Source organism: Pan paniscus, chromosome 6 (genome assembly GCF_029289425.2).
Source record: "Pan paniscus chromosome 6, NHGRI_mPanPan1-v2.0_pri, whole genome shotgun sequence".
NCBI lineage: Eukaryota > Metazoa > Chordata > Mammalia > Primates > Hominidae > Pan > Pan paniscus.
The window spans coordinates 576,717-720,895 of NC_073255.2; positions in this window are offsets into that span (position 1 = coordinate 576,717).

The window sequence follows — 144,179 nt, forward strand, 5'->3', positions numbered from 1 at the left end:
TATCTACACCGCTATCTGTATAAACATGGAAATATCTACACTGCCATCTGTATAAAGGTGGAAATAACTACACCGCAAGCTGTAAAAACATGGAAATATCTACACCGATATCTGTATAAACATGGAAATAACAACACCGTTATCTGTATAAACATGGAAATATCTACACCGCTATCTCTATAAACATGAAAGTATTTACACCACCATCTCTATAAACATGGAGATATTTACACTGCTATCTCTATAAACATAGAAATAACAACACCGCCATCTCTATAAACATGGAAATATCTACACCGCCATCTGAAAAAACATGGAAATATCTACACAGACATCTGTATATACATGGAAATATCTACAGAGCCATCTGTATAAACGTGGAAATATCTACACTGACATCTGTAAAAAATGGAAATGTCTACAAAGCGATCTGAATAAACATGGGAATTTCTACACCGCTACCTATATAAACATGGAAATATCTACACCGCTATCTGTATCAACACGGAAATAACTACACCGCAATCTGTATAAACACGGAAATATCTACAATGCTATCTGTGTAAACATGGAAATATCAACACAGCTATCTGTGTAAACTTGGCAATACCTACACCGCAGTCTGTGCAAAGATGGAAATACCTACACTGCTATCTCTGTAAACATGGAAATATCTAAAAAGATATCTGTATAAACATGAAAATATCTACACTGCCATCTGTATAAACATGGAAATACCTACACCGCCATCTGTACACACATGGAAATATCTGCACAGCCATCTGTATAAACATGGAAATATCTACACTGCTATCTCCATAAACATGAAAATATCTACACCGCTATCTATATAAACATGGAAATATATATACCGCAGTCTCTATAAACATGGAAATATCTCCACCGCTATCTGTATAAACATGAAAATATCTTCACCGCTTTCTGTATAAACTTGGACATATCAACACCGCATTCTGTATAAACATGGAAATATCTACAATGCTATGTGTGTAAACATGGAAATATCTACACAGCTATCTGTGTAAACTTGGAAATATCTACACAGCTATCTGCGTAAACATGGAAATATCTACTCGGCAATCTTTGCAAAGATGGAAATAACTACACCGCTATCTGTGTAAACATGGAAATATCTACACCGCTTTCTCTATAAACATGGAAACATCTTCAGTTCAATCTCTATATTCATGGAAATATCTACACCGCCATCTCTATAAACATGAAAATATCTACACCGCCATCTTCAGGAATATGGATGTACCTACACCGCCATCTGTATAAACTTGGAAATATCTACACCACTATATGTATAAACATGGAAATATGTTCACTTCTATCTGTATAATCATGGAAATATCTACACCGCCATCTGTATAAAGATGGAAATATCTACACTGCAATCTGTATAAATATGGAAATACCTACACCGCTATCTCAATAGACATGGAAATATCTACACCGCTATCTGTATAAACATGGAAATATCTCCACTCCCATTTGTATAAAGATGGAAATATCTACACCGCGAGCTGTATAAGCATGGAAATATCTCCACCGCTATCTGTATAAACATGGAAGTATCAACACCGCTATCTGTATAAACATGGAAATATCTACACCGCTATCTCTATAAACATGAAAATACTTACACCACCATCTCTATAAACATGGAAATATTTACACCACTGTCTCTATAAACATAGAAATAACTACACCGCCATCTCTATAAACATGGAAATATCTACACCGCCATCTGCATAAACATGGAATTATCTACACAGACATCTGTATAAACTTGGAAATATCTACACTGACATCTGTAGAATGATGGAAATATCTACAAAGCGATCTGTATAAACATGGGAATTTCTACACTGCTACCTGTATAAACATGGAAATATCTACACCGCTATCTGTATCAACATGGAAATAACTACACCGCAATCTGTATAAACATGGAAATATCTACACAGCAATCTGTGCAAAGATGGAAATATCTACACCGCAGTCTCTATAAACATGGAAATATCTACACCGCTATCTGTATAAACATGGAAATAACTACACCGCTATCTGTATAAACAGGGAAATTTTTACACCGCTATCAGTATAAACATGGAAATATCTGCACCGCTACCATTTAAACACGGAAATAACTACACCGGTATCTTAAAAAACAAGGAAATACCTACAACGCTCTCTCTATAAACAATGAAATATCTACACCGCTATCTCTATAAAAATGGAAATATCTACACAGCCGTCTGTATTAACATGGAAATATCTACACAGTCATCTGTATAAACCTGGAAATATCTACACTGTCATCTATATAAACATGCAAAAATCTACAGAGAACTCTGAATAAACATGGAAATATCGGCACAGCCATCTGTATAAACATGGAAATACCTACACCGCTATCTGTATAAACATGGAAATATCTACACCGCTATGTGTATTAACGTGGGAATATCTCCATTGCTATCTGTATAAACATGGACATATCTCCACCGCAATCTGTATAAGCATGAAAATATCTACACCGCTATCTCTATAAACATGGAAATACCTACACTGCCATCTGTACAAACATGGAAATATCTACACAGTCATCTGTAGAAACATGGAAATATCTACACCGCTATCTCTATAAACATGTAAATCACTACACCGCTATCTCTATAAACATGGAAATATCTACACCGCTATCTCCATCAACATGGAAATATACACACCGCCATCTCTTTAAACATGGAGGTATCTACAACGCCATCTACATAAACAAGAAAATATCTACACTGCCATCTATATAAACATGGCAATATCTACACCGCCATCTCTAAAAACATGGAAATATCATCACTGCCATTTGTAGAAAGATGGAAATATCTACACCGCCATCTGTATAAACGTGGAAATATCTACACCGCAATCTGTATAAACATGGAAATATCTACACAGCAATCTGTATAAACATGGAAATATCTACACCGCTATCTGTATAAATATGAAATATCTAAACCACTATCTCTATAAAAATGGAAATATATACACTGCTATCTGTATAAACATGGAAATATCCTCACTGCTATCTCTATGAACATGGATATATCTAAACCGCTGTCTCTATAAACATGGAAATATCTACAACGCCATCTCTATAAACATGGAAATATCTACACTGCCATCTGTATAAACATGGAAATATCTACACCGCGATCTATATAAACATGGAAATATGTACACCGTGATCTGTATAAACATGGAAATATCTACACCGCGATCTGTATAAACATGGAAATATCTAGACCGTTGTTGGTATAAACATGGAAATATCTACACAGCTATCTCTATAAACATAGAAATATCTACACCGCCATCTCTATAAACATGGAAACACCTACAAAGTCTTATGTATAAACATGGAAATATCTACACAGCCATCTGTATAAACATGGAAATATCTACACAGCCATGTGTATATACATGGAAATATCTTCACCGCTATCTATGTAAACATGGAAATAACACCGCTATCTGTATAAACATGGAAATATCTACTCCGCCATCTACATATCCATAGAAATATCTGTGCCGCCATCTCTATAAACATGGAAATATCTACACGGTCGTCTGTGTATAGATGGAAATATCAACACCGCCGTCTGTACAAACATGGAAATATCTGCACCACTATCTGTATAAACATGGAAATATCTACACCGTGGTCTGTATAAACATGGAAATATCTACACCGCTATCTGTATAAACATGGAAATATCTACACCGCTATATCTATAAACATAGAAATATCAACAAAGCCATCTGTATGAACATGGAAATAACTACACAGTCATGTGTAGGAACATGGAAATATCTACATTGCCATCTGTATAAACATGGAAATATCTACAGAGCCCTCTGTATAAATATGGAAATATCTGCATAGGCATCTGTAAAAACATGGAAATATCTGCACCGCTATCTATATAAACATGGAAATACCTACACCGCTGTCTCTATAAACATGGAAATATGTACACTGCTATGTGTATAAACATGGAAATATCTCCACTGCTGTCTGTAGAAACATGGAAATATCTACACCGCGATCTGTATAAACATGGAAATGTCTACACCGCTATCTGTATAAACATGGAAATATCTACACAGATATCTCTATAAACATGGAAATGCCTACACCGCCATCTGTAAACATGGAAATACTTACAAAGTTATCCGTATAAACATGGAAATATCTACACCGCCATCTGTATAAACATGGAAATATCTACACAGCCATGTGTATATACATGGAAATATCTACACCGCTATCTATATAAACCTGGAAAGAACTACACCGCTATCTGTATAAACATGGAAATATCTCCACTGCTATCTCTATAAACATCGAAATACCTACACCGCCATCTGTACAAACATGGAAATACTTACAAAGTTATCTGTATAAACTTGGAAATATCAACACCGCCATCTGTATAAACATGGAAATATCTACACAGCCATGTGTACATCCATGGAATTATCTACACCGCTCTCTATATAAACATGGAAATAAGTACAGCGCTATCTGTATATACATGGAAATATCTACAGCTCCATCTCTATAAACATTGAAATATCTACACTGCTATCTGTAAAAACATGGAAATATCTACACAGTCACCTGAATAAACATGGAATTATCTACACCACCATCTGTATAAACATGGAATTACCTACAATACCATCTGTATACACATGGAAATATCTACACAGACATCTCTATAAATATGGAAATATCTACACCACCAGCTGTATCAACATGGAAATACCTACACTGCCATCTGTAGAAAGATGGAAATATCTACACCGCTATCTCTATAAATATGGAAATAACTACACCGCCATCTCTATAAACATGAAAATATCTACACTGCCATCTCCATAAAGATGGAAGTATCTACTTCGCCATGTGTATAAACACGGAAATATCTACACCACCATCTGTGTAAACATGGAAATATCTACACCGTTATCTGTATAAACATGGAAATATCTACACCGCCTTCTGCATGTCCATGGAAATATCTACACCACTATCTGTATAAACATGGAAATATCTACACCGCCTTCTGCATGTCCATGGAAATATCAACACCGCCATCTGTACAAACATGGAAATATCTACTCAGCCCTCTTTAGAAATATGGAGATATCTGCATAGGCATCTGTATAAACATGGAAATATCTGCACCGCTATCTGTATAAACATGGAAATACCTACACCGCTGTCTCTATAAACGTGGAAATATGTAGACCGCTATGTGTATAAACATGGAAATATCTCCACTGCTGTCTGTGTAAACATGGAAATATCTCCACCGTTATCTGTATAAACATGGAAATATCTACAGTGCCATCTCTACAAACATTGAAATATCTACACTGCCATCTGTAAAAACATGGAAATATCTACACAGTCATCTGAATAAACATGGAAATATCTACACCACCATCTGTATAAACATGGAAATAACTACAATACCATCTGTATACACATGGAAATATCTACACAGACATCTGTATAAATATGGAAATATCTACGCCGCCATCTGTATAAACATGGAAATATCTACACGGCCATCTTTGTATAGATGGAAATATCAACACCGCCATCTGTACAAACATGGAAATATCTACACCGCTATCTCTATAAACATGGAAATATCTGCACTGCCATCTGTAAAAACATGGAAATACCTATACAGTCAGCTGTATAAACATGGAAATATCTACAATGCCATCTGTATACACATGGAAATATTTACACAGCCATCTGTATAAACATGTAAATATCTACACTGCTATCTCTATAAACATGGAAATATCTACACCGCCATCTCTATAAACATGAAAATATCTACACTGCCATCTCAATAAACTTGGAACAAACTACTCCGCCATCTGTATAAACATGGAAACATCTAGACTGCCATCTGTGTGAATAAGGAAATATCTACAATGCCATCTGTATAAATATATAAATATCTGCACCGCGAGCTGTACAATCATGGAAATATCTACACCGCTATCTGTATAAACATAGAAATATCTACACTGCAGTCTGTATAAACATGGAAATATCTACACCGGTATCTGTATAAACATGGAAATATCTACACCACGATCTGTATAAACATGGAAATATTTCACCGGTATCTGTATAAACCTGGAAATATCTACACTGCTATCTCTATAAATATTGAAATATCTACACCGCCATCTGTATAAACATGGAAATAACTACACAGTCATGTGAAGGAACATGGAAATATCTACAACACAGTTTGTATAAAGATGGAAATATCTACAAAGTTATCTGTATAAACATGGAAATATCTATACAGTGATCTGTATAAACATGGAAATATGTACAGCACTCTCTGAATAAAGATGGAAATATCTACAACGCTATCTGTATAAACATGGAAATATCTACACCGCTATCTGTATAAATATGGAAATATTTACACTGCTATCTCTATAAACATGGAAATATCTACACCGCTATCTCTATAAACATGGCAATATATACACCGCCATATGTATTAACATGGAAATATCTACACAGTCGACATGATAAACCTGTAAATATCTACACTGTCATCTACATAAACATGGAAATATCTACAGGGAACTCTGAATAAACATGGAAATATCGGCACAGCCATCTGTATAAACATGGAAATATTTACACTGCTATCTGTATAAACATGGAAATATCTACACCGCTATGTGTATTAACGTGGAAATATCTCCATTGCTATCTGTATAAACATGGACATATCTCCAACGCAATCTGTATAAACATGAAAATATCTACACAGTGATCTGTATAAACATGGAAATATGTACAGCACTCTCTGAATAAAGATGGAAATATCTACACCGTTATCTGTGTAAACATGGAAATATCTGCACCAAAATCTGTGCAAAGATGGAAATATATACAACGCTATCTCTATAATCATGGAAATATCTACACCGCCATCTGTAGAAACATGGAAATATCTACACAGTCATCTGTATATACATGGAAATATCTACAATACCATCTCTATAGACATGGAAATATCTACAGAACCATCTGTATAATCATGGAAATATCTACACCGCCATCTGTAGAAACATGGAAATAACTACACTGCCATCTGTAAAAAGATGGAAATATCTACACCGCTAGCTGTATAAACATGGAAATATCTACAGAGCTATGTGTATAAACATGGAAATACCGACACCACCATCTGTATAAACATGGAAATATCTACAGCGCTGACTGTAAACACGGAAATATCTATCCCACTATCTCTACAAACATGGAAATACCTACACCACCATCTCTATAAACATGGAATTATCTACACCAATATCTCTATAAACATAGAAACATCTACAACGCAATCTCAGTAAACATGGAAATACCTACACCGCCATCTGCATAAACATGGAAATATTTACACCACGATCTGTGTAAAAATGGAAATATCTACACCGCCATCTGTATAAATGTAGAAATATCTACACTGCCATCTGTAGAAAGATGGAAATATCTACACCGTGATCTGTATAAACATGGAGATATCTACACTTCTTCCTGTATAAACATGGAGATATCTACACCGCTATCTGAATAAATATGGAAATATCCACACCGCTATCTCTATAAACATGGAAATGTCTACACGGCTATCTGTATAAACATGGAAATAACTACATGGCTATCTGTATGAACTTGGAAATATCTACACGGCCTTCTGTATATACAAGGAAATTCCTACAAAGTCATCTGTATAAACATGGAAATATCTACACCACTATCTGTATAAACATGGAAATATCTACACTGCCATCTGTATAAACATGGAAATATCCTCACTGCCATCTCTATAAACATGGAAATACCTACACCGCTATCCCTATAAACATGGAAATATCGACACCGATATCTGTATAAACATGGAAATATCTACACCTACATCTGTATAAACATGGAAATATCTACACTGCCATCTGAATACACATGGAAAAGACTACACAGTCATCTGTATAAACATGGAAATATCTACACCACTATCTCTATAAACATGGAAAACCTATACTGCTATCAGCATAAACATGGAAATATCTACACCGCTATCTGCATAAACATGGAAATACCTACACTGACATCTCTATAAAGATGGAAATACCTACACCGTGAGCTGTATAAACATGGAAATATCTACAACGATATCTGTATATACATGGACATACCAACACCACTATCTCTTTAAACGTGGAAATATCTACACCGCTATCTGTATAAATATGGAAATATCTATATCGCTATCTCTATGAACATGGAAATACCTACACCGCCACCTTTATGAACATGGAAATATCTACACCGCTATCTCTGTAAACATGAAAATGTCTTCACCGATATCTGTAAAAACATGGAATTATCTACATGGCCATCTCTATAAACATGGAAATATCTACGCCGCCATCTGTATAAACATGGAAATACCTACACAGACATCTGTATGAACATGGAAATATCTACACCACTATCTGTATAAACATGGAAATATCTACACTGCCATCTGTATAAACATGGAATTATCTACAAAGACATCTGTAGAAACATGGAAATATCTACACAGCTATTTTTATAAACGTAGAAATACCATACCGCTATCTGTATAAACATGGAAATATCTACACTGCCATCTGAAAATCATGGAAATATTTACACCGCTATCAGTGTAAATATGGAAATATATACACCGCTATCTCTATAAACATGGAAATATCTACACCGCCATGTGTATAAACATGGAAATATCTACACAGTCAACTGTATAAACATGGAAATATCTGCACCAGCATCTCTGTAAACCTGGAAATATCTATACTGCCATCTGTATAAAAGTGGAAGTATCTACACAGCCATCTGCATAAAGATGGAACTATCTACACCACGAGCTGCATAAACATGGAAATCCCTTCACCGCTATCTGTATAAACATGGAAATATCTACACCATAATGTCTATAAACATTGAAATACCTACACCGCCATCTCTATAAACTTGGAATTATCTACACCGCTATCTCTTTAAAGATGTAAATATCTGCACTGCTCTCTCTATAAACATGGAAATATCTACACCACCATCTGTGAAAACATGGAAATAACTGCACAGTCATCTGTATAAACATGGAAATATCTACACATCCATCTGTATAAACATGGAAATATCTACACGGCTATCTGCATAAACATGTAAATACCTACACTTCCATCTGTATAAAGATGGAAATATCTACACCGCGAGCTGTATAAACATGGAAATATCTACACCGCTATCCGTATAAACATGGACATACCAACACCACTATCTCTATAAACGTGGAAATATCTACACCGCTATCTGTATAAACATGGAAATATCTGCACCGCTATTTCTATAAACATGGAAATACGTACACCGCCATCCTTATACACACCGAAATATCTACACTGCTATCTCTATAAACATATAAATATCTACACCGGCATCTCCATAACCTTGGAAATATCTACACTGCCATCTGCATAAACATGGAAATATCTACACTGCCATCTGTATAAACATGAAAACATCTGCGACGCCATCTGTATAAACATACAAATATCTACACTGCAATCTGTATAAACATGGAAATACCTACAGAGCTATCTGTATAAACATGGAAACATCTAAACCACTATCTGTGTAAACATGGAAATATCTACCACGCAATCTGTGTTAAAAAGGAAATATCTACATCGCTATCTTTGTAAAGATGGAAATATCTTCATCGCAATCTGTGCAAAGATGGAAATAACTAAACCGCCATCTGTGTAAACATGGTAATATCTACACCGCTGTCTCAATAAACATGGAAATATCCACACCGCTATCTGTATACACATGGAAAAATCTACACCGCCATCTGTAAAAACATGGAAATATCTACACCGAAATCTGTATAAACATGGAAATACCTGCACAATCATCTTTATAAACATGGTGACATCTACACAGCTATTTGTGTAAACATGGCAATATCTACACCGCTATTTGTGTAAAGATGGAAATATGTGCACCGCAATCTGTGCAAACATGGAAATATTTACACCGCTATCTCGATAAACATGGAAATATCTGCACCGTTATCGGTATAAAAATGGAAATATCTACACCACCATCTGTATAAACATGGAAATAACTTCACCGCCTTCTGAATAAACATGGAAATATCTACACCGCTGTCTGTATAAATATGGAAATATCAACACCGCTATCTCCATAAACATGGAAATATCTACACCATGATCTGTATAAACATGGAAATATCTCCACCGCTATCTGTATAAGCATGGAAACATCTACATAGCTATCTGTATAAACATGGAAATATCTACACCGCTGTCTGTATAAACATGGAAAAATCTACAACACTATCTGTGTAAACATGGAAATATCTACACAGCTATCTGTGTAAACATGGAAATATCTACACCACTATCTGTATAAACATGGAAACATATACACCACGATCTGTATAAAATTGGAAATATCTACACCGACATCTGTATAAACATGAAAATATCTGCACCGCCCTCTGTATAAACATAGAAATATATACACTGCCATCTGTATAAACATGGAAATACCTACACAGTTATCTGTATAAACATGGAAACATCTACACCACTATCTGTGTAAACATGGAAATATCTACACCGCTAACTGTGTAAACATGGAAATATCTACACCGCTATCTTTGTAAAGTTGGAAATATCTACACCGCAATCTGTGCAAAGATGGAAATATCTAAACCGCTATCTGTGTAAACATGGTAATATCTACACCACTGTCTGTATAAACATGGAAATATCCACACCGTTATCTGTATATACATGGAAATATCTACGCCGCCATCTGTAAAAACATGGAAATATCTACACTGCAATCTGTATAAACATGGAAATACCTACACAATCATCTGTATAAACATGGTGACGTCTACACCGCTATCAGTATAAACATGGAAATATCTACAACGCTATCTGTGTAAACATGGAAATGTCTACACAGCTATCTGTGTAAACATGGAAACATCTACACCGCTATTTTTGTAAAGATGGAAATATCTACAGCGCAATCTGTGCAAACATGGAAATATTTACACCGCTATCTCTATATTCATGGAAATATCTGCACCGGTATCTGTATAAACATGGAAATATCTACACCCCTATCTCTATAAACATGGAAATATCTACAGTGCCATCTGTATAAACATGGAAATATCTACACAGTCGTCTGTATATACATTTAAATATCTACACCACCATCTCTATAAACATGGAAATATCTACACTGCCATATGTATACACATGGAAATATCTACACAGCCATCAGTATAAACTTGGAAACATCTGCACCGCTATCTGAATACACATGGAAATACCTACACCGCTATCTCTATGAACATGGAAAGATCTACACTGCTATCTGTATAAACATGGAAATATCTATGCCACTATCTGCATAAACATGGAAATACGTAGACTGCCATCTGTATAAACATGGAAATACCGGCACCTCGAGCTGAATAAAATGGTAATGTCTACACCGCTATGTGTATAAACATGGAAATATCAACACCACTCTCTGTATAAGTATGGAAATCTGTACACCGCTATCTGAATAAGCATGGAAATATCTACACCACTATCTTTATAAACATGGAAATACCTACACCACCATCTCAGTAAACATGGAATTATATACACCGCTATCTCTATAAACATAGAAATATCTACACCGCCATCTCTATAAACATGGAAATATCTTCACCGCCATTTGCATAAACATGGAAATATCTACACCGTGATCTGTATAAACATGGAAACATCTACACCGCTATCTGTATATACATGGAAATATCTACACCGCTGTCTGTATAAACATGTAAATATCTACAACACCATCTGTGTAAACATGGAAATATCTACACAGCTATCTGTGTAAACATGGAAATATCTACACCGCTATCTGTATAAACATGGAAACATATACACCACGTTCTGTATAAAAATGGAAATATCTACAGCGCTATCTGTATAAACATGGAAATATCTACACCGCTATCTGAATAAACATGCAAATATCCACACAGCGATCTGTATAAATATGGAAATATCTACACGGCTATCTCTATAAACCTGGAAATGTCTACACCGCTATGTGTATAAACATGTAAATATCTACACGGCTAAGTCTATAAATATGGAAATATCTACACCGATATCTGTATAAACATGAAAATATCTACAACCCTATCAGTGTATACATGGAAATATCTAGACAGCTATCTGTGTAAACATGGAAATATCTACACCGCTATCTGTGTAAAGATGGAAATAACTACACCGCAATCTGTGCAAAAATGGAAATATCTACACCGCTATGTCTAAAAAGATGGAAATATTTGCCCTGCTATCAGTATAAACATGGGAATGTATGCACCGCTATCTCTATAAACATGGAAGTATCTACACAGCTATCTCTATAGATATGGAAATAGCCACATTGATATCTGTATAAACATGGAAATATCTTGACCGCCATCTTTGAAAACATGGAAATATCTACAAAGTCATCTGTATAAACATGGAAATATCTACACCTCCATCTGTATAAACATGGAAATAACTACACTGCCATCTGTATACACATGGAAATATCTACACAGTCATCTGTATAAACATGGAAATATCTACACTGCTATCACTATTAACATGGAAATACCTACACCGCAATCTGTATAAACATGGAAATATCTACACGGCTATCTGCTTAAACATGTAAATAACTACACTGCCATCTGTATAAAGATGGAAATATCTACACCGCAACTGTATAAACATGGAAATATCTACACCGCTATCCATATAAACATGGACATACCAACAACACTATCCGTATAAACATGGAACTATCTACACCACTATCTGTATAAATATGGAAATATCCGCACCGCTATTTCTATAAACATGGAAATCCCTACACCACCATCTTTATACACATGGAAATATCTTCACAGCTATCTCTATAAACATAGAAATATCTACACCGCCATCTCCACAAACATGGAAATATCTACACCGCCATCGGCCTAAACATGGAAATATCTTCACCGGCTTCTCTATAAACATGGAAGTATCTGCACCGCCATCTGTATAAACATAGAAATGTCTACACTGCCATCTGTATAAACATGGAAATACCTACACAGTTATCTGTATAAACATGGAAACATCTACACCATTATCTGTGTAAACATGGAAATATCTACACCGCTATCAGTGTAAACATGGAAATATCTACACCGCTATCTTTGTAAAGATGGAAATATCTACACTGCAATCTGTGCAAAGATGGAAATAACTAAACCGCTATCTGTGTAAACATGGTAATATCTACACCGCTGACTGTAAAAACAAGGAAATATCCACACCGCTATCGGTATATACATGGAAATATCTACACCGCCATCTGTAAAAACATGGAAATATCTGCACCGCAGCCTGTATAAACATGGAAATACCTACACAGTCATCTGTATAAACATGGTAACATCTACACAGCTATCTGTATAGTCATGGAAATACCTACACCGCTATCAGTATAAAAATGGAAATATCTACAACGCTATCTGTGTAAACATGGAAATGTCTACACAGCTATCCGTGTAAACATGGAAATATCTACACCGCTATTTGTGTAAAGACAGAAATATTTGCACCGCAATCTGTGCAAACATGGAAATATTTACACCGCTATCCCTATAAACATGGAAATATCTACACCGCTATCTCTGTAAACATAGAAATATCCACACCGCCATCTGTATAAACATGGTAATATCTACACAGTCATCTGTATATACATGGAAATATCTACACCACCATCTCCATAAACATGGAAATATCTACACTGCCATGTGTATACACATGGAAATATCTACACAGCCATCAGTATAAACTTGGAAACATCTGCACCGCTATCTGAATACACATGGAGATATCTACACCGCTATCTCTATAAACATGGAAAGATCTACACTGCTCTCTGTTTAAACATGGAAATATCTACACGGCTATCTGCATAAACATGGAAATACCTACACTACCATCTGTATAAACATGGAAATATCTACACCGCGAGCTGAATAAACATGGAAATGTCTACACCGCTATGTGTATAAACATGGAAATATCAACACCGCTATCTGCATAAACATGGAAATATCTACTCCGCTATCAGAATGAACATGGAAATATCTACACCACTATCTATATAAACATGGAAATACCTAAACCACCATCTCTATAAACATGGAATTATCTACACCGCTATCTCTATAAACTTAGAAATATCTACAACACCATCTCTATTAACATGGAAATATCTACACCGCCATCTGCATAAACATGGAAATATCTACACCGTGATCTGTATAAACATGGAAATATCTACAACTCTACCTGTATAAACATGCAAATATCTCCACCGCTATCTGTATAAACATGGAAATATCCACACTGCTATCTGTATAAACTTGGAAATATATACACCGCCATCTGTATAAAGATGGGAATATCTCCACGGCCATCTGTATAAACATGGAAAGATCTAAAACGCTATCTGTATAAACATGGAAATATCTACACCGCTATCTCTAAAAACATGGAATTATCTACAACGCTATCTCTACAAACCTTGAAATATCTACACCGCCATCTGTATAAACATGGAAATAACTACACAGTCATCTGTATAAACATGGAAATATTTACACTGCCATCTGTATAAACATGGAAATATCTCCAAAGCCGTCTCTATAAACATGGAAATATCTACACCGCTATCTGTATAAACATGGAAATCTCGACATCACGATCTGTATAAACATGGAAATATCTACACCGCCTTCTGCATGTCCATGGAAATATCTACACCGCTATCTGTATAAACATGGAAATATCTACACCGCCTTCTGCATGTCCATGGAAATATCAACACCGCCATCTGTACAAACATGGAAATATCTACTCAGCCCTCTTTAGAAATATGGAGATATCTGCATAGGCATCTGTATAAACATGGAAATATCTGCACCGCTATCTGTATAAACATGGAAATACCTACACCGCTGTCTCTATAAACATGGAAATATGTAGACCGCTATGTGTATAAACATGGAAATATCTCCACTGCTGTCTGTATAAACATGGAAATATCTCCACCGTTATCTGTATAAACATGGAAATATCTACAGTGCCATCTCTACAAACATTGAAATATCTACACTGCCATCTGTAAAAACATGGAAATATCTACACAGTCATCTGAATAAACATGGAAATATCTACACCACCATCTGTATAAACATGGAAATAACTACAATACCATCTGTATACACATGGAAATATCTACACAGACATCTGTATAAATATGGAAATATCTACGCCGCCATCTGTATAAACATGGAAATATCTACACGGCCATCTTTGTATAGATGGAAATATCAACACCGCCATCTGTACAAACATGGAAATATCTACACCGCTATCTCTATAAACATGGAAATATCTGCACTGCCATCTGTAAAAACATGGAAATACCTATACAGTCAGCTGTATAAACATGGAAATATCTACAATGCCATCTGTATACACATGGAAATATTTACACAGCCATCTGTATAAACATGTAAATATCTACACTGCTATCTCTATAAACATGGAAATATCTACACCGCCATCTCTATAAACATGAAAATATCTACACTGCCATCTCCATAAACTTGGAACAAACTACTCCGCCATCTGTATAAACATGGAAACATCTAGACTGCCATCTGTGTGAATAAGGAAATATCTACAATGCCATCTGTATAAAGATATAAATATCTGCACCGCGAGCTGTACAAACATGGAAATATCTACACGGCTATCTGTATAAACATAGAAATATCTACACTGCAGTCTGTATAAACATGGAAATATCTACACCGGTATCTGTATAAACATGGAAATATCTACACCACGATCTGTATAAACATGGAAATATTTCACCGGTATCTGTATAAACCTGGAAATATCTACACTGCTATCTCTATAAATATTGAAATATCTACACCGCCATCTGTATAAACATGGAAATAACTACACAGTCATGTGAAGGAACATGGAAATATCTACAACACAGTTTGTATAAAGATGGAAATATCTACAAAGTTATCTGTATAAACATGGAAATATCTATACAGTGATCTGTATAAACATGGAAATATGTACAGCACTCTCTGAATAAAGATGGAAATATCTACACCGCTATCTGTAAAAACATGGAAATATCTACACCGCTATCTGTATAAATATGGAAATATTTACACTGCTATCTCTATAATCATGGAAATATCTACACCGCTATCTCTATAAACATGGCAATATATACACCGCCATATGTATTAACATGGAAATATCTACACAGTCGACATGATAAACCTGTAAATATCTACACTGTCATCTACATAAACATGGAAATATCTACAGGGAACTCTGAATAAACATGGAAATATCGGCACAGCCATCTGTATAAACATGGAAATATTTACACTGCTATCTGTATAAACATGGAAATATCTACACCGCTATGTGTATTAACGTGGAAATATCTCCATTGCTATCTGTATAAACATGGACATATCTCCAACGCAATCTGTATAAACATGAAAATATCTACACAGTGATCTGTATAAACATGGAAATATGTACAGCACTCTCTGAATAAAGATGGAAATATCTACACCGTTATCTGTGTAAACATGGAAATATCTGCACCAAAATCTGTGCAAAGTTGGAAATATATACAACGCTATCTCTATAATCATGGAAATATCTACACCGCCATCTGTAGAAACATGGAAATATCTACACAGTCATCTGTATATACATGGAAATATCTACAATACCATCTCTATAGACATGGAAATATCTACAGAACCATCTGTATAATCATGGAAATATCTACACCGCCATCTGTAGAAACATGGAAATAACTACACTGCCATCTGTAAAAAGATGGAAATATCTACACCGCTAGCTGTATAAACATGGAAATATCTACAGAGCTATGTGTATAAACATGGAAATACCGACACCACCATCTGTATAAACATGGAAATATCTACAGCGCTGACTGTAAACACGGAAATATCTATCCCACTATCTCTACAAACATGGAAATACCTACACCGCCATCTCTATAAACATGGAATTATCTACACCAATATCTCTATAAACATAGAAACATCTACAACGCAATCTCAGTAAACATGGAAATACCTACACCGCCATCTGCATAAACATGGAAATATTTACACCACGATCTGTGTAAAAATGGAAATATCTACACCGCCATCTGTATAAATGTAGAAATATCTACACTGCCATCTGTAGAAAGATGGAAATATCTACACCGTGATCTGTATAAACATGGAGATATCTACACTTCTTCCTGTATAAACATGGAGATATCTACACCGCTATCTGAATAAATATGGAAATATCCACACCGCTATCTCTATAAACATGGAAATGTCTACACGGCTATCTGTATAAACATGGAAATAACTACATGGCTATCTGTATGAACTTGGAAATATCTACACGGCCTTCTGTATATACAAGGAAATTCCTACAAAGTCATCTGTATAAACATGGAAATATCTACACCACTATCTGTATAAACATGGAAATATCTACACTGCCATCTGTATAAACATGGAAATATCCTCACTGCCATCTCTATAAACATGGAAATACCTACACCGCTATCCCTATAAACATGGAAATATCGACACCGATATCTGTATAAACATGGAAATATCTACACCTACATCTGTATAAACATGGAAATATCTACACTGCCATCTGAATACACATGGAAAAGACTACACAGTCATCTGTATAAACATGGAAATATCTACACCACTATCTCTATAAACATGGAAAACCTATACCGCTATCAGCATAAACATGGAAATATCTACACCGCTATCTGCATAAACATGGAAATACCTACACTGACATCTCTATAAAGATGGAAATACCTACACCGTGAGCTGTATAAACATGGAAATATCTACAACGATATCTGTATATACATGGACATACCAACACCACTATCTCTTTAAACGTGGAAATATCTACACCGCTATCTGTATAAATATGGAAATATCTATATCGCTATCTCTATGAACATGGAAATACCTACACCGCCACCTTTATGAACATGGAAATATCTACACCGCTATCTCTATAAACATGAAAATGTCTTCACCGCTATCTGTAAAAACATGGAATTATCTACATGACCATCTCTATAAACATGGAAATATCTACGCCGCCATCTGTATAAACATGGAAATACCTACACAGACATCTGTATGAACATGGAAATATCTACACCACTATCTGTATAAACATGGAAATATCTACACTGCCATCTGTATAAACATGGAATTATCTACAAAGACATCTGTAGAAACATGGAAATATCTACACAGCTATTTTTATAAACGTAGAAATACCATACCGCTATCTGTATAAACATGGAAATATCTACACTGCCATCTGAAAATCATGGAAATATTTACACCGCTATCAGTGTAAATATGGAAATATATACACCGCTATCTCTATAAACATGGAAATATCTACACCGCCATGTGTATAAACATGGAAATATCTACACAGTCAACTGTATAAACATGGAAATATCTGCACCAGCATCTCTGTAAACCTGGAAATATCTATACTGCCATCTGTATAAAAGTGGAAGTATCTACACAGCCATCTGCATAAAGATGGAACTATCTACACCACGAGCTGCATAAACATGGAAATCCCTTCACCGCTATCTGTATAAACATGGAAATATCTACACCATAATGTCTATAAACATTGAAATACCTACACCGCCATCTCTATAAACTTGGAATTATCTACACCGCTATCTCTTTAAAGATGTAAATATCTGCACTGCTCTCTCTATAAACATGGAAATATCTACACCACCATCTGTGAAAACATGGAAATAACTGCACAGTCATCTGTATAAACATGGAAATATCTACACATCCATCTGTATAAACATGGAAATATCTACACGGCTATCTGCATAAACATGTAAATACCTACACTTCCATCTGTATAAAGATGGAAATATCTACACCGCGAGCTGTATAAACATGGAAATATCTACACCGCTATCCGTATAAACATGGACATACCAACACCACTATCTCTATAAACGTGGAAATATCTACACCGCTATCTGTATAAACATGGAAATATCTGCACCGCTATTTCTATAAACATGGAAATACGTACACCGCCATCCTTATACACACCGAAATATCTACACCGCTATCTCTATAAACATATAAATATCTACACCGGCATCTCCATAACCTTGGAAATATCTACACTGCCATCTGCATAAACATGGAAATATCTACACTGCCATCTGTATAAACATGAAAACATCTGTGACGCCATCTGTATAAACATACAAATATCTACACTGCAATCTGTATAAACATGGAAATACCTACACAGCTATCTGTATAAACATGGAAACATCTAAACCACTATCTGTGTAAACATGGAAATATCTACCACGCAATCTGTGTTAAAAAGGAAATATCTACATCGCTATCTTTGTAAAGATGGAAATATCTTCATCGCAATCTGTGCAAAGATGGAAATAACTAAACCGCCATCTGTGTAAACATGGTAATATCTACACCGCTGTCTCAATAAACATGGAAATATCCACACCGCTATCTGTATACACATGGAAAAATCTACACCGCCATCTGTAAAAACATGGAAATATCTACACCGAAATCTGTATAAACATGGAAATACCTGCACAATCATCTTTATAAACATGGTGACATCTACACAGCTATTTGTGTAAACATGGCAATATCTACACCGCTATTTGTGTAAAGATGGAAATATGTGCACCGCAATCTGTGCAAACATGGAAATATTTAGACCGCTATCTCGATAAACATGGAAATATCTCCACCGTTATCGGTATAAAAATGGAAATATCTACACCACCATCTGTATAAACATGGAAATAACTTCACCGCCTTCTGAATAAACATGGAAATATCTACACCGCTGTCTGTATAAATATGGAAATATCAACACCGCTATCTCCATAAACATGGAAATATCTACACCATGATCTGTATAAACATGGAAATATCTCCACCGCTATCTGTATAAGCATGGAAACATCTACATAGCTATCTGTATAAACATGGAAATATCTACACCACTGTCTGTATAAACATGGAAAAATCTACAACACTATCTGTGTAAACATGGAAATATCTACACAGCTATCTGTGTAAACATGGAAATATCTACACCACTATCTGAATAAACATGGAAACATATACACCACGATCTGTATAAAATTGGAAATATCTACACCGACATCTGTATAAACATGAAAATATCTGCACCACCCTCTGTATAAACATAGAAATATATACACTGCCATCTGTATAAACATGGAAATACCTACACAGTTATCTGTATAAACATGGAAACATCTACACCACTATCTGTGTAAACATGGAAATATCTACACCGCTAACTGTGTAAACATGGAAATATCTACACCGCTATCTTTGTAAAGTTGGAAATATCTACACCGCAATCTGTGCAAAGATGGAAATATCTAAACCGCTATCTGTGTAAACATGGTAATATCTACACCACTGTCTGTATAAACATGGAAATATCCACACCGTTATCTGTATATACATGGAAATATCTACGCCGCCATCTGTAAAAACATGGAAATATCTACACTGCAATCTGTATAAACATGGAAATACCTACACAATCATCTGTATAAACATGGTGACGTCTACACCGCTATCAGTATAAACATGGAAATATCTACAACGCTATCTGTGTAAACATGGAAATGTCTACACAGCTATCTGTGTAAACATGGAAACATCTACACCGCTATTTTTGTAAAGATGGAAATATCTACAGCGCAATCTGTGCAAACATGGAAATATTTACACCGCTATCTCTATATTCATGGAAATATCTGCACCGGTATCTGTATAAACATGGAAATATCTACACCCCTATCTCTATAAACATGGAAATATCTACAGTGCCATCTGTATAAACATGGAAATATCTACACAGTCGTCTGTATATACATTTAAATATCTACACCACCATCTCTATAAACATGGAAATATCTACACTGCCATATGTATACACATGGAAATATCTACACAGCCATCAGTATAAACTTGGAAACATCTGCACCGCTATCTGAATACACATGGAAATACCTACACCGCTATCTCTATGAACATGGAAAGATCTACACTGCTATCTGTATAAACATGGAAATATCTATGCCACTATCTGCATAAACATGGAAATACGTAGACTGCCATCTGTATAAACATGGAAATACCGGCACCTCGAGCTGAATAAAATGGTAATGTCTACACCGCTATGTGTATAAACATGGAAATATCAACACCACTCTCTGTATAAGTATGGAAATCTGTACACCGCTATCTGAATAAGCATGGAAATATCTACACCACTATCTTTATAAACATGGAAATACCTACACCACCATCTCAGTAAACATGGAATTATATACACCGCTATCTCTATAAACATAGAAATATCTACACCGCCATCTCTATAAACATGGAAATATCTTCACCGCCATTTGCATAAACATGGAAATATCTACACCGTGATCTGTATAAACATGGAAACATCTACACCGCTATCTGTATATACATGGAAATATCTACACCGCTGTCTGTATAAACATGTAAATATCTACAACACCATCTGTGTAAACATGGAAATATCTACACAGCTATCTGTGTAAACATGGAAATATCTACACCGCTATCTGTATAAACATGGAAACATATACACCACGTTCTGTATAAAAATGGAAATATCTACAGCGCTATCTGTATAAACATGGAAATATCTACACCGCTATCTGAATAAACATGCAAATATCCACACAGCGATCTGTATAAATATGGAAATATCTACACGGCTATCTCTATAAACCTGGAAATGTCTACACCGCTATGTGTATAAACATGTAAATATCTACACGGCTAAGTCTATAAATATGGAAATATCTACACCGATATCTGTATAAACATGAAAATATCTACAACCCTATCAGTGTATACATGGAAATATCTAGACAGCTATCTGTGTAAACATGGAAATATCTACACCGCTATCTGTGTAAAGATGGAAATAACTACACCGCAATCTGTGCAAAAATGGAAATATCTACACCGCTATGTCTAAAAAGATGGAAATATTTGCCCTGCTATCAGTATAAACATGGGAATGTATGCACCGCTATCTCTATAAACATGGAAGTATCTACACAGCTATCTCTATAGATATGGAAATAGCCACATTGCTATCTGTATAAACATGGAAATATCTTGACCGCCATCTTTGAAAACATGGAAATATCTACAAAGTCATCTGTATAAACATGGAAATATCTACACCTCCATCTGTATAAACATGGAAATAACTACACTGCCATCTGTATACACATGGAAATATCTACACAGTCATCTGTATAAACATGGAAATATCTACACTGCTATCACTATTAACATGGAAATACCTACACCGCAATCTGTATAAACATGGAAATATCTACACGGCTATCTGCTTAAACATGTAAATAACTACACTGCCATCTGTATAAAGATGGAAATATCTACACCGCAACTGTATAAACATGGAAATATCTACACCGCTATCCATATAAACATGGACATACCAACAACACTATCGGTATAAACATGGAACTATCTGCACCACTATCTGTATAAATATGGAAATATCCGCACCGCTATTTCTATAAACATGGAAATCCCTACACCACCATCTTTATACACATGGAAATATCTTCACAGCTATCTCTATAAACATAGAAATATCTACACCGCCATCTCCACAAACATGGAAATATCTACACCGCCATCGGCCTAAACATGGAAATATCTTCACCGGCTTCTCTATAAACATGGAAATATCTGCACCGCCATCTGTATAAACATAGAAATGTCTACACTGCCATCTGTATAAACATGGAAATACCTACACAGTTATCTGTATAAACATGGAAACATCTACACCATTATCTGTGTAAACATGGAAATATCTACACCGCTATCAGTGTAAACATGGAAATATCTACACCGATATCTTTGTAAAGATGGAAATATCTACACTGCAATCTGTGCAAAGATGGAAATAACTAAACCGCTATCTGTGTAAACATGGTAATATCTACACCGCTGACTGTAAAAACAAGGTAATATCCACACCGCTATCGGTATATACATGGAAATATCTACACCGCCATCTGTAAAAACATGGAAATATCTGCACCGCAGCCTGTATAAACATGGAAATACCTACACAGTCATCTGTATAAACATGGTAACATCTACACAGCTATCTGTATAGTCATGGAAATTTCTACACCGCTATCAGTATACAAATGGAAATATCTACAACGCTATCTGTGTAAACATGGAAATGTCTACACAGCTATCCGTTAAACATGGAAATATCTACACCGCTATTTGTGTAAAGACAGAAATATTTGCACCGCAATCTGTGCAAACATGGAAATATTTACACCGCTATCCCTATAAACATGGAAATATCTACACCGCTATCTCTGTAAACATAGAAATATCTACACCGCCATCTGTATAAACATGGAAATATCTACACAGTCATCTGTATATACATGGAAATATCTACACCACCATCTCCATAAACATGGAAATATCTACACTGCCATGTGTATACACATGGAAATATCTACACAGCCATCAGTATAAACTTGGAAACATCTGCACCGCTATCTGAATACACATGGAGATATCTACACCGCTATCTCTATAAACATGGAAAGATCTACACTGCTCTCTGTTTAAACATGGAAATATCTACACGGCTATCTGCATAAACATGGAAATACCTACACTACCATCTGTATAAACATGGAAATATCTACACCGCGAGCTGAATAAACATGGAAATGTCTACACCGCTATGTGTATAAACATGGAAATATCAACACCGCTATCTGTATAAACATGGAAATATCTACTCCGCTATCAGAATGAACATGGAAATATCTACACCACTATCTATATAAACATGGAAATACCTAAACCACCATCTCTATAAACATAGAATTATCTACACCGCTATCTCCATAAACTTAGAAATATCTACACCACCATCTCTATTAACATGGAAATATCTACACCGCCATCTGCATAAACATGGAAATATCTACACCGTGATCTGTATAAACATGGAAATATCTACAACTCTACCTGTATAAACATGCAAATATCTCCACCGCTATCTGTATAAACATGGAAATATCTACACTGCTATCTGTATAAACTTGGAAATATATACACCGCCATCTGTATAAAGATGGGAATATCTCCACGGCCATCTGTATAAACATTGAAAGATCTAAAACACTATCTGTATAAACATGGAAATATCTACACCGCTATCTCTAAAAACATGGAATTATCTACAACGCTATCTCTACAAACCTTGAAATATCTACACCGCCATCTGTATAAACATGGAAATAACTACACAGTCATCTGTATAAACATGGAAATATTTACACTGCCATCTGTATAAACATGGAAATATCTCCAAAGCCGTCTCTATAAACATGGAAATATCTACACCGCTATCTGTAAAAACATGGAAATCTCGACATCACGATCTGTATAAACATGGAAATATCTACACCGCCTTCTGCATGTCCATGGAAATATCAACACCGCCATCTGTACAAACATGGAAATATCTACTCAGCCCTCTTTAGAAATATGGAGATATCTGCATAGGCATCTGTATAAACATGGAAATATCTGCACCGCTATCTGTATAAACATGGAAATACCTACACCGCTGTCTCTATAAACATGGAAATATGTAGACCGCTATGTGTATAAACATGGAAATATCTCCACTGCTGTCTGTATAAACATGGAAATATCTCCACCGTTATCTGTATAAACATGGAAATATCTACAGCGCCATCTCTACAAACATTGAAATATCTACACTGCCATCTGTAAAAACATGGATATATCTACACAGTCATCTGAATAAACATGGAAATATCTACACCACCATCTGTATAAACATGGAAATAACTACAATACCATCTGTATACACATGGAAATATCTACACAGACATCTGTATAAATATGGAAATATCTACGCCGCCATCTGTATAAACATGGAAATATCTACACGGCCATCTTTGTATAGATGGAAATATCAACACCGCCATCTGTACAAACATGGAAATATCTACACCGCTATCTCTATAAACATGGAAATATCTGCACTGCCATCTGTAAAAACATGGAAATACCTATACAGTCAGCTGTATAAACATGGAAATATCTACAATGCCATCTGTATACACATGGAAATATTTACACAGCCATCTGTATAAACATGTAAATATCTACACTGCTATTTCTATAAACATGGAAATATCTACACCGCCATCTCTATAAACATGAAAATATCTACACTGCCATCTCCATAAACTTGGAACAAACTACTCCGCCATCTGTATAAACATGGAAACATCTAGACTGCCATCTGTGTGAACAAGGAAATATCTACAATGCCATCTGTATAAAGATATAAATATCTGCACCGCGAGCTGTACAAACATGGAAATATCTACACCGCTATCTGTATAAACATAGAAATATCTACACTGCAGTCTGTATAAACATGGAAATATCTACACCGGTATCTGTATAAACATGGAAATATCTACACCACGATCTGTATAAACATGGAAATATTTCACCGGTATCTGTATAAACCTGGAAATATCTACACTCTATCTCTATAAATTTTGAAATATCTACACCGCCATCTGTATAAACATGGAAATAACTACACAGTCATGTGAAGGAACATGGAAATATCTACAACACAGTTTGCATAAAGATGGAAATATCTACAAAGTTATCTGTATAAACATGGAAATATCTATACAGTGATCTGTATAAACATGGAAATATGTACAGCACTCTCTGAATAAAGATGGAAATATCTACACCGCTATCTGTAAAAACATGGAAATATCTACACCGCTATCTGTATAAATATGGAAATATTTACACTGCTATCTCTATAAACATGGAAATATCTACACCGCTATCTCTATAAACATGGCAATATATACACCGCCATATGTATTAACATGGAAATATCTACACAGTCGACATGATAAACCTGTAAATATCTACACTGTCATCTACATAAACATGGAAATATCTACAGGGAACTCTGAATAAACATGGAAATATCGGCACAGCCATCTGTATAAACATGGAAATATTTACACTGCTATCTGTATAAACATGGAAATATCTACACCGCTATGTGTATTAACGTGGAAATATCTCCATTGCTATCTGTATAAACATGGACATATCTCCAACGCAATCTGTATAAACATGAAAATATCTACACAGTGATCTGTATAAACATGGAAATATGTACAACACTCTCTGAATAAAGATGGAAATATCTACACCGTTATCTGTGTAAACATGGAAATATCTGCACCAAAATCTGTGCAAAGATGGAAATATATACAACGCTATCTCTATAATCATGGAAATATCTACACCGCCATCTGTAGAAACATGGAAATATCTACACAGTCATCTGTATATACATGGAAATATCTACAATACGATCTCTATAGACATGGAAATATCTACAGAACCATCTGTATAATCATGGAAATATCTACACCGCCATCTGTAGAAACATGGAAATAACTACACTGCCATCTGTAAAAAGATGGAAATATCTACACCGCTAGCTGTATAAACATGGAAATATCTACAGAGCTATGTGTATAAACATGGAAATACCGACACCACCATCTGTATAAACATGGAAATATCTACAGCGCTGACTGTAAACACGGAAATATCTATCCCACTATCTCTATAAACATGGAAATACCTACACCGCCATCTCTATAAACATGGAATTATCTACACCAATATCTCTATAAACATAGAAACATCTACAACGCAATCTCAGTAAACATGGAAATACCTACACCGCCATCTGCATAAACATGGAAATATTTACACCACGATCTGTGTAAAAATGGAAATATCTACACCGCCATCTGTATAAATGTAGAAATATCTACACTGCCATCTGTAGAAAGATGGAAATATCTACACCGTGATCTGTATAAACATGGAGATATCTACACTTCTTCCTGTATAAACATGGAGATATCTACACCGCTATCTGAATAAATATGGAAATATCCACACCGCTATCTCTATAAACATGGAAATGTCTACACGGCTATCTGTATAAACATGGAAATAACTACATGGCTATCTGTGTGAACTTGGAAATATCTACACGGCCTTCTGTATATACAAGGAAATTCCTACAAAGTCATCTGTATAAACATGGAAATATCTACACCACTATCTGTATAAACATGGAAATATCTACACTGCCATCTGTATAAACATGGAAATATCCTCACTGCCATCTCTATAAACATGGAAATACCTACACCGCTATCCCTATAAACATGGAACTATCGACACCGATATCTGTATAAACATGGAAATATCTACACCTACATCTGTATAAACATGGAAATATCTACACTGCCATCTGAATACACATGGAAAAGACTACACAGTCATCTGTATAAACATGGAAATATCTACACCACTATCTCTATAAACATGGAAAACCTATACCGCTATCAGCATAAACATGGAAATATCTACACCGCTATCTGCATAAACATGGAAATACCTACACTGACATCTCTATAAAGATGGAAATACCTACACCGTGAGCTGTATAAACATGGAAATATCTACAACGATATCTGTATATACATGGACATACCAACACCACTATCTCTTTAAACGTGGAAATATCTACACCGCTATCTGTATAAATATGGAAATATCTATATCGCTATCTCTATGAACATGGAAATACCTACACCGCCACCTTTATGAACATGGAAATATCTACACCGCTATCTCTATAAACATGAAAATGTCTTCACCACTATCTGTAAAAACATGGAATTATCTACATGGCCATCTCTATAAACATGGAAATATCTACGCCGCCATCTGTATAAACATGGAAATACCTACACAGACATCTGTATGAACATGGAAATATCTACACCACTATCTGTATAAACATGGAAATATCTACACTGCCATCTGTATAAACATGGAATTATCTACAAAGACATCTGTAGAAACATGGAAATATCTACACAGCTATTTTTATAAACGTAGAAATACCATACCGCTATCTGTATAAACATGGAAATATCTACACTGCCATCTGAAAATCATGGAAATATTTACACCGCTATCAGTGTAAATATGGAAATATATACACCGCTATCTCTATAAACATGGAAATATCTACACCGCCATGTGTATAAACATGGAAATATCTACACAGTCAACTGTATAAACATGGAAATATCTGCACCAGCATCTCTGTAAACCTGGAAATATCTATACTGCCATCTGTATAAAAGTGGAAGTATCTACACAGCCATCTGCATAAAGATGGAACTATCTACACCACGAGCTGCATAAACATGGAAATCCCTTCACCGCTATCTGTATAAACATGGAAATATCTACACCATAATGTCTATAAACATTGAAATACCTACACCGCCATCTCTATAAACTTGGAATTATCTACACCGCTATCTCTTTAAAGATGTAAATATCTGCACTGCTCTCTCTATAAACATGGAAATATCTACACCACCATCTGTGAAAACATGGAAATAACTGCACAGTCATCTGTATAAACATGGAAATATCTACACATCCATCTGTATAAACATGGAAATATCTACACGGCTATCTGCATAAACATGTAAATACCTACACTTCCATCTGTATAAAGATGGAAATATCTACACCGCGAGCTGTATAAACATGGAAATATCTACACCGCTATCTGTATAAACATGGACATACCAACACCACTATCTCTATAAACGTGGAAATATCTACACCGCTATCTGTATAAACATGGAAATATCTGCACCGCTATTTCTATAAACATGGAAATACGTACACCGCCATCCTTATACACACCGAAATATCTACACCGCTATCTCTGTAAACATATAAATATCTACACCGGCATCTCCATAACCTTGGAAATATCTACACTGCCATCTGCATAAACATGGAAATATCTACACTGCCATCTGTATAAACATGAAAACATCTGCGACGCCATCTGTATAAACATACAAATATCTACACTGCAATCTGTATAAACATGGAAATACCTACACAGCTATCTGTATAAACATGGAAACATGTAAACCACTATCTGTGTAAACATGGAAATATCTACCACGCAATCTGTGTTAAAAAGGAAATATCTACATCGCTATCTTTGTAAAGATGGAAATATCTTCATCGCAATCTGTGCAAAGATGGAAATAACTAAACCGCCATCTGTGTAAACATGGTAATATCTACACCGCTGTCTCAATAAACATGGAAATATCCACACCGCTATCTGTATACACATGGAAAAATCTACACCGCCATCTGTAAAAACATGGAAATATCTACACCGAAATCTGTATAAACATGGAAATACCTGCACAATCATCTTTATAAACATGGTGACATCTACACAGCTATTTGTGTAAACATGGCAATATCTACACCGCTATTTGTGTAAAGATGGAAATATCTGCACCGCAATCTGTGCAAACATGGAAATATTTACACCGCTATCTCGATAAACATGGAAATATCTGCACCGTTATCGGTATAAAAATGGAAATATCTACACCACCATCTGTATAAACATGGAAATAACTTCACCGCCTTCTGAATAAACATGGAAATATCTACACCGCTGTCTGTATAAATATGGAAATATCAACACCGCTATCTCCATAAACATGGAAATATCTACACCATGATCTGTATAAACATGGAAATATCTCCACCGCTATCTGTATAAGCATGGAAACATCTACATAGCTATCTGTATAAACATGGAAATATCTACACCGCTGTCTGTATAAACATGGAAAAATCTACAACACTATCTGTGTAAACATGGAAATATCTACACAGCTATCTGTGTAAACATGGAAATATCTACACCACTATCTGTATAAACATGGAAACATATACACCACGATCTGTATAAAATTGGAAATATCTACACCGACATCTGTATAAACATGAAAATATCTGCACCGCCCTCTGTATAAACATAGAAATATATACACTGCCATCTGTATAAACATGGAAATACCTACACAGTTATCTGTATAAACATGGAAACATCTACACCACTATCTGTGTAAACATGGAAATATCTACACCGCTAACTGTGTAAACATGGAAATATCTACACCGCTATCTTTGTAAAGTTGGAAATATCTACACCGCAATCTGTGCAAAGATCGAAATATCTAAACCGCTATCTGTGTAAACATGGTAATATCTACACCACTGTCTGTATAAACATGGAAATATCCACACCGTTATCTGTATATACATGGAAATATCTACGCCGCCATCTGTAAAAACATGGAAATATCTACACTGCAATCTGTATAAACATGGAAATACCTACACAATCATCTGTATAAACATGGTGACGTCTACACCGCTATCAGTATAAACATGGAAATATCTACAACGCTATCTGTGTAAACATGGAAATGTCTACACAGCTATCTGTGTAAACATGGAAACATCTACACCGCTATTTTTGTAAAGATGGAAATATCTACAGCGCAATCTGTGCAAACATGGAAATATTTACACCGCTATCTCTATATTCATGGAAATATCTGCACCGGTATCTGTATAAACATGGAAATATCTACACCCCTATCTCTATAAACATGGAAATATCTACAGTGCCATCTGTATAAACATGGAAATATCTACACAGTCGTCTGTATATACATTTAAATATCTACACCACCATCTCTATAAACATGGAAATATCTACACTGCCATATGTATACACATGGAAATATCTACACAGCCATCAGTATAAACTTGGAAACATCTGCACCGCTATCTGAATACACATGGAAATACCTACACCGCTATCTCTATGAACATGGAAAGATCTACACTGCTATCTGTATAAACATGGAAATATCTACGCCAGTATCTGCATAAACATGGAAATACGTACACTGCCATCTGTATAAACATGGAAATACCGGCACCTCGAGCTGAATAAAATGGTAATGTCTACACCGCTATGTGTATAAACATGGAAATATCAACACCACTCTCTGTATAAGTATGGAAATCTGTACACCGCTATCTGAATAAGCATGGAAATATCTACACCACTATCTTTATAAACATGGAAATACCTACACCACCATCTCAGTAAACATGGAATTATATACACCGCTATCTCTATAAACGTAGAAATATCTACACCGCCATCTCTATAAACATGGAAATATCTTCACCGCCATTTGCATAAACATGGAAATATCTACACCGTGATCTGTATAAACATGGAAACATCTACACCGCTATCTGTATATACATGGAAATATCTACACCGCTGTCTGTATAAACATGTAAATATCTACAACACCATCTGTGTAAACATGGAAATATCTACACAGCTATCTGTGTAAACATGGAAATATCTACAGCGCTATCTGTATAAACATGGAAACATATACACCACGTTCTGTATAAAAATGGAAATATCTACAGCGCTATCTGTATAAACATGGAAATATCTGCACCGCTATCTGAATAAACATGCAAATATCCACACAGCGATCTGTATAAATATGGAAATATCTACACGGCTATCTCTATAAACCTGGAAATGTCTACACCGCTATGTGTATAAACATGTAAATATCTACACGGCTAAGTCTATAAATATGGAAATATCTACACCGATATCTGTATAAACATGAAAATATCTACAACCCTATCAGTGTAAACATGGAAATATCTAGACAGCTATCTGTGTAAACATGGAAATATCTACACCGCTATCTGTGTAAAGATGGAAATAACTACACCGCAATCTGTGCAAAAATGGAAATATCTACACCGCTATGTCTAAAAAGATGGAAATATTTGCCCTGCTATCAGTATAAACATGGGAATGTATGCACCGCTATCTCTATAAACATGGAAGTATCTACACAGCTATCTCTATAGATATGGAAATAGCCACATTGCTATCTGTATAAACATGGAAATATCTTCACCGCCATCTTTGAAAACATGGAAATATCTACAAAGTCATCTGTATAAACATGGAAATATCTACACCTCCATCTGTATAAACATGGAAATAACTACACTGCCATCTGTATACACATGGAAATATCTACACAGTCATCTGTATAAACATGGAAATATCTACACTGCTATCACTATTAACATGGAAATACCTACACCGCAATCTGTATAAACATGGAAATATCTACACGGCTATCTGCTTAAACATGTAAATAACTACACTGCCATCTGTATAAAGATGGAAATATCTACACCGCAACTGTATAAACATGGAAATATCTACACCGCTATCCATATAAACATGGACATACCAACAACACTATCCGTATAAACATGGAACTATCTACACCACTATCTGTATAAATATGGAAATATCCGCACCGCTATTTCTATAAACATGGAAATCCCTACACCACCATCTTTATACACATGGAAATATCTTCACAGCTATCTCTATAAACATAGAAATATCTACACCGCCATCTCCACAAACATGGAAATATCTACACAGCCATCGGCCTAAACATGGAAATATCTTCACCGGCTTCTCTATAAACATGGAAATATCTGCACCGCCATCTGTATAAACATAGAAATGTCTACACTGCCATCTGTATAAACATGGAAATACCTACACAGTTATCTGTATAAACATGGAAACATCTACACCATTATCTGTGTAAACATGGAAATATCTACACGGCTATCAGTATAAACATGGAAATATCTACACCGCTATCTTTGTAAAGATGGAAATATCTACACTGCAATCTGTGCAAAGATGGAAATAACTAAACTGCTATCTGTGTAAACATGGTAATATCTACACCGCTGACTGTAAAAACAAGGAAATATCCACACCGCTATCGGTATATACATGGAAATATCTACACCGCCATCTGTTAAAACATGGAAATATCTGCACCGCAGCCTGTATAAACATGGAAATACCTACACAGTCATCTGTATAAACATGGTAACATCTTCACAGCTATCTGTATAGTCATGGAAATATCTACACCGCTATCAGTATAAAAATGGAAATATCTACAACGCTATCTGTGTAAACATGGAAATGTCTACACAGCTATCCGTGTAAACATGGAAATATCTACACCGCTATTTGTGTAAAGACAGAAATATTTGCACCGCAATCTGTGCAAACATGGAAATATTTACACCGCTATCCCTATAAACATGGAAATATCTACACCGCTATCTCTGTAAACATAGAAATATCTACACCGCCATCTGTATAAACGTGGAAATATCTACACAGTCATCTGTATATACATGGAAATATCTACACCACCATCTCCATAAACATGGAAATATCTACACTGCCATGTGTATACACATGGAAATATCTACACAGCCATCAGTATAAACTTGGAAACATCTGCACCGCTATCTGAATACACATGGAGATATCTACACCGCTATCTCTATAAACATGGAAAGATCTACACTGCTCTCTGTTTAAACATGGAAATATCTACACGGCTATCTGCATAAACATGGAAATACCTACACTACCATCTGTATAAACATGGAAATATCCACACCGCGAGCTGAATAAACATGGAAATGTCTACACCGCTATGTGTATAAACATGGAAATATCAACACCGCTATCTGTATAAACATGGAAATATCTACTCCGCTATCAGAATGAACATGGAAATATCTACACCACTATCTATATAAACATGGAAATACCTAAACCACCATCTCTATAAACATGGAGTTATCTACACCGCTATCTCTATAAACTTAGAAATATCTACACCACCATCTCTATTAACATGGAAATATCTACACCGCCATCTGCATAAACATGGAAATATCTACACCGTGATCTGTATAAACATGGAAATATCTACAACTCTACCTGTATAAACATGCAAATATCTCCACCGCTATCTGTATAAACATGGAAATATCTACACTGCTATCTGTATAAACTTGGAAATATCTACACCGCCATCTGTATAAAGATGGGAATATCTCCACGGCCATCTGTATAAACATGGAAAGATCTAAAACGCTATCTGTATAAACATGGAAATATCTACACCGCTATCTCTAAAAACATGGAATTATCTACAACGCTATCTCTACAAACCTTGAAATATCTACACCGCCATCTGTATAAACATGGAAATAACTACACAGTCATCTGTATAAACATGGAAATATTTACACTGCCATCTGTATAAACATGGAAATATCTCCAAAGCCGTCTCTATAAACATGGAAATATCTACACAGCTATCTGTATAAACATGGAAATCTCGACATCACGATCTGTATAAACATGGAAATATCTACACCGCTATCTGTATAAACATGGTTATATCTACACCGCCATCTGTATAAACATGGAAATATCTAGACCGTCATCTGAATAAACATGGAAATCTCTACACCGCTATCTCTATAAATATGGAATTATCTACACTGCTATCTCTATAAACTTGGAAATATATACACCGCTATCGGTATAAACATGGAAATATCTCCACTGCTATCTGTATAAACATGGAAACATCTAAGCCATTATCTGTATAAACATGGAAATATGTACACCGCTATCTGTATAAACATGTAAATATCTACAACGCTGTCTGTGTAAACATGGAAATATCTACACCACCATCTGTGTAAACATGGAAATATCTACACCGCTATCTGTACAAACATGGAAATATCTCCACCGCAACCTGTATAAACATGGAAATATATACACCAATATCTGTATAAACATGGAAATATATACACCACTATCTGTATAAATATGGAAATATATACACTGCTATCTCTATAAACATGGAAATGTCTACACCGCTATCTGTATAAACATAGAAATATCTACAAGGCTATCTCTACAAACATGGAAATATCTACACCACCATTTGTATAAACATAGAAATACCTACAGAGCCATCTGTATATACATAGAAATAGCTACAACACTATTTGTATAAACATGGAAATATCTACACTGCCCTCTGTATAAACATGCAAATATCTACACTGCAATATCTATAAACATGGAAATATCTACACCACCATCTGTAAAAACATGGAAATACCTTCACAGTCATCTGTATAAACATGGAGATATCTACACCTCCATCTGTATACACATGGAAATATCTACACTGCCATCCCTATAGACATGGAAATATCTACACCACCATCTGTATAAACATTGAATTATCTACACCGCTATCTCTATAAACATGGAAATAACTATACCGCTATCGGTATAAACATGGAAATATCTACACCGCTATCTGAATAAACATGGAAATATATACACCACGATTTGTATAAACTTGGAAATATCTACACCGCCATCTCTATAAACATGGAAATATTTCCACCGCTATCTGTATAAACATGGAAATGTCTACACCGCTATCTGTATAAACCTGGAAATATCTAAAACACTATCTGTGTAAACATGGAAATATCTAAGCAGCTATCTGTGTAAACGTGGCAATACCTACACCGCTATCTCTGTAAAGATGGAAATATCTACACCGCAATCAGTGCAAAGATCGAAATATCTACAATGCTATCTCTATAAACATGGAATTATATGCACTGCTCTCTGTATAAACATGGAAATATCTACACCGCTATCTGTATAATCACGGAAATATCTACAAGGTTATCTCTATAAATATGGAAATATCTACACCGCCATCTGTATAAAGATGGAAATATCTACACCACGAGCTGTATAAGCTTGGAAATATCTACGCCGCTATCTGTATAAACATTTAAATACCAACACCACTCTCTGTATAAAAATGGAAACATCTACTCCACTATCTGTATAAACATGGAAATATCTACAACACTATCTCTATAAACATGGTAATACCTACACCGCCATCTCTATAAACATGGAATTATCTACACCTCTATCTCTATAAACTTAGAAATATGTACACTGCCATCTCTATAAACATGAAAATATCTACACCGCAATCAGCATAAACATGGAAATAACTACACCGCCGTCTGTATAAATATGGAATTGTCTACACCTCCATCTCTATAAACATAGAAATATCTACACTGCCATCTGTAGAAAGATGGAAATAACTTCACCGAGATCTGCATAAACATGGAAATATCTACACCTCTACCTGTATAAACATGGAAATATCTACACCACTATCTGCATAAACATGGAAATACCTACACTGCCATCTGTATAAACATAGAAATACCGGCACCACGAACAGAATAAACATGGAAATGTCTACACCGCTATGTGTATAAACATGGAAATATCAACAACACTATCTGTATAAGCATGGAAATATCTACACCGCTATCTGAATAAACTTGGAAATATCTACACCACTATCTTTATAAACATGGAAATACCTACACCACCATCTCTATAAACATGGAATTATCTACACCGCTATCTCTATAAACATAGAAATATCTACACAGCCATCTCTATAAACATAGAAATATCTACACCGCCGTCTGCATAAACATGGAAATAACTACACCGCCTTCTGATTAAACCTGGAAATATCTACACCGCTATCAGTATAAATATGGAAATATCTACACCGCTATCTCTATAAACATGGAAATATCTACATCACGATCTGTATAAACATGGAAATATCTCCACCGCTATCTGTATAAACATGGAAACATCTACACCGCTATCTGTATAAACATGGAAATATCTAAAACGCTATCTGTATAAACATGGAAATATCTACAACACTATCGGTGTAAACATGGAAATATCTACGCAGCTATCTGTGTAAACATGGAAATATGTACACCGCTGTCTGTGTAAAGATGGAAATATCTACACCGCAATCTGTGCAAATATGGAAATATCTAGACCGCTATCTCTGTAAACATGGAGATATCTAAACCTCTATCTGTATAAACATGGAAATATCTACACCACTATCTGTATAAACGTGGAAATATCTACACCACTATCAGTATAAACATAGAAATATCTACCCCACCTTCTGTATAAACATGGAAATACCTACAACACCATCTGAATAAACATGGAAATACCTACACCGCTATCTGTATAAATATGGAAATATCTACACCGCTATCTCCATAAACATGGAAATATCTACACCACGATCTGTATAAACATGGAAATATCTCCACCGCTATCTGTATAAACATGGAAACATCTACACCGCAATCTCTATAAACATGGAAATATCTACACGGCAATTTGTATAAACATGGAAATATCTACACCGCCATCTCTATAAACATGGAAATATCTACACAGCCATTTCCATAAACATGGAACAATCTACACAGCCATTTGTGGAAACATGGAAATTTCTACACCGCTATCTGTATAAACATGGAAATACCAACACCACTATCTGTATAAACATGGAAATATCTTCAGCTCTATCTGTATAAACATGGAAATATCTACACCGTCATCTGAATAAACATGGAATTCTCTACACCGCTATCTGTATAAATATGGAATTATCTACACCGTTATCTCTATAAACATGGAAATATATACACCGCTATCGGTATAAACATGGAAATATCTCCACTGGTATCTGTATGAACATGGAAACATCTAAGCCATTATCTGTATAAACATGGAAATATCTACAACGCTATCTGTGTAAACATGGAAATATCTACACCACCATCTGTGTAAACATGGAAATATCTACACCGCTATCTGTATAAACATGGAAATATCTCCACCGCTACCTGTATAAACATGGAAATATATACACCGCTATCTGTATAAATATGGAAATATATACACTGCTATCTGTATAACATGGAAATGTCTACCCCGCTAACTGTATACACATAGAAATATCTACACGGCTATCTCTACAAACATGGAAATATCTACACCACCATCTGTAAAAACATGGAAATATCTTCACAGTCATCTGTATAAACATGGAAATATCTACACCTCCATCTGTATACACATGGAAATATCCACACTGCCATCCCTATAGACATGGAAATATCTACACCACCATCTGTATAAACATGGAATTATCTACACCGCTATCTCTATAAACATGGAAATAACTATACCGCTATCGGTATAAACATGGAAATATCTACACCGCTATCTGAATAAACATGGAAATATATACACCACGATTTGTATAAACTTGGAAATATCTACACCGCCATCTCTATAAACATGGAAATATTTCCACCGCTATCTGTATAAACATGGAAATGTCTACACCGCTATCTGTATAAACCTGGAAATATCTAAAACGCTATCTGTGTAAACATGGAAATATCTAAGCAGCTATCTGTGTAAACGTGGCAATACCTACACCGCTATCTCTGTAAAGATGGAAATATCTACACCGCAATCAGTGCAAAGAACGAAATATCTACAATGCTATCTCTATAAACATGGAATTATATGCACTGCTCTCTGTATAAACATGGAAATATCTACACCGCTATCTGTATAATCACGGAAATATCTACAAGGTTATCTCTATAAATATGGAAATATCTACACCGCCATCTGTATAAAGATGGAAATATCTACACCACGAGCTGTATAAGCTTGGAAATATCTACGCCGCTATCTGTATAAACATTTAAATAGCAACTCCACTCTCTGTATAAAAATGGAAACATCTACTCCACTATCTGTATAAACATGGAAATATCTACAACACTATCTCTATAAACATGGTAATACCTACACCGCCATCTCTATAAACATGGAATTATCTACACCTCTATCTCTATAAACTTAGAAATATGTACACTGCCATCTCTATAAACATGAAAATATCTACACCGCAATCAGCATAAACATGGAAATAACTACACCGCCGTCTGTATAAATATGGAATTGTCTACACCTCCATCTCTATAAACATAGAAATATCTACACTGCCATCTGTAGAAAGATGGAAATAACTTCACCGAGATCTGCATAAACATGGAAATATCTACACCTCTACCTGTATAAACATGGAAATATCTACACCACTATCTGCATAAACATGGAAATACCTACACTGCCATCTGTATAAACATAGAAATACCGGCACCACGAACAGAATAAACATGGAAATGTCTACACCGCTATGTGTATAAACATGGAAATATCAACAACACTATCTGTATAAGCATGGAAATATCTACACCGCTATCTGAATAAACTTGGAAATATCTACACCACTATCTTTATAAACATGGAAATACCTACACCACCATCTCTATAAACATGGAATTATCTACACCGCTATCTCTATAAACATAGAAATATCTACACAGCCATCTCTATAAACATAGAAATATCTACACCGCCGTCTGCATAAACATGGAAATAACTACACCGCCTTCTGATTAAACCTGGAAATATCTACACCGCTGTCAGTATAAATATGGAAATATCTACACCGCTATCTCCATAAACATGGAAATATCTACATCACGATCTGTATAAACATGGAAATATCTCCACCGCTATCTGTATAAACATGGAAACATCTACACCGCTATCTGTATAAACATGGAAATATCTAAAACGCTATCTGTATAAACATGGAAATATCTACAACACTATCGGTGTAAACATGGAAATATCTACGCAGCTATCTGTGTAAACATGGAAATATGTACACCGCTGTCTGTGTAAAGATGGAAATATCTACACCGCAATCAGTGCAAATATGGAAATATCTAGACCGCTATCTCTGTAAACATGGAGATATCTAAACCTATATCTGTATAAACATGGAAATATCTACACCACTATCTGTATAAACGTGGAAATATCTACACCACTATCAGTATAAACATAGAAATATCTACCCCACCTTCTGTATAAACATGGAAATACCTACAACACCATCTGAATAAACATGGAAATATCTACACCGCTATCTGTATAAATATGGAAATATCTACACCTCTATCTCCATAAACATGGAAATATCTACACCACGATCTGTATAAACATGGAAATATCTCCACCGCTATCTGTATAAACATGGAAACATCTACACCGCTATCTCTATAAACATGGAAATATCTACATGGCAATTTGTATAAACATGGAAATATCTACACCGCCATCTCTATAAACGTGGAAATATCTACACAGCCATTTCCATAAACATGGAACAATCTACACAGCCATTTGTGGAAACATGGAAATTTCTACACCGCTATCTGTATAAACATGGAAATACCAACACCACTATCTGTATAAACATGGAAATATCTTCAGCTCTATCTGTATAAACATGGAAATATCTACACCGTCATCTGAATAAACATGGAATTCTCTACACCGCTATCTGTATAAATATGGAATTATCAACACCGTTATCTCTATAAACATGGAAATATATACACCGCTATCTGTATAAACATGGAAATATCTACACTGCCATCTGTAGAAACATGGAAATATCAACACCGCTATCTGTATAAACATGGAAATATCTACACCGCTATCTCTGTAAACATGGAAATATCTACACTGCTATCTCTATAAACATCAAAATATCTACACTGCTGTCTGTATAAACATTGAAATATCTACACCACGATCTGTATAAACATGGAAATATCTACACAGCTATCTGTATAAACATGGAAATATCTACAACACGATCTGTATAAACATGGAAATATCTACACCGCTATGTGTGCAAACATGGAAATATCCACACCGCTATCTGTAAAACGTGGAAATGTCTACACAGCTATCTGTACAAACGTGGAAATATCTACAGCGTTATCTGTATAAACGTGGAAATATCTACAACGCTATCTGTATAAACGTGGAAATATCCACATCGCTATCTGTATAAACGTGGAAATATATCCACCGCTATCTGTTTAAACATGGAAATATCTACATGGCTATCTCTACAAACATGGAAATAACTACAACGCCATCTGTATAAACATGGAAATACCTACACCGCTATCTGTACAAACATGGAAATATCTACACCACTATCTGTATAAACATGGAAATATCTTCAATGCCATCTGTATGAACATGGAAATATCTACAGAGCCATCTCTATAAACATCGAAATATCTACACTGCTATCTGTATAAACATGGAAATAGCCACTCCGCTATCTGTATAAACATGGAAATATCAACACCGCCATCTGTAAAAACATGAAAATTTCTACTCAGTCATCTCTATAAACATGGAAATGTCCATACATCCATCTGTATAAACATGGAAATATCTCCACCAGTATCTGTAAAAACATGGAAATATCTCCACCGCTATGTGTATAAACCTGGAAATATCTACAACGCTATCTGTGTAAACATGGAAATAACTAAACAGCTATCTGTGTAAACATGGCAATATCTACACCGCTATCTCTGTGAAGACGGAAATATCTTCACCGCAGTCTGTGCAAAGATGGAAATATCTACAACGCTGTCTCTATAAACATGGAATTATATGCACCGATAACTGTATAAACATGGAAATATCCACACTGCTTCCTGTAAAAACATGGAAATATCTTCACCGTTATCTGTATAAACATGGAAATATCTACACCACGATTTGTATAAACAAAGAATTATCTCCACCACAATCTGTATATAGCTGGAATTATCTACACCGCTATCTGTGCAAACGTGGAAATATCTACACCGCTATCACTATAAACATGGAAATACCTACAACGCTATATCTATATACGTGGAAATATCTACTCCGCTATCTAAATAAACATGGAAATATCTACACTGCCATTGTATAAACTTGGAAATATCTACACCGCCATCTGCAGAAACACGGAAATATCTACACAGCCATCTGCAGTAACATGGAAATATCTACACTGCCATCTGTATAAACCCGGAAATATCTACACCGCTATCTGTCTAAACATGGAAATATCTACACCGCTATCTGTGCAAACATGGAAATATCCACACCGCTATCTGTAAAACGTGGAAATGTCTACACCGCTATCTGTACAAACGTGGAAATATCTACAGCGTTATCTGTATAAACGTGGAAATATCTACAACGCTATCTGTATAAACGTGGAAATATCCACATCGCTATCTGTATAAACGTGGAAATATATCCACCGCTATCTGTTTAAACATGGAAATATCTACACCGCTATCTGTATAAACATGGAAATACCTACACCGCTAACATTATCAACATGGATATATCTACACCGCCATCAGTATAAAGGTGGAAATATCTACACAGTCATCTGTATAAACATGGAAATATCTACACCGCTTTCTGTATAAATTTGGATATATCTACACCGCTATCTCTATAAACATGGAAATATCTACACCGCCTTCTGTAAAAACATGGAAATATCTACACAGTCATCTGCATATACATGGAAATATCTACACCTCCATGAGTATAAACATGGAAATATCTACACTGCCATCTGTATACACATGGATATATCTACACAGCCATCAGTATAAACATGGAAATAACTTCACCGCTATTTCTTTAAACATGGAAATTCCTACAACGCTATCTGTATAAACATGGAAATATTTACAATGCTATCTTTGTAAACATGGAAATATCTACACAGATATCTGTGTAAACTTGGAAATATCTACATAGCTATCTGTGTAAAGCTGGGAATATCTACACCGCTATCTCGGTAAACATGGAAATATCTACACCGCTATCTGCATAAACATGGGAATATGTACACCGCTATCCACATAAACAAGGAAATATCTACACCGCCATCTGTATAAACATGGAAATATCTACACTGCCATCTGTATAAACATGGAAATACCTACACCGTTATATGTATAAATATGGAAATATCTACACCGATATCTCTATAAACGTGGAAATATCTACACCGCTAAATTTATAAACATGAAAATATCTACACCGTTATGTCTATAAACATGGAAATATCTACACCGCTATCTGTATAAACATGGAAATACCAACACCGCTATCTGTATAAACATGCAAATATCTACACAGTCATCTGTATAAACATGGAAATAACTTCAACACCATCTCTATAAACATGGAAATATCTACAGCGCCATCTGCAGGAACACGGAAATATCTACAATGCTATGTGTATAAACATGGAAATTTCTACACCGCCATCTGTATAAACATGGAAATATATACACTTCCATCTGTGGAAAGATGGAAATATCTACACCGCTATCTGTATAAACATGGAAATATCTACACTGCCATCTGTATAAACATGGAAAAACCTACAGCGCTATCTCTGTAAACATGGAAATATCTACACCGCATTCTCTATAAACATGGAAATACCTACACCGCTAACTGTATAAACAAGGAAATATGTACACCACCATCTGTATAAATATGGAAATACCTACAGAGCCATCTGTGTAAACATGGAAATATCTACAACGCTACGTGTATAAATATGGAAATATCTACACCGCTATCTCTATAAACATGGAAATAAATACACCGCTATCTTTATAAACATGGAAATATCTACAATGTTATCTCTATAAACATGGAAAGATCAACACAGCCATCTGTATAAACATGGGAATACCAACAACGCTATCTGTATAAACAAGGATATATCTACACCGCTATCTGTATGAACATGGAAATATCTTCACCACTATCTCAATAAACGTGGAAATGCCTCCACCGCCATCTCTATACACATGGAAATATCTACGCCACTATCTCTATAAACACAGAAATATCTACACCACCATCTCTATAAACATGGAAATATCTTCAACGCCATCTTCATGAACATGGAAATATCTACACTGCTATCTGTATAAACATGGAAATAACTACACCGCCATCTGTAGAAACATGGAAATATCTACACTTCCATCTGTGGAAAGATGGAAATATCTACACCGCTATCTGTATAAACGTGGAAATATCCACAATGCTACCAGTAAAAATATGGAAATACCTTCACCGCTATCTGTATAAACATGGAAATATCTACACCACGATTTGTATAAACAAAGAATTATCTCCACCACAATCTGTATAAACATGGAATTATCTACACCGCTATCTGTGTAAACGTGGAAATATCTACACCGCTATCACTATAAACATGGAAATACCTACAACGCTATATCTATATTCATGGAAATATCTGCACCGCTATCTATATAAACATGGAAATATCTACACTGCCATTGTATAAACTTCGAAATATCTACACCGCCATCTGCAGAAACACGAAAATATCTACACAGCCATCTGCAGTAACATGGAAATATCTACACTGCCATCTGTATAAACCCGGAAATATCTACACCGGTATCTGTCTAAACATGGAAATATCTACACCGCTATCTGTGCAAACATGGAAATATCCACACCGCTATCTGTAAAACATGGAAATATCTACACCGCTATCTGTACAAACGTGGAAATATCTACACCGTTATCTGTATAAACGTGGAAATATCTACAACGCTATCTGCATAAACGTGGAAATATCCACATCGCTATCAGTATAAACGTGGAAATATATCCACCGCTATCTGTATAAACATGGAAATATCTACACCGCTATCTGTATAAACATGGAAATACCTACACCGATATCTTTATAAACATGGAAATACCTACAATGCTATCTGTATAAAGAAGGAAATATCTACAACGATATATCTGTAAACTTGTAAATATCTACACAGCTATATGTGTAAACTTGGAAATATCTACACAGCTATCTTGGTAAAGATGTTAATATCCACACCGCAATCTCTGCAAAGATGGAAATATCTACACCGCTATCTCTGTAAACATGGATATATCTACACCGCTATCTGTATCAACATGGAAATATCTACACCGCTATCTGTATAAACAAGGAAATATCTACACCATCATCTGTATGAACATGGAAAAAACTACACCGCTATCTCTATACACATGGAAATATCTACACCGCTATCTGTATAAACAAGGAAATATATACACCACCATCTGTATAAATATGGAAGTATCTACAGCGCCATCTGTATAAACATGGAAATATCTACACTGCTATCTGTATAAACATGGAAATATCTACACCGCTAACATTATAAACATGGATATATCTACACCGCCATCAGTATAAAGGTGGAAATATCTACACAGTCATCTGTATAAACATGGAATTATCTACACCGCTTTCTGTAAAAATTTGGATATATCTACACCGCTATCTCTATAAACATGGAAATATCTACACCGCCTTCTGTAAAAACATGGAAATATCTACACAGTCATCTGCATAAACATGGAAATATCTACACCTCCATGAGTATAAACATGGAAATATCTACACTGCCATCTGTATACACATGGATATATCTACACAGCCATCAGTATAAACATGGAAATACCTTCACCGCTATTTCTTTAAACATGGAAATTCCTACACCGCTATATGTATAAACATGGAAATATTTACAATGCTATCTGTGTAAACATGGAAATATCTGTGCAGCTATCTCTGTAAACTTGGAAATAGCTACATAGCTATCTGTGTAAAGCTGGAAATATCTACACCGCTATCTCGGTAAACATGGAAATATCTACACCGCTATCTGTATAAACATGGGAATATGTACACCGCTATCCGCATAAACAAGGAAATATCTACACCACCATCTCTATAAACATGGAAATATCTACACTGCCATCAGTATACAAATGGAAATACCTACACAGACGACTTTATATACATGGAAATATCTATTCTGCTATCCCTATAAACATGGAAATACCTACACAATTATCTCTCTATATATGGAAATGTCTACATCGCAATCTCTATAAACATGGAAATATCTACACCGCTATCTATATAAACAAGGAAATATCTACACCGCCATCTGTATAAACATGGAAATATCTATACCGCCATCTGTTTATACTTGGAAAAATCTACACCGTTATCTGTATAAATATGGAAATATCTACACCGCTATCTCTATAAACATGGAAATATCTACACCGCTAAATTTATAAACATGAATATATCTACACCGTTATCTCTATAATCATGGAAATATCTACAACGCCATCTTTATAAACATTCGTATATCTACACAGTCATCTGTATAAACAAGGAAATATCTTCACTACCATCTCTATAAACATGGAAATACCGACACTGCCATCTGTATACACATGGAAATATCCACACAGCCATCTGTATAAACATGGAAATACCTTCAACACCATCTCTATAAACATGGAAATATCTACACTGCCATCAGTATACAAATGGAAATACCTATACAGCCGACTTTATAAACATGGAAATATCTACTCTGCTATCCCTATAATCATGGAAATAACTACACCAATATCTCTCTATATATGGAAATGTCTACATCGCAATCTCTATATACATGGAAATATCAACACCGCCATCTCTGTAAACATGGAAATATCTACATCGCTATCTGTATAAACATGGAAATATCTCCACTGCTATCAGTATAAACATGGAAGTATCTACACCACTATCTGTATAAACATGGAAATATCTACACCGCCATCTATATAAACATGGAAATATCTTCACTGCCATCTGTATAAACATGGAAATAACTACACCGTTATCTATATAAATATGGAAATATCTACACCGATATCTCTGTAAACGTGGATATATCTACACCGTTAATTAATAAACATGAAAATATCTACACCGTTATCTCTATAAACATGGAAATATCTATACCGCTATCTGTATAAACATGGAAATACCAACACCACTATCAGCATAAACATGCAAATATCTACACAGTCATCTGTATAAACATGGATATACCTTGAACACCATCTCTGTAAACATGGAAATATGTACAATGCCATCGGTATACAAATGGCAATACCTACAGAGCCGAGTTTATAAACATGGAAATATCTACTCTGCTATCCCTATAAACATGGAAATACCTACACCACTCTCTCTCTATATATTGAAATGTCTACATCGCAATCTCTATAAACATGGAAATTTCAACACCGCCATCTTTGTAAACTTGGAAATATCTACATCGCTATCTGTATAAAAAAAGAAATATCTCCACTGCTATCAGTATAAACATGGAAATATCTAAACCACTATCGGTATAAACATGGAAATATCTACACCGCTATCTGTATAAACATGGAAATATCAACAACGCTATCTGTGTAAACATGGAAATATCTACACAGCTATCAGTGTAAACTTGGAAATATCTACATAGCTATCTGTGTAAAGATGGAAATATCTACAACGCAATCTGTGGAAAGATGGAAATATCTACACCGCTATCTCTGTAAACATGGAAATATCTACACCGCTATCTGTATAAACATGGAAATATCTACACCGGTATCTGTATAAACAAGGAAATATCTACACCGCCGTCTGTATAAACATGGAAATAACTACACCGCCGTCTGTATAAACATGGAAATATCTACACCGTTATCTGTATAAATATGGAAATATCTACACCGCTTTCTCTATAAACATGGAAATATCTACACCGCAAAACTTATAAACATGAAAATATCTACACCGTTATCTCTATGTACATGGAAATATCTACAACGCCATCTGTATAAACATGCATATATCTACACAGTCATCTGTATAAACAAGGAAATATCTCCACTACCATCTCTATAAACATGGAAATACCGACACTGCCATCTGTATACACATGCAAATAACTACGCAGCCATCTGTAGAAACATGGAAATATCTACACAGCTATGTCTATAAACATGGAAATACCTACACCGCTATCTCTATAAACATGGAAATATCTACAGCGCAATCTCTATAAACTTGGAAATATCTACACCGCCATCTCTATAAACATGAAAATACCTACAGTGACATCTCCAGAAACATGGAAATATGTACATCGCCATCTGTATAAACATGGAAATATCTACACTGCCATTAGTATAAAGATGGAAATATGTACATGGCGAACTGTATAAACATGGAAATATCTACACCGCTATCTGTATAAACCTGGAAATACCTACACCACTCTCCCTATAAACACGGAAATAACTACACCGCCATCTCCGCCATCTCTATACACATGGAAATATCTACAACGCTATCTCTATAAACATAGAAATATCTACACTGCCATCTCCATAAAGATGGAAGTATCTACTCCGCCATGTGTATAAACACAGAAATATCTACACCACCATCTGTGAAAACATGGAAATATCTACACCGCTATCTGGATAAACATGGAAATGTCTACACCGCCATCTGCATGCCCATGGAAATATCTATGCCGCCATCTGTATAATCACGGAAATATCTACACGGCCATCTGTGTATAGATGGAAATACCAACACCGCCATCTGTACAAACATGGAACTATCTACATCGCTATCTCTATAAACATGGAAATATCTGCACTGCCATCTGTAAAAACATGGAAATACCTATACAGTCATCTGTATATACATGAAAATATTTACAATGCCATCTGTATACACATGGAAATATCCACACAGCCATCTGTATAAACATGTAAATATCTACACTGCTATCTCTATAAACATGGAAATACCTACACCGCCATCTCTATAAACATGAAAATATCTACACTGCCATCTCCGTAAACATGGAACTAACTACTCCACCATCTGTATAAACATGGAAACATCTACACCGCCATCAGTGAGAATAAGGAAATATCTACATTGCCATCTGTATAAACATATAAATATCTGCACCGCGAGCTGTATAAACATGGAAATACCTCCACCGCTATCTGTATAAACATGGAAATATCTACACCGCTATCTCTATAAACATGGTAAAATCTACACCATGATCTGTATAAACATGGAAATATTTACACCGCTATCTGTATAAACATGGGAATATCTACATAGTTATCTGTATAAATATGGAAATATCTACACTGCTATCTCCATAAACATGGAAATATCTACACCGCCATCTCTATAAACGTGGAAATATCTACAATGCCATCTGTATACACATGGAAATACTGACACGGCCATCTGTGTATAGATGGAAACATCAACACCGCCATCAGTACAAACATGGAAATATCTACACCGTTATCTCAATAAACATGGAAATACCTACACTGTGGTCTGTATAAACATGTAAATATCTACACCGGTATCTGTATAAACATGGAAATATGTACACCACGATCTGTATAAACATGGAAGTATTACACCGCTCTCTCTATAAACATGGAAATATCTGCACCGCTATCTCTATAAACATGGAAATATCTACAAAGCCATCTGTATAAACAGGGAAATACCTACACAGTCATGTGTATAAACATGGAAATATCTACACTGCAATCTGTATAAACATGGAAATATCTACACCGCTATCTGTATAAATACGAAATGTCTAAACCGCTATCTTTATAAACATGGAAATATCTACACCGCTATCTTTATAAACATGGAAATATCTACACCGCTATCTCTATAAACATGGAAATATCTACACCATGATCTGTATAAACATGGAAATATTTACACCGCTATCTGTATAAACATGGAAATATCTACACAGTTATCTGTATAAATATGGAAATATCTACACTGCTATCTCTATAAACATGGAAATATCTACACCGCCATCTCTATAAAAATGGAAATATCTACAATGCCATTTGTAAAAAACATGGAAAGATCTATACAGTCATCTGTATAAACATGGAAATACGTACACCACCTTCTGTATATACATGGAAATATCTACAATGCCATCTGTATACACATGGAAATACCTACACAGCAATCTGTGTATAGATGGAAGCATAAACACCGCCATCAGTACAAACATGGAAATATCTACACCGCTATCTCTATAAACATGGAAATACCAACACTGCGGTCTGTATAAACATGTAAATATCTACACCGGTATCTGTATAAACATGGAAATATCTACACAACGATCTGTATAAACATGGAAGTATTACACCGCTATCTGTATGAACATGGAAATATCTGCAACGCTATCTCTATAAACATGGAAATATCTACAAAGCCATCTGTATAAACAGGGAAATACCTACACAGTCATGAGTATAAACATGGAGATATCTACACCGCAGGCTGTATAAACATGGAAATATCTACACCGCTATCTGTATAAATACAAAATATCTAAACCGCTATCTTTATAAAAATGGAAATATCTACACTTCTCTCTGTATAAACATGGAAATATCCTCACTGCTATCTCTATGAACATGTATATATCTACAACGCTATCTCTATAAACATGGAAATATCTACACCGCCATCTCAATAAACATGGAAATATCTACACCGCCATCTGTATAAACATGGAAATGTCTACACAGCCATGTGTATATACATTGAAATATCTACACCGCTATCTATATAAACATGGAAATAACTACACCGCTTTCTGTATAAACATGGAAATAATTACACCGCCATCTACATATCCATAGAAATATCTGCGTCGCCATCTGTATAAACATGGAAATATCTACACGGTCATCAGTGTATCGATGGAAATATCAACACCGCCATCTGTACAAACATGGAAATATCTGCACCGCTATCTTTATAAACATGGAAATACCTACACCGCTGTCTCTATAAACCTGCAAATATGTACACCGCTATGTGTATAAACATGGAAATGTCTCCACTGCTGTCTGTATAAACATGGAAATATCTACTCCGCGACCTGTATAACCATGGAAATATCTACACCGCCATCTGTATAAACATGGGAATATCTACACAGCTATCTCTGTAAACATGGAAATAACTACACCGCCATCTGTATAAACATGGAAATACCTACAAAGTCATCTGTATAAACATGTAAATATCTACACAGCCATCTGTATAAACATGGAAATATCTAGATAGCAATCTGTATAAACATGGAAATATCTACACAGCCATCTGTATATACATGGAAATATCTACACCGCTGTCTGTACAAACATGTTAAAATGTACACCACCATCTATACATACATGGAAATATCTACACCGCCATCTGTATAAACCTGGAAATATCTACAATGCCATCTTTATACACATGGAAATACCTACACGGCAATCTGTGTATAGATGGAAACATCAACACCGCCATCTGTACAAACATGGAAATATCTTCACTTCTATCTCTGTAAACATGGAAATATCTACACTGCTGTCTGTATAAACATGGAAATATCTACACCGGTATCTGTATAAACATGGAAATATCTACACCATGATCTGTAAAAACATGGAAATATATACACGGCTATCTGTATAAACATGGAAATATCTACAAAGACATCTGTATAAACATGGAAATACGTACACAGTCATGTGTAGGAACATATAAATATCTACACTACCATCTGTATAAACATAGAAATATCTACACAGCCCTCTGTATAAATATGGAAATATCTGCATAGGCATCTGTGTAAACATGGAAATATCTGCACCGCTATCTGTATAAACATGGAAATACCTACACCGCTGTCTCTATAAACATGGAAATATGTACACCGCTATGTGTATAAACATGGAAATATCTCCACTGCTGTCTGTATAAACATGGAAATATCTCCACCGTTATCTGTATAAACATGGAAATATCTACAGCGCCATCTCTATAAACATTGAAATATCTACACTGCCATCTGTAAAAACATGGAAATATCTACACAGTCATCTGAATAAACATGGAAATATCTACACCACCATCTGTATAAACATGGAAATACCAACAATACCATCTGTATACACATGGAAATATCTACACGGACATGTGTATAAATATGGAAATATCTACATGGCCATCTGTATAAACATGGAAATATGTACACTGCCATCTGTAGAAAGATGGAAATATATACACGGCTATGTCTTTAAATATGGAAATATCTACACCACCATCTCTATAAACATGAAAATATCTATACTGCAATCTCCATAAAGATGGAAGTATCTACTCCGCCATGTTTATAAACACGGAAATATCTACACCACCATCTGTGAAAACATGGAAATATCTACACCGCTATCTGTATAAACATTGAAATATCTACACCGCCATCTGCATATCCATGGAAATATCTACGATGCCATCTGTATAAACATGGAAATATCTAAACGGCCATCTGTGTATAGATGGAAATATCAACACCGCCATCTGTGCAAACATGGAAATATCTATACCGCTATCTCTATAAACATGGAAATATCTGCACTGCCATCTGTAAAAACATGGAAATACCAATACACTGATCTGTATAAACATGGAAATATCTACAATGCCATCTGTATACACATGGAAATATCTACACAGCCATCTGTATAAATTTGTAAATATCTGCACCGCTATCTGTATAAACATGGAAATATCTACACCGCGGTCTATATAAACATGGAAATATCTACACCGTGATCTGTATAAACATGGAAATATTTACACCGCTATCTGTATAAACATGGAAATTTCTACACCGTTATCTGTGTAAATATGGAAATATCTACACCGCTATCTCTATAAACATGGAAATATCTACACCGCCATCTATATAACCATGGAAATACCTATACAGTCATCTGTGTAAACATGGAAATATCTACACCACCATCTGTATAAACATGAAAATATCTACAATGCCATCTGTATACACATGAAAATACCTACACGGCAATCTGTGTATAGATGGAAACATCAACACGGCCATCTGTACAAACATGGAAATATCTACACTGTTATCTCTATAAACATGGAAATATCTACACTGCGGTCTCTATAAACATGGAAATATCTACACTGGTATCTGTATAAACATGGAAATATCTACAACATGATCTGTATAAATATGGAAAAATATACACCGCTATCTGTATAAACATGGAAATATTTTCACCGCTATCTCCATAAACATGGAAATATCTACAAAGACATCTGTATAAACATGGAAATACCTACACAGTCATGTGTAGGAACATTTAAATATCTACACTGCCATCTGTATAAACATAGAAATATCTACACAGCCCTCAGTATAAATATGGAATTATCTTCATAGGCATCTGTGTAAACATGGAAATATCTGCACCGCTATCTGTATAAACATGGAAATACCTACACCGCTGTCTCTATAAACATGGAAATATGTACACCACAATGTGTGTAAACATGGAAATATCTCCACTGTTCTCTGTATAAACATGGAAATATCTCCACCGTTATCTGTATAAACATGGAAATATCTACAGCTCCATCTCTATAAACATTGAAATATCTACACTGCCATCTATAAAAACATGGAAATAACTACACAGTCATCTGAATAAACATGGAAATATCTAAACCACCATCTGTATAAACATGGAAATACCTACAATACCATCTGTATACACATGGAAGTATCTACACAGACATCTGTATAAATATGGAAATATCTACACCGCCGTCTGTGTAAACATGAAAATATCTACACTGCCATCTGCAGAAAGATGGAAATATCTACACCGCTATCTCTATAAATATGGAAATATCTACACCACCATCTCTATAAACATGAAAATATCTACACTGCCATCTCCATAAAGATGGAATTATCTACTCCGCCAGGTGTATAAACACGGAAATATCTACACCACCATCTGTGTAAACATGGAAATATCTACACCGCTATCTGTATAAACATGGAAATATCTACACCGCCATCTGCATGTCCATGGAAATATCTACGCCGCCATCTGTATAAACATTGAAATATCTACACGGCCATCTGTGTATAGATGGAAATATCAACACCGACATCTGTACAAACATGGATATGTCTACACCGCTATCTCTATAAACATGGAAATATCTGCACTGCCATCTGTAAAAACATGGAAATACGTATACAGTCATCTGTATAAACATGGAAATATCTACAATGCCATCTGTATACACATGGAAATATCTACACAGCCCTCTGTATAAACATGTAAATATCTACACTGCTATCTCTATAAACATGGAAATATCTACACCGCCATCTCTATAAACATGAAAATATCTACACTGCCATCTCCATAAACTTGGAACTAACTGCTCCGCCAACGGTATAAACATGGAAACATCTACACCGTCATCTGTGTGAATAAGGAAATATCTACAATGCCATCTGTATAAAGATATAAATATCTGCACCGCGAGCTGAATAAACATGGAAATATCTACATCGCTATCTCTATAAATGTGAAAACACCAACACCGCTATTGGTATTAACATGGAAATATCTACAACACCATCTATATAAACATGGAAATATCTAAAACTCTATGTCAATAAACATGGAAATACCTACACCGCTATCTCTATAAACATGGAAATATCTGCACCGCTATCTGAATAAACATGGAAATATCTACACCGCTATCTGTATAAACATGGAAATATCTACACCGCGATCTGTATAAACATGGAAATATCTACACCGCGATCTGTATAAACATGGAAATATCTTCACCACGATCTGTATAAACATGGAAATATCTACACCGCTATCTGTATAAACATGGTAATATCTACACCACCATCTATATAAACATGGAAATACCTACACCGCCATCTGTATAAACATGGAAATATCTACAATGCCATCTGTAGATAGATGGAAATATCTACACCGCAATCTGTGTAAACATGGAAATATCTACACCGATATCTGTAAAAACATGGAAATATCTACACCGCTATCTCTATAAACATGGAAATATCTACACCGCGATCTGTATAAACATGGAAATAGCTACACCGCGATCTGTATAAACATGGAAATATCTTCACCACGATCTGTATAAAGATGGAAATATCTACACCGCCATCTGTATAAACATGGAAATATCTACAATGCCATCTGTAAAAAGATGGATATATCTACCCCACAATCTGTGTAAACATGGAAATATCAACACAGATATCTATAAAAACATGGAAATATCTACACCGCTATTTGTATAAACATGGAAATATCTACACTGCGATCTGTATAAACATGGAAATAGCTACACCGCGATCTGTATAAACACGGAAATATCTACACCACTATCTGTATAAACATGGAAATATCTACACAGATATCTATAAACATGGAAATATCTACACCGCCATCTGTATAAAGATGGAAATACCTACAAAGTCATCTGTATAAACATGGAAACATCTACACAGACATCTGTATAAACATGGAAATATCTACACAGCCATCTGTAGATACATGGAAATATCTACACCGCTATCTGTATAAACATGAAAATAACTACACCGCTATTTGTATAAACAAGGAAATATCTACACCGTGATCTGTATAAACATGGAAATGTCTACACCGCTACTTGTATAAACAAGGAAATATCTACACCGCTATCTGTGTAAGCATGGAAATAACTGCACCACTATTTGTATAAACAAGGAAATATCTACACCGTGATCTATATAAACCTGGAAATAACTACACCGCTATTTGTATAAAAAAGGAAATATCTACACCGCCATCTGTTTAAACATGGAAATATATACACAGACATCTGTTTATACATGGAAATATCTACACCGCTATCTGTATAAACATGCTAATAACTACACCGCTATCTGTATAAATGTGGAAATATTTGCACTACTATCCGTATAAACATGGTAATATCAACACAGGGATCAGTATAAACATGGAAATGTCTACACCGCGGTCTGTATATACATGGAAATATCTAAAACGCTATCTGTATAAACATGGAAATATCTACACCGCTATCTCTATAAACATGGAAATATCTACACCGTGATCTGTATAAACATGGAAATATCTACACCACCATCTCTATAAACATGGAAATATCTACACCCCATCTGTATAAACATGGAAATATCCACACCACTATCTCTATAAACATGGAAAAATCAACACCGCTATCTGTATGAACATGGAAATATCAACAATGCCATCTCTATAAACATGGAAATATCTACACCGCGATCAGTAAAACGTGGAAATATCTACACCACTATCTGTATAAACATGGAAATATCTCCACTGCTATCTCTATAAACATCGAAATATCTACACCGCCATCTGTATAAACATGGAAGTACTTACAAAGTTATCGGTATAAACATGGAAATATCTACATCGCCATCTGTATAAACATGGAAATATCTACACAGCCATGTGTATATACATGGAAATTTCTACACCGCTATCTATGTAAACATGGAAATAACTACAATGCTATCTGTGTAAACATGGAAATAACTTCACCGCCATCTACATATCCATGGAAATAACTGCGCCGCCATCTGTATAAACATGGAAATATCTACACGGTCATCTGTGTATAGATGGAAATATCAACACCGCCATCTGTACAATCATGGAAATATCTGCACCGCTCTCTGTATAAACCTGGAAATGTCTACACTGCGGTCTGTATAAACATGGAATTATCTAAACCGCTATCTGTATAAACATGGAAATATCTACACCGCTATCTCTATAAACATGGAAATATCTACACCGTGATCTGTATAAACATGGAAATATTTACACCGCTATCTGTATAAACATGGAAATTTCTACACATTTATCTGTACAAACATGGAAATATCTACACCGCTATCTCTATAAACATGGAAATATCTGCACTGCCATCTGTAAAAACATGGAAATACCTATACAGTCATCTGTATAAACCTGGAAATATCTACAATGCCATCTGTATACACATGGAAATATCTACACAGCCATCTGTATAAACATGTAAATATCTACACTGCTATCTCTATAAACATGGAAATATCTACACCGCCATCTCTATAAACATGAAAATGTCTACACTGCCATCTCCATAAACATGCAACTAACTACTCCGCCATCTGTATAAACATGGAAACATCTACACCGCCATCTGTGTGAATGAGGAAATATCTACAATGCCATCTGTATAAAGATATAAATATCTGCACCGCGAGCTTTATAAACATGGAAATATCTACATCGATATCTGTATAAACGTGGAAATACCAACACCGCTATCAGTATAAACATGGAAATATCTACAACGCCATCTATATAAACATGGAAATATCTACAACGCTATGTCTATAAACATGGAAATACCTACACGGCTATCTCTACAAACATGGAAATATCTACACCGCTATCTGTATAAACATGGAAATATCTACACCGCAATCTGTATAAACATGGAAATATCTACAAAGACATCTGTATAAACATGGAAGTGCGTACACAGTCATGTGTAGGAACATATAAATATCTACACTGCCATCTGTATAAACATAGAAATATCTACACAGCCCTCTGTATAAATATGGATATATCTGCATAGGCATCTGTGTAAACATGGGAATATCTGCACCGGTATCTGTATAAACATGGAAATACCTACACCGCTGTCTCTATAAACATGGAAATATGTACACCGCTATGTGTATAAACATGGAAATATCTTCACTGCTCTCTGTATAAACATGGAAATATCTCCACCGTTATCTGTATAAACATGGAAATATCTACAGCGCCATCTCTATAAACATTGAAATATCTACACTGCCATCTGTAAAAACATGGAAATATCTACACAGTCATCTGAATAAACATGGAAATATCTCCACCACCATCTGTATAAACATGGAAATACCAACAATACCATCTGTATACACATGGAAATATCTACACGGACATGTGTATAAATATGGAAATATCTACATGGCCATCTGTATAAACATGGAAATATCTACACTGCCATCTGTAGAAAGATGGAAATATATACACCGCTATGTCTTTAAATATGGAAATATCTACACCGCCAACTCTATAAACATGAAAATATCTATACTGCAATCTCCATAAAGATGGAAGTATCTACTCCGCCATGTGTATAAACACGGAAATATCTACACCACCATCTGTGTAAACATGGAAATATCTACACCGCTATCTGTATAAACATTGAAATATCTACACCGCCATCTGCATATCCATGGAAATATCTACGATGCCATCTGTATAAACATGGAAATATCTAAACGGCCATCTGTGTATAGATGGAAATATCAACACCGCCATCTGTGCAAACATGGAAATATCTACACCGCTATCTCTATAAACATGGAAATATCTGCACTGCCATCTGTAAAAACATGGAAATACCTATACACTGATCTGTATAAACATGGAAATATCTACAATGCCATCTGTATAAACATGGAAATATCTACACAGCCATCTGTATAAATTTGTAAATATCTGCACCGCTATCTGTATAAACATGGAAATATCTACACCACGGTCTATATAAACATGGAAATATCTACACCGTGATCTGTATAAACATGGAAATATTTACACCGCTATCTGTATAAACATGGAAATTTCTACACCGTTATCTGTGTAAATATGGAAATACCTACACCGCTATCTCTATAAACATGGAAATATCTACACCGCGATCTATATAACCATGGAAATACCTATACAGTCATCTGTGTAAACATGGAAATATCTACACCACCATCTGTATAAACATGGAAATATCTACAATGCCATCTGTATACACATGAAAATACCTACACGGCAATCTGTGTATAGATGGAAACATCAACACGGCCATCTGTACAAACATGGAAATATCTACACTGTTATCTCTATAAACATGGAAATATCTACACTGCGGTCTCTATAAACATGGAAATATCTACACTGGTATCTGTATAAACATGGAAATATCTACAACATGATCTGTATAAATATGGAAAAATATACACCGCTATCTGTGTAAACATGGAAATATTTTCACCGCTATCTCCATAAACATGGAAATATCTACAAAGACATCTGTATAAACATGGAAATACCTACACAGTCATGTGTAGGAACATTTAAATATCTACACTGCCATCTGTATAAACATAGAAATATCTACACAGCCCTCAGTATAAATATGGAATTATCTTCATAGGCATCTGTGTAAACATGGAAATATCTGCACCGCTATCTGTATAAACATGGAAATACCTACACCGCTGTCTCTATAAACATGGAAATATGTACACCACAATGTGTATAAACATGGAAATATCTCCACTGCTCTCTGTATAAACATGGAAATATCTCCACCGTTATCTGTATAAACATGGAAATATCTACAGCGCCATCTCTATAAACATTGAAATATCTACACCCCATCTGTATAAACATGGAAATATCCACACCACTATCTCTATAAACATGGAAAAATCAACACCGCTAACTCTATGAACATGGAAATATCAACAATGCCATCTCTATAAACATGGAAATATCTACACCGCGATCAGTAAAACGTGGAAATATCTACACCGCTATCTGTATAAACATGGAAATATCTCCACTGCTATCTCTATAAACATCGAAATATCTACACCGCCATCTGTATAAACATGGAAGTAGTTACAAAGTTATCGCTATAAACATGGAAATATCTACATCGCCATCTGTATAAACATGGAAATATCTACACAGCCATGTGTATATACATGGAAATTTCTACACCGCTATCTATATAAACATGGAAATAACTACAATGCTATCTGTGTAAACATGGAAATATCTTCACCGCCATCTACATATCCATGGAAATATCTGCGCCACCATCTGTATAAACATGGAAATATCTAAACGGCCATCTGTGTATAGATGGAAATATCAACACCGCCATCTGTACAATCATGGAAATATCTCCACCGCTATCTGTATAAACATGGAAATGTCTACACTGCGGTCTGTATAAACATGGAAATATCTAAACCGCTATCTGTATAAACATGGAAATATCTACACCGCTATCTCTATAAACATGGAAATATCTACACCGTGATCTGTATAAACATGGAAGTATTTACACCACTATCTGTATAAACATGGAAATTTCTACACATTTATCTGTATAAATATGGAAATATCTACACCGCTATCTCTATAAACATGGAAATATCTACACTGCCATCTGTATAAACATGGAAATACCTATACAGTCATCTGTGTAAACATGGAAATATCTACACCACCGTCTGCATAAACATGGTAACATCTACAATGCCATCTGTATACACATGGAAATACCTACACGGCAATCTGTGTATAGATGGAAACATCAACACCGCCATCTGTACAAACTTGGAAATATCTACTCTGCTATCTGTATAAACATGGAAATATCTACACTGCGGTCTGTATAAACATGGAAATATCTACACCGGTATCTGTATAAACATGGAAATATCTACACCACGATCTGTATAAACATGGAAATATATACACCGCTATCTGTATAAACATGGAAATACCTACACAGACATGTGTAGGAACATGGAAATATCTACACTGCCATCTGTATAAACATAGAAATATCTACACAGCCCTCTGTATAAATATGGGGATATCTGCATAGGCATCTGTATAAACATGGAAATATCTGCACCGCTATCTGTATAAACATGGAAATACCTACACCGCTGTCTCTATAAACATGGAAAAATGTACAACGCTATGTGTATAAACATGGAAATACCTCCCCTGCTGTCTGTATAAACATGGAAATATCTCCAACGTTATCTGTATAAACATGGAAATATCTACAGCGCCATCTCTATAAACATTGAAATATCTACACTGCCATCTGTAAAAACATGGAAATATCTACACAGTCATCTGAATAAACATGGAAATATCTACACCACCATCTGTATAAACATGGAAATACCTACAATACCATCTGTATACACATGGAAATATCTACACAGACATCTGTATAAATATGGAAATATCTACACCGCCATCTGAATAAACATGGAAATATCTACACTGCCATGTGTAGAAAGATGGAAATATCTACACCGCTATCTCTATAAATATGGAAATATCTACACCGCCATCTCTATAAACATGAAAATATCTACACTGCAATCTCCATAAAGATGGAAGTATCTACTCCGCCATGTGTAGAAACACGAAAATATCTACACCACCATCTGTGTAAACATGGAAATATCTACACCGCTATCTGTAAAGCCATGGAAATACCTACACTGCCATCTGCATGTCCATGGAAATATCTACGCCGCCATCTGTATAAACATGGAAATATCTACACGGCCATCTGTCAATAGATGGAAATATCAACACCGCCATCTGTACAAACATGGAAATATCTACACCGCTATCTCTATAAACATGGAAATATCTGCACTGCCATCTGTAAAAACATGGAAATAACTATACAGTCATCTGTATAAACATGGAAATATCAACAATGTCATGTGTATACACATGGAAATATCTACACAGCCATCTGTATAAACATGAAAAAATCTACACTACCATCTCTATAAACATGGAAATATCTACACGGCCATCTCTATAAACATGAAAATACCTACACTGCCATCTCCATAAACATGGAACTAACTACTCCGCCATCTGTATAAACATGGAAACATCTACAGCGCCATCAGTGTGAATAAGGAAATATCTACAATGCCATCTGTATAAAGATATAAATATCTGCACCGCGAGCTGTATAAACATGGAAATAGCTACATCGCTATCTGTATAAACGTGGAAATACCAACACCGCTATCGGTATCAACATGGAAATATCTACAACGCCATCTATATAAACATGGAAATATCTACACCGCTATGTCTATAAACATGGAAATACCTACACCACTATTTCTATAAACATGGAAATATCTACACCGCTATCTGTATAAACATGGAAATATCTACACCATTATCTGAATAAACATGGAAATATCTACACCGCGATCTGTATAAAAATGGAAATATCTTCACCACGATCTGTATAAACATGGAAATATCTACACCGCTGTCTGTATAAACATGGTAATATCTACAACACCATCTATATAAACATGGAAATATCTACACCGCCATCTGCCTATACATGGAAATATCTACAATGCCATCTGTAGAAAGATGGAAATATCTACACTGCAATCTGTGTAAAGATGGAAATATCTACACCGATATCTGTAAAAACATGGAAATATCTACAACGCTATCAGTATAAACATGGAAATATCTACACCGCGATCTGTATAAACATGGAAATATCAACAGCGCCATCTCTATAAAAATGGAAATATCTACACTGCCATCTGTAAAAACATGGAAATATCTACACAGTCATCTGAATGAACATGGAAATATCTACACCACCATCTGTATAAACATGGAAATACCTACAATACCATCTGTATACACATGGAAATATCTACACAGACATCTGTATAAATATGGAAATATCTACACTGCCATCTGTATAAACATGGAAATATTTACACTGCCATGTGTAGAAGGATGGAAATATCTACACTGCTATCTCTATAAATATGGAAATATCTACACCGCCATGTCTATAAACATGAAAATATCAACACTGCCATCTCCATAAAGATGGAAGTATCTACTCCGACATGTGTATAAACCCGGAAATATCTACACCACCATCTGTGTAAACATGGAAATATCTACACCGCTATCTGTATAAACATGGAAATATCTACACCGCCATCTGCATGTCCAGGGAAATATCTACGCCGCCATCTGTATAAACATGGAAATAACTACACAGTCATGTGTAGGAACATGGAAATATCTACAACACAGTTTGTATAAAGATGGAAATATCTACAAAGTTATCTGTATAAACATGGAAATATCTACACAGTGATCTGTATAAACATGGAAATATGTACAGCACTCTCTGAATAAAGATGGAAATATCTACACCGCTATCTGTAAAAACATGGAAATATCTACACCGCTATCTTTATAAAAATGGAAATATTTACACCGCTATCTCTATAAACATGGAAATATCTACACCGCTATCTCTATAAACATGGAAATATCTACACCGCCACATGTATTAACATGGAAATATCTACACAGTCAACTTTATAAACCTGGAAATATCTACACTGACATCTACATAAACATGGAAATATCTACAGGGAACTCTGAATAAACATGGAAATATCGGCACAGCCATCTGTATAAACATGGAAATATCTACACCGCTATCTGTATAAACATGGAAATATCTACACCGATATGTGTATTAATGTGGAAGTATCTCCATTGCTATCTGTATAAACATGGACATATCTCCAACGCAATCTGTATAAACATGAGAATACCTACACCGGTATCTCCATAAACATGGAAATAACTACACAGTCATGTGTAGGAACATGGAAATATCTACAGCACAGTTTGTATAAAGATGGAAATATCTACAAAGTTATCTGTATAAACATGGAAATATCTACACAGTGATCTGTATAAACATGGATATATGTACAGCACTCTCTGAATAAAGATGGAAATATCTACACCATTATCTGTGTAAACATGGAAATATCTGCACCAAAATCTGTGCAAAGATGGAAATATATACAACGCTATCTCTACAAACATGGAATTATCTGCACCGCTATCTGTATAAACATGGAAATATCTACACCGCTATCTATATAATCATGGAAATATCTACACCGCCATCTGTAGAAACATGGAAATATCTACACAGTCATCTGTATATACATGGAAATATCCACTATACCATCTCTATAGACATGGAAATATCTACAACACCATCTCTATAATCATGGAACTATCTTCACCGCCATCTGTAGAAACATGGAAATAACTACACTGCCATCTGCATAAAGATGGAAATATCTACACCGCGAGCTGTATAAACATGGAAATATCTACAGAGCTATGTGTATAAACATGGAAATACCAACACCACTATCTGTATAAACATGGAAATATCTACAGCGCTGACTGTGAACATGGAAATAGCTACCCAACTATCTCTATATACATGGAAATATCTACACCGCCATATCTATAAACATGGAATTATCTACACCAATATCTCTATAAACATAGAAATATCTACTACGCAATCTCAGTAAACATGGAAATATCTACACCGCCATCTGCATAAACATGGAAATATCTACACCGCGACCTGTGTAAAAATGGAAATATCTACACCGCCATCTGTATAAATGTAGAAATATCTACACTGCCATCTGTAGAAAGATGGAAATATCTACACCGTGATCTGTATTAACATGGAGATATCTACACTTCTTCCTGTATAAACATGGAGATATCTGCACCGCTATCTGTATATATATGGAAATATCCACATCGCTATCTCTATAAACATGGAAATGTCTAAACGGCTATGTGTATAAACATGGAAATAACTACATGGCTATCTGTATGAACTTGGAAATATCTACACAGCCTTCTGTATATACATGGATATTCCTACACAGTCATCTGTATAAACATGGAAATATCGACACCACTATCTGTATAAACATGGAAATATCTACACTGCCATCTGTATAAACATGGAAATATCCTCACAGCCATCTCTATATACATGGAAATGTCTACACCGCTACCCCTATAAACATGGAAATATCGACAACGATATCTGTGTAAACATGGAAATATCTACACCTCCATCTGTATAAACATGGAAATGTCTACACTGCCATCTGAATACACATGGAAAAGACTACACAGTCATCTGTATTAACATGGAAATATCTACACCACTATCTCTATAAACATGGAAAACCTATACCGCTATCTGCATAAACATGGAAATATCTACACCGCTATCTGCATAAACATGGAAATACCTACACTGACATCTCTATAAAGATGGAAATACCTACATCGCGAGCTGTATAAACATGGAAATATCTACAACGCTATCTGTATATACATGGACATACCAACACCACTATCTCTTTAAACGTGGAAATATCTACACCGCTATCTGTATAAATATGGAAATATCTATACCGATATCTCTATGAACATGGAAATACCTACACCGCCATCTTTATGAACATGGAAATATCTACACCGCTATCTCTACAAACATGAAAATGTCTTCACCGCTATCTGTAAAAACATGGAATTATCTACATGGCCATCTCTATAAACATGGAAATATCTACGCCGCCATCTGTATAAACATGGAAATACCTACGCAGTCATCTGTATGAACATAGAAATATCTACACCACTGTCTGTATAAACATGGAAATATCTACACTGCCATCTGTATAAACATGGAATTATCTTCAAAGACATCTGTATAAACATGGAAATATCTACACAGCTATTTGTATAAACGTAGAAATAGCCATACCGCTATCTGTATAAACATGGAAATATCTACACTGCCATCTGAATATCATGGAAATATTTACACCGCTATCAGTGTAAATATGGAAATATATACACCGCTATCTCTATTAACATGGAAATATCTACACCTCCACGTGTATAAACATGGAAATATCTACACAGTCAGCTGTATAAACATGGAAATATCTGCACCAGCATCTCTATAAACCTGGAAATATCTAGACTGCCATCTGTATAAACGTGGAAATATCTACACAGCCATCTGCATAAAGATGGAAATAGCTACATCGCGAGCTGTATAAACATGGAAATCCCTTCACCGCTATCTGTATAAACATGGAAATATCTACACCATTATGTCTATAAATATTGAAATACCTACACCGCCATCTCTATAAACATGGAATTATCTACACCGCTATCTCTATAAAGATGTAAATATCTGCACTGCTCTCTGTATAAACATGGAAATATCTACACCACCATCTGTGAAAACATGGAAATAACTCCACAGTCATCTGTATAAACATGGAAATACCTACACCTCCATCTGTATAAACATGGAAATATCTACACGGCTATCTGCATAAACATGTAAATACCTACACTTCCATCTGTATAAAGATGGAAATATCTACACCGCGAGCTGTATAAACATGGAAATATCTACACCGCAATCCATATAAACATGGACATACCAACACCACTATCTCTATAAACGTGGAAATATCTACACCGCTATCTGTATAAACATGGAAATATCTGCACCGCTATTTCTATAAACATGGAAATACGTACACCGCCATCTTTATACACACGGAAATATCTACACCGCTATCTCTATAAACATATAAATATCTACACCGGCATCTCCATAAACATGGAAATATCTACACCGCCATCTGCATAAACATGGAAATATCTACACTGCCATCTGTATAAACATGAAAACATCTGCAACGCCCTCTGTATAAACATACAAATATCTACACTGCCATCTGTATAAACATGGAAATACCTACACAGCTATCTGTGTAAACATGGAAACATCTAAACCACTATCTGTGTAAACATGGAAATATCTACAACGCAATCTGTGTAAAAAAGGAAATATCTACATCGCTATCTTTGTAACCATGGAAATACCTACATCGCAATCTGAGCAAAGATGGAAATAACTAAACCGCTATCTGTGTAAACATGGTAATATCTACACCGCTGTCTCAATAAACATGGAAATATCCACACCGCTATCTGTATACACATGGAAAAATCTACACCGCCATCTGTAAAAACATGGAAATATCTACACCGAAATCTGAATAAACATGGAAATACCTGCACAATCATCTGTATAAACATGGTGAAATCTACACAGCTATTTGAGTAAACATGGCAATATCTACACCGCTATTTGCGTAAAGATGGAAATATCTGCACCGCAACCTGTGCAAACATGGAAATATTTACACCGCTATCTCTATAAACATGGAAATATCTGCACCGTTATCGGTATAAACATGGAAATATCTACACAGTCATCTGTATATACATGGAAATATCTACACTACCATCTCTATAAACATGGAAATATCTACACTGCCATGTGTATACTCATGGAAATATCTACACAGCCATCAGTATAAACTTGGAAACATCTGCACCGCTATCTGAATACACATGGAAATATCTACACCGCTATCACTATAAACATGGAAAGATATACACTGCTATCTGTATAAACATGGAAATATCTACACCGCTATCAGCATAAACATGGAAATACCTACACTGCCATCTGTATAAACATGGAAATACCTGCACCGCGAGCAGAATGAACATGGAAATGTCTACACCGCTATGTGTATAAACATGGAAATAACAACACCACTATCTGTATAAGCATGGAAATATCTACACCGCTATCTGAATAAACATGGAAATATCTACTCCACTATCTTTATAAACATGGAAATACCTACACCACCATCTCTATAAACATGGAATTATCTACACCGCTATCTCTATAAACATAGAAATATCTACACCGCCATCTCTATAAACATGGAAATAACTACACCGCCGTCTGCATAAACATAGAAATATCTACACCGCGATCTGTATAAACATGGAAATATCTACACTTCCACCTGTATATACATGCAAATATCTACACCACTATCTGAATAAACATGGAAATACCTACACCGCTAACTGTATAAACTTGGAAATATCTACACCGCCATCTGTATAAACAGGGAAATATCTCCATGGCCATCTGTATATACATGGAAAGATCTCCACCGCTATCTGTATAAACATGGAAATATCTACAACACTATCTGTGTAAACATGGAAATATCTACACAGCTATCTGTGTAAACATGGAAATAAGTACACCGCTATCTGTGTAAAGTTGGAAATAACTACACCACAATCTGTGCAAGTATGGAATTATCTACACCGCCATCTCTGTAAACATGGAGATATCTACACCGCTATCAGTATAAACATGGAAATATCTACACCACTATCTGTATAAACATAGAAATATCTACACCACTGTCAGTATAAACATGGAAATATCTACACCATCTGTATAAACATGGAAATATCTACACTGCCATCTGAATAAACATGGAAATATCTACAATGCTATCTCTATAAACATGAAAATATCTACACTGCTGTCTGTGTAAACATGGAAATATCTACACCACGGTCTGTAAAAACATGGAAATATCTACACCGCTATCTGTATAAACATGGAAATATCTACAACACTATCTTTGTTAACACGGAAATAAATACACCGCTATCTGTGTAAACATGGAAATATGTACACATGTATCTGTATAAACATGGAAACATCTGCAACACTATCTGTATAAACACGGAAATATCTCCACCGCTATCTGTATAAACATGGAAATACCTACATGGCTAACTTTATAAACATGGAAATATCTACAACGCTATCTGCATAAACATGGAAGTATCTACAACACTATCTGTATAAACATGGAAATATCTACACCGCTATCTGTATAAACATGGAAATATCTACAACACGATCTGTATAAACTTGGAAATAACTTCACCAATATCTGTATAGACATGGAAACATCTACACCGCTATCTGCATAAACATGGAGATATCTACAAAGCTATCTGTATAAACCTGGAAATATCTACACCGCTATCTCTGTAAAGATGGAAATATCTACACCGCAATCTGTGCAAAGATGGGAATATCTACAACGCTATCTCTATTAACATGGAATTATATGCACCGCTCTCTGTATAAACATGGAAATGTCTACAACGCTATCTGTATAATCATGGAAATATCTACAAAGCTATCTCTGTAAATATGGAAATATCTGCACCGCCATCTCTATAAATATGGAAATATCTACACCGCGAGCTGTATAAACATGGAAATGTCTACACCACTATCTTTATAAACATGGAAATAGCAACACCACTATCTGTATAAAAATGGAAATATCTACACCGCTATCTGTATAAACATGGAAGTACCTACACCGCCATCTCTATAAACATGGAAGTACCTACACCGCCATCTCTAAAAACATGGAATTATCTACACAGCTATCTCTATAAACTTAGAAATATGTACACTGCCATCTCTATAAACATGAAAATATCTACACCGCTATCAGCATAAACATGGAAATAACTACACCGCCGTCTGTATAAATATGGAATTATCTACACCGCCATCTCTATAAACATAGAGATATCTACACTGCCATCTGTAGAAAGTTGGAAATAACTTCACCGAGATCTGCATAAACATGGAAATATCTACACCTCTACCTGTATAAACATGGAAATATCTACACCGCTATCTGCATAAACATGGAAATACCCACACTGCCGTCTGTATAAACATGGAAATACTGGCACCGCGAGCAGAATAAACATGGAAATCTCTACACCGCTATGTGTATAAACATGGAAATATCAACACCACTATCTGTATAAGCACGGAAATAACTACACCGCTATCTGAATAAACATGGAACTATCTACACCACTATCTTTATAAACATGGAAATAACTTCACCACCATCTCAAGAAACATGGAATTATCTACACCGCTATCTCTATAAACATAGAAATATCTACACCGCCATCTCTATAAACATGGAAATATCCAAACCGCCGTCTGCATAAACATGGAAATACCTACACCGCGATCTGTATAAACATGGAAATATCTATACCTCTACCTGTATAAACATGCAAATATCTACACCGCTATCTGTATAAACTTGGAAATATCTACACCGCCATCTGTATAAAGAGGGAAATATCTCCATGGCAATCTGTATAAACATGGAAAGATCTCCACCACTATCTGTATAAACATGGAAATATCTACACTGCTATCTGTATAAACATGGAAATATCTACAACACTATCTGTGTTAACATGGAAATATATACACAGCTATCTGTGTAAACATGGAAATATGTACACCGCTGTGTGTGTAAAGATGGGAATACCTACACCGCAATCTGTGCAAATATGGAATTATCTACACCACCATCTCTGTAAACATGGAGATATCCACAGCGCTATCTGTATAAACATGGAAATATCTACACCACTATCTGTATAAACATAGAAATATCTACACCACTGTCAGTATAAACATGGAAATATCTGCACCACCATCTGTATAAACACGGAAATAACTACACCACCTTCTGAATGAACATGGAAATATCTACACCGCTGTCTGTATAAATATGGAAATATCAACACCGCTATCTCCATAAACATGGAAATATCTACACCACGATCTGTATAAACATGGAAATATCTCCACCGCTATTTGTATAAGCATGGAAATATCTACACAGCTATCTGTATAAACTTGGAAATATCTACACCGCTGTCTGTATAAACATGGAAAAATCTACAACACTATCTGTGTAAACATGGAAATATCTACACAGCTATCTGTGTAAACATGGAAATATCTACACCGCTATCTGTATAAACATGGAAACATATACACCACGATCTGTATAAAATTGGAAATATCTACACCGCCATCTGTATAAATATGATAATATCTGCACCTCCCTCTGTATAAACATAGAAATATCTACACTGCCATCTGTATAAACATGGAAATACCTACACAGTTATCTGTATAAACATGGAAACATCTACACCACTATCTGTGTAAACATGGAAATATCTACACCGCAAACTGTGTAAACATGGAAATATCTACACTGCTATCTTTGTAAAGATGGAAATATCTACACCGCAATCTGTGCAAAGATGGAAATATCTAAACCGCTATCTGTGTAAACATGGTAATAGCTACACCACTGTCTGTATAAACATGGAAATATCCACACCGTTATCTGTATATACATGGAAATATCTACACCGCCATCTGTAAAAACATGGAAATATCTACACTGCAATCTGTATAAACATGGAAATACTTACACAATCATCTGTAGAAACATGGTGACGTCTACACCGCTATCAGTATAAACATGGAAATATCTACAACGCTATCTGTGTAAACATGGAAATGTCTACACAGCTATCTGTGTAAACATGGAAATATCTACACCGCTATTTTTGTAAAGATGGAAATATCTACAGCGCAATCTGTGCAAACATGGAAATATTTACACCGCTATCTCTATAATCACGGAAATATCTGCACCGGTATCTGTATAAACATGGAAATATCTACACCGCTATCTCTATAAACATGGAAATATCTAAAGCGCCATCTGTATAAACATGGAAATATCTACACAGTCGTCAGTATATACATTTAAATATCTACACCACCATCTCTATAACGTGGAAATATCTACACTGCCATATGTATACACATGGAAATATCTACACAGCCATCAGTATAAACTTGGAAACATCTGCACCGCTATCTGAATACACATGGAAATACCTACAGCGCTATCTCTATGAACATGGAAAGATCTACACTGCTATCTGTATAAACATGGAAATATCTACGCCGCTATCTGCATAAACATGGAAATACCTACACTGCCATCTGTATAAACTTGGAAATACCGGCACCTCGAGCTGAATAAAATGGTAATGTCTACTCCGCTATGTGTATAAACATGGAAATATCAACACCACTCTCTGTATAAGTATGGAAATATGTACACCGCTATCTGAATAAGCATGGAAATATCTACACCACTATCTTTATAAACATGGAAATACCTACACCACCATCTCAGTAAACATGGAATTATATACACCGCTATCTCTATAAACCTGGAAATGTCTACACCGCTATGTGTATAAACATGGAAATATCTACACGGCTAAGTCTATAAATATGGAAATATCTAAACCGCCTTCTGTACGAACATGGAAATAACTACACTGTCATCTGTATAAACATGGAAAAATCTACACTGCCATCTGTGAAAATATGGAAATATCTACACCGCCATCTGTATAAACTTGGAAATATCTACATCGCCATCTGTATAAACATGGAAATATCTACACCGTCATCTGTATAAACATGGAAATATCTACACAGTCATCTGTATAAACATGGAAATATCTACACTGCTATCTCTATAATAATGGAAATATCTACACCGCTATCTGTATAAACATGAAAATATCTACAACCCTATCAGTGTAAACATGGAAATATCTTGACAGCTATCTGTGTAAACATGGAAATATCTACACCGCTGTGTAAAGATGGAAATACCTACACCGCAATCTGTGCAAAAATGGAAATATCTACACCGCTATCTCTAAAAAGATGGAAATATCTGCACTGCTATCAGTATAAACATGGGAATATATGGACCGCTATCTCTATAAACATGGAAGTATCTACACAGCTATCTCTATAAATATGGAAATAGCCACATTGCTATCTGTATAAACATGGAAATATCTACACCGCCATCTTTGAAAACGTGGAAATATCTACAAAGTCATGTGTATAAACATGGAAATATCTACACCTCCATCTGTATAAACATGGAAATATCTACACTGCCATCTGTATACACATGGAAATATCTACACAGTCATCTGTATAAACATGGAAATATCTACAATGCTATCTCTATAAACATGAAAATATCTACACTGCTGTCTGTGTAAACATGGAAATATCTACACCACGGTCTGTAAAAACATGGAAATATCTACACCGCTATCTGTATAAACATGGAAATATCTACAACACTATCTTTGTTAACACGGAAATAAATACACCGCTATCTGTGTAAACATGGAAATATGTACACATGTATCTGTATAAACATGGAAACATCTGCAACACTATCTGTATAAACACGGAAATATCTCCACCGCTATCTGTATAAACATGGAAATACCTACATGGCTAACTTTATAAACATGGAAATATCTACAACGCTATCTGCATAAACATGGAAGTATCTACAACACTATCTGTATAAACATGGAAATATCTACACCGCTATCTGTATAAACATGGAAATATCTACAACACGATCTGTATAAACTTGGAAATAACTTCACCACTATCTGTATAGACATGGAAACATCTACACCGCTATCTGCATAAACATGGAGATATCTACAAAGCTATCTGTATAAACCTGGAAATATCTACACCGCTATCTCTGTAAAGATGGAAATATCTACACCGCAATCTGTGCAAAGATGGGAATATCTACAACGCTATCTCTATTAACATGGAATTATATGCACCGCTCTCTGTATAAACATGGAAATGTCTACAACGCTATCTGTATAATCATGGAAATATCTACAAAGCTATCTCTGTAAATATGGAAATATCTGCACCGCCATCTGTATAAATATGGAAATATCTACACCGCGAGCTGTATAAACATGGAAATGTCTACACCACTATCTTTATAAACATGGAAATAGCAACACCACTATCTGTATAAAAATGGAAATATCTACACCGCTATCTGTATAAACATGGAAGTACCTACACCGCCATCTCTATAAACATGGAAGTACCTACACCGCCATCTCTAAAAACATGGAATTATCTACACAGCTATCTCTATAAACTTAGAAATATGTACACTGCCATCTCTATAAACATGAAAATATCTACACCGCTATCAGCATAAACATGGAAATAACTACACCGCCGTCTGTATAAATATGGAATTATCTACACCGCCATCTCTATAAACATAGAGATATCTACACTGCCATCTGTAGAAAGTTGGAAATAACTTCACCGAGATCTGCATAAACATGGAAATATCTACACCTCTACCTGTATAAACATGGAAATATCTACACCGCTATCTGCATAAACATGGAAATACCCACACTGCCGTCTGTATAAACATGGAAATACTGGCACCGCGAGCAGAATAAACATGGAAATCTCTACACCGCTATGTGTATAAACATGGAAATATCAACACCACTATCTGTATAAGCACGGAAATAACTACACCGCTATCTGAATAAACATGGAACTATCTACACCACTATCTTTATAAACATGGAAATAACTTCACCACCATCTCAAGAAACATGGAATTATCTACACCGCTATCTCTATAAACATAGAAATATCTACACCGCCATCTCTATAAACATGGAAATATCCAAACCGCCGTCTGCATAAACATGGAAATACCTACACCGCGATCTGTATAAACATGGAAATATCTATACCTCTACCTGTATAAACATGCAAATATCTACACCGCTATCTGTATAAACTTGGAAATATCTACACCGCCATCTGTATAAAGAGGGAAATATCTCCATGGCAATCTGTATAAACATGGAAAGATCTCCACCACTATCTGTATAAACATGGAAATATCTACACTGCTATCTGTATAAACATGGAAATATCTACAACACTATCTGTGTTAACATGGAAATATATACACAGCTATCTGTGTAAACATGGAAATATGTACACCGCTGTGTGTGTAAAGATGGGAATACCTACACCGCAATCTGTGCAAATATGGAATTATCTACACCACCATCTCTGTAAACATGGAGATATCCACAGCGCTATCTGTATAAACATGGAAATATCTACACCACTATCTGTATAAACATAGAAATATCTACACCACTGTCAGTATAAACATGGAAATATCTGCACCACCATCTGTATAAACACGGAAATAACTACACCACCTTCTGAATGAACATGGAAATATCTACACCGCTGTCTGTATAAATATGGAAATATCAACACCGCTATCTCCATAAACATGGAAATATCTACACCACGATCTGTATAAACATGGAAATATCTCCACCGCTATTTGTATAAGCATGGAAATATCTACACAGCTATCTGTATAAACTTGGAAATATCTACACCGCTGTCTGTATAAACATGGAAAAATCTACAACACTATCTGTGTAAACATGGAAATATCTACACAGCTATCTGTGTAAACATGGAAATATCTACACCGCTATCTGTATAAACATGGAAACATATACACCACGATCTGTATAAAATTGGAAATATCTACACCGCCATCTGTATAAATATGATAATATCTGCACCTCCCTCTGTATAAACATAGAAATATCTACACTGCCATCTGTATAAACATGGAAATACCTACACAGTTATCTGTATAAACATGGAAACATCTACACCACTATCTGTGTAAACATGGAAATATCTACACCGCAAACTGTGTAAACATGGAAATATCTACACTGCTATCTTTGTAAAGATGGAAATATCTACACCGCAATCTGTGCAAAGATGGAAATATCTAAACCGCTATCTGTGTAAACATGGTAATAGCTACACCACTGTCTGTATAAACATGGAAATATCCACACCGTTATCTGTATATACATGGAAATATCTACACCGCCATCTGTAAAAACATGGAAATATCTACACTGCAATCTGTATAAACATGGAAATACTTACACAATCATCTGTAGAAACATGGTGACGTCTACACCGCTATCAGTATAAACATGGAAATATCTACAACGCTATCTGTGTAAACATGGAAATGTCTACACAGCTATCTGTGTAAACATGGAAATATCTACACCGCTATTTTTGTAAAGATGGAAATATCTACAGCGCAATCTGTGCAAACATGGAAATATTTACACCGCTATCTCTATAATCACGGAAATATCTGCACCGGTATCTGTATAAACATGGAAATATCTACACCGCTATCTCTATAAACATGGAAATATCTAAAGCGCCATCTGTATAAACATGGAAATATCTACACAGTCGTCAGTATATACATTTAAATATCTACACCACCATCTCTATAAACGTGGAAATATCTACACTGCCATATGTATACACATGGAAATATCTACACAGCCATCAGTATAAACTTGGAAACATCTGCACCGCTATCTGAATACACATGGAAATACCTACAGCGCTATCTCTATGAACATGGAAAGATCTACACTGCTATCTGTATAAACATGGAAATATCTACGCCGCTATCTGCATAAACATGGAAATACCTACACTGCCATCTGTATAAACTTGGAAATACCGGCACCTCGAGCTGAATAAAATGGTAATGTCTACTCCGCTATGTGTATAAACATGGAAATATCAACACCACTCTCTGTATAAGTATGGAAATATGTACACCGCTATCTGAATAAGCATGGAAATATCTACACCACTATCTTTATAAACATGGAAATACCTACACCACCATCTCAGTAAACATGGAATTATATACACCGCTATCTCTATAAACCTGGAAATGTCTACACCGCTATGTGTATAAACATGGAAATATCTACACGGCTAAGTCTATAAATATGGAAATATCTAAACCGCCTTCTGTACGAACATGGAAATAACTACACTGTCATCTGTATAAACATGGAAAAATCTACACTGCCATCTGTGAAAATATGGAAATATCTACACCGCCATCTGTATAAACTTGGAAATATCTACATCGCCATCTGTATAAACATGGAAATATCTACACCGTCATCTGTATAAACATGGAAATATCTACACAGTCATTTGTATAAACATGGAAATATCTACACTGCTATCTCTATAATAATGGAAATATCTACACCGCTATCTGTATAAACATGAAAATATCTACAACCCTATCAGTGTAAACATGGAAATATCTTGACAGCTATCTGTGTAAACATGGAAATATCTACACCGCTGTGTAAAGATGGAAATACCTACACCGCAATCTGTGCAAAAATGGAAATATCTACACCGCTATCTCTAAAAAGATGGAAATATCTGCACTGCTATCAGTATAAACATGGGAATATATGGACCGCTATCTCTATAAACATGGAAGTATCTACACAGCTATCTCTATAAATATGGAAATAGCCACATTGCTATCTGTATAAACATGGAAATATCTACACCGCCATCTTTGAAAACGTGGAAATATCTACAAAGTCATGTGTATAAACATGGAAATATCTACACCTCCATCTGTATAAACATGGAAATATCTACACTGCCATCTGTATACACATGGAAATATCTACACAGTCATCTGTATAAACATGGAAATATCTACACTGCTATCTCTATAAACATGGAAATACCTACACCGCAATCTGTATAAACATGGAAATATCTACACGGCTATCTGCTTAAACATGTAAATAACTACACTGCCATCTGTATAAAGATGGAAATATCTACATCGCAAATGTATAAACATGGAAATATCTACACCGCTATCCATATAAACATGGACATACCAACAACACTATCGCTATAAACATGGAACTATCTACACCACTATCTGTATAAACATGGAAATATCTGCACCGCTATTTCTATAATCATGGAAATACCTACACCGCCATCTTTATTCACATGGAAATATCTTCACAGCTATCTTTATAAACATAGAAATATCTACACCGCCATCTCCACAAACATGGAAATATCTACACCGCCATCGGCCTAAACATGGAAATATCTTCACCGGCTTCCCTATAAACATGGAAATATCTGCACCGCCATCTGTATAAACATAGAAATGTCTACACTGCCATCTGTATAAACATGGAAATACCTACACAGTTATCTGTATAAACATGGAAACTTCTACACCACTATCTGTGTAAACATGGAAATATCTACACCGCTATCTGTGTAAACATGGAAATATCTACACCGCTATCTTTGTAAAGATGGAAATATCTACACCGCAATCTGTGCAAAGATGGAAATATCTAAACCGCTATCTGTGTAAACATGGTAATATCTACACCGCTGACTGTAAAAACAAGGAAATATCCACACCGCTATTGGAGTATACATGGAAATATCTACACCGCCATCTGAAAAACATGGAAATATCTGCACTGCAGCCTGTATAAACATGGAATTACCTACACAGTCATCTGTATAAACATGGTAACATCTACACAGCTATCTGTATAGTCATGGAAATATCTACACCGCTATCAGTATAAACATGGAAATATCTACAACGCTATCTGTGTAAACATGGAAATGTCTACACAGCTATCCGTGTAAACATGGAAATATCTACACAGCTATTTGTGTAAAGACAGAAATATTTGCACCGCAATCTGTGCAAACATGGAAATATTTACACCGCTTTCTCTATAAACATGGAAATATATACACCGCTATCTCTGTAAACATGGAAATATCTGCACCGCCATCTGTACAAACATGGAAATATCTACACAGTCATCTGTATATACATGGAAATATCTATTCCACCATCTCTATAAACATGGAAATATCTACACTGCCATGTGTATACACATGGAAATATCTACACCGCTATCTCTATAAACATCGAAAGATCTACACTGCTATCTGTTTAAACATGGAAATATCTACACCGCTATCTGTATAAACATGGAAATACCTACACTGCCATCTGTATAAACATGGAAATATCTACACCGCGAGCTGAATAAACATGGAAATGTCTACACCGCTATGTGTATAAACATGGAAATATCAACACCGTATAAACATGGAAATATCTACACCGCTATCAGAATGAACATGGAAATATCTACACCACTATCTATATAAACATGGAAATACCTACACCACCACCTGTATAAACATGGAATTATCTACACCGCTCTCTCTATAAACATAGAAATACCTACATCGCCATCTCTATAACCATGGAAATATCTACACCGCCATCTGCATAAACATGGAAATATCTACACCGCGATATGTATAAACATGGAAATATCTACACCTCTACGTGTATAAACATGCAAATATCTATACCGCTACCTGTATAAACATGGAAATATCTACACCGCTATCTCTATAAACATGGAAATATCTACACCGTGATCTGTATAAACATGGAAATATATACACTGCTATCTGTATAAACTTGGAAATATCTACACAGCCATCTGTATAAAGTTGGAAATATCTCCATGGCCATCTGTATAAACATGGAAAGAACTAAAATGCTACCTGTATAAACATGGAAATATCTACACCGCTATCTCTATAAACATGGAATTATCTACAACGCTATCTCTACAAACCTTGAAATATCTACACCGCCATCTGCATAAACATGGAAATAACTACACAGTCATCTGTATAAACATGGAAATATCTACACCACTATATGTCTAAACATGGAAATGTTTACACTGCCATCTGTATAAACATGGAAATATCTACAAAGCCTTCTCTGTAAACATGGAAATATCTACACCGCCATCTGCATAAACATGGAAATATCTACACCGCGATATGTATAAACATGGAAATATCTACACCTCTACCTGTATAAACATGCAAATATCTATACCGCTACCTGTATAAACATGGAAATATCTACACCGCTATCTCTATAAACATGGAAATATCTACACCGTGATCTGTATAAACATGGAAATATATACACTGCTATCTGTATAAACTTGGAAATATCTACACAGCCATCTGTATAAAGATGGAAATATCTCCACGGCCATCTGTATAAACATGGAAAGAACTAAAACGCTACCTGTATAAACATGGAAATATCTACACCGCTATCTCTATAAACATGGATTTATCTACAACGCTATCTCTACAAACCTTGAAATAACTACACCGCCATCTGTATAAACATGGAAATAACTACACAGTCATCTGTATAAACATGGAAATATCTACACCACTATATGTCTAAACATGGAAATATTTACACTGCCATCTGTATAAACATGGAAATATCTACAAAGCCTTCTCTATAAACATGGAAATATCTACACCGCTATCTGTATCAACATGGAAATATCGACATCACGATCTGTATAAACATGGAAATATCTACACCGCTATCAGTATAAATTTGGTTATATTTACACCGCCATCAGAATAAACATGGAAATATCTGCACCGTCATCTGAATAAACATGGAAATCTCTACACAGCTATCTGTATAAATATGGAATTATCTACACCGCTATCTCTATAAACTTGGAAATATATACACCGCTATCGGTATAAACATGGAAATATCTCCACTGGTATCTGTATAAACATGGAATCATCTAAGCCATTATCTGTATAAACATGGAAATATGTACACCGCTATATGTATAAACAAGGAAATATCTACAACACTATCTGTGTAAACATGGAAATATCTACACCACCATCTGTGTAAATATGGAAATATCTACACCGCTATCTGTATAAACATGGAAATATCTCCACCGCTACGTGTATAAACATGGAAATATATACACCGCTATCTGTATAAATATGGAAATATATACACAGCTATCTCTATAAACATGGAAAGTCTACACCGCTATCTGTATAAACATAGAAATATCTACATGGATATCTCTACTAACATGGAAATATCTACACAACCATCTGTATAAACATGGAAATACCTACAGAGCCATCTGTATAAACATGAAAATAGCTTCAACACTATCTGCATAAACATCAAATATCTACACTGCCATCTGTATAAACATGAAAACATCTACAGAGCAATATCTATCAACATGGAAATATCTACACCACCATCTGTAAAAACATGGAAATACCTTCACAGTCATCTGTATAAACATGGAAACATCTACACCTCCATCTGTATACACATGGAAATATCTACACTTCCATCCCTATACACATGGAAATATCTACACCGCCATCTGTATAAACATGGAATTCTCTACACCGCTATCTCTATAAACATGGAAATACCTATACCGCTATCGGTATAAACATGGAAATATCTACACCGCTATCTGAATAAACATGGAAATATATACACCACGATTTGTATAAACTTGGAAATATCTACACCGCCATCTCTATAAACATGGAAATATTTCCACCGCTATCTGTATAAACATGGAAATATCTACACCGCTATCTGTATAAACCTGGAAATATCTACAACGCTATCTGTGTAAACATGGAAATATCTAAACAGCTATCTGTGTATACATGGCAATATCTACACCGCTATCTCTGTAAAGATGGAAATATCTACACCGCAATCAGTGCAAAGATGGAAATATCTACAACGCTATCTCTATAAACATGGAATTATATGCACTGCTCTCTGTATAAACATGGAAATATCTACACCGCTATCTGTATACTCACGGAAGTATCTACAAGGCTATCTTTATAAATATGGAAATATCTACACGGCCATCTGTATAAAGATGGAAGTATCTAAACTGCGAGCTGTATAAACATGAAAATATCTGCACCGTTATCTGTATAAACATGGAAATAGCAACACCACTATCCATATAAAAATGGAAATATCTACACCGCTATCTGTATAAACATAGAAATATCTACACCACTATCTCTATAAACATGGAAATACCTACACCGCCATCTCTATAAACATGGAATTATCTACAACACTATCTCTATAAACTTAGAAATATGTACACTGCCATCTCTATAAACATGAAAATATCTACACCGCCATCAGCATTAACATGGAAATAACTACACCGCCATTTGTATAAATATGGAATTATCTACACCGCCAACTCTATAAACATAGAAATATCTACACTGCCATCTGTAGAAAGATGGAAATATCTTCACCGAGATCTGTATAAACATGGAAATATCTACACCGCTATCTGCATAAACATGGAAATACCTACACTGCCCTCTGTATAAACATGGAAATACCTGCACCGCGCGCAGAATAAACATGGAAATGTCTACACCGCTATGTGTATAAACATGGAAATATCAACACCACTATCTGCATAAGCATGGAAATATCTACACCACTATCAGAATAAACTTGGAAATATCTACACCACTATCTTTATAAACATGGAAATACCTACACCACCATCTCTATAAACATGGAATTATCTACACCGCTATCTCTATAAACATAGAAATATCTACACCGACATCTCTATAAACATGGAAATATCTACACCGCCGTCTGCATAAACATGGAAATATTTACACCGCCATATGTATAAACATGGAAATATCTACACCTCTACCTGTACAAACATTCAAATATCTACACCACTATCTGTATAAACATGGAAATATCAACACCGCTATCTGTATAAACTTGGAAATATCTACACTGCCATCTCTATAAAGATGGAAATATCTGCACTGCTATCAGTATAAACATGGGAATATATGCACCGTTATCTCTATAAACATGGAAGTATCTAAACCGCTATCTCTATAAATATGGAAATAGCCACATTGCTATCTGTATAAACATGGAAATATCTACACCGCCATCTTTGAAAACATGGAAATATCTACAAAGTCATCTGTATAAACATGGAAATATCTACACCTTCATCTATATAAACATGGAAATATCTACACTGCCATCTGTATACACATGGAAATATCTGCACAGTCATCTGTATAAACATGGAAATATCTACACTGGTATCTCTATAAACATGGAAATACCTACACCGCTATCTGTATATACATGGAAATATCTACACGGCTATCTGCTTAAACATGTAAATACCTACACGGCCATCTGTATAAAGATGGAAATATCTACACCGCGAGCTGTATAAACATGGAAATATCTACACCGCTATCCGTATAAACATGGACATACCAACAACACTATCCCTATAAACACGGAATTATCTACACCACTATCTGTATAAACATGGAAATATCTGCACCGCTATTTCTATAAACATGGAAATACCTACACCGCCATCTTTATACACATAGAAATATCTTCACAGCTATCTCTATAAACATAGAAATATCTACACCGCCATCTCCACAAACATGGAAATATCTACACCGCCATCGGCATAAACATGGAAATATCTTCACCGGCTTCTGTATAAACATGGAAATATCTGCACAGCCATCTGTATAAACATAGAAATGTCTACACTGCCATCTGTATAAACATGGAAATACCTACACAGTTATCTGAATAAACATGGAAATATTTACACCGCTATCCCTATAAACATGGAAATATCTACACCGCTATCTCTGTAAACATGGAAATATCTACACCGCCATCTGTATAAACATGGAAATATCTACACAGTCATCTGTATATACTTGGAAATATCTACACCACCATCTCCATAAACATGGAAATATCTACACTGCCATGTGTATACACATGGAAATATGTACACAGCCATCAGTATAAACTTGGAAACATCTGCACCGCTATCTGAATACACATGGAGATATCTACACCGCTATCTCTATAAACATGGAAAGATCTACACTGCTATCTGTTTAAACATGGAAATATCTACACCGCTATCTGCATAAACATGGAAATACCTACTCTGCCATCAGTATAAACATCGAAATATCTACACCGCGAGCTGAATAAACATGGAAACGTCTTCACCGCTATATGTATAAACATGGAAATATCAACACCGCTATCTGTATAAACATGGAAATATCTACACCGCTATCAGAATGAACATGGAAATATCTACACCACTATCTATATAAACATGGAAATACCTACACCACCATCTCTATTAACATGGAAATATCTACACCGCGATCTGTATAAACATGGAAATATCTACACCTCTACCTGTATAAACATGCAAATATCTCCACCGCTATCTGTATAAACATGGAAGTATCTACACTGCTATCTGTATAAACTTGGAAATATTTACACCGCCATCTGTATAAAGATGGAAATATCTCCAAGGCCATCTGTATAAACATGGAAAGATCTAAAACGCTATCTGTATAAACATGGAAATATCTACACCGCTATCTCTATAAACATGGAATTATCTACAATGCTATCTCTACAAACCTTGAAATATCCACACCGCCATCTGTATAAACATGGAAATAACTACACAGTCATCTGTATAAACATGGAAATATCTACACCACTATATTTCTAAACATGGAAATATTTACACTTCCATCTGTATAAACATGGAAATATCTCCAAAGCCATCTCTATAAACATGGAAATATCTACACCGCTATCTGTATAAACATGGAAATATCGACATCACGATCTGTATAAACATGGAAATATCTACACCGCTATCAGTATAAACATGGTTATATCTACACCGCCATCTGTATAAACATGGAAATATCTAGACCGTCATCTGAATAAACATGGAAATCTCTACACCGCTATCTCTATAAATATGGAATTATCTACACCGCTATCTCTATAAATTTGGAAATATATACACCGCTATCGGTATAAACATGGAAATATCTCCACTGCTATCTGTATAAACATGGAAACATCTAAGCCATTATCTGTATAAACATGGAAATATGTACACCGCTATCTGTATAAACATGGAAATATCTACAATGATGTCTGTGTAAACATGGAAATACCTACACCACCATCTGTGTAAACATGGAAATATCTACATCGCTATCTGTACAAACATGGAAATATCTCCACCGCTACCTGTATAAACATGGAAATATATACACCGCTATCTGTATAAATATGGAAATATATACACTGCTATCTCTAGAAACATGGAAATGTCTACACCGCTATCTGTATAAACATAGAAATATCTACAAGGCTATCTCTACAAACATGGAAATATCTACACCACCATTTGTATAAACATGGAAATACCTAAAGTGCCATCTGTATACACATGGAAATAGCTACAACACTATCTGTATAAACATGGAAATATCTACACTGCCATCTGTATAAACATGCAAATATCTTCACAGCAATATCTATAAACATGGACATATCTACACCACCATCTGTAAAAACATGGAAATACCTTCACAGTCATCTGTATAAACATGGAGATACCTACACTGAAATCCATATAGACATGGAAATATCTACACCAGCATCTGTATAAACATGGAATTATCTACACCGCTATCTCTATAAACATGGAAATAACTATACCGCTATCGGTATAAACATGGAAATATCTACACCGCTATCTGAATAAACATGGAAATATATACACCACGATTTGTATAAACTTGGAAATATCTACACCGCCAGCTCTATAAACATGGAAATATTTCCACCGCTATCTGTATAAACCTGGAAATATCTACACCGCTATCTGTATAAACCTGGAAATATCTACAACGCTATCTGTGTAAACATGGAAATATCTAAGCAGCTATCTGTGTGAACATGGCAATATCTGCACCGCTATCTCTGTAAAGATGGAAATATCTACACCGCAATCAGTGCAAAGATGGAAATATCTACAATGCTATCTCTATAAACATGGAATTATATGCACCGCTCTCTGTATAAACATGGAAATATCTACACCGCAGTCTGAATAATCACGGAAATATCTTCAAGGCTATCTCTACAAATATGGAAATATCTACACCGCCATCTGTATAAAGATGGAACTATCTACACCGCGAGCTGGATAAACATGGAAGTATCTACGCCGGTATCTGTATAAACATGGAAATAGCAACACCACTATCTGTATATAAATGGAAATATCTACTCCGCTATCTGTATAAACATGGAAATATCTACACCACTATCTCTATAAACATGGAAATACCTACACCGCCATCTCTATAAACATGGAATTATCTACACCGCTATCTCTATAAACTTAGAAATATGTACTCTGCAATCTCTATAAACATGAAAATATCTACACCGCCATCAGCATAAACATGGAAATAACTACACCGCCATTTGTATAAATATGGAATTATCTACACCGCCAACTCTATAAACATAGAAATATCTACACTGCCATCTGTAGAAAGATGGAAATATCTTCACCGAGATCTGTATAAACATGGAAATATCTACACCGCTATCTGCATAAACATGGAAATACCTACACTGCCCTCTGTATAAACATGGAAATACCTGCACCGCGCGCAGAATAAACATGGAAATGTCTACACCGCTATGTGTATAAACATGGAAATATCAACACCACTATCTGCATAAGCATGGAAATATCTACACCACTATCAGAATAAACTTGGAAATATCTACACCACTATCTTTATAAACATGGAAATACCTACACCACCATCTCTATAAACATGGAATTATCTACACCGCTATCTCTATAAACATAGAAATATCTACACCGACATCTCTATAAACATGGAAATATCTACACCGCCGTCTGCATAAACATGGAAATATTTACACCGCCATATGTATAAACATGGAAATATCTACACCTCTACCTGTACAAACATTCAAATATCTACACCACTATCTGTATAAACATGGAAATATCAACACCGCTATCTGTATAAACTTGGAAATATCTACACTGCCATCTCTATAAAGATGGAAATATCTGCACTGCTATCAGTATAAACATGGGAATATATGCACCGTTATCTCTATAAACATGGAAGTATCTAAACCGCTATCTCTATAAATATGGAAATAGCCACATTGCTATCTGTATAAACATGGAAATATCTACACCGCCATCTTTGAAAACATGGAAATATCTACAAAGTCATCTGTATAAACATGGAAATATCTACACCTTCATCTATATAAACATGGAAATATCTACACTGCCATCTGTATACACATGGAAATATCTGCACAGTCATCTGTATAAACATGGAAATATCTACACTGGTATCTCTATAAACATGGAAATACCTACACCGCTATCTGTATATACATGGAAATATCTACACGGCTATCTGCTTAAACATGTAAATACCTACACGGCCATCTGTATAAAGATGGAAATATCTACACCGCGAGCTGTATAAACATGGAAATATCTACACCGCTATCCGTATAAACATGGACATACCAACAACACTATCCCTATAAACACGGAATTATCTACACCACTATCTGTATAAACATGGAAATATCTGCACCGCTATTTCTATAAACATGGAAATACCTACACCGCCATCTTTATACACATAGAAATATCTTCACAGCTATCTCTATAAACATAGAAATATCTACACCGCCATCTCCACAAACATGGAAATATCTACACCGCCATCGGCATAAACATGGAAATATCTTCACCGGCTTCTGTATAAACATGGAAATATCTGCACAGCCATCTGTATAAACATAGAAATGTCTACACTGCCATCTGTATAAACATGGAAATACCTACACAGTTATCTGAATAAACATGGAAATATTTACACCGCTATCCCTATAAACATGGAAATATCTACACCGCTATCTCTGTAAACATGGAAATATCTACACCGCCATCTGTATAAACATGGAAATATCTACACAGTCATCTGTATATACTTGGAAATATCTACACCACCATCTCCATAAACATGGAAATATCTACACTGCCATGTGTATACACATGGAAATATGTACACAGCCATCAGTATAAACTTGGAAACATCTGCACCGCTATCTGAATACACATGGAGATATCTACACCGCTATCTCTATAAACATGGAAAGATCTACACTGCTATCTGTTTAAACATGGAAATATCTACACCGCTATCTGCATAAACATGGAAATACCTACTCTGCCATCAGTATAAACATCGAAATATCTACACCGCGAGCTGAATAAACATGGAAACGTCTTCACCGCTATATGTATAAACATGGAAATATCAACACCGCTATCTGTATAAACATGGAAATATCTACACCGCTATCAGAATGAACATGGAAATATCTACACCACTATCTATATAAACATGGAAATACCTACACCACCATCTCTATTAACATGGAAATATCTACACCGCGATCTGTATAAACATGGAAATATCTACACCTCTACCTGTATAAACATGCAAATATCTCCACCGCTATCTGTATAAACATGGAAGTATCTACACTGCTATCTGTATAAACTTGGAAATATTTACACCGCCATCTGTATAAAGATGGAAATATCTCCAAGGCCATCTGTATAAACATGGAAAGATCTAAAACGCTATCTGTATAAACATGGAAATATCTACACCGCTATCTCTATAAACATGGAATTATCTACAATGCTATCTCTACAAACCTTGAAATATCCACACCGCCATCTGTATAAACATGGAAATAACTACACAGTCATCTGTATAAACATGGAAATATCTACACCACTATATTTCTAAACATGGAAATATTTACACTTCCATCTGTATAAACATGGAAATATCTCCAAAGCCATCTCTATAAACATGGAAATATCTACACCGCTATCTGTATAAACATGGAAATATCGACATCACGATCTGTATAAACATGGAAATATCTACACCGCTATCAGTATAAACATGGTTATATCTACACCGCCATCTGTATAAACATGGAAATATCTAGACCGTCATCTGAATAAACATGGAAATCTCTACACCGCTATCTCTATAAATATGGAATTATCTACACCGCTATCTCTATAAATTTGGAAATATATACACCGCTATCGGTATAAACATGGAAATATCTCCACTGCTATCTGTATAAACATGGAAACATCTAAGCCATTATCTGTATAAACATGGAAATATGTACACCGCTATCTGTATAAACATGGAAATATCTACAATGATGTCTGTGTAAACATGGAAATACCTACACCACCATCTGTGTAAACATGGAAATATCTACATCGCTATCTGTACAAACATGGAAATATCTCCACCGCTACCTGTATAAACATGGAAATATATACACCGCTATCTGTATAAATATGGAAATATATACACTGCTATCTCTAGAAACATGGAAATGTCTACACCGCTATCTGTATAAACATAGAAATATCTACAAGGCTATCTCTACAAACATGGAAATATCTACACCACCATTTGTATAAACATGGAAATACCTAAAGTGCCATCTGTATACACATGGAAATAGCTACAACACTATCTGTATAAACATGGAAATATCTACACTGCCATCTGTATAAACATGCAAATATCTTCACAGCAATATCTATAAACATGGACATATCTACACCACCATCTGTAAAAACATGGAAATACCTTCACAGTCATCTGTATAAACATGGAGATACCTACACTGAAATCCATATAGACATGGAAATATCTACACCAGCATCTGTATAAACATGGAATTATCTACACCGCTATCTCTATAAACATGGAAATAACTATACCGCTATCGGTATAAACATGGAAATATCTACACCGCTATCTGAATAAACATGGAAATATATACACCACGATTTGTATAAACTTGGAAATATCTACACCGCCAGCTCTATAAACATGGAAATATTTCCACCGCTATCTGTATAAACCTGGAAATATCTACACCGCTATCTGTATAAACCTGGAAATATCTACAACGCTATCTGTGTAAACATGGAAATATCTAAGCAGCTATCTGTGTAAACATGGCAATATCTGCACCGCTATCTCTGTAAAGATGGAAATATCTACACCGCAATCAGTGCAAAGATGGAAATATCTACAATGCTATCTCTATAAACATGGAATTATATGCACCGCTCTCTGTATAAACATGGAAATATCTACACCGCAGTCTGTATAATCACGGAAATATCTTCAAGGCTATCTCTACAAATATGGAAATATCTACACCGCCATCTGTATAAAGATGGAACTATCTACACCGCGAGCTGGATAAACATGGAAGTATCTACGCCGGTATCTGTATAAACATGGAAATAGCAACACCACTATCTGTATATAAATGGAAATATCTACTCCGCTATCTGTATAAACATGGAAATATCTACACCACTATCTCTATAAACATGGAAATACCTACACCGCCATCTCTATAAACATGGAATTATCTACACCGCTATCTCTATAAACTTAGAAATATGTACTCTGCAATCTCTATAAACATGAAAATATCTACACCGCCATCAGCATAAACATGGAAATAACTACACCGCCATCTGTATAAATATGGAATTGTCTACACCGCCATCTCTATAAACATAGAAATATCTACACTGCCATCTGTAGAAAGATGGAAATACCTTCACCGAGATCTGCATAAACATGGAAATATCTACACCGCTACCTGTATAAACATGGAAATATCTACACCACTATCTGCATAAACATGGAAATACCTACACTGCCATCTGTATAAACATGGAAATAACTGCACCGCGAGCAGAATAAACATGGAAATGTCTACACCGCTATGTGTATAAACATGGAAATATCAACACCACTATCTGTATAAGCATGGAAATATCTACATATCTGAATAAACTTGGAAATATCTACACCACTATCTTTATAAACATGGAAATACCTACACCACCATCTCTATAAACATGGAATTATCTACACCGCTATCTCTATAAAAATAGAAATATATACACCGCCATCTCTATAATCATGGAAATACCTACACCGCCGTCTGCATAAACATGGAAATATCTACACCGTGATATGTATAAACATGGAAATATCTACACCTCTACCTGTACAAACATGCAAATATCTACACCACTATCTGTATAAACATGGAAATATCTACACCGCTATCTGTAGAAACTTGGAAATATCTACACCGCCATCTGTATAAAGAGGGAAATATCTCCATGGCCATCTGTATAAACATGGAAAGATCTCCACCGCTATCTGTATAAACATGGAAATATCTACACCGCTATCTGTAAAAACATGGAAACATATACACCACGATCTGTATAAAAATGAAAATACCTACACCGCCATCTGTATAAACATGAAAATATCTGCACCGCCCTCTGTATAAACATGGAAATAACTACACCGCCTTCTGAATAAACATGGAAGTATCTACACCGCTATCTGTATAAATATGGAAATATCTACACCACCATCTCCATAAACATGGAAATATCTAAACTGCCATGTGTATAAACATGGAATTATCTACACCGCCATCTGCATAAACATGGAAATATCTACGCCGCAATCTGTATAAACATGGAAATATCTACACCTCTACCTGTATAAACCTGCAAATATCTACACCGCTATCTGTATAAACATGGAAATATCTACACTGCAATCTGTATAAACTTGGAAATATCTACACCGCCATCTGTGTAAAGATGGAAATATCTCCACGGCCATCTGTATAAACATGGAAAGATGTTCAACGCTATCTGTATAAACATGGAAATATCTAAAATGCTATCTGTATAAACATGGAAATACTTACAACACTATCTGTGTAAACATGGAAATATCTACACAGCTATCTGTGTAGACATGGAAATATGTACACCGCTGTCTGTGTAAAGATGGAAATATCTACACCGCAATCTGTGCAAATATGGAAATATCTACACCGCTATCTCTGTAAACATGTAGATATCTAAACCTCTATCTGTATAAACATGGAAATATCTCCACCGCTATCGGAATAAACATGGAAATATCTACACCGCTATCTTTATAAACATGGAAATATCTACACCGCTATCTGTATCAACATGGAAAATCTACAACACTATCTGTATAAACATGGAAATATCTACACCGCTATCTGTATAAATATGGAAATATCTACACCACGATCTCTATAAATATGGAAATACCTACACCGCTATCTGTATAAACATGGAAATATCTACAAAACTATCTGTGTTAACATGGAAATATCTTCACCGCTATCTGTGTAAACATGGAAATATGTACACCGCTATCTGTGTAAAGATGGAAATATTTACACCGCAATCTTTACAAATATGGAAATATCTACACCGCTATCTCAGTAAACATGGAAATACCTACACCGCTATCTGTATAAACATGGAAGTATCCACACTTCTACCTGTATAAACATGGAAATATCTACACCAAGATCTGTATAAACATGGAAATACCTCCACCGCTATCTGTATAGACATGGAAACATCTACACCGCTATCTGTATAAACATGAAAATATCTACACCGCTATCTGTATAAACCTGGAAATATGTACAATGATATCTGTGTAAACATGGAAATATCTAAACAGCTATCTGTGTAAACATGAAATATCTACTACGCTCTCTGTGGAAAGATGGAAATATTTACACTGCAATCTGTGCAAAGATGGAAATATCTACAACGCTATCTCTAGAAACATGGAATTACCAGCACCGCTATCTGTATAAACATGGAAATATCTACACCGCTATCTGTATAAACCTGGAAATATCTACAATGCTATCCTTGTAAACATGAAAATATCCAAACAGCTTTCTTTGTAAACATGGAAATATCTACACCGCTTTCTGTGGAAAGATGGAAATAACTACACAAAAATCCCTGCAAAGATGGAAATATCTACAACGCTATCTCTATAAACATGGAATTATCTGCACCGCTATCTGTATAAACATGGAAATATCTACAACGCTATCGGAATAAACATGGAAATATTTACAAGGCTATCTCTATAAATATGGAAATATCTACACCGCCATCTGTATAAACATGCAAATATCTACACAGTCATCTGTATATACATGGAAATACCTACACCACCATCTCTATAAACATGGAAATATCCACACTGCCATCTGTATAATCATGTAAATATCTACACTGCTATCTCTACAAACTTAGAAATATCTACACTGCCATCTCTATAAACATGGAAATACCTACACCGCCACCAGCATAAACGTGGAAATAACTACACCGTCGTCTGTATAAATATGGAATTATCTACACCGCCATCTCTATAATCATTGAAACATCTACACTGCCATCTGTAGAAAGATGGAAATATCTTCACCGAGATCTGCATAAACATGGGAATATCTACACCACTACCTGTATAAACATGGAAATATCTACACAGCTATCTGTATAAATATGGAAATATCTACACTGCTATCTCTATGAACATGGAAATGTCTACACCTCTATCTGTATAAACATGGAAATATCTACACGGCTATCTCTATAAACGTGGAAATATCTACACCGCCATCTGTATAAAGAGGGAAATATCTCCATGGCCATCTGTATAAACATGGAAAGAACTCCACCGCTATCTGTATAAACATGGAAATATCTACACCGCTATCTGTAAAAACATGGAAACACATACACCACGATCTGTATAAAAATGAAAATAACTACACCGCCATCTGTATAAACATGAAAATATCTGCACCGCCCTCTGTATAAACATGGAAATAACTACACCACCTTCTGAATAAACATGGAAGTATCTACACCGCTATCTGTATAAATATGGAAATATCTACACCACCATCTCCATAAACATGGAAATATCTAAACTGCCATGTGTATAAACATGGAATTATCTACACCGCCATCTGCATAAACATGGAAATATCTACGCCGCAATCTGTATAAACATGGAAATATCTACACCTCTACCTGTATAAACCTGCAAATATCTACACCGCTATCTGTATAAACATGGAAATATCTACACTGCAATCTGTATAAACTTGGAAATATCTACACCGCCATCTGTGTAAAGATGGAAATATCTCCACGGCCATCTGTATAAACATGGAAAGATGTTCAACGCTATCTGTATAAACATGGAAATATCTAAAATGCTATCTGTATAAACATGGAAATATTTACAACACTATCTGTGTAAACATGGAAATATCTACACAGCTATCTGTGTAGACATGGAAAAATGTACACCTCTGTCTGTGTAAAGATGGAAATATCTACACCGCAATCTGTGCAAATATGGAAATATCTACACCGCTATCTCTGTAAACATGTAGATATCTAAACCTCTATCTGTATAAACATGGAAATATCTACACCACTATCTGTATAAACGTGGAAATATGTACACCACTATCAGAATAAACATAGGATTATCTACACCACCATCTGTATAAACATGGAAATACCTACAACACCATCTGAATAAACATGGAAATATCTACACTGCTATCTGTATAAATATGGAAATATCTACACCGCTATCTCCATAAACATGGAAATATCTACACCACGATCTGTATAAACATGGAAATATCTCCAACGCTATCTGTATAAACATGGAAACATCTACACCGCAATCTCTATAAACATGAAAATATCTACACGGCAATGTGTATAAACATGGAAATATCTACACCGCCATCTCTATAAACATGAAAATATCTACACAGCCATCTCCATAAACATGGAACAATCTACACTGCCATTTGTGCAAACATGGAAATTTCTACACCGCTATTTGCATAAACATGGAAATACCAACACCACTATCTGTATAAACATGGAAATATCTTCAGCTCTATCTGTATAAACATGGAAATATCTACACCGTCATCTGAATAAACATGGAGATCTCTACACCGCTATCTGTATAAATCTGGAATTATCTACACCGTTATCTCTATAAACATGGAAATATATACACCGCTATCGGTATAAACATGGAAATATCTCCACTGGTATCTGTATGAACATGGAAACATCTAAGCCATTATCTGTATAAACATGGAAATATCTACAACGCTATCTGTGTAAACATGGAAATATTTACACCACCATCTGTGTAAACATGGAAATATCTACACCGCTATCTGTATAAACATGGAAATATCTCCACCGCTACCTGTATAAACATGGAAATATATACACCGCTATCTGTATATATATGGAAATATATACACTGCTATCTGTATAAACATGGAAATGTCTACACCGCTAACTGTATAAACATAGATATATCTACATGGCTATCTCTACAAACATGAAAATATCTACACCACCATCTGTATAAACATGGAAATAGCTACAGAGCCATCTGTATAAACATGGAAATAGCTACAACTATATCTGTTTTAAATGGAATTATCTACACTGTCATCTGTATAAAAATGCAAATATCTACACAGCAATATCTATAAACATGGAAATATCTACACCACCATCTGTAAAAACATGGAAATAACTTCACAGTCATCTGTATAAACATGGAAATATCTACACCTCCATCTGTATACACATAGAAATATCTACACTGCCTTCCGTATACACATGGAAATATCTACACCGCCATCTGTATAAACATGGAATTATCTACACCGCTATCTCTATAAACATGGAAATACCTATACCGCTATCGGTATCAACATGGAAATATCTACACCGCTATTTGAATAAACATGGAAATATATACACCACGATTTGTATAAACTTGGAAATATCTACACCGCCATCTGTATAAACATGGCAATATCTCCACCGCTATCTGTATAAACATGGAAATATCTCCACCACTATCTGCATACTCATGGAAATATGTACACCGCTATCTGTATAAACACGGAAATATCTACCCCACAAACTGTATAAACATGGAAATATCTACACCGCTATCTGTATAAACCTGGAAATATCTGCATCGCTATCTGTATAAACATGGAAATGTCTACACCGCTATCTCTATAAACATGGAAATATCTAAACCGCTATATTTATAAACATGGAAATATCTACACCGCAATCTGTATAAACATGGAAAATCTACACCGCTATCTGTGTAAACATGGAAATATCTTCATGGCTATCTCTATACACATGGAAATACCTACACCACCATCTGTATAAACATGGAAATATATCCACCGCTATCTGTATAAACATGGAAATATCTACTTCGATATCTGTATAAACATGGAAATATCTCCACCGCTATCTGAATAAACATGGAAATATCTGCACCGCAATCTTTATAAACACTGAAATATCTATACCGCAATCTGTATAAACATGGAAATATCTACAAAACTATCTGTGTTAACATGGAAATATCCACAGCGCTATCTGTGGAAACATGGAAATATGTTCACCGCTATCTGTGTAAAGATGGAAATATCTACCCAGCTATCTGTGCAAATATGGAAATATCTTCACCGCTATCTCTATAAACATGGAAATATATACACCGCTATCTGCATAAACATGGAAATATCTACACCACCATCAGTAAAAACATGGAAATATCTACACCGCTATCTGTATAAACATGGAAATTACACCGCTACCAGTATAAAAATGGAAGTATCTTCACCGCCATATGATTAAACATGGAAATATTTTACACCGCTATCTGTATAAAAATGGGAATATCTACACCATTATCTACACAAACATGGAAATATCAACCCTGCCATCTGTATAAACATGGAAATATCTACACCGCCATCTGTAAAAACATGGAAATATCTACAATGTCATCTGTATAAACATGGAAATACTTACACCTCCATCTGTATAAACATGGAAATATCTACACTGCCATCTGTATACACAAGGAAATATGTATACTGCCGTCTGTATGAACACAGAAATATCTACACCGCTATCTCTATAAATATGGAAATACCTACACCGCCATCTGTATAAACATGGAAATACCTACACCGCTATCTGTATAAAGATGGAAACATCTACACCGCTATCTTTATAAACATAGAAATATCTACACTGCTATCTGTATAAACATGGAAATATCTACAAAACTATCTGTGTAAACATGGAAATATCTACACCGCTATCTGTGTAAACATGGAAATATGTACACCACTATCTGTGTTAAGATGGAAATATCTACGTCGCAATCTGTGCAAAGATGGAAATATCTACACCGCAATATCTGTAAACATGGAAATATCTACACTGCTATCTCTATAAACATGAAAATATCTACACTGCTGTCTGTATAAACATGGAAATATCTACACCACGATCTGTATAAACATGGAAATATCTACACCGCTATCTGTATAAACATGGAAATATCTACAACAGTATCTGTGTTAACTCGGAAATAAATACATTCTATCAGTGTAAACATGGGAATATGTACACAGCTATCTGTGTAAAGATGGAAATATCTACAGCGCAATCTGTGCAAATATGGAAATATCTACACCACACTCTCTGAAAACACGGAAATAACTAAACCGCTGTCTATATAAACATGGAAATATCTACACCGATATCTGTATAAATATGGAAATATCTACACCACGATCTCTATAAACATGGAAATATCTACACTGCTGTCTGTATAAATATGGAAATATCTACACCGATATCTCTACAAACATGGAAATGTCTACACCTCTATCTGTATAAACATGGAAATATCTACATGGCTATCTCTATAAACATGGAAATAACTACAACGCCATCTGTATAAACATGGAAATATCTACAGAGCCATCTCTATAAACATTGAAATATCTACACTGCTATCTGTATAATCATGGAAATAGCCACACCGTTATCTGTATAAACATGGAAATATCAACACCGCCATCTGTAAAAACATGAAAATTTCTACTCAGTCATCTGTATAAACATGGAAATGTCCATACCTCCAACTGTATAAACATGGAAATATCTCCACCAGTATCTGTAAAAACATGGAAACATCTCCACCGCTATCTGTATAAACCTGGAAATATCTACAACGCTATCTGTGTAAACATGGAAATATCTAAACAGCTATCTGTGTAAACATGGCAAAATCTACACAGCTATGTCTGTAAAGACGGAGATATCTACACCGCAGTCTGTGCAAAGATGGAAATATCCACAACGCTATCTCTATAAACATGGAATTACATGCACCGATATCTGTATAAACATGGAAATACCTACACCGCTATCTGTATAATCATGGAAATATCTACAAGGCTATCTCTATAAATATGGGAATATCTACACCGCCATCCGTGTAAAGATGGAAATATCTACACTGCGAGCTGTATAAACATGGAAATATCTACACTGCTATCTGTATAAACATGGAAATAGCAACACCACTATCTGTATAAAAATGGAAATATCTACACCGCCATCTGTACCACTATCTCTATAAAAATGGAAATACCTACAGCGCCATCTCTATAAACATGGAATTATCTACACCGCAATCTCTATAAACTTAGAAATATGTACACTGCCATCTGTATAAAAATGAAAATATCTACACCGCCATCACCATAAACATGGAAATAACTACACCGCCGTCTGTATAAATATGGAATTATCTGCACCGCCATCTCTATAAACATAGAAATATCTACACTGCCATCTGTAGAGAGATGGAAATATCTTCACCGAGATCTGCATAAACATGGAAATATCTACATCTCTACCTGTATAAACATGGAAATATCTACACAGCTATCTGTATAAATATGGAAATATCTACACCGTTATCTCTATGAACATGGAAATGTGTACACCGCTGTCTTTATAAACATGGAAATATCTCCATGGCTATCTGTATAAACATGGAAATATCTACAATGCCATCTGTATAAACATGTAAATATATACACAGTCATCTGTATAAACATGGAAATATCTACACCACTATCTCTATAAACATGGAAATATCTAAACTGCCATCTGTATGAACATGGAAATATCTACACAGCCATCTCTATAAACATGGAAATATCTACCCTGCTATCTGTATAAACATGGAAATAGCCACACCGCTATCTGTATAAACATTGAAATATCTACACGGCCATCTGTATAAACATGGAAATATCTCCACTGCTATCTGTATAAATATGGAAATATTTCCACCGCTATCGGTATAAACATGGAAATATCTACACCGCTATCACTATAAACATGGAAATGGCAACAGCGCTATCTGTATAAACATGGAAATATCTACATGGCTATCTCTATAAACATGGAAATATCTACAACGCCGTGTGAATAAACATTGAAATACCTACACAGTCATCTGTATAAACATGGAAATATCTACACCACTATCTGTATATACATGGAAATATCTACACTGCCATCTGTATAAACATGGAAATAACTACAACGCCATCTGTATTAACATGGAAATATATACACAGTCATCTGTATAAACATGGAAATATCTACACCACTAGCTGTATAAAGATGGAAATATCTACACTGCCCTCTGTATAAACATGGAAATATCTCCAACGCTCTCTGTATAAACATGGAAATATCTACATCGCTATCTGTATAAAAATGGAAATATCTACATCGCTATCTGTATAAACATGGAAATATCTCCACCGCTATCGGTATAAACATGGAAATATCTACACCGCTATCTTTATAAACATGGAAATATCTACACCGCTATCTGTATAAACATGGAAAATCTACAACACTATCTGTATAAACATGGAAATATCTACACCGCTATCTGTATAAATATGGAAATATCTACACCACGATCTCTATAAATATGGAAATACCTACACCGCTATCTGTATAAACATGGAAATATCTACAAAACTGTGTTAACATGGAAATATCTTCACCGCTATCTGTGTAAACATGGAAATATGTACACCGCTATCTGTGTAAAGATGGAAATATTTACACCGCAATCTTTACAAATATGGAAATATCTACACCGCTATCTCAGTAAACATGGAAATACCTACACCACTATCTGTATAAACATGGAAGTATCCACACTTCTACCTGTATAAACATGGAAATATCTACACCACGATCTGTATAAACATGGAAATACCTCCACCGCTATCTGTGTAGACATGGAAACATCTACACCGCTATCTGTATAAACATGAAAATATCTACACCGCTATCTGTATAAACCTGGAAATATGTACAATGATATCTGTGTAAACATGGAAATATCTAAACAGCTATCTGTGTAAACATGAAACATCTACTACGCTCTCTGTGGAAAGATGGAAATATTTACACTGCAATCTGTGCAAAGATGGAAATATCTACAACGCTATCTCTAGAAACATGGAATTACCAGCACCGCTATCTGTATAAACATGGAAATATCTACACTGCTATCTGTATAAACCTGGAAATATCTACAATGCTATCTTTGTATACATGAAAATATCCAAACAGCTTTCTTTGTAAACATGGAAATATCTACACCGCTTTCTGTGGAAAGATGGAAATAACTACACAAAAATCCCTGCAAAGATGGAAATATCTACAACGCTATCTCTATAAACATGGAATTATCTGCACCGCTATCTGTATAAACATGGAAATATCTACAACGCTATCGGAATAAACATGGAAATATTTACAAGGCTATCTCTATAAACATGGAAATATCTACACCGCCATCTGTATAAACATGCAAATATCTACACAGTCATCTGTATATACATGGAAATACCTACACCACCATCTCTATAAACATGGAAATATCCACACTGCCATCTGTATAAACATGTAAATATCTACACTGCTATCTCTACAAACTTAGAAATATCTACACTGCCATCTCTATAAACATGGAAATACCTACACCGCCACCAGCATAAACGTGGAAATAACTACACCGTCGTCTGTATAAATATGGAATTATCTACACCGCCATCTCTATAATCATTGAAACATCTACACTGCCATCTGTAGAAAGATGGAAATATCTTCACCGAGATCTGCATAAACATGGAAATATCTACACCACTACCTGTATAAACATGGAAATATCTACACAGCTATCTGAATAAATATGGAAATATCTACACTGCTATCTCTATGAACATGGAAATGTCTACACCTCTATCTGTATAAACATGGAAATATCTACACGGCTATCTCTATAAACGTGGAAATATCTACACCGCCATCTGTGGAAACATGAAAATACCTACACACTCATCTGTATAAACATGGAAATATCTACACCACTATCTGTATAAACATGGAATATCTACATGGCCATCGGTATAAACATGGAAATATCCACACCGCTATCTTTGTAAACCTGGAAATATCTACAATGCTATCTGTGTAAACATGAAAATATCCAAACAGCTATCTGTGTAAACATGGAAATATCTACACCGCTTTGTGTGGAAAGATGGAAATAACTACACTGAAATCTGTGCAAAGATGGAAATATCTACAACGCTATCTCTATAAACATGGAATTATCTGCACCGCTATCTTTATAAACATGGAAATATCTACAACGCTATCTGTATAAACATGGAAATATTTCAAGGCTATCTCTATAAATATGGAAATATCTACACCGACATCTGTATAAACATGAAAATATCTACGCAGTCATCTGTATATAGATGGAAATACCTACACCACCATCTCTATAAACATGGAAATATCTGCACTGCTATCTGTATAAACATGGAAATAGCTACACCACTATCTGTATAAACTTGGAAATATCTACACAGTCATCTCTATAAACATGGAAATATATACACTGCTATCTGTATAAACATGGAAATAGCCACACCGTTATCTGTATAAACATGGAAATATCTACACCACAATCTGTAAAACCATGGAAATATCTACACTGTCATCTGTATAAACACGGAAATATCTACACCTCCATCTGTATAAACATGGAAATATCTACAATGCCATCTGTATAAACATGGAAATATCTACACAGCCATCTGTATGAACAGGGAAATATCTACATAACTATCTCTATAAACATGGAAATACCTACACCGCCATCTATATAAACATGGATATATCTACACCGCTATCTGTAGAAACATGGAAATAACTACACCGCTATCTGTATAAACTTGGAAATATATACACCGCCGTCTATATAAACATGGAAATAACTCCACCGCTATCTGTATAAACATGGAAATATCAAAAAAGCTATCTGTATAAATATGGAAATATCTACACAGCTGTCTCTATGAACATGCAAATGTATACACCACTATCTGTATAAACATGGAAATATCTACATGGCTATCTCTATAAACATGGAAATATCTTCAGCGATATCTCTATAAACATGGAAATGTCTACACCACTATCTGTATAAACATGGAAATAACTACACCGCCATCTGTAAAATAATTGAAATATCTACACCGCTATCTGTATAAACATGGAAATATCTACACCGCTATCTTTATAAACATGGAAATATCTACACCGCTCTCTGTATAAACATGGAAATACCTACACAGTCATGTGTAGGAACATGGAAATATCTACACTGTCATCTGTATAAACATGGAAATATCTACACAGCCCTCTGTATAAATATGGAAATATCTGCATAGGCATCTGTATAAACATGGAAATATCTGCACTGCTATCTGTATAAACATGGAAATACCTACACCGCTGTCTCTACAAACATGGAAATATGTACACCGCTATGTGTATAAACATGGAAATATCTCCACTGCTGTCTGTATAAACATGGAAATATCTACACCGCGATCTGTATAAACATGGAAATATCTACACTGCTATCTGTATAAACATGGAAATTTCTACACATCTATCTCTATAAACATGGAAATACGTACACCGCCGTCTGTATAAACATGGAAATACCTACAAAGTCAACTGTGTAAACATGGAAATATCTACTCAGCCATCAGTATAAACATGGAAATATCTACAAAGCCATGTGTATATACATGGAAATATCTACACCGCTATCTGTATAAACATGGAAATAACTACACCGCTCTTTGTATAAACAAGGAAATATCTACACCGCCATCTGTTTAAACATGGAAATATATACACAGACATCTCTTTATGCATGGAAATATTTACACCGCTATGTGTATAAACATTCTAATAACTACACCGCTATCTGTATAAATGTGGAAATATTTGCACCGCTATCCCTATAAACATGGTAATATCAACACCGCGATCTGTATAAACATGGAAATATCTACACCACGATCTGTATAAACATGGAAATATCTACACCGTGATCTATATAAACATGGAAATATCTACACCGCCATCTCTATAAACATGGAAATATCTACACCCCTATCTGTATAAACATGGAAATATCCACACCGCTATCTCTATAAACATGGAAAAATCAACACCGCTATCTCTGTGAACATGGAACTATCTACACCGCCATCTCTAAAAACATGGAAATATCTACACCGCGATCAGTATAAACATGGAAATAACTACACCGCTATCTGTATAAACATGGAAATATCTCCACTGCTATCTCTATAAACATTAAAATATCTACACCGCCATCGGTATAAACATGGAAATACTTACAAGGTTATCTGTATAAACATGAAAATATCTACACCGCCATCTGTATAAACATGGAAATATCTAAACAGCCATGTGTGTATACATGGAAATATCTACACCGCTATCTATATAAACATGGAAATAACTACACCGCTATCTGTATAAACATGGGAATATCTCCACTGCTATGTCTATAAACATCGAAATATCTACACTGCCATCTGTATAAACATGGAAATACTTACAAAGATATCTGTATAAACATGGAAATATCTACACCGCCATCTGTATAAACATGGAAATATCTACACAGCCATGTGTACATACATGGGAATATCTACACCGCTCTGTATATAAACATGGAAATTTCTACACCGCTATCTCTATATAAATGGAAATATCTACACTGCCATCTACATATCCATAGAAATATCTGTGCCGCCATCTGTATAAACATGGAAATATCTACACGGTCATCTGTGTATAGATGGAAATATCAACACCGCCATCTGTACAAACATGGAAATATCTACACCGCGGTCTGTATAAACATGGAAATATCTACACCGCTATCAGTATAAACATGGAAATATCTACACCGCTATCTCTTTAAACATGGGAATATCTACAACGTGATCTTTATAAACATGGAAATATTTACACCGCTATCTGTATAAACATGGAAATTTCTACACCATTGTCTGTATAAATATGGAAATATCTACACCGGTATCTCTATAAACATGGAAATATCTACACCGCCATCTGTACAAACATGGAAATACCTATACAGTCATCTGTGTAAACATGGAAATATCTACACCACCATCTGTATAAACATGGACCTATCTACAATGCCATCTGTATACACATGGAAATACCTCCACGACAATCTTTGTATAGATGGAAGCATCAACACCGCCATCTGTACAAACTTGGAAATATCTACACTGCTATCTCTATAAACATGGAAATATCTACACTGCGGTCTGTATAAACATGGAAATATCTACACTGTTATCTGAATAAACATGGAAATATCTACACCATGATCTGTATAAACATGGAAATATATACACCGCTATCTGTATAAACATGCAAATATCTGCACCGCTATCTCTATAAACATTGAAATATCTAGAAAAGCCATCTGTATAAACATGGAAATACCTACACAGTCATGTGTGGGAACATGGAAATTTCTACACTGCCATCTGTATAAACATAGAAATATCTGCACAGACCTCTGTATAAATATGGAAATATCTGCATAGGCATCTGTGCAAACATGGAAATATCTGCACCGCTATCTGAATAAACATGGAAATACCTACACCACTGTCTCTATAAACATGGAAATATGTACACCGCTATGTGTATAAACATGGAAATATCTCCACTGCTATCTGTATAAATATGGAAACATCTACAGCGCCATCTCTATAAAAATTGAAATATCTACACTGCCATCTGTAAAAATATGGAAATATCTACACAGTCATCTGAATAAACATGGAAATATCTACACCACCATCTGTATAAACATGGAAATACCTACAATACCATCTGTATACACATGGAAATATATACACAGACATCTGTATAAATATGGAAATATCTACATGGCCATCTGTATAAACATGGAAATATCTACACTGCCATCTGTAGAAAGATGGAAATATGTACACCAATATATCTATGAATATGGAAATATCTACACCGTCATCTCTATAAACATGAAAATATCTACGCTGTCATCTCCATAAAGATGGAAGTATCTACTCCGCCATGTTTATAAACACGGAAATATCTGCACCACCACCTGTGTAAACATGGAAATATCTGCACCGCTATCTGTATAAACATGGAAATATCTACACCGCCATCTGCATGTCCATGGAAATATCTACGCCGCCATCTGTATAAACATGGAAATATTTACATGGCCATCTGTGTATAGATGGAAATATCAACAACGCCATCTGTACAAACTTGGAAATATCTACACCGCTATCTCTATAAACATGGAAATATCTGCACTGCCATCTGTAAAAACGTGGAAATACCTATACAGTCATCCGTATAAACATGGAAATATCTACAATGCCATCTGTATACACATGGAAATATCTACACAGCCATCTGTATAAACATGTAAATATCTACACTGCTATCTCTATAAACATGGAAATATCTACACCGCCATCTCTATGAACATGAAAATATCTACACTGACATCTCCATAAACATGGAACTAACTACTCCGCCAACTGTATAAACAGGGAAACATCTACAACGCCATCTATGTGAATAAGGAAATATCTACAATGCCATCTGTTTAAACATATAAATATCTGCACAGCGAGCTGTATAAACATGGAAATATCTACACCGCTATCTGTATAAACATTTAAATAACTACACCGCTATTTGTATAAACAAGGAAATATCTACACCGTGATCTGTATAAACATGGAAATATCTACACCGCCATCTCTATAAACATGGAAATATCTACACCCCTATCTGAATAAACATGGAAATATCCACACTGCTATCTCTGGAAACATGGAAAAATCAACACCAATATCTCTATGAACATGGAAATATCTACACCGCCATCTCTATAACATGGAAATATCTACACCACGATCAGTATAAACATGGAAATATATACACCGCTATCTGTATAAACATGGAAATATCTCCAGTGCTATCTCTATAAACATTGAAATATCTACACCGCCATCTGTATAAACATGGAAATACTTACAAAGTTATCTGTATAAACATGGAAATATCTACACCGCCATCTGTATAAACATGGAAATATCTACACAGCCATGTGTATACACATGGAAATATGTACACTGCTATCTATATAAACATGGAAATAACTACACCGCCATCTGTATAAACATGTAAATATCTACACGGTCATCTGTGTATAGATGAAAATATCAACGCTGCCATCTGTACAAACATGGAAAGATCTGTACCGCTATCTGTATAAACACGGAAATATCTACACCGCGGACTGTATAAACATGGAAATATCTACACCGCTATCTGTATAAACATGGAAATATCTACACCGCTATCTCTATAAACATGGAAATATCTACACCGTGATCTGTATAAACATGGAAATATTTACACCGCAATCTGTATAAACATGGAAACTTCTACACCGTTATCTGTATAAATAAGGAAATATCTACACCGCTATCTCTATAAACTTGGAAATATCAACACCGCCATATGTATAAACATGGAAATACCTATACAGTCATCTGTGTAAACATGGAAATATCTACACCACCGTCTGTATAAACATGGAAATATCTACAATGCCATCTGTATACACATGGAAATACCTACACGGCAATCTGTGTATAGATGGAAACATCAAAACCGCCATCTGTACAAACATGGAAATATCTACACTGCTATCTCTATAAACATGGAAATATCTACACCGCTATCTGTATAAACATTTAAATAACTACACCGCTATCTGTATAAACATGGAAATATCTGCACTGCTATCTCTATAAACATGGAAATATCAACAAAGCCACCAGTATAAACATGGAAATACCTACACAGTCATGTGTAGGAACATGGAAATATCTACACTGCCATCTATATAAACATTGAAATATCTACACAGCCCTCTGTATAAATATGGAAATATCTGCATATGCATCTGTATAAACATGGAAATATCTGCACCGCTATCTGTATAAACATGGAAATACCTTCACCGCTGTCTCTATAAACATGGAAATAGCTACAACGCAATCTGTATAAACATGGAAATATCTACAACACCATCTGTATAAACTTGGAAATATCTACACCGCAATCTTTATAAAAATGGAAAATCTACACCGTCATCTGTATAAACATGGAAATATCTTCACCGCTATCTCTATAAACATGGAAATATCTACACCGCCATCTGTATAAACATGGAAATATCTGCACTGACATCTTTATATGAATGGAAATATCTACACAACCATCTGTATAAACATGGAAATATCTACACTGCAATCTGTATAAACATGGAAATACCTGCAATGCCATCTGTATAAACATGGAATTTCCTACACCACTTTCCCTATAAACATAGAAATATCAACACCGCTATCTGTAGAAACATGGAAATAACTACACCGCTATCTGTATAAACATGGAAATATCTACAATGCTATCTGCATAAACATGGACATATCTACACTGACATATGTATACACATGGAAGTATCTACACTGCTATCTCTATAAACATGGAAATATCTACACTGCCATCTTTATAAACATGGAAATATCCACACCGCCATCTCTGTAAACATGGAAATAGCTAAACCGCCATCTGTATAACCATGGAAATATGTACACCGCCATCTGTAGAAACATGGAAATATCTACACCAACATCTGTATAAACATGGAAATATCTACACCGCTATTTGTATAAACATGGAAATATCTACACCGTCAACTCTATAAGCTTGGAAATTTCTACACCGCCATGTCTATAAATATGGAAATATGTACACTGCCATCTGTATAAACATGATTATATCTGCACCGCTATCTGTATAAACTTGGTAATAACTACACCGCTATCTGTATATACATAGAATTACCTACGCCACTATCCCTATAAACATGGAAATATCAACAATGCTATCTGTATAAACACGGATATATCTACATCACTATCTGTATATATATAGATATATACACAACACTATCTGTGTAAAGGTGGAAATATCTACACTGGTATCTATGTAAACATAGAAATAACTATACCGCTATGTGTATAAACATGGAAATAACTACACCACTATCTGTATAAACACGGAAATATCTTCACCGCTATCTGTATAAATATGGAAATATCTACACCGCTATCGGTGTAAAGGTGGATATATCTACAACGCCATCAGCATAAACATGGAAATATCTACACTGCCATCTCTATAAACATGGAAATATCTACACTGCCATCTGTATAAACTTGGAAGTACGTACAATGCTATCCATATAAACATGGAAATATCTACACCATGACCTGTATAAACATGGAAATAACTACACCGCTATCTGTATAAACATGGAAATATCTATACCACTATCTATATAAACTTGGAAATATCTACAACGCTATCTGTGTAAAGCTGGAGATATCTACACCGCTAACTATGTAAACATGGACATATCTTCACCACTATCTGGGTAAACATGGACATATCTACAACGCTATCTGTTTAAACATGGAAATCTCTACACCGCTATATGTATAAAGAGGATAATATCTACACCGCTTTCTCTATAAACATGGAAATATCTACAGCGTCATATGTATTAACAAGGAAATATCTTCACCGACACCTGTACAAACATTGAATGATCTACACTGCTTTCTGTATAAAGATGGAATTATCTAAACTGCCATTTGTATAAACATGCAAATTCCTATACCGCTATCTGAATAAACATGGAAATAGCTGAACTGCTATCTCTATAAACATGGAAATATCTACACCGCCATCTGTATAAACATGGAAATATCTACACTGCCATCTGTATATGAATGGAAATATCTACACCACAATCTGTATAAACATGGAAATATCTACAAGGCCATTTGTATTAAGAAGGAATTATCTACACCACCATCTCTATAAACATGGAAATATCTACACTGACATCTGTATAAATATGGAATTACCTACACCACTATCCCTATAAACATAGAAATATCAACACCGCTGTCTGTATAAAGATGGAAATAACTACACCGCTATCTGTATAAACATGGAAATATCTACACCAATATCTGTATAAACATTTAAATATCTACACCGCTATCTGTGTAAAGATGGAAGTATCCACACCGCTATCTATGTAAACTTGGAAATATCTACACCGCTATCTGTATAAACATGGAAATATCTACAACGCTATCTGTGTAAACATGGAAATATCTACACCGCCATCTGTAGAAACATGGAAATATCTACTTCACCACCATCTGTATAAACATGGAAATATCTACACCACCATCTGTATAAACATGGAAATATCTACACAGTAATCTGTATAAACATGGAAATATCTACACCGCTATCTCTATAAACATGGAAATATCTACAGTGCCATCTGTATAAACATGGAAATATTTGCACAGCCATCTGTATAAACATGGAAATATCTACACCACCATCTCTATAAACATGGAAATATCTACACTGCCATCTGTATAAACATGGAAATATCTACACAGCCACCTGTATCAACATGCAAATACTTAAACCGCTATCTGTATAATCTTGGAATTAACTACACCACTATCTGTATAAACATGAAAATATCTACACCGCTATCACCATAAACATGGAAATATGAACACCGCTATCTGTATAAACATGAAAATATCTACACCGCTATTTCTATGAACATGGAAATAACTACACCGCCATCTGTATAAACATGGAAATATCTGCACCACTATCTGTGTAATCATGGAAATATCTAAACCGCAATCTGTATAAACATGGAAATATCTACACCGCCATCTCTATAAACATGGAAATACATACACCGCCATCTGTAGAAACATGGAAATATCTACAACGCCATCTGTATTAACTTGGAAATATCTGCACCGCAATCTCTATAAAAATGGAAATATCTACACCGTCATCTGTATGAACGTAGAAATATCTACATATGTATGTGTATAAAGATGGAAATATCTACATTGCCATCTGTATAAACATAGAAATAACTACACTGCCATCTCTATAAACCTGGAAATATCTACACCGCCATCTATACAAACATGGATATATCTACACCGCCATCTGTACAAACATGGAAATATCTACACTGCTAACTGTATAAAGATGGAATTATCTACATCGCCATTTGTATAAACATGCAAATTACTACAACGCTATCTGTATAAACATGCAAATTCCTACAACGCTATCTGTATAAACATGGAAATAGCTGCACCGCTATCTCTATAAACATGGAAATAACTACACCGCCATCTGTATAAACATGGAAAAAGCCGCACCGCTAACTCTATAAACATGGAAATATCTACACTGGCATCTGTATAAACATGGAAATATCTACACTGCCATCTGTATATGAATGGAAATATGTACACCACCATCTGTATAAACATGGAAATATCTGCACTGGAACCTGTATAAACATGGCAATATCTACACTGCCATCTGTATAAACATGGAATTACCTACACCACTATCCCTATAAACATAGAAATATCAACACCGCTATCTGTATAAACATGGAAATAACTACAACGCTATCTGTATAAACATGGAAATATCTACACCGCTAACTGTATAAACATGGTAATATCTACACCGCTATCTGTGTAAAGATGGAAGTATCTACACCGCTATCTATGTAAACTTGGAAATATCTACACCGCTATCTGTATAAACATGGAAATATCTACAACGCTATCTGTGTAAACATGGAAATATCTACACCGTTATCTCTATAAACATTTAAATATCTACACCGCCATCTTTATAAACTTGGAAATATCTAATCCTCCATCTCTGTAAACATGGAAATATCTACACCGCCATCTGTAGAATCTTGGAAATATCTACACAGTCATCTGTATAAACATGGTAATATCTACACCATCTGTATAAACAAGGAAATATCTACACTGCTATCTGTATAAACATGGATATATCTACACAGCCATCTGCATATACATGGAAATATCTACACCGCTATCTGCATAAACATGGAAATACTTACACCGCTATTTGTATAAAAATGGAAATATCTACACCGCATTCGGTATATACATGGAAATATCTACACCGTCATCTGTATAAACATGGAAATATCTACACCGCCATCTCTATAAACATGGAAATATCTACACCGCCATCTGTATAAATCTGGAAATATCTACACCGCAATCTGTACAAACATGGAAATACCTACACGGCTATCTGTATAAACATGGTAAAATCTGCACCGCTATCTGTATAAACATGGAAATATCAACACCGCTATCTGTATAAACTTGGAAATAACAACACCGCTATCTGTAAAAACATGGAAATATCTACAATGCTACTGTATAAACATGGAAATATCTACACCGCTATCTGTGTAATCAAGGAAATAGCTACACCGCTCTCTGTATAAACATGGAAATATCTGCACCGCCATCTCTACAAACATGAAAATATCAACACCGCCATCTGTATAAACATGGAAATATATACACCGCCATCTGTATAAACATGGAAATATCTACACAAGCCATCTGTATAAAAATGGAATTAAGTTCACCGCCATCTGTATGAAGATGGAAATAACTACAGCCCCATCTGTATAAACATGGAAATATCTACACCGCTATCTGTATAAACATGGAAATAGCAACGTCACTATTTGTATAAACATGGAAATATCTACACCGCCATCTGTATAAACATGGAAATAGCTAAACCACTATTTGTGTAAACATGGAAATATCTACCATGCTATCTGTATAAACATGGAAATATCTACACCACCATCTCTGTAAATATGGAAATACCTACAGTGCCATCTCTATAAACATGGAAATATCTACACTGCCATTTGTATAAACATGGAAATATCTACACAGCCACCTGTATAAACATGCAAATATCTACAACGCTATCTTTATAAACATGGAATTACCTTCACCGCTATCTGAATAACATGGAAATATTTACACCGCTATCCCCATAAACATGGAAATATCAACACCGCTATCTGCATAAACATGAAAATAACTACACCTCTATCTGTATAAACATGGAAACATCTACACCGCCATCTGTATAAACATGGAAATATCTACACCGCTATCTATGTAATCATGGAAATCTCTACACCGCAATCTCTATAAACATGGAAATATCTACACCAACATCCCTATAAACATTGAAATACCTACACGGCCATCTGTATAAACATGGAAATATCTACAACGCCATCTGTATACACATTTAAATATCTACACCACAATCTCTATAAAAATGGAAATATCTACACCGTCATCTGTATGAACATGGAAGTAGCTACATCACTATCTGTATAAACATGGAAATATCTACACCACCATCTGTATAAACATAGAAATAACTACACTGCCATCCCTATAAACATAGAAATATCTACACCGCCATCTATATAAACATGGAAATATCTACACAGCCATCTGTATAAACATGAATATATCTACCCAGCCATCTGTATAAACATGAAAATATCTACCCCGCAATCTGTATAAACATGGAAATACCTACACGGATATCTGTATAAACATGGTGAAATGTACACCGCTATCCCTATAAACAGGGAAATATCAACACCGCTATCTGTATAAACTTGGAAATAACTACAACGATATCTGTATAAACATGGAAATATCTACAACGCTACTGTATAAACATGGAAATACCTACACCGCCATCTCTATAAACATGGAAATATCATCACCGCCATCTGTATAAACATGGAAGTATCTACACCTCCATCTGTATAAACATGGAAATACCTATACAGCCATCTGTATAAACATGGAATTAAGTTCACCGCCATCTGTATGAAGATGGGAATAACTAGAGCGCCATCTGTATAAACATGGAAATATCTAAACTGCTATCTGTGTAAAGACGGAAATATCAACACCGCTATCTATGTAAACATGGAAATATATACACCGCTATCAGTATAAACATGGAAATATCTACACTGCCATCTGTATAAACATGGAAATATCTACACAGCCACCTGTATCAACATGCAAATACTTAAACCGCTATCTGTATAATCTTGGAATTAACTACACCACTATCTGTATAAACATGAAAATATCTACACCGCTATCACCATAAACATGGAAATATGAACACCGCTATCTGTATAAACATGAAAATAACTACACCGCTATTTCTATGAACATGGAAATAACTACACCGCCATCTGTATAAACATGGAAATATCTGCACCACTATCTGTGTAATCATGGAAATATCTAAACCGCAATCTGTATAAACATGGAAATATCTACACCGCCATCTCTATAAACATGGAAATACGTACACCGCCATCTGTAGAAACATGGAAATATCTACAACGCCATCTGTATTAACTTGGAAATATCTGCACCGCAATCTCTATAAAAATGGAAATATCTACACCGTCATCTGTATGAACGTAGAAATATCTACATATGCATGTGTATAAAGATGGAAATATCTACATTACCATCTGTATAAACATAGAAATAACTACACTGCCATCTCTATAAACCTGGAAATATCTACACCGCCATCTATACAAACATGGATATATCTACACCGCCATCTGTACAAACATGGAGTTATCTACACTGCTAACTGTATAAAGATGGAATTATCTACATCGCCATTTGTATAAACATGCAAATTACTACAACGCTATCTGTATAAACATGCAAATTCCTACAACGCTATCTGTATAAACATGGAAATAGCTGCACCGCTATCTCTATAAACATGGAAATAACTACACCGCCATCTGTATAAACATGGAAAAAGCTGCACCGCTAACTCTATAAACATGGAAATATCTACACTGGCATCTGTATAAACATGGAAATATCTACACTGCCATCTGTATATGAATGGAAATATGTACACCACCATCTGTATAAACATGGAAATATCTGCACTGGAACCTGTATAAACATGGCAATATCTACACCGCTATCTGCATAAACATGGAAATACTTACACCGCTATTTGTATAAAAATGGAAATATCTACACCGCATTCGGTATATACATGGAAATATCTACACCGTCATCTGTATAAACATGGGAATATCTACACCGCCATCTCTACAAACATGGAAATACCTACACCGCCATCTGTATAAATCTGGAAATATCTACACCGCTATCTGTATAAACATGGAAATATCTACAAAGTCATCTGTATAAATATGGAAATATGTTCACCGCCATGTGTATAAAGATGGAAATAACTACAGCACCATCTGTATGAACATGGAAATATCTACATCGCTATCTGTATAAACATGGACATATCTACAACCCAATCTCCATAAAAATGGAAATATCTACACCGTCATCTGAATAAACATGGAAATAACTACACCGCTATCTGTATAAACATGGAAATATCTACACCGGCATCTGTATAAACATGGAAATATCTACACCGCTATCTGTGTAAACATGGAATACCTAACTCGCTATCTGAATAAACATAGAAATATCTACACTGCCATCTCCATAAACATGGAAATATCTACACCACCATCTCTATAAATATTTTAATATCTTCCCCGCCATCTCTATAAACATGGAAATATCTACACTGCCATCTGTATATACATGGAAATATGTACACCGCCATTTATATAAACATGGAAATACCTACAGAGCCATCTGTATAAACATGGAAATACCTACACCGCCGTCTGTATGAACATGGAAATATCTACATTACTATCTGTATAAACATGGAAATATCTACACCGCCATCCATATAAACATAGAAATATCTACACTACCATCTCTATAAACAGGAAAATATCTACATCGCCATCTCTATAAACATGGAAATACCTACACCGCCATCTGTATAAACATGGAAATATCTACAACGTCATCTGTATAAACATGGAAACGACTGCACCGCTATCTGTATAAACGTGGAATTACCAGCACCATTATCCCTATAAACATGGAAATAACACCGCTATCTGAATAAACATGGAAATAACTAAACCGCTATCTCTATAAACATGGAAACATCTACACCGCTATCTGTATAAACATGGAAATATCTACACCACTATCTGTGTAAACATGGAAATATCTACTCTGTCATCTGTATAAAGATGGAAATGTCTACACCACGAGCTGTATAAACATGGAAATATCTACACCGCTATCTGCAAAAACATGGAAATACCAACACCGCTATCTGTATAAACATGGAAATTTCTACACCGGTATCTGTATAAATATGGAAATATCTACATCACTATCTCTTTAAACATGGAAATACCCACACCGCCATTTCTATGAACATGGAAAGGTCTGCACCGCTATATGTATAAACGTAGAAATACCTACACCGCTATCTGTATAAACGTGGAAATACCTACACCGCTATGTCTATGAACATGGAAATATCTACAAAGCTATCCCTATAAACATGGAAATATCAACACCGCGAACTGTATAAACATGGAAATAACTACACCGCTATCTAAATATGGAAATATCTACACCGCCATCTGTATAAACATGGAAATACCTACAACGCTATCTGTGGAAACATGGAAATATCTACACTGCCATCTGTGTAAAGATGGCATTATCTAGACCACCATCTGTATAAACATGCAAATATGTACACTGCTATCTGTATAAACATGGAAATATCTGCACCGCTATCTCTATAAACATAGAAATATCTACACCGCCATCTGTATAAACATGGAAATATCTACAATGCCATCTGTATACAGATGAAATTATCTACACCGCCATATGTATAAACATGGAAATATTTACACTGCCATCTGTATAAAAATGAAATATCTACACCGCTATCTGTGTAAACATGGAAACACCTACACCGCTATCTGTATAAACATGGAAATACCTACACCGCTATCAGTATAAACATGGAAATATCTACACCACCATCTCTAGAAACATGGAAATATCTACACCGCCATCTGTATTAACATGGAAATATCAATAATGCCATCAGTATAAACATGGAAATATCTACACTGCCATCAGTATTAACATGGAATTATCAACAATGCCATCATTATAAACATGGAAATATATACACTGCCATCTGTATAAACATGGAAATACGTACATCGCTATCCATATAAACATGGAAATATCTACACCATGACCAGTATAAACTTGGAAATATCAACACCGCTATCTATGTAAACTTGGAAATATCTACACAACTATCTGTGTAAAGCTGGAAATATCTACACAGGTAACTATGTAAACATGGAAATATCTACACCACTATCTGTGTAAACAAGGAAATATCTACACCGCTATGTGTATAAACATGGAAATATCTACACCGCTTTCTCTATAAACATGGAAATATCTACAGCGCCATATGTATAAAGAAGGAAATATCTACACCGCAATCTGTACAAACATGGAAATATCTACACCGCCTTCTGTATAAACATGGAAATATCTACACCGCTATCTGTATAAACATGGAAATATCTACAACGCTATCTGTGTAAACATGGAAATATCTACACCGTTATCTCTATAAACATTTAAATATCTACACCGCCATCTTTATAAACATGGAAATATCTAATCCTCCATCTCTGTAAACATGGAAATATCTACACCGCCATCTGTAGAATCTTGGAAATATCTACACAGTCATCTGTATAAACATGGTAATATCTACACCATCTGTATAAACAAGGAAATATCTACACTGCTATCTGTATAAACATGGATATATCTACACAGCCATCTGCATATACATGGAAATATCTACACCGCTATCTGCATAAACATGGAAATACTTACACCGCTATTTGTATAAAAATGGAAATACCTACACCGCATTCGGTATATACATGGAAATATCTACACCGTCATCTGTATAAACATGGAAATATCTACACCGCCATCTCTATAAACATGGAAATATCTACACCGCCATCTGTATAAATCTGGAAATATCTACACCGCCATCTGTATAAACATGGAAATATCTACACAGTCATCTGTATAAATATGGAAATATGTTCACCGCCATGTGTATAAAGATGGAAATAACTACAGCACCATCTGTATGAACATGGAAATATCTACATCGCTATCTGTATAAACATGGACATATCTACAACCCAATCTCCATAAAAATGGAAATAGCTACACCGTCATCTGAATAAACATGGAAATAACTACACCGCTATCTGTATAAACATGGAAATATCTACACCGGCATCTGTATAAACATGGAAATATCTACACCGCTATCTGTGTAAACATGGAATATCTAACTCGCTATCTGAATAAACATAGAAATATCTACACTGCCATCTCCATAAACATGGAAATATCTACACCGCCATCTCTATAAATATTTTAATATCTTCCCCGCCATCTCTATAAACATGGAAATATCTACACTGCCATCTGTATATACATGGAAATATGTACACCGCCATTTATATAAACATGGAAATATCTACAGAGCCATCTGTATAAACATGGAAATACCTACACCGCCGTCTGTATGAACATGGAAATATCTACATTACTATCTGTATAAACATGGAAATATCTACACCGCCATCCATATAAACATAGAAATATCTACACTACCATCTCTATAAACAGGAAAATATCTACATCGCCATCTCTATAAACATGGAAATACCTACACCGCCATCTGTATAAACATGGAAATATCTACAACGTCATCTGTATAAACATGGAAACGACTGCACCGCTATCTGTATAAACGTGGAATTACCAGCACCATTATCCCTATAAACATGGAAATATCAACACCGCTATCTGAATAAACATGGAAATAACTAAACCGCTATCTCTATAAACATGGAAACATCTACACCGCTATCTGTATAAACATGGAAATATCTACACCACTATCTGTGTAAACATGGAAATATCTACTCTGTCATCTGTATAAAGATGGAAATGTCTACACCACGAGCTGTATAAACATGGAAATATCTACACCGCTATCTGCAAAAACATGGAAATACCAACACCGCTATCTGTATAAACATGGAAATTTCTACACCGGTATCTGTATAAATATGGAAATATCTACATCACTATCTCTTTAAACATGGAAATAACCACACCGCCATTTCTATGAACATGGAAAGGTCTGCACCGCTATATGTATAAACGTAGAAATACCTACACCGCTATCTGTATAAACGTGGAAATACCTACACCGCTATGTCTATGAACATGGAAATATCTACAAAGCTATCCCTATAAACATGGAAATATCAACACCGCGAACTGTATAATCATGGAAATAAATACACCGCTATCTAAATATGGAAATATCTACACCGCCATCTGTATAAACATGGAAATACCTACAACGCTATCTGTGGAAACATGGAAATATCTACACTGCCATCTGTGTAAAGATGGCATTATCTAGACCACCATCTGTATAAACATGCAAATATGTACACTGCTATCTGTATAAACATGGAAATATCTGCACCGCTATCTCTATAAACATAGAAATATCTACACCGCCATCTGTATAAACATGGAAATATCTACAATGCCATCTGTATACAGATGAAATTATCTACACCGCCATATGTATAAACATGGAAATATTTACACTGCCATCTGTATAAAAATGAAATATCTACACCGCTATCTGTGTAAACATGGAAACACCTACACCGCTATCTGTATAAACATGGAAATACCTACACCGCTATCAGTATAAACATGGAAATATCTACACCACCATCTCTAGAAACATGGAAATATCTACACCGCCATCTGTATTAACATGGAAATATCAATAATGCCATCAGTATAAACATGGAAATATCTACACTGCCATCAGTATTAACATGGAATTATCAACAATGCCATCATTATAAACATGGAAATATATACACTGCCATCTGTATAAACATGGAAATACGTACATCGCTATCCATATAAACATGGAAATATCTACACCATGACCAGTATAAACTTGGAAATATCAACACCGCTATCTATGTAAACTTGGAAATATCTACACAACTATCTGTGTAAAGCTGGAAATATCTACACAGGTAACTATGTAAACATGGAAATATCTACACCACTATCTGTGTAAACAAGGAAATATCTACACCGCTATGTGTATAAACATGGAAATATCTACACTGCTTTCTCTATAAACATGGAAATATCTACAGCGCCATATGTATAAAGAAGGAAATATCTACACCGCAATCTGTACAAACATGGAAATATCTACACCGCCTTCTGTATAAACATGGAAATATCTACACCGCTATCTGTATAAACATGGAAATATCTACAACGCTATCTGTGTAAACATGGAAATAACTACACCGTTATCTCTATAAACATTTAAATATCTACACCGCCATCTTTATAAACATGGAAATATCTAATCCTCCATCTCTGTAAACATGGAAATATCTACACCGCCATCTGTAGAATCTTGGAAATATCTACACAGTCATCTGTATAAACATGGTAATATCTACACCATCTGTATAAACAAGGAAATATCTACACTGCTATCTGTATAAACATGGATATATCTACACAGCCATCTGCATATACATGGAAATATCTACACCGCTATCTGCATAAACATGGAAATACTTACACCGCTATTTGTATAAAAATGGAAATACCTACACCGCATTCGGTATATACATGGAAATATCTACACCGTCATCTGTATAAACATGGAAATATCTACACCGCCATCTCTATAAACATGGAAATATCTACAACGCCATCTGTATAAATCTGGAAATATCTACACCGCCATCTGTATAAACATGGAAATATCTACACAGTCATCTGTATAAATATGGAAATATGTTCACCGCCATGTGTATAAAGATGGAAATAACTACAGCACCATCTGTATGAACATGGAAATATCTACATCGCTATCTGTATAAACATGGACATATCTACAACCCAATCTCCATAAAAATGGAAATAGCTACACCGTCATCTGAATAAACATGGAAATAACTACACCGCTATCTGTATAAACATGGAAATATCTACACCGGCATCTGTATAAACATGGAAATATCTACACCGCTATCTGTGTAAACATGGAATATCTAACTCGCTATCTGAATAAACATAGAAATATCTACACTGCCATCTCCATAAACATGGAAATATCTACACCGCCATCTCTATAAATATTTTAATATCTTCCCCGCCATCTCTATAAACATGGAAATATCTACACTGCCATCTGTATATACATGGAAATATGTACACCGCCATTTATATAAACATGGAAATATCTACAGAGCCATCTGTATAAACATGGAAATACCTACACCGCCGTCTGTATGAACATGGAAATATCTACATTACTATCTGTATAAACATGGAAATATCTACACCGCCATCCATATAAACATAGAAATATCTACACTACCATCTCTATAAACAGGAAAATATCTACATCGCCATCTCTATAAACATGGAAATACCTACACCGCCATCGGTATAAACATGGAAATATCTACAACGTCATCTGTATAAACATGGAAACGACTGCACCGCTATCTGTATAAACGTGGAATTACCAGCACCATTATCCCTATAAACATGGAAATATCAACACCGCTATCTGAATAAACATGGAAATAACTAAACTGCTATCTCTATAAACATGGAAACATCTACACCGCTATCTGTATAAACATGGAAATATCTACACCACTATCTGTGTAAACATGGAAATATCTACTCTGTCATCTGTATAAAGATGGAAATGTCTACACCACGAGCTGTATAAACATGGAAATATCTACACCGCTATCTGCAAAAACATGGAAATACCAACACCGCTATCTGTATAAACATGGAAATTTCTACACCGGTATCTGTATAAATATGGAAATATCTACATCACTATCTCTTTAAACATGGAAATAACCACACCGCCATTTCTATGAACATGGAAAGGTCTGCACCGCTATATGTATAAACGTAGAAATACCTACACCGCTATCTGTATAAACGTGGAAATACCTACACCGCTATGTCTATGAACATGGAAATATCTACAAAGCTATCCCTATAAACATGGAAATATCAACACCGCGAACTGTATAAACATGGAAATAACTACACCGCTATCTAAATATGGAAATATCTACACCGCCATCTGTATAAACATGGAAATACCTACAACGCTATCTGTGGAAACATGGAAATATCTACACTGCCATCTGTGTAAAGATGGCATTATCTAGACCACCATCTGTATAAACATGCAAATATGTACACTGCTATCTGTATAAACATGGAAATATCTGCACCGCTATCTCTATAAACATAGAAATATCTACACCGCCATCTGTATAAACATGGAAATATCTACAATGCCATCTGTATACAGATGAAATTATCTACACCGCCATATGTATAAACATGGAAATATTTACACTGCCATCTGTATAAAAATGAAATATCTACACCGCTATCTGTGTAAACATGGAAACACCTACACCGCTATCTGTATAAACATGGAAATACCTACACCGCTATCAGTATAAACATGGAAATATCTACACCACCATCTCTAGAAACATGGAAATATCTACACCGCCATCTGTATTAACATGGAAATATCAATAATGCCATCAGTATAAACATGGAAATATCTACACTGCCATCAGTATTAACATGGAATTATCAACAATGCCATCATTATAAACATGGAAATATATACACTGCCATCTGTATAAACATGGAAATACGTACATCGCTATCCATATAAACATGGAAATATCTACACCATGACCAGTATAAACTTGGAAATATCAACACCGCTATCTATGTAAACTTGGAAATATCTACACAACTATCTGTGTAAAGCTGGAAATATCTACACAGGTAACTATGTAAACATGGAAATATCTACACCACTATCTGTGTAAACAAGGAAATATCTACACCGCTATGTGTATAAACATGGAAATATCTACACCGCTTTCTCTATAAACATGGAAATATCTACAGCGCCATATGTATAAAGAAGGAAATATCTACACCGCAATCTGTACAAACATGGAAATATCTACACCGCCTTCTGTATAAACATGGAAATATCTACACTGACATCTGTATAAACATGGAAATATCTACACCGCTATCTGCATAAACATGGAAATATGTACACCGTCATCTGCATAAACATGGAAATATCTACACCGCCATCTCTAAAAACATGGAAATATCTACACCGCGATCTGTATAAACATGGAAATAACTAAACCGCCATCTGTAAAACATGGAAATATCTACACAGTCGTCTGTATAAACATGGAAATATCTACACCACCATCTGTATAAACATGGAAATATTTACACGGCCATCTGTATAAACATTGATATATCTACACAGCCATCTTCATAAACATGAAAATATCTACACCGCAATCTGTACAAACATGGAAATACCTACACGGCTATCTGTATAAACATGGTAAAATCTGCACCGCTATCTGTATAAACATGGAAATATCAACACCGCTATCTGTATAAACTTGGAAATAACAACACCGCTATCTGTAAAAACATGGAAATATCTACAATGCTACTGTATAAACATGGAAATATCTACACCACTATCTGTGTAATCAAGGAAATAGCTACACCGCTCTCTGTATAAACATGGAAATATCTGCACCGCCATCTCTACAAACATGGAAATATCAACACCGCCATCTGTATAAACATGGAAATATATACACCGCCATCTGTATAAACATGGAAATATCTACACAAGCCATCTGTATAAAAATGGAATTAAGTTCACCGCCATCTGTATGAAGATGGAAATAACTACAGCCCCATCTGTATAAACATGGAAATATCTACACCGCTATCTGTATAAACATGGAAATATCAACGTCACTATTTGTATAAACATGGAAATTTCTACACCGCCATCTGTATAAACATGGAAATAGCTAAACCACTATTTGTGTAAACATGGAAATATCTACCATGCTCTCTGTATAAACATGGAAATATCTACACCGCCATCTCTGTAAATATGGAAATACCTACAGTGCCATCTCTATAAACATGGAAATATCTACACTGCCATCTGTATAAACATGGAAATATCTACACAGCCACCTGTATAAACATGCAAATATCTACAACGCTATCTTTATAAACATGGAATTACCTACACCGCTATCTGAATAACATGGAAATATTTACACCGCTATCCCCATAAACATGGAAATATCAACACCGCTATCTGCATAAACATGAAAATAACTACACCTCTATCGGTATAAACATGGAAACATCTACACCGCCATCTGTATAAACATGGAAATATCTACACCGCTATCTATGTAATCATGGAAATCTCTACACCGCAATCTCTATAAACATGGAAATACCTACACCACCATCCCTATAAACATGGAAATACCTACACGGCCATCTGTATAAACATGGAAATATCTACAACGCCATCTGTATACATATTTAAATATCTACACCACAATCTCTATAAAAATGGAAATATCTACACCGTCATCTGTATGAACATGGAAGTAGCTACATCACTATCTGTATAAACATGGAAATATCTACACCACCATCTGTATAAACATAGAAATAACTACACTGCCATCCCTATAAACATAGAAATATCTACACCGCCATCTATATAAACATGGAAATATCTACACAGCCATCTGTATAAACATCAATATATCTACCCAGCCATCTGTATAAACATGAAAATATCTACCCCGCAATCTGTATAAATATGGAAATACCTACACGGATATCTGTATAAACATGGTGAAATGTACACCGCTATCCCTATAAACAGGGAAATATCAACACCGCTATCTGTATAAACTTGGAAATAACTACAACGCTATCTGTATAAACATGGAAATATCTACAACGCTGCTGTATAAACATGGAAATACCTACACCGCCATCTCTATAAACATGGAAATATCATCACCGCCATCTGTATAAACATGGAAGTATCTACACCGCCATCTGTATAAACATGGAAATACCTATACAGCCATCTGTATAAACATGGAATTAAGTTCACCGCCATCTGTATGAAGATGGGAATAACTAGAGCGCCATCTGTATAAACATGGAAATATCTAAAGTGCTATCTGTGTAAAGACGGAAATATCAACACCGCTATCTATGTAAACATGGAAATATATACACCGCTATCAGTATAAACATGGAAATATCTACACTGCCATCTGTATAAACATGGAAATATCTACACAGCCACCTGTATCAACATGCAAATACTTAAACCGCAATCTGTATAATCTTGGAATTAACTACACCACTATCTGTATAAACATGAAAATATCTAAACCGCTATCACCATAAACATGGAAATATGAACAACGCTATCTGTATAAACATGAAAATAACTACACTGCTATTTCTATGAACATGGAAATAACTACACCGCCATCTGTATAAACATGGAAATATCTGCACCACTATCTGTGTAATCATGGAAATATCTAAACCGCAATCTGTATAAACATGGAAATATCTACACCGCCATCTCTGTAAACATGGAAATATGTACACCGCCATCTGTAGAAACATGGAAATATCTACAACGCCATCTGTATTAACTTGGAAATATCTGCACCGCAATCTCTATAAAAATGGAAATATCTACACCGTCATCTGTATGAACGTAGAAATGTCTACATATGTATGTGTATAAAGATGGAAATATCTACATTACCATCTGTATAAACATAGAAATAACTACACTGCCATCTCTATAAACCTGGAAATATCTACACCGCCATCTATACAAACATGGATATATCTACACCGCCATCCATACAAACATGGAAATATCTACACTGCTAACTGTATAAAGATGGAATCATCTACATCGCCATTTGTATAAACATGCAAATTACTACAACGCTATCTGTATAAACATGCATATTCCTACAACGCTATCTGTATAAACATGGGAATAGCTGCACCGCTATCTCTATAAACATGGAAATAACTACACCGCCATCTGTATAAACATGGAAAAAGCTGCACCGCTAACTCTATAAACATGGAAATATCTACACTGGCATCTGTATAAACATGGAAATAACTACACTGCCATCTGTATATGAATGGAAATATGTACACCACCATCTGTATAAACATGGAAATATCTGCACTGCAACCTGTATAAACATGGCAATAACTACACTGCCATCTGTATAAACATGGAATTACCTACACCACTATCCCTATAAACATAGAAATATCAACACCGCTATCTGTATAAACATGGAAATAACTACAACGCTATCTGTATAAACATGGTAATATCTACACCGCTATCTGTGTAAAGATGGAAGTATCTACACCGCTATCTATGTAAACTTGGAAATATCTACACCGCTATCTGTATAAACATGGAAATATCTACAACGCTATCTGTGTAAACATGGAAATATCTACACCGTTATCTCTATAAACATTTAAATATCTACACCGCCATCTTTATAAACATGGAAATATCTAATCCTCCATCTCTGTAAACATGGAAATATCTACACCGCCATCTGTAGAAACTTGGAAATATCTACAGAGTCATCTGTATAAACATGGTAATATCTACACCATCTGTATAAACAAGGAAATATCTACACTGCTATCTGTATAAACATGGATATATCTACACAGCCATCTGCATATACATGGAAATATCTACACCGCTATCTGCATAAACTTGGAAATATTACACCGCTATTTGTATAAAAATGGAAATATCTACACCGCATTCGGTATATACATGGAAATATCTACACCGTCATCTGTATAAACATGGAAATATCTACACTGCCATCTCTATAAACATGGAAATATCTACACCGCCATCTGTATAAATCTGGAAATATCTACACCGCCATCTGTATAAACATGGAAATATCTACACAGTCATCTGTATAAATATGGAAATATGTTCACCGCCATGTGTATAAAGATGGAAATAACTACAGCACCATCTGTATGAACATGGAAATATCTACATCGCTATCTGTATAAACATGGACATATCTACAACCCAATCTCCATAAAAATGGAAATAGCTACACCGTCATCTGAATAAACATGGAAATAACTACACCGCTATCTGTATAAACATGGAAATATCTACACCGGCATCTGTATAAACATGGAAATATCTACACCGCTATCTGTGTAAACATGGAATATCTAACTCGCTATCTGAATAAACATAGAAATATCTACACTGCCATCTCCATAAACATGGAAATATCTACACCGCCATCCCTATAAATATTTTAATATCTTCCCCGCCATCTCTATAAACATGGAAATATCTACACTGCCATCTGTATATACATGGAAATATGTACACCGCCATTTATATAAACATGGAAATATCTACAGAGCCATCTGTATAAACATGGAAATACCTACACCGCCGTCTGTATGAACATGGAAATATCTACATTACTATCTGTATAAACATGGAAATATCGACACTGCCATCCATATAAACATAGAAATATCTACACTACCATCTCTATAAACAGGAAAAAATCTACATCGCCATCTCTATAAACATGGAAATACCTACACCGCCATCTGTATAAACATGGAAATATCTACAACGTCATCTGTATAAACATGGAAACGACTGCACCGCTATCTGTATAAACGTGGAATTACCAGCACCATTATCCCTATAAACATGGAAATATCAACACAGCTATCTGAATAAACATGGAAATAACTAAACCGCTATCTCTATAAACAAGGAAACAACTACACCGCTATCTGTATAAACATGGAAATATCTACACCACTATCTGTGTAAACATGGAAATATCTACTCTGTCATCTGTATAAAGATGGAAATGTCTACACCACGAGCTGTATAAACATGGAAATATCTACACCGCTATCTGCAAAAACATGGAAATACCAACACCGCTATCTGTATAAACATGGAAATTTCTACACCGGTATCTGTATAAATATGGAAATATCTACATCACTATCTCTTTAAACATGGAAATACCCACACCGCCATTTCTATGAACATGGAAAGGTCTGCACCGCTATCTGTATAAACGTGGAAATACCTACAACGCTATGTCTATGAACATGGAAATATCTACAAAGCTATCCCTATAAACATGGAAATATCAACACCGCGAACTGTATAAACATGGAAATAACTACACCGCTATCTAAATATGGAAATATCTACACCGCCATCTGTATAAACATGGAAATACCTACAACGCTATCTGTGGAAACATGGAAATATCTACACTGCCATCTGTGTAAAGATGGCATTATCTAGACCACCATCTGTATAGACATGCAAATATGTACACTGCTATCTGTATAAACATGGAAATATCTGCACCGCTATCTCTATAAACATAGAAATATCTACACCGCCATCTGTATAAACATGGAAATATCTACAATGCCATCTGTATAAAGATGAAATTATCTACACCGCCATATGTATAAACATGGAAATATTTACACTGCCATCTGTATAAAAATGAAATATCTACACCGCTATCTGTGTAAACATGGAAGCACCTACACCGCTATCTGTATAAACATGGAAATACCTACACCGCTATCAGTATAAACATGGAAATATCTACACCACCATCTCTAGAAACATGGAAATATCTACACCGCCATCTGTGTTAACATGGAAATATCAATAATGCCATCAGTATAAACATGGAAATATCTACACTGCCATCAGTATTAACATGGAATTATCAACAATGCCATCATTATAAACATGGAAATATATACACTGCCATCTGTATAAACATGGAAATACGTACATCGCTATCCATATAAACATGGAAATATCTACACCATGACCAGTATAAACTTGGAAATATCAACACCGCTATCTATGTAAACTTGGAAATATCTACACAACTATCTGTGTAAAGCTGGAAATATCGACACAGGTAACTATGTAAACATGGAAATATCTACACCGCTTTCTCTATAAACATGGAAATATCTACAGCGCCATATGTATAAAGAAGGAAATATCTACACCGCAATCTGTACAAACATGGAAATATCTACACCGCCTTCTGTATAAACATGGAAATATCTACACTGCCATCTGTATAAACATGGAAATATCTACACCGCTATCTGCATAAACATGGAAATATGTACACCGTCATCTGCATAAACATGGAAATATCTACACCACCATCTCTAAAAACATGGAAATATCTACACCGCGATCTGTATAAACATGGAAATAACTACACCGCCATCTGTAAAACATGGAAATATCTACACAGTCGTCTGTATAAACATGGAAATATCTACACCACCATCTGTATAAACATGGAAATATCTACACGGCCATCTGTATAAACATGGATATATCTACACAGCCATCTTCATAAACATGAAAATATCTACACCGCAATCTGTACAAACATGGAAATACCTACACGGCTATCTGTATAAACATGGTAAAATCTGCACCGCTATCTGTATAAACATGGAAATATCAACACCGCTATCTGTATAAACTTGGAAATAACAACACCGCTATCTGTAAAAACATGGAAATATCTACAATGCTACTGTATAAACATGGAAATATCTACACTGCTATCTGTGTAATCAAGGAAATAGCTACACCGCTCTCTGTATAAACATGGAAATATCTGCACCGCCATCTCTACAAACATGGAAATATCAACACCGCCATCTGTATAAACATGGAAATATATACACCGCCATCTGTATAAACATGGAAATATCTCCACAGCCATCTGTATAAAAATGGAATTAAGTTCACTGCCATCTGTATGAAGATGGAAATAACTACAGCCCCGTCTGTATAAACATGGAAATATCTACACCGCTATCTGTATAAACATGGAAATATCAACGTCACTATTTGTATAAACATGGAAATATCTACACCGCCATCTGTATAAACATGGAAATAGCTAAACCACTATTTGTGTAAACTTGGAAATATCTACCATGCTATCTGTATAAACATGGAAATATCTACACCGCCATCTCTGTAAATATGGAAATACCTACAGTGCCATCTCTATAAACATGGAAATATCTACACTGCCATCTGTATAAACATGGAAATATCTACACAGCCACCTGTATAAACATGCAAATATCTACAACGCTATCTTTATAAACATGGAATTACCTACACCGCTATCTGAATAACATGGAAATATTTACACCGCTATCCCCATAAACATGGAAATATCAACACCGCTATCTGCATAAACATGAAAATAACTACACCTCTATCTGTATAAACATGGAAACATCTACACCGCCATCTGTATAAACATGGAAATATCTACACCGCTATCTATGTAATCATGGAAATCTCTACACCGCAATCTCTATAAACATGGAAATATCTACACCACCATCCCTAAAAACATGGAAATACCTACACGGCCATCTGTATAAACATGGAAATATCTACAACGCCATCTGTATACACATTTAAATATCTACAACACAATCTCTATAAAAATGGAAATATCTACACCGTCATCTGTATGAACATGGAAGTAGCTACATCACTATCTGTATAAACATGGAAATATCTACACCACCATCTGTATAAACATAGAAATAACTACACTGCCATCCCTATAAACATAGAAATATCTACACCGCCATCTATATAAACATGGAAATATCTACACAGCCATCTGTATAAACATGGATATATCTACCCAGCCATCTGTATAAACATGAAAATATCTACCCCGCAATCTGTATAAACATGGAAATACCTACACCGATATCTGTATAAACATGGTGAAATGTACACCGCTATCCATATAAACAGGGAAATATCAACACCGCTATCTGTATAAACTTGGAAATAACTACAACGCTATCTGTATAAACATGGAAATATCTACAATGCTACTGTATAAACATGGAAATATCTACACCGCCATCTCTATAAACATGAAAATATCATCACCGCCATCTGTATAAACATGGAAGTATCTACACCGCCATCTGTATAAACATGGAAATACCTATACAGCCATCTGTATAAACATGGAATTATGTTCACCGCCATCTGTATGAAGATGGGAATAACTAGAGCGCCATCTGTATAAACATGGAAATATCTAAACTGCTATCTGTGTAAAGACGGAAATATCAACACCGCTATCTATGTAAACATGGAAATATATACACCGCTATCAGTATAAACATGGAAATATCTACACCACTATCTGTGTAAACATGGAAATATCTACTATGTCATCTGTATAAACATGGAAATATCTACACCGTGAGCTGTATAAACATGGAAATACCTACATTGCTATATGTATAAACATGGAAATAGCAACACCGCTATCTGAATAAACATGGAAATTTCTACAGCGGGATCTGTATAAATATGGAAATATCTACATCAATATCTCTATAAACATGGAAATATCTACACCGATATCCTTATAAACATGGAAATATCAATACCGCTATCTGTATAAACATGGAAATATCTACACCGCCATCTGTATAAACATGGAAATATCTACACCGCTATCTGTATAAATAAGGAAATATCTACACCGCTATCTCTATAAACATGGAAATGTCTACACCGCTATTTGTATAAACATGGAAATACCTACACAGTCATTTGTATAAACATGGAAATAACTACACCACCATCTGTATAAACATGGAAATATCTACACTGCCATCTGTATAAACATGGAAATATCTACACAACCATCTCTTCAAACATGGAAATAGCTACACCGCTATCTGTATAAACATGGAAATACCAACACCCCTATCTGTATAAACATGGAAATATCTACACCACCATCTGTAAAAACATGGAAATATCTCCACACTCATCTTTATAAACATGGAAATATCTTCACCTCCATCTGTATAAACATGGAAATATCTACACTGCCATCTGTATACACATGGAAATATCTACCAAGCCATCTGTATAAACATGGAAATATCTACACCGTTATCTGTATAAACATGGAAATATCTACACCGCCACTCCTAAATACATGGAAATATCTACACTAATCTGTATAAACTTGGAAATGTCTACACCTCCATGAGCATAAAGTTGGAAATATCTACATAAATATCCATATCAACATGGAAATAGGAACACCGGTATCTGTATAAACATGGAAATATCTACACCGTCATCTGTAAAAACTTGGAAATATCTACACAGTCATCTGTATAAACATGCAAATTTCTACACTTCCATCTGTATAAACATAGAAATAACTACTCTGCCATGTGTATACCCATGGAAATATCAACACAGCCATCTCCATGAACATGGAAACATCTACACCGCTATCTCTATAAACATGGAAATATCTACACCGCTATCTGTATATACATGGAAATATCTGCAGCGCTATCTGTATAAACATGCAAATATCTACACCGATATCTGTATAAACATGGAAATATCTATATCGCTATCTGTATAAACATGGAACCATCCCCACCGCCATCTGTATAAATATGGAAATATCTACACCGCTATGTGTATAAACATGTAAATATCAACACGGCTATCTCTATAAAAATGGAAATATCTACAACGCTATCTCTATAAACATGGAAATATCTACACCGCCATCTGTAAAAACGTGGAAATATCGACACAGTCATCTGTATAAATATGGAAATATCTACACCACCATCTATATAAACATAAAAATATCTACACTGCCATCTGAATACACATGGAATCACTTACTCAGCCATCAGTTTGTACATGGATATATCTACACCGCTATCACTAAAAACATGGAAATGCCTACACCGCTGTCTCTATAAACATGGAAATATCTACACCGCTATCTCTATAAACATAGAAATACCTACACCGCCATCTTTATAAACATGAAAATATCCACACTGCCATCTGCATAAACATTGATCTATCTACACCGCCATCTGTATAAACATGGAAATATCTACACTGCCATCTGTATAATCATGGAAATATCTTCACCGCCATCTATATAAACATGGAAATATCAACACCGCTATCTGTATAAACATGGAAATATCTACACCGCTATCTGTATAAACATGGAAATATCTACACCTCTATCTGTAGAAACTTGGAAATATCTACACCGCTATCTGTATAAACATGGAAATATCTACACCACTATCTCTATAAACACGGAAATATCTACACCGCTATCTCTATAAATAACTACACCGCTATCTCTATAAACATGCAAATATCTACACTGCCCTCTCAATAAACGTGGAAATATCTACTTCACCGTCTGTATAAACATGGAAATATCTACACTTCCATCTCTATGAACATTGAAATGTCTACACCGACATTTGTATAAACATGGAAATAATTCAACCGCTATCTCTATAAACATGGAAATATCTACACCGCTATCTCTATAAACATGGAAATATCTACACTGCTATCCCTATAAACATGGAAATATCGACAAGGCTATGAGTATAAACATGGGAATATCTACACCACTATCTCCATAAACAGGGAAATATCTACACTGCTATCTCTATAAACATGGAAATATGTACACCCCTTTCTGTATAAACAAGGAAATATCCACACTGCTATCTTTGAAAGAGGGAAATATCTACACAGGTATTTCTATGAACATGGAAATGTCTACACTGCTATCTGTACAAACATAGAAGTATCTACACAACTATTTGTATAAACATGGAAGTATCCACATCACTATCTGTATAAACACGGAAATATCTACACCGCTATCTGCATAAACATGGAAATATCTACAATGATATCTGTATAAACATGGAAATATCTTCACCGCTATCTCCATTAACATGGAAATATCTACACCGCTGTCTGTATGAACAAGGAAGGATCTACAACGCTATGTCTATAAACATGGAAATATCTACAGCGCTAACTCTGTAAATATGGAAATATCTACACCGCTATCTGTATAAAAAAGGAAATATCTACACTGCTATCTCTATAAAGATGGAAATATCTACACCACTATGTGTATAAACATGGAAATATCTACACCGCTATCTCTATAAACATGGAAATCTCTACACAGCTATCTCTATAAAAATGGGAATATCTCAACCGCTATCTATATAAAACTGGAAATATCTAAACTGCCATGTGCATAAACATGAAAATATCTACACCTCTACCTGTATAAACATGGAAATATCTACACCGTTATCTGCATAAACATGGAAATATCTACACCGCTATCTCTATAAACATGGAAATATCTACACCGCCATCTCTATAAACATGGAAATATCTACACCGCTAAATCTATAAACATGGAAATATCTACAGCGCCATATCTATAAACATGGAAATATCTACACCGCTATCTGTTTAAACATGGAAATATCTACACAGCTATGTCTGTAAACTTGGAAATATCTTCACTATTATCTGTGTAAAGTTGGAAGCATCTACACTGCTGTTTCTATATACATGGAAATATTTACACAGCTATCTACATAAACATGGAAATATCTATACCGCTATCTCTATAAACATGGAAATATCTACACCGCCTTCTCCATAAACATGGAAATACCTACAACGCTCCATCTATAAACATGGAAATATCTACACCGCCATTTCTATAATCCTGGAAATATCTACACCGTTATCTGTATAAAGATGGAAATATCTACACCGCTACCTCTACAAACTAGGATACATCTACACCTCTATCTGTACAAACATGGAAATATCTACACAGCCATCTGTATAAACATGAAAATAACTACACCGCTGGCTCTATAAACATGGAAATAACTACACAGCTATCTGTATAAACATGGAAATATCTACACTGCCATCTCCATAAACATGGAAATATCTACTCCACCATTTGTATAAACATGGAAATATCTACACTGCCATCTCTACGAACATTGAAATATCTACACCGCCATTTGTATAAACATGGAAATATTTCAACCGCTATCTCTATAAACATGGAAATATCTACACCGCTATCTCTATAAACATAGAAATATCTACACTGCTATCTCTAAAAACATGGAAATATCGACACGGCTATGAGTATAAACATGGGAATATCTACACCGCTATCTCCATAAACAGGGAAATATCTAGACCGCTATCTCTATAAACATGGAAATATGTACACCCCTTTCTGTATAAACAAGGAAATATCTACACTGCTATCTGTGAAAGAGGGAAATATCTACACAGGTATTTCTATGAACATGGAAATGTCTACACTGCTATCTGTACAAACATAGAAGTATCTACACAACTATTTGTATAAACATGGAAGTATCCACACCACTATCTGTATAAACATGGAAATATCTACAATGATATTTGTATAAACATGGAAATATCTACACCGCTATCTCTATTAACATGGAAATATCTACACCGCTATCTGTATGAACAAGGAAGAATCAACACCTCTATGTCTATAAACATGGAAATATCTACAGCGCTAACTCTGTAAACATGGAAATGTCTACACCGCTATCTGTATAAACAAGGAAATATCTACACCGCTATCTCTATAAACATGGAAATATCTACACCACTATGTGTATAAACATGGAAATATCTACACCACTATCTCTATAAACATGGAAATCTCTACACAGCTATCTCTATTAACATGGGAATATCTACAACGCTATCTATATAAAACTGGAAATATCTAAACCGCCATCTGCACAAACATGAAAATATCTACACCTCTACCTGTATAAACATGGAAATATCTACACCGCTATCTGCATAAACATGGAAATATCTACACCGCCATCTGTAGAAACATGGAAATATCTACACTGCCATCTCTATAAACATTGAAATATCTACACAGCCATCTGTATAAACATGGAAATATCTCAACCGCTATCTCTATAAACATGTAAATATCTACACCGCTATCTGTGTAAACATGGAAATATCTACACCGCTATCTGTGTAAACATGGAACTATCTACTCCAAAATCTGTATAAACATGGAAATATCTACACCGCTCTCTCTATAAAGATGGAAATATCTACACCGCTATATGTACAAACATGGAAATATCTACAATGCTATCTGTATAAACAAGGAAGTATCTACACCGCTATCTCTATAATCATGGAAAGATCTACATCGCTATCTCTATATACATGGAAATATCTACCTCGCTATCTCTATAAACATCGAAATATCTACACACCCATCTGTAGGAACATGAAAACATCTACACCATTATCTCTATAAACATGGAAATATCTACATCACCATCTCTATAAACATGGAAATATCTACACTGATATCCGTATAAACAGGGAAATATCGAAATATCTACACTGCTATCTGTAAAACAGGGAAATATCTACACCGCTATCACTCTAAACATGAAAATGTCTACACTGCAATCTTTATAAACATGGAAATATCTTCAAAGCTATCTCTATGAACATGGAAATATTTACAGCGCTATCTGTATAAACATGGAAACATCTACACCGCTATTTCTATGAACACAGACATATCTACACCGCTATCTGTGTAAACATGGAAATATCTCCACGCTTATCTGTATAAACATGGAAATATCAACACCGTTTTCTCTATAAACATGGAAACACCAGCAGCGCTATCTGTGTAAATATGGAAATATCTACACCGCTATCTCTATAAACATGGAAATATCTACACCGCTGTCTGTATAAACATGGGAATATCTGCACCGCTATCTCTATATACATGGAAATATCTACACCGCTGTCTGTATAAACATGGGAATATCTGCACCGCTATCTGTATAAACATGGAAATATGTACACTGATATCTCTATAAACATGGAAATATCTACACCGCTATCTGTATAAAGATGGAAATATCTACACAGCTGCCTGAATAAACATGGAAATATCTACGATGCTATCTGTGTAAATAAGGAAATATCTACAACGCTATCTCTATAAACATGGAAATATCTACACCGCTATCCGTATAAACATGGAAATATCTATACCGCTATCTCTACAAACATGGAAGTATCTACACCGCTATCTGTATAAACATGGAAATATCTATACCACTACCTCTACAAACATGGAAATATCTACACCGCTATCTGTTTAAACATGGAAATATCTACACCGGTATCTGTATAAACAAGGAAATATCTACACCGATATGTATATAAACATGGAAATATTTACACCGCTATCTCTATAAACATGGAAATATCTACACCACCATGTGTAGGAACATGAAAAAAACTACAATGCTATTTCTGTAAACATGGAAATATCTACACCACTATTTGTATAAACATGGAAATATGTATGCCGATATCTGTATAAACATGGAAATATGTACAGCGCCATGTCTATAAAGAATGAAATAACTACACCGCTATCCGTATAAACATGGAAATAGCTACACCACTATCTCTATAAACATGGAAATATCTACACCGCTGTCTGTATAAACATGGAAATATCTACACCGGTATCTGTATAAACATGGAAGTATCTACACCACTATCTGTATAAACTTGGAAATATCTATACCACTATCTGTATAAACATGGAAATATATACAACGCTATCTCTATAAACATGGAAATATCAACACCGCTATCTCTATAAACATGGAATTATATACACAGATTTGTGTATAAACATGGAAATATCTACACCGCTATCTCTATAAACATGGAAATGTCTACTCTGCTATTTGACTAAACATGGAAATATCTAGAATGGTATCTCTGTAAACATGGAAAGACTCTACACAGCTATCTCTATAAACATGGAAATATCTAAAACCCTATCTCTATAAACATGGAAATATCTACATCGCTATCTCTATAAACATGGAAATATTGACACGGCTATGTGTAAACATGGGAATATCTACACCGCTGTCTGCATAAACAGGGAAATATCTACACCGCTATCTCTATAAACATGGAAATATGTACACCACTTTCTGTATAAACAAGGAAATATCTACACTGCTATCTGTGAAAGAGGGAAATATCTACACATGTATTACTATGAATATGGAAATGTCTACACTGCTATCTCTACAAACATAGAAGTAGTTACACAACTATCTGTATAAACATGGATGTATTTACACCACTATCTGTATAAACATGGAAATATCTACACCACTATCTGTATAAACATGGAAATATCTAGAACACTAGCTCTATAAAGATGGAAATATCAACACCGCTATCTCTATAAACATGGAATTATATACACAGCTATGTGTTTAAACATGGAAATATCTACACCGCTCTCTCTTTAAACTTGGAAATAACTACTCCGCTATCTGTATAAACTTGGGAATATCTACACCGCTATCTTTAAAAACATGGAAATATCTACACCGCTATTTCTATAAATATGGAAATATCTTCACCAACATATGAATAAACATGGAAATATCTACACCGCTATCTCCATAAACATGGAAATATCTACACTGCTATTTGTATAAACAAGGAAATAACTGCACTACTATCTCTATAAACATGGAAATATCTACACCGCTATCTGTATGAACATGGAAATATCTTCACCGCCATCTGTAGGAACATGGAAATATCTACAACGCTATCTCTACACACATGGAAATATCTACACCACCATTTGTATAAACATGGAAATATCTACACCGCTATCTGTATAAACATGGAAATATCTACACCGCCATCTCTATAAACATGGAAATATCTACACCGCTATCCGTAGAAACATGGAAATATCTCCACCGCTATCTGAATAAACACGGAAATATCTACACCGCTCTCTGTATGCACTTGGATATATCTAAACCTCTATCTCTATAAACATGGAAATATCTTCACCTCTACCTCTATAAACATGGAAATATCTACACTGCTGTCTGTATAACAGGGAAATATCTACACCGCTATCTCTATAAACATGAAAATGTCTACACTGCTATCTGTATAAACATGGCAACATCTACACCACTATCTTTATAAACATTGAAATATCTTCACTGATGTCTCTATAGACATGGAAATATCTACACCGCTATGTGTATAAAGATGGAAACATCTACACCGCTATCTCAATGAACATGGAAGTATCTACACCGCTATCTGAATAAACATGGGTATATCTACAATGATATCTGAATAAACATGGAAATATCAACTCCGCTATCTCTACGAACATGGAAATATCTAAACCGCTATCTGTATAAACAAGGAAATATCTACACCGCTATCTCTATAAACATGGAAATATCTACAGCGTTATCTCTATAAACATGGAAATATCTACGTTGCTATTTCTATAAACATGGAAATATCTACACCCCCATCTGCAGGAACATGAAAATATCTACACCGCTATCTCTATAAACATGAAATATCTACACCGCCATTTCTATAAACATGGAAATTTCTACACTGCAATCAGTATAAACAGGGAAATATCTACACCTCTATGTGTATAAACAAGGAAATATCTACACTGCTATCTCTATAAACATGGAAATATCTACACCACTATGTGTATAAACATGGAAATCTCTACACCGCTATCTCTATAAACATGGGAATATCTACACCGCTATCTGTATAAATCTGGAAATATCTACACCGCTATCTGTGTAAACATGGAAATACCTTCTCCAAAATCTGTATAAACATGGAAATATCTACACCGCTCTCTCTATAAACATGAAAATATCTACACTGCTCTATGTGCAAACATGGAAATATCTACAATGCTATCTGTATAAACATGGAAATATCTACAACGCTATCTGTATAAACAAGGAAGTATCTACAGCGCTATCTCTATAAACATGGAAATATCTACACTGCTATCTCTATAAACTTGTAAATATCTACACCGCTATCTGTATATACATGGAAATACCTACACCGCTATCTGTATATACATTGAAATATCTACACCGCTATCCGTAGAAACAAGGAAATATCTACAACGCTATCTGCTTAAACATGGAAATATCAACAACACTATCTGCATAAACATGGAAATATTTACTTTGATATCTCTATAAACATGGAAATAACTACAGCGCTATCTCTATAAACAAGGAAATATCTACACCTCTATCTTTATACACGTGGAAATATCTGCACTGCTATCTGTAAAACTTTGAAATATCTACACCGCTATCTCTATAAACATGGAAATATGTACACCCCTTTCTGTATAAACGAGGAAATATCTACACTGCTATCTGTGAAAGAGGGAAATATCTACACAGGTATTTCTATGAACATGGAAATATCTACACTGCTATCTGTACAAACATAGAAGTATCTACACAACTATTTGTGTAAACATGGAAGTATCCACACCACAATCTGTATAAACATGGAAATATCTACACCGCTATCTGCATAAACATGGAAATATCTACAATGATATCTGTATAAACATGGGAATAACTACACCGCTATCTGTATAAACCTGGAAATATCTAAACCGCCATCTGCATAAACACGAATAAGACTACACCTCTGCCTGTACAAATATGGAAATATCTACACCGCTATCTTCATAAACATGGAAATATCTACACCACCATCTGTATAAACATGGAAATAACTACACTGCCATCTCTATGAACATTGAAATATCTACACCACCATCTGTATAAACATGGAAACATATACACCGCTATCTCTGTAAATGTGTAAACATTTAAACCGCTATCTGTATAAACATGGAAATATCTACAGAGCCATCTGTATAAAGATGGAAATATCAACACCGTGAGCTTTATAAACATGGAAATATCTACACAGCTATCTGTATAAACATGGAAATACTAACACCGCCATCTGTATAATCATGGAAATATCCACACCGCTATGTGTATAAACATGGAAATATCTTCACCTATATCACTATAAACATGGAAATATCTACACTGCCATCTGTATACAGATGGAAATATCTACACAGCAATCAGTATAAACATGGAAATACCTACACCGCTATCTGTGTAAACGTGGAAATACCTAAACCGCTATCTGTATAAACCTGGAAATATTTACTCCGCTATCTGCATAAACATGGAAATATCTACACGGCTATCTGTATAATCTTGTAAATATCTAAAACGCGATGTGTATATACATGAAAATTCCTACACTGCCATCTGTATAAACATGGAAATATCTCCACCGCTCTCTGTCTAAACATGGAATTATCTCCACCGCTATCTGTATAAACATGGAAATATATACAACGCTATCTGTATAAGCATGGAAATATCCGCACTGCTATCTGTATAAACATGGAAATATCTCCACCGCTATCTGTATAAACATGGAAATATCTACCCCGCTATCTGTATAAACATGGAAATATCTACACTGCTATCTGTATAAATATGGAAATTTCTAAAACGCTATCTGTGTAAACATGGAAATATCTACACAGCTATCTGTGTAAACATGGAAATAACTACACTGCTATCTGTGTAAAGATGGAAATATATACACCGCAATCTGTGCAAAGTTGGAAATATCTAAACCGCTATCTGTGTAAGCATGGAAATATTACACTGCTATCTGTATAAACATGGAAATATCTACACCACTATCTGTATAAACAGGGAAATACCTACACCGCCATCTGTATAAACATGGAAATATCTACACCGCCATATGAATAAACATGGAAATATCTACACTGCTATCTCTATAAGTATGGAAATATCTACACCGCTATCAGTATAAACATGGAAATATCTACAACACTGTCTCTAAAAACATGGAAATATCTACACCGCTGTCTCTATAAACATGCAAATATCTACACTGCTGTCTCCATAAACTTGGAAATATCTACACGGCTATCTCTATAAAGGTGGAAGTATATACCCCGCTGTCTCTTTAAACATGGAAATATCTACACCGCTATCTCTATAAATGTGGGAATATCTGCAATGGTGTCTCTGTAAACATGGAAATATCTACACCGCTATCTCTATAAACTTGGAAATATCTACACCACTATCTCTATAAACGTGGAAATATCTACATCGCTATCAGTATAAACGTGGAAATATCTACACAGCTATCAGTATAATCGTGTAAATATGTTCACCGCTATCTGTATAAACCTTCAATTATGTATACCGCTATTACTATAAACATGGAAATATCTAAACCGCTCTGTGTATAAACGTGGAAATATCTACACCGCTATCTGTATTAACGTGGAAATATCTTCACCGCTACCTCTGTTAACGTGGAAATATCTACACCAATTTCTGTATAAACGGGGAAATTTCTACACCGATATCTCTCTAAATGTGTAAACATTTAAACCGCTATCTGTATAAACATGGAAATATTTACACCGCTATCTCAATAGACATGGAAATATTTACAACGCTATTTGTATAAACATGGCAATATGTACAATGCTACCTCTATAAACATGGAAATATCTACACTGCCATCTGTAAAAAGATGGAAATATCAACACCGGGAGCTGTATAAACATGGAAATATCTACACCGCTACCTATATAAATATGGAAATAGCAATACCTCTATCTGAATAAACATGGAAATATCTACAATGCTATCTGTATAAACATGGAAAAACCAACACCGCGATCTGCATAATCATGGAAATATCCACACCGCTATCTGTATATACATGGAAATATCTACACCACCATCTGTAAAAACATGGAAATTTCTACACAATCATCTGTATAAACCTGGAAATATCTACACCTCCATCAGTATAAACATGGAAATATCTACACTACCATCTGTATAAACCCGGAAATATCTAAACGGTTATCATTATAAACTTGGAAATATCTACACCACTATCTGTATAGACATGAAAATATCTACACCGCCATCTGTAGAAACATGGAAATAACTCCACTGCTATCTGCATAAACATGGATATATCTAAACCACTATCTGTATAAGCATGGAAATATCTACACCGCTATCTGTATAAACATGGAAATATCTACATTGCTATCTGTATAAACATGGAAATATCTACACCGCTAACTGTATCAACATGGAAATATATACATAGATATCTGTATAAACATGAAAATATCTACACCGCTATCTGTATAATTATGGAAATATCTACAACGCAATCTGTGTAAACATGGAAATATCAAAAGAGATATGTGTGTAAACATGGAAATATCTACACCGCTATCAGTGGAAAGATGGAAATATCTACTCCGCAATCTGTGCAAAGATGGAATATCTACACCGCAATCTGTGCAAATATGGAAATATTTACACCGCTATCTGTGTAAACATGGAAATATCTACCCCGCTATCTCTATACACATGGAAATACCTACACCTCTATCTCTATAAACATGGAAATGTCTACACCGCCTTCCTTATAAACTTGGCAATATCTACACCGCCATCTGTATAAATATGGAAATATCTACACCGCTATCTGTATAAATTTGGAAATATCTACACCGCTATCTCCATAAACATGGAAATATCTACACCGCTATCTGAATAAACATGGAAACATCAACACCGCTATCTGTATAAACATGGAAATATCTACACCGCTGTCTGTATAAACATGGAAAAATCTACAACAGTATCTGCGTAAACATGGAAATATCTACACAGCTACCTGTGTAAACATGGAAATAGCTACACCGCTATCTGTATAAACATGAAAATATCTGCACCGCCCTCTGTATAAACATAGAAATATCTACACTGCCATCTGTATAAACATAGAAATACCTACACAGTTATCTGTATAATCATGGAAACATCTACACCACTATCTGTGTAAACATGGAAATATCTACACCGCTATCTTTGTAAAGATGGAAATATCTACACCGCAATGTGTGCAAAGATGGAAATAGCTAAACCGCTATCTGTGTAAACATGGTAATATCTACACCGCTGTCTGTATAAACATGGAAATATCCACACCGCTATCTGTATATACATGGAAATATCTATGCCGCCATCTGTAAAAACATGGAAATATCTACACCGCAATCTGTATAAACATGGAAATACTTACACAATCATCTGTATAAACATGGTGACGTCTTCACCGCTATCAGTATAAACATGGAAATATCTACACCGCTCTCTGTGTAAAGATGGAAATACCTACACCGCAATCTGTGCGAAAATGGAAATATCTACACCGCTATCTCTATAAAGATGGAAATATCTGCACTGCTATCAGTATAAACATGGGAATATATGCACCGTTATCTCTATAAACATGGAAGTATCTACACCGCTATCTCTATAAATATGGAAATAGCCACATTGCTATCTGTATAAACATGGAAATATCTACACCGCCATCTTTGAAAACATGGAAATATCTACAAAGTCATCTGTATAAACATGGAAATAGCTACACCTTCATCTATATAAACATGGAAATATCTACACTGCCATCTGTATACACATGGAAATATCTGCACAGTCATCTGTATAAACATG